The sequence below is a fragment of the Lithobates pipiens genome, unplaced genomic scaffold, assembly GCF_037356315.1.
Source record: "Lithobates pipiens isolate NorthernLeopardFrog02 unplaced genomic scaffold, aLitPip1_a1.2 Scaffold_22, whole genome shotgun sequence".
In the NCBI taxonomy this organism is placed as follows: Eukaryota; Metazoa; Chordata; class Amphibia; order Anura; family Ranidae; genus Lithobates; species Lithobates pipiens.
In genome coordinates, this window is record NW_027507784.1 from 304,890,378 (window position 1) to 305,034,556 (window position 144,179).

The 144,179-nt window shown below is 44.5% G+C and overlaps 2 protein-coding genes across 2 annotated transcripts in view; one reads left to right on the top strand and one right to left on the bottom strand.

The window, feature by feature from the left end:
• Positions 1-9,845: 9,845 nt before the first annotated feature.
• ERN2 (endoplasmic reticulum to nucleus signaling 2) lies at positions 9,846-102,377 on the top strand. Its single transcript, XM_077449315.1, has 22 exons — positions 9,846-10,121; positions 23,560-23,677; positions 47,153-47,186; positions 48,125-48,197; positions 52,777-52,849; positions 65,189-65,311; positions 70,386-70,487; positions 72,884-73,145; positions 74,712-74,790; positions 78,739-78,886; positions 81,399-81,517; positions 82,349-82,534; positions 82,629-82,869; positions 83,721-83,811; positions 83,897-84,086; positions 85,813-85,912; positions 88,204-88,403; positions 88,941-89,088; positions 89,229-89,356; positions 91,603-91,726; positions 94,291-94,358; positions 101,067-102,377. Exons 1-22 carry the CDS (start codon positions 10,065-10,067, stop codon positions 101,247-101,249), a joined length of 2,847 nt encoding a protein of 948 aa, XP_077305441.1. The 5' UTR covers positions 9,846-10,064; the 3' UTR covers positions 101,250-102,377.
• A 30,001-nt stretch (positions 102,378-132,378) lies between these two features.
• Positions 132,379-144,179, bottom strand: part of PLK1 (polo like kinase 1) — a 20,727-nt gene continuing 8,926 nt past the window's right edge. The window contains exons 5-10 of the mRNA XM_077449316.1: positions 138,013-138,232; positions 136,915-137,073; positions 134,863-134,940; positions 134,623-134,777; positions 133,373-133,555; positions 132,379-132,898 (exon numbers count right to left, since the gene is read on the bottom strand). Coding sequence (XP_077305442.1) covers positions 132,692-132,898; positions 133,373-133,555; positions 134,623-134,777; positions 134,863-134,940; positions 136,915-137,073; positions 138,013-138,232 — 1,002 coding nt within the window. The 3' untranslated portion in view covers positions 132,379-132,691. The remainder of the gene's footprint in view (positions 132,899-133,372; positions 133,556-134,622; positions 134,778-134,862; positions 134,941-136,914; positions 137,074-138,012; positions 138,233-144,179) is intronic.

Consider the following 144,179-nt stretch of genomic DNA (forward strand, 5'->3'; position numbering starts at 1 on the left):
AAAAAAAAATATTGAAAAAAAACGTTTTTTTTGTTTCAGTTAGAAAACTTTGTAAATAATTTTTTGCCTTCAGTGATGGGGCTGCACTGACGGGCACTGATAAGGTGGCACTTGATGGGCACCGATGAGGTGGCACCAATGAAGTGGCACTGTAGTGTAAAGTATTTTACTGATGGATGCCAAATGCATGCCAATCAGTGATGCCCATTGTGGGCACTGACTGACATCCCTGGTGGTCTAGGTTGGCATACCTGGTGGTGGGCATCCCTGGTGGTCTGGTGGCATCCCTGCTAGTCCAGTGTGGGCATCCTGCGCTGATAATGGATCAGCATAGACCCCCCCCCCCCCTGTCAGAGGTGCAGCCGATCGGCTCTCCTCTACTCTGTCTGACAGATGCAAGTGAGGAAAAGCTGATCACTGGCTCTTCCTGTTTACACTGTGATCAGCCGTGATTGGACATGGCTGATCACGTAGTGACTGACACACCTCACCACTGATCGCCGCGATGCGTGCCCCCAGGGGCGCACAGCAGCTTAAAATCCTGAGGACGTCCAGTCAGGATGTTGAAACCACTTTGCCGACGTCATTCTGCTATATGGCGGGTGGCAAGTGGTTAAAGTGTGGGAGGAAACTGGATTACCCGGAGGAAACCTACACAGGCAAAGGGAGAACTATTTTAAAAAAGGAAACCCCCATGTTTCATATTATACCCATATTTGGGTCTAACATGAAACTTGGTTGTTTTCCCCAAACTGCTCCCACATTCACCTGAATTGAGGGTTGCATCTACCTGGAGTGCCCTATTGCCAATTTAATTTAGTATGGCTGTGTGTGGCTCCACCTGCACAGCAACCATAGCAGAGGGACTCAGATTGCACTGGCACAAGTGTAGTGCCATCACTGCACTTGTAGTTCACCGTGTACTTCCAGTAGCCCCATAACAGAAGGTCCGTACAGCCTGGAGCTGGTAAACCATGCAGGAGCCTGTGTATTGCACCTGTGACACACTGATAATGGGCGCAATGCAAAAACTTTTTTTTTTTTTTTTTAAGTTTATTAACCTCCCTAGCGGTAATCCCGAGTCTGGCTCGAGTTGGGATTTTAGTTCCACGAGCGGTAACCCCAAGCCAGACTCTGGATCGCATCGCTGGATACAGGGAGAAGTTACTTACCTTGTCCCCTGGATCCAGCGATGTCCTCCGCGCTGTGTGATTGAGCTGTCCTCCGCTCGATTCACACAGTGCCCGAATGTCGCCGATCTCCATTCCCTGCGACGTCACAGGAGCGGAGATCGGCGCCAAATTCAAAAAAAGTTAAAACACACACAGTACTGTATAAAAAAGTTACACACCTCCTTTGTCCCTAGTGGTCTGTGCAGTGCCCTGCATGCACTTTTATATTATAAGTACTGTTTTTTTTCTGCCTGGAATTTGGAGATTGTCCATAGCAACCAAAAACTGTCCCTTTATGTCAAAAGTGATTTTAGACCAACTAGAAAACAGTGATAATAAATTATAATCACTTGCAGAATTGAGCGATATCGATTTGTGGGGAAATTCGTCATCAAAGACTAAATCTAATGACAGCGACAATTCTGCAAATTAGCAAATTTCTGTGTTTTTGGATTGGATTACATTATTGAATCATTTTTATTATTATTATTTGTTATATTATAAACTTTATCATACCCGGGATGTCTGCTAGACTCTGGTTTGAACAGATTTAAGAGAGTTATTCCTAAGAATTACGGGACTACAATATAAAAATGCCAAATTTCCATGCAAAATAATTGTACCGCTTTCAGCACCTAAAACCAGAACTAATCATACTGCCAGGGAGGTTAAGGCATGTGCATTTATTCATTTTTTTTTTTTTTTTTTTTTTTTTTTTTTTTTTGCAAAAGGTGTATTATGCCTTGAATCCATGTTTGTGTTCTGAATAGCAGATCAGATTACAGACTGTTCACAGAAGGAAAATGACATGGCAACCGTGATAGACAACTGACTCGATGGCACAATCTGCTGGCTGTTTTTGATTAATATATATTCATAAGCTTTTTTTTTTTTTTTTTTTATAAGGGCTATAAAGAAAATAAACACATTTTTAGAACTGAACTATATAAAAATATAGGCAACCTTATACATTCCATCCTGAACTGTAAAACGGCAGTTGGAGAATGGAAGTTTGAATGTGATTTGATTCCTGGGACAATACTGACAATTCCATTCTGGCACATTGACAAATAAAAGGTTCTATGATGATAAATAAGGCCCAACATAATTTTATTGTGGATGAGGAAGTTCCATCTTCTATTCTTAGATTAGAAATGTATTAGTCACTTTGCTCAATAAATCTGTTAAATATTTTGCCCAAAACAGTTTTAGTTTTATAGTTTGAGTTCTTGTGTTTAATCGTTGCAGATATTTTGACCAATCCTGTTTTTTAAATATTGTAGATGTCTTAATTATTTAACAAAAATAAATAAATGGCTCTGTTGCTTTTTTTTTTTTATGGGCACCATACACTAGACAAAATTGTACAGTGCAAATATTCGCAAAACAATCACAAGACACTTTCACCCTTTATCGAGAGCAAGTTTTCATATTGTTGGAGCTCTAGAATTTGGTTGTAGAAGTTTCCTCGGTTAGGTGAGATGAAGAGACACGAGTTCCTGTACAGATATTATTATTGCATCCTAATACCCAAGTTACCAAAGAGAGAAGTGGCATGGCACAGAGGAGTGGGTGACCCAACACCTATACAGTGGACCATTGGATTAGGAGCATAATCCGTTCCAGGAGAATGCTTGTAATCCAAAGCACTTGCATATCAAAGCGAGTTTTCCTATAGAAGTCAATGGAAACTAAGATAATCTGTTCCGCATTGACTTCTATTGCATGCAATACCATGTGTGGCCAGAGGTGGGGGGGGGGCTTCGGAGTGTCTCGGAAATACTCTGGGACAGCTCGGCTGAACGCGGAAACTGAGTATTTCTGAACGGCTCCGAACTGTTCCAAATGTCACCGGCACCCCTGCACCTCTTGCCAAATGCACTACTGCACACCACATTAGCTTGAATTCTGCTTGTGTTACAAGACACTCGCAAAGAGTCAGGGTTTACAAAAAAAAAAAAAAATTATAAATTGCTCATCTTTCAAAATGCTCGTTAACCTCGTTAACCAAAATTCCACTGTATGTTGTATTACCAGACTGATGTGCAACGTCACATGCTATTTTGAGCACAACACCCTTCCCTGGTGTGATGTATTGATAGCAGTGTGATATTATTTTACTAGTGTGATATAATGTATTGCTACCAGTGTAAATTCTACATCACGTGATATATTGTTGCCAGTTTTCTTATACGTAGGATAGAGGAGATAAGTAGGATATTTTAACTAGGAGTCAGACATGAAGCTATATGAAGGGTGGAAGAGAGATATAAATCTTTTATATTAAAGTAGTAATAAAGGCTGAGACTTTTTTTTTTCCCCTCATGGATATGATCAATTTAAATATAATGCACACTACTGGTAAACTTACTTTAAATGTAATGCCTTCTATTACCTCCAGTCTATCAGCCTCCACCTTCTCTGGGTTCAGATGCTGATCTTCCCTGCTCACTGTCTTTAAAGTAATTATTTTTTTAAACAACAAACATGTTCTACTTACCTGCTCTGTGTAATGGTTTTGCACAGAGTAGCCCTAATCCTCCTCTTCTGGGGTCCCCCACCAACACTTCTGGCTCCTCCTGCCTTCATAGTGCCCCAATAGCAAACTGCAAAGTATAATATAGAGCGCCCCTATAGCAAGATAAAAAAAACTTCTACCTTTTTAGAACCACTCACTTCCTGCCCAGGACTACATGTCCCATGAGGCATTGATCCTCACACATTCACAAGTTCTCAGGCACTTACTGACATGTATGGACCACCGGTTTACTAAGCTGTAGGTGTGCTGCACTGTATTTTCAGATATAAAACATTATGCAGTCCAACTTATCGGCTGACCGATTATGAAAATATTTGACAACTATTTTCATAATCGATTATTGTTTTTCAGCCCTAGCGTGTGGTGCAGATGTTTAAGAGCAGTTGGGTTTTTTTTTTTTTCAGCTGCCCCTGAACTGTTCTCTATTATCTTATCAGTACATGTACACAGGGTCATTTATAGTCGTTTCTAGGCAGTTGAATTCAGAAGCATTTTTTGGAAAGCAAAAAAAAATAAAAAATTAGTTCAGGACATTCAGAGGCATTTGAAAACGCCAAATGCCTGCAACAGCATGTAAACACGGTAACTCTTGTTTAGCCGCGTTTTGCTTACAAGCTTTTTTTTTAATGGAGATGCATTTTTTTTTCTAAAGTAAAAAATGTTTCTAAATGCAAACGCGGCATGTAAACGCAGCAAAACTGACGTTTTTAAACATCGGTTACCATCTGTCAAGTTAAATAGTTCAGTAGAGGTTTCAAAACGTCTCGTGTACATTAAGGGCCGGTTCACACTGCGGGCGATGCGAGGCGACACGACTTACCTCGCCGCAATCTGACAAGTCGCCCCCGTTCTGTACAATGGAACCGTTCTGAGAGGAGTGACTCGAGTCGCTCCGACTCAGAAAAAAGGTTCCTGTACTACTTCTGGGCGACCTCGGGGCGACTTGCATTGACTTCTATACAGAAGTCATTTGCAAATCGCCGCTGAGGTCACGGCGAGGCAAGTCGGTGTCGCCTCGCATCGCCCGCAGTGTGAACCGGCCCTAAGCCTAATGTGTGCGGTGCCTCCAGTGAGATGTTTTATGCTGCAGTGCAATGGAGCCTTTTCAGTGTGATGCAATGTTTTTCAGTGCAATGAATTGATTTTGATGTGTTTCCCATGCAATGGCATTTTTCCCCCCCAAGTTATAATTTTAGTTTACAGGGTCTTCTAACCATATCGTTCCTATGTTTTATACTAACACTTGTAGTGCACCGAGGACTGAATGACAGGCAGATCAGCCATTAGCTTCAAGTAGTCAGGCGCCTTTGTTGATGTCATGAAATCCACCTGAACAGAAATGCAGATGATTTATGATGTAATCTGTTTAACCACTTAACAACCGCCCATTGCCAATTAACGGCTTCAGGGCGGTTGTTTAACTCTGAGAGGCCGTTAATTAACGGCCTCCCAGAATTCTGCTCTCGCGCGCCCCCTGGGGCGCGCACACGAGATCATCCGTGACCGCCGGGTCCAGTGGACCCGGCGCATCACGGATCACGGTAAACGGCCGCTCGTCGCGGCCGTTTACCACGTGATCGCTCCGTCAAATGACGGAGTGATCACTTGTAAACAAACCGGCGTCATGTTATGACGTCGGTTCCTCCCTCCCCCTCTCTGTACCGATCGGTACAGCGGAGGGGAAAGAGATCGGTGTCAGCAGCGATGTGGGCTGCATCTGCAGTGCCCACATTGCTGCTCACCGAATTTAACCCCTCAATTCCCTGCCATTACTCTGCAGTACCCTGCCATTACTCTGCAGTACCCCCCAATACCCCTGCAATACCCTGCCATAAATTGCCATACCCAGCCATACTCGGTGATACCCTGCAATACCCAGCCATAGACGCCCCCCCACCCCTCACTGCCCTCCGGTGCTTCTACCAACTTGCCAGTACGATCAAAGCCAGAATCTTTTTTTTTTTTTTTTTTTTTATTTCAGGCTTTCCAGCCTAGAGGTGAGATGTGGGGTCATATTGACCCCCAGATTTCACTGTAAAGGAGGACCTGTCACCCCATATTCCTATTACAAGGGATGTTTACATTCCTTGTAATAGGAATAAAAGTGATCAAAAATGTATTTTTGGGGAAAAAAAATGTCAAACTAAAATAAATAAAGTAAAATGAACAATAAAAAAAAAAATAATAATTTAAAGCGCCCCTGTCCCCATGTGCTCGCATGCAGAAGCGAACGCATACGTAAGCCCCGCCCACATATGAAAACGGTGTTCAAACCACACATGTGAGGTATCGCCGCGAACGTTAGAGCGAGAGCAATAATTCTAGTCCTAGACCTCCTCTGCAACTCAAAACATGTAACCAGTAAAAAAAATTTAAAGCGTCGCCTATGGGGATTTTTTAAGTAGCGACGTTTGGCGCCATTCCACGGGCATGTGCAATTTTGAAGAGTGACATGTTCGATATCTATTTACTCAGCATAACTTCATCTTTCACTTTATGCAAAAATTGGGCTAACTTTACTTTTTTTTTTTTAAGCACAAAACTGTTTTTTCCCCCAAAAAAACGCGTTCGAAAAATTGCTGCGCAAATACCGTGTGAGATAAAAATTTGCAACGACCACCATTGTATTCTCCAGGGTCTTTGCTAAAAAAAAAAAAAATATATAATGTTTTGGGGTTCTCTGTAATTTTCTAGCAAATAAATTATGATTTTTACATGTAGGAGAGAAATGTCAGAATTGTCCTGGCTGCTCCAGAACGCCTGATGGCGCTCCCTGCATGTTGGACCTCTGTATGTGGCCACACTGTGTAAAAGTCTCACACATGTGGTATAGCCATACTCGGGAGTAATAGCAGAATGTGTTTTGGGGTGTAATTTGTGGTATGCATATGCTGTGTGTGAGAAATAAACTGATAATATGACAATTTTGTGGAAAAAAAAATAAATAAAAGGAAAAAAAAAAATCTTGATTTTGCAAAGAATTGTGGGAAAAAATGACAACTTCAAAAAACTCATCATGCCTCTTACTAAATACATTGGAATGTCTTCTTTCCAAAAAGGGGTCATTTGGGGGGTATTTGTACTTTTCTGGCATGTTAGGGTCTCAAGAATTGAAATAGGCTGTCAGTCCTTCAGGTGAGATCAATTTTCAGATATTGGCGCCATAGCTTGTGGACTCTATAAGTTTCACAAAGACCAAATAATATCCACCAATTTGTACTTATTTTTACCAAAGATATGTAGTAGTATAAATTTTGGCCAAAATTTATGAAGAAAAAATTACTAATCTGCTAAATTTTATAACAGAAACGAAGAAAAATTCATTTTTTTCACCGAATTTTCGGTCTTTTTTCTTTTATAGCACAAAAAATAAAAAACTGAGAGGTGATTAAATACCACCAAAAGAAAGCTCTATTTGTGTGAAAAAAAGGACAAAAATTTCATATAGGTCCAGTGTTGCATGACTGAGTAATTGTCATTCAAAATGTGAGAGCACCAAAAGCTGAAAATTGGTCTGGTTATTAAGGGTGTTTAAGTGCCCAGTGGTCAAGTGGTTAAATGAAGAACAAAAGCAGTCTTTAAGTCAAAAGATTGTGTTCTACAACCAGGATGTGATTTTCTAAACTGTGGTTATTATTTGACTTGTACAGGGAGCGGCTCTGACAGATCCTGTTACCGCTCACTCACCAAAGATCACACATCGATACTGCGCCTTTAGTGCTGAAATGTTTAGTTACTGGTCAGAGAGATATATATATATATATATATATATATTAGCACATTTTAAACAGAAGACAGTCGTTATATTGTAAAAACACAAAAAAAAAAAAAATTATATTTCAAATACATAAAAAAAAAGAAAAAAAAAAAAAAAAGAAATAAGCACTTATTTGGGGTACATTCCACCCTGTACTGTGGCACAGCACATAAATACACCACATTACAATACAGTTCCCATCACACCATAAATTACATTTCCTCAGCGGCATGATGTCTAATGTGCAGAGCAAAGTTCCCCCCGATCTTTCACCTCATGCGTGATGCCACTTTACCCTATAAGCTGTATGTGGATCCTGAGCAGGTTGCAATGATGCAAGACTATTCCTTCCACTGACACCATTCCCAATGATGGGGCACTAATACCAATGATGGGGCACTATTCCCCCCCACTAATACCAATAATGGGGCACTATTCCTTCCACAATGATACCAATGATGGGGCACTATTCCTTCCACAGATACCAATGATGGGGCACTGTTCCTTCCACAGATACCAATGATGGGGCACTGTTCCTTCCACAGATACCAATGATGGGGCACTGTTCCTTCCACAGATACCAATGATGGGGCACTGTTCCTTCCACAGATACCAATGATGGGGCACTGTTCCTTCCACAGATACCAATGATGGGGCACTGTTCCTTTCACAGATACCAATGATGGGGCACTGTTCCTTCCACAGACACCAATGATGGGGCACTATTCCTTTCCTTCCACAGATACCAATGATGGGGCACTATTCTTCCACTAATACCAATGATGGAGTCCCATTCCTTCCACTGATATCAATGATGGGGCACTGTTCCCCCACTAATACCAATGATGGGATACTATTTCCCCCTTCTGATACCAATGATGGGGCACTATCCCTCCCCCCCTGACACTAATGATGGGGCACTATTCCCCCCCTCTGACACCAATGATGGTGCACTATCCCCCCCCCCCCCCCCGACACCAATGACCATGTGCCGGACTAACAAAAATGTGGGACTGGTGAAGGGAAGGGGAGCCATGATCAGGGGGATTTAAGTTCCTCTTTAATGAGTTAGTTCACCTTTATGTAAAGGTGAACTCCACACACCCTCCCCACCCCTCTGCCCCACTGCTGTATTGCTGAGCTGTCAGTTTTGCTGCAGTCAGTCCAATGGTTCAGGGGTTTGCAATTCTCGCTTCTCTCCATGCAGCATGATTCCTAGAAGCAGTGGCACGATGGGATTTGTAGTTTCACCACAGCTGGAGAGCCGAGGTTGCCTATTCCTGGTGTAGGCCATTCAAAATTGACCTGGTTCATCCCAGAAAAGGGGAGATTTTGTTGAACCGGCTGTGGGGATGCTGATGGCTCTGTAACGACAGAGGTAAGTACAGCAGCACGGGGATGGTGCCCGGCGTTAGTTTACCTTTTTTTCTGTAAAGGTGAACTAACCCTTTAACTGTTTATATCTTGGGGGATGGGTAAAGCACTTTTTCTTACCTAGTCTGCCAGACCGGTCCCTACAGCCTCTTCTCCCCTGCACTCCAGCATCTAAGGTCCTCTACATCAGTGGTCATCAACCCTGTCTTCAGGGCCCACTAACAGGCCAGGTTTTATGTATTACCTTGGGGAGATGCAGACTAGAATACTGCAATCACTGAGCAGCAAATTAAATCACCTGTGATGTATTTCAGTTATCTTGCAAACCTTGTCTGTTAGTGGGCCCTGAGGACAGGGTTAATGACCCCTGCTCTACATCATCAAGACTGATGCAAGGACCATAGCCCTGTAGGGGCACCAAGGGCCAGTCCACTGCTGTAGAATAAGGAGGTACTGTCTGCTGGGGGAGGATCAGGTAAGTAGAAGTGCTCTTATAGTCCCCCCTCCTAGACAGAAACCAGCAGTTAACCCTTGCACCACTGCAAGGAAGAACTTTGGGCTTCTGATTAGTAAACTGGAGTTCAGCGTGTGTTATTGGTATTGGCTCCGGGGCCAAACGCCCCACCGACCCAGTCTTCCCTGTACTACACACATAAATAAACAAACTGATCTTGGGGGGGGTAATAAAGAAATTACTTCCTCTTCCAATCCACCATTGCCCTGCAGTGTAACCACGAGCCCTGATCTGACAGCATAGCCTGAGCTCTGTGCGGATCTGATCACACCGATCATCATCATCACCGATCTGATCACACCGATCATCATCATCACCGATCTGATCACACCGATCATCTCCACTTTTCCCTTCCTGATCCTCCAACTTCCACGTGTCCACCAACAACACACCGCTCGGTTCCGGGTGACAGCCGGACACGCCCCCTCCACCTCCGCATTGGTCGGCCGGAATGACGCGCCGCCGCTGATTGGCCCCTCTCTGGCAATGATGCAATGGGGAACCCTCTGGACACATACAGGTGGATGAATGTTATTGTACAGGAGATCCGCCTGACACCCGGAAACTGGGAGCCCATAGACACAGCACAGGGGGGGCCACAAGAGATGACCGGATCCCCCTTCACGTGGGGCCCACACTGACACCCCACTGAGCCCTCATTACCCAGGATGAGAAGACCCCCTGTGTGCAGCTGACACCCCCAACAACATGACCCCTCCAGCTCTATGGATGACACTTGTCCTGTACATCACACTGGGGCCACAGGTGAGATCTTGTTACATTTATTTCTAGAATTATGTATGAGAATGTCACTGCTAAAGAGGGCCATACACCATACAATCTGATTGTACAATCTCCTTTAGATTGGTCATACATTATACAGTATGATTGTACAGAACCCTGGAGGAAGAAAGGCTGAACTAGATCCCTGGGACCCAACCTGTGGCCCTGGTAATTGCTGTGTGTCCCTTGCAGACCCCAGATGTGGGAGTGAGACAACTGCCTTGCAAAGGGGGCTGTAATGTCATTGATCTCTACTAGTCTTAGGTAATATATCCTTAGTCTCTGACCATCTATTCTAGTATGTCCGCAGTCTCTGATCATCTCCTCTAGTATGTATACAGTCTATGATCATCTCTTCTATTATTTTTGTAATATCTGGCAATCTCTTCTAGTATGTTTGCAGTCTCTGACCATCTCTTCTAGTATGTCCATAGTCTCTGACCTACAGTCTCTGACCATCTCTTTTAGTATATCTGCTGTCTCTGACCATCTCTTCTAGTATTTTTGCAATCTCTGACAATCCCTTCTAGTATGTCCATAGTCTCTGACTGTCTCTTCTAATATATCTGCAATCTCTGACCATCTCTTCTAGTATGTTTGCAGTCTCTGACTATCTCTTCTAGTATCTCTATAGTCTCTGACCGTCTATTCTAGTATGTCTGCAGTCTCTGATCATCTCTTCTAGTATTTTTGCAATCTCTGACAATCTCTTCTAGTATATCTGCAGTCTCTGGCCATCTTTTCTAGTATGTCTGTAGTCTCTGACCATGTCTTGTAGCATGTCTGTAGTTTCTGACCATGTCTTGTAGCATGTCTGTAGTTTCTGACCATGTCTTGTAGCATGTCTGTAGTTTCTGACCATGTCTTGTAGCATGTCTGTAGTTTCTGACCATGTCTTGTAGCATGTCTGTAGTCTCTGATCATCTCTTGTAGTATGTCTGTAGTCTCTGACCATGTCTTGTTGTATGTCTGTAGTCTCTGATCATCTCTTCTAGCATGTCTGTAGTCTCTGACCATGTCTTGTTGTATGTCTGTAGTCTCTGACCATGTCTGAAGTTGCAGACATACTAGAAGAGATGATCATGATAGTTTATGCTCATAATGCATAGTTTTGGTAAAGCTAAAGTTGACTGAACAATCAGATAGTAATATGTATGATGGTGATTCTAAGAAGTGTTGTGATATCACTGCTGCCAACTGTTTCTGATTATAATAGAACTCCTGTTCTCAGTACTGATACTTTCATACATCCGGCTCTGTAGTTTGCAGCTGTCTCTCTGTTTTTAAAGGACAGCCAGGTGTTTGAGGAATTGTCCTTGGAAATATCTGTCCCTGGTACCATCCTTGGTTTTCAGAGCTGGCTGGATGCACCATAAAATGCTTGTTAGATTTTACTTCAAATCTATTTTTGTGCTTTTTTTGACATTTTCATTTTGTGTTTCAGAATTCAAAATGCTAAAATAGTATTCTTTACATTTGAGAATCCAGCATTAGGGCTTTTGCGATAATTTTCAATCATAAATCGTGATTGGTTATTTTTATTCTGTGGTCATGTCGGTATGTTGAGTGCTGATCTCTATATTATCTAGATCAGTAGCCATCAAATATTGGGGTATGGGCGCCTCAACTGTGGTCCCTGAAGGCACTGAGGCTTCATTCACACTAAAGTGTTTTTTTTATTTTTTTTGCATTTTGCAGAAATGTAGGGATTTTTTTTAGCATGGGTTCCTATGGAACACGTTCACATCAATGCATTTTTGTGCCTCTGCGTTTTTGGAAAGGGTTGGGGACTTTTTTAAAGCACGTGCACTTTATTGGCATACCAATCTTAGTCTGTAGGGTTCAATATTGAGTTGGCCCACCCTTTGCAGCTATAACAGCTTCAACTCTTCTGGGAAGGCTGTCCACAAGGTTTAGGAGTGTGTCTATGGGAATGTTTGACCATTCTTCCAGAAGCGCATTTGTGAAGTCAGGCGCTGATGTTGGACAAGAAGGAATGGCTCGCAGTCTCTGCTCTAATTCATCCCAAAGGTGTTCTATTGGGTTGAGGTCAGGACTCTGTGCAAGCCATTCAAGTTCCACCCAAACTTGCTTGCTTAGTGCACTGGTCCAAATCATTTGGTGGAGGGGGGATTATGGTGTGGGGTTGTTTTTCAGGGGTTGGTCTTGGCCCCTTAATGCCAGGTAAGGGAACCCTTAAAGCAGAGTTCCACCCAAAAATTGAACTTCTGCTTTAAGTACTTGTGACCCCCTGACATGCCACATTTGGCATGTTGTTTTTTGGGGGAAGGGAGTGGGTTCCCCAATTTTCACGGGTTACCCAGCTCCCACTTCATCTCCTGGCGCCAAAGCGGAAACTCACTTCTCCCTCCCTGCAGCCTTCTGGGACACATCACAGGTCTCAGAAGATTTGCCAGACCATTCACAACGTGCAGCGTGGCTCGAGCCCGACACTTGCCATGCCGGTGCTGCAGAGAGCAGGGGGAGAGAAGCGAGGCTTTGGGCGGCTGCATCGCTGGACTGTGGGACAGGTGAGTGTCTGTTTATTAAAAGTCAGCAGCTACACTTTTTGTGGCTGTTGATTTTAAAATGGGTGGAACTCTGCTTTAAGGCGTCAGCATGCCAAGACATTTTGGACAATTTGGTAGGGACAGTTTTGGGATAGCCCCTTCCTGTTCCAACATGACTGCACACCAGTGCACAAAGCAAGGACCATAAAGACATGGATGAGCGAGTTTGGGGTGGAGGAACTTGACTTTTCCTGCACAGAGTCCTCACCTCAACCCGATAGAATACCTTGGGGATGAATTAGAGCGGAAACTGAGAGCCAGGCCTTCTCACCCACATCAGTGCCTGACCTCACAAATGCTCTTCTGGAAGAATGGTCAAACATTCCCATAGACACACTCCTAAACCTTGTGGACAGCCTTCCCAGAAGAGTTGAAGCTGTTATAGCTGCAAAGGGTGGGGCAACTCAATATTGATCCCTACGGACTAAGCCCTTGTACACACGGTCGGAGAATCTGTCGGAATGAGTCTTATCAGACCGCGTCGTCAGATAATCCGACTGTGTGTGGTATGCATCAGACTGATTCTGTCCGAATCTCCGTCCGATCCAAATTTCCAACATGTTGGAAATATTTCCCGACCAACTGGGCCGGACGGACCTAATCCGATCATGTGTAGAGCATTATGATCGGACCAAGTGCCACGCATGCTCAGATCAAATTCCTACATCAAAGCTATTGGCTACTAGCCTGAATGTAGTCCCATCGTAACGAAATTACGTCATCACGTTCTGAAAGATCGGATTTTTCGCCAACTTGGCCCGACCGTGTGTATGCAACAGTTTCGGACACAATCCGTCGGACTAAATCCGGCGGGCAAAATCCGACGGATTTGGTTGGCAAAATCTCCGACCGTGTGTACGTGGGCTTAGACTGGGATGCCAATAAATTTCATGTGTGTGTAAAGGCAGGTGTGTAAAGGCAAGTGTCCCAATACTTGTGGTAATATACTGTATGTAATTGAACTGCATTTAGTTGTTTGTCCGGAGTTCAGCTTAAAAGCCGAAGACAAAACTGCTGCTTAGAGAAAATGATTAAATCCTGTAATAGGAGACTGTTAGATTCTAATCTGTGAGGCCCCAGGTTCCGGGACAAAGCCTGTGCTGTGAAAACAGAATTGATCGCACGCTGTGGGGTTCTGCCGAGCCCTCCTGAACCGACATAATCATCATGTCACATTTGGCATAGTGCAAATAATACTCCGCTCCTCCCATGGAAACACTCCTGTGTGAATCAATATTTGCAGTGAACAGGTGGATATCAGACATGGCTTCATCCGTGCACAGGAATCCATAGGTGCTCCGTCTTCACATCCCCCTGGTAAAATGTCAGGTGTCTGTGATGTAAAAAAAAATGAGACAAAGATAAATCATTGCAGAACTCTGTCCACCTTTAATGTGACCTATAAACTGTACAACTTAAAGAGGAAGTAAACCCTGATGAGTTTACTTCTTCTTTCATTCCCTGCAAAGGTAAAGCATAATGGACTACTATGCATCGCATTGTAGTCCATTATGTGTCACTTACCTGACACAGGAGCCAGCGATGTCACCGCTGTCCCCTGTAGTGAGGCACATTCATCTTCTCGGTGGGTCTCGCTGCTCCGCCGCTGTCATTTGGTAAAGCTGTGATGACGTCACTCCCGCGCATGCACATGGGAGCCGCCATGCGCGCCATATTCGCCGTTAACGGTGCCGCGCTCACTGTATGCGCCGTACACAGCGGTGCCTGTCTTTCGGCAAATATCTCCAAAACCGTGTAGATTTAGGAGATATTTCTTGGACCTACAGGTAAGCCTTAATCTAGGTTTACCTGTAGGTCAAAGTGTGTTGTAAGGGTTTACAACCACTTTAATTTAACAACAAACTGAAATCTTTTAGGTGGAGGGAAGTAAAACGAAAATAATATGGTTGCATAAGTGTGCACAACTTGCCTAAGGGGCACTTTCACCCCCTTCCTGCCCAAGCCGTTTTTCAGCTTTCAGCGCTGTCACACTTTGAATGACAATTACGCAGTCATGCTATACTGTACCCAAACACATTTTTCATTGTTTTCTTCACACGAATAGAGCTTTCTTTTTGTGGTATTTAATCACTGCTGAGTTTTTTATTTTTTCCAAAAAAAGACCAAAAATTTTGAAAAAAAAAATGTTTTTTAGTTTTTTTCCTGTCAGTAAACAAAGTAATTTTTCACCTTCATTGATGTGTGCTGATGAGGCGGCATTGATGAGGTGGCACTTATGGGCACTGATTAGGTGGCACTGATGAGGAGGCACTAATATGCCGCACTTATGGGCACTGATAGGTGGCATTGATATGTGGCACTGAAGGGCACTAATAGGTGGCACTGGTGGGCACGGATAGGGGTATTGATGGGCATTGATGGACAGCAGTGATGAGCATTGATGGGCAGCACTGATTGCCAGCACTGACTGGCATCGCCAATGGGCACTGGTGGCACTTGTGGGCAGTGGTGGGCATTGATAGCTGGCATTGGTGGGCAATGGTGGGCACTGATTTGTGACACTATTTTGCAATATTGTAATCAGAGCACTGATGATCAGTGCCCTGATTACATTCCTAGATGTCCCCCTGTGTAGAGATGCCGCTGATCAGCTCTCCTCGCCACACACTCTGTCAGTGTGAAGCTAGGCGCGACGATTACCGGCACTTCCTTATTTACATGTGACTGGCTGTGATTGAACACAGCCGATCACATGGTTAAAGAGGCGTGGACGTTGCTCTTTCCAGAGATCGGGAACATGCCGTGTCCAAGCAACAAGGCACAGCTGCGATCATTGTTCTGGGACACCGTCATATGACGTCTCAGAACAAGAGCCGTACCGCCCCGTCGTAATTTTACAGTGGGCGGGTGGCAAGCAGTTAAACTAATGTTGAAGCAGCTTTTGATTTTATTACAGCACTTGGTCTTTTTGGGCATGAGTCTATCAGCATGGCACATCTTGACTTGGTAATATTTGCCCACTCCTCTTTGCAAAATCACTCCAAATCTGTCAGATTGCAAGGGCATCTCCTGTGCACAGCCCTCTTCAGATCACCCCACAGATTTTCAATTGGATTCAGGTCTGGGCTTTGGCTGGGCCATTCCAAAACTTAAATCTTCTGGTGAAGCCACGCCTTTGTTGATTTGGATTTATGTTTTGGGTCGTTGTCATGCTGAAAGATGACGTTCCTCTTCATATTCAGCTTTCTAGCAGAAACCTGAAGGTTTTGTGCCAATAATGACTGGTATTTGGAACTGTTCATAATTCCCTCTACCTTGACTAAGGGTCCTTTCACACGGGGCGGATCAGTTCTGATCCGCCCCGTGGATGTCCGTTTGCTCAGCGGGGATCACTCCGCCGATCCCCGCTGAGCAGGGAGATGACAGGTCTGTCTCCGCACACTGTGCAGGGACGGACCTGTCACAGCGCCGCTCTCCCCTATGGGAGATCGGATGACGACGGACCGCAGTGCCCGTCGTCATCCGATCCGATCCGCAGACGGATGGAAAAATAGCTTTTTCCTCCGTCACACTTTTTCGGATCGGAGCGGGTCGGATGTCAGCGGACATGTCACCGCTGACATCCGACGCTCCATAGAGCTCTATGGAGCACCCGTTCAGGTCCGCCTGAAAAACTGACAGGCGGGCCTGAACGGGACGTCAGTGTGAAAGGGGCCTAAGGCCCCTGTTCCAGCTGAAGAAAAACAGCCCCAAAGTATGATGCTGCCACCACCATGCTTCACTGTGGGTATGGTGTTCTTTTGGTGATGTGCAGTGTTGTTTTTGTACCAAACATATCTTTTGGAATTATGGCCAAAAAGTTCGACCTTGGTTTCATCAGACATAACACATTTTCCCACATGCTTTTGGGAGACTTCAGATGTGTTTTTGGCAAAATTTATCTGGGCTTGGATGTTTTTCTTCATAAGAAAAGACTTCCATCTTGCCACCCTACCCCATAGCTCAGACATGAAGAATACAGGAGATTGTTGTCACATGTACCACACAGCCAGTATTTGTCAGATATTCCTGCAGTTCCTTTAATGTTGCTGTAGGCCTCTTGGCAGCCTCCCTGACCAGTTCTCTTCTCGTCTTTTCATCAATTTTGGAGGGACCTCCAGTTTTTGGTAATGTCACTGCTGTGCCATATTTTCTCCACTCGATGATGACGGTCTTCACTGTGTTCCATGGTATATCTAATGCCTTGGACATTCTTTTGTACTCTTCTCCTGGCTGATACCTTTTTAAAAACGAGATCCCTCTAATGCTTTGGAAGCTCTCTGCGGACCATGGCTTTTGCTGTAGGATGCGACTAAGAAAATGTCAGGAAAGACCTAATAGAACAGCTGAACTTTATTTGGAGTTAATCAGAGGCACTTTAAATGATGGCAGGTGTGTACTGACTCTTATTTAACATGAGTTTGAATATGATTGCTTAATTCTGAACACAGCTACATCCCCAGTTATTAAAGGGTGTGCACACTTCTGCAACCACATTATTTATAGTTTTTTATTTTTACTCCCCCCCCCCCCCCCAAATGATTTCAGTTTGTTTTTCAATTGAGTTTTACAGTTTATAGGGGTGTGTAGACTTTCTATAGCCACTGTATACTCCGCTCACAGCTTAGGGCCCATTTGTGGAAGGTCTGAAAGAATAAAATGTACCCCATGTCAGCCAGACTTCAACACATCAGAGCGTCCACTTTGTTGTCCATGGTCTCAGTGTTATGTATTGCAGTGTAGTCTGGTTCCAGAAAGCTCTTCACTTTTTTCTGGATGCGTGTCCTCTGGGAAAATATCTCAGCAGCTGGGGTCCCCAGAACACTCGATTACTGACAACAAGCATTGGGGTGATTAGGTGTCAGCTGTGCCTGGGGTAGTATTCAGTGTTCCCTACATGAGGATTAACGTTTCATTTCCCTCCAAGGGAACCTGTAATCTGTGTATATTTCACTGATCTAAAACATTTCAAAGTGTACCTGGAGCCAATTTATTGCAGTTTTGGATATTGTGGAGATTAGGGATTTTGTGCAGGGTGACCAGACCCACTCACTTTCTTTCCTAAGTGACAATGTACTCTCTGTCTTACAGTGACCCTGCTCACTCGCTATCTATCCTAGGAGAACCACACTTGCTTCCCATCCTAGGGTCACGATGCTTGCTCAGTTCCTGTCCTTGCTTGACCCTGCTCACTTGCTTCCTGTTCTAGAGTGACCAACCATACTTCCTTCCTGTACTAGGACCCAGTTCTCTCACTTCCTGTCTTAGGATGATCCTGCTCACTTCCTTTCCTAGGGTGACCATGCTCACCCATTTCCTGTCCTAGCAGCACTCTGCTCAGTCACTTCCTGTCCTAGGGTGACCAAGCATACTCACTTCCTGTCTTAGGGTGACCACAGACCCTCACTTCCTGTCCTAGGGTGACCAGGCTCACTCACTTCCTATCCTAGGGGGAACGTGCTCACTCACTTTCTGTCCTAAGTGACAGTGTACTCTCTGTCTTACGGTGACCCTGCTCACTCGCTGTCTATCCTAGGAGAACCACACTCACTCACTTCCCATCAGTTCCTGTCCTAGGGTGACAAGACTCACTCACTTTCTATCCTAGCGGGACCCTGCTCCCTCAATTTCTGTCCTAGGGTGACCATGCATGCTCACTTCCTATCTGAGCGGGACCATGCATACTCACTTCCTGTCCTAGGGTTAACATGCTCCCCTAGTTTCTGTCTTAGGGTGACCACATTCTATTACTTTCTGTCCTAGGGTGACCATGCTCACTCACTTCCTATCCTAGAGCAGGACCCTGCTCACTCACTTTCTGTCCTAGGGTGAACACATGCTCTTACTTCCTGTCCTACGGTGAACACACGCTCTTACTTCCTGTCCTAGGGTTACCATGCTCACCTAGTTTCTGTCTTAGGGTGACCACACTCACTCAATTTGTGTTCTAGGGTGACAAGGACCATTCAGTTCCTGTCCTAGGATGACTACACTCTCTCACTTCCTGTCCTAGGGCGACCACATTCACTTCCTGGTCTACAGTGACCATGCATACTCACTTCCTGTCTTAGGGTGACCATACTTATTTTCTGTCCTAGGGTGACCACACTCCACCACTTCCTGTCATAGGGTGACCACGCTCACTCACTTCCTGTCTTTGGGTGGCCATACTTACTTCATGAGGAGAACTAGGCAGGATTGATAACATGGTCTGAGATAACATCGCAGAGAGCAGTGAAAGTTAAGAGCTCACTGGGTTTCTGGCAGGATCAATGTGTATTCTTCACACACAAAAGGAACGGAATAAGAGAAGTTCATAGTCAGGTGAACACACTCTGTAAGGCCGCCATTCATGACTGTGTCAGTGTTTTGTGTCCACATTGCTGGAACTGGACAATGGCCAGAAAACCAGTACCTGCACATGATTGCCGTGTCCCTCCTGGTCCTCCTGTGTGTGACTTTGGAATGTTCCGGACACAGCCATTCAATTTTCCTCCTGTGTGGGACAATAGCCGGGTCCCCGATGTCAGCAGCAGGATACCAGGTGGGGTCTTTTCAGGACAGAGACATGGTAACTTCTTGTCATCAAGCTGGGGGGGCCTATCATGTCGTGTGTGTGTGTGTGTGTGTGTGTGTGTGTGTGTGTGGCAGCAGTTCAGTGTGACGTGGTGCTCCGTGTCATGTGACCCCGGCCTGTGCGTACCATTGTTTGAGGTACTGGCAATAATCCACCCACAATGTAAACATAGGAGCAGCCAGGCGTGTGAACCCTCTGCTGTGTACACTCAGAGGACTTCATAAAGATGAGACAATCCTGTACTAGAGTCCATGTTCACATGGGACCTACTACAGTGTACCCCCATGTGAGGGCCATGTTCACCCACTGGGAGATATACAGGTGTTCTGTGCATTCCTGTGCAGGCAGCCATGTATGTCAGTTGGGATGCAGTGGATGCACGGACACAGCCATTGCTCTCAATATGACATTTGTTTTGCGTGCACGGCCCTGAACACAGTCAATTCAGGACATGTGTGTTCTGCTGTGTTCCCCCACCCCCTCCTTTTTTTTTTCTTCATCTGGTGCGTTTTTATGTGATTTCTATTTTTTTTAAGCATTTCAGCGCATTCCAGTGCATTTTTGATGCATTTCAATGCATTTTTTTTACATGTTTTGATGCATTTTGCGGTGTTTCCATACATAAAAAATGCAACATGATCTACTTTTGTTGACTGCACTGGAACTGAGTGCACTGGTGTGAACAACAGCCATTGAAATACATAGAAAACACTGTGCATGTGCTTTTGATGCAGATTAAAAATGCACTGGACTGCATCTGGTGTGAACCAGCCCTTGGAGAATAATTATGGAGGCTGCTATTAATGGCCCCTACTTTTGAAAATTCTAATTACCTGGCTGGCCCCCTGATTTAATGGCTTCGGTACTTTATGAATGATTGACCTGAAACAAGTATGTCGATATACACACACCAGCCACTTTATTAGGTACACCTATTCAATTGCTTGGTAACACAAATTGCTAATCAGCCAATTACATGGTAGCAACTCAATGCATTTAGGCCTCTAGATGCGGTGAAGACAACTTGCTGAAGTTCAAACCGAGCATCAGAATGGGGAACAAAGGGTATTTAAGTGACTTTGAATGTGGCATGGTTGTTAGTGCCAGACGGGCTGGTCTGAGTATTTCTAAAACTGCTGATTTACTGAAATTTTCAAGCACAATCATCTTTAGGGATTACAGAGAATGGTCCAAAAAAGAGAAAATATCCAGTGTGTGGATGTTGTGTGGCGGAAAATGTATTGATGTCAGAGGAGAATGGGCAGACTTGTTTGAGATGATAGAAAGGCAACTAACTCAAATAACCACTCCTTAGAACCAAGGTATGCAGAGCCATCTCTGAATGCACAACTGGAATTGCACAATTAATCGTCAAGAATCATTATCGTGATCTTGACTAAAGTGTTTCGCAATTCTTTCTATGCAAAGAATTCTCTCTGCTCTTCTGAAGCCACAGCCCTCAAAAGAATGGAAGAGAAAAACTGGGCAGTCTGCCAAGAATCAAAACATTCTTTATCAGTTGAACTTAAGTATAAACATTGTAACAATTTGTCAATGGAATAGACTGTGTGTAAGTGATAAAAGTTTAAAGCGGTTCTTCACCCTAAAGGGGAAGTTCCGCTAATCTGATCCCTCCCCCCTCCGGTGCCACAATCGGCACCTTTCAGGGGGGAGGGGGGTGCAGTTACCTGGATAATCCAGGTATCTGCACCCACTTCCGGGCAGACCGCCGCAGACGCTGTTGTGTTCTGGGAAACACACAGTTCTCAGGACACAGCGGGGGACCAGAAGAGACGTGCAGCGCGACTCGCGCATGCGCAGTAGGGAACCGGGCAGTGAAGCTGTGATGCTTCACTTCCCGATTCCCTGACAGAGGATGGCGGCGGGGGCAGCAGCGAGACGAGCGATCGCTCGTCATCTGCCGCCGACATCGCTGGACCCTGGGACAGGTTAGTGTGATTTTATTAAAAGTCAGCAGCTGCAATATTAGTAGCTGCTGGCTTTTAATATTTTTTTTTTTAGGTGCAGAACCGCTTTAAACACTAAACCTTTTTCTGACATTTGTTGGTTTCAAGTTAAAATCATCATCATTTTTTTTTCTTATTTGGTTAGAAAATTAATTAGAACCCCCAAACATTATATATATATATATATATATATATATATATATATTTATTTATTTAGTAGACACCCTAGAGAATAAAATGGTGGTTGTTGCAATATTTTATGTTACACTGTATTTGTGCAGTGGTCTTTCAAATGCAATTTTTTTGAAAAAATTACTTTAATGAATAAAAAAAAAAAAAAAAACTAACCAGTAAAGTTAGCCCATTTTTTTTTTTTTTTTTTTGTATAACATGAAAGATTTTAAGTTGTGAGAATCGTGATCTTTTTATTCCAAGCAAAAAAATCGTGATTCTCATTTTTGCCAGAAATCTGCAGCTCAATACACAACACATCGGACCTTGAAGCAGCACCTACAGCACCAGAAGACCACACCTGGTGCCACTCCTGTCAGCTAAGAACAGGAAACTGGTTACAATTGGCACAGGCTCATCAAAATTGGAAAAAGACAATGAGTCTCCATTTCAGCTGTGACATTCAGATGGTAGGGTCAGAATTTGGTGTAAACAACATGAAAGCATCCTGCTTTGTATCAACGGGTCAGGCTGGGGGTGTAATGGTGTGGGGGTTATTTTCTTGGCACACTTTGGGCCCCTTAGTACCAATTGAGCATCATTTAAACCCCATGGCCTACCTGAGTATTGTTGCTGACCATGTCCATCCCTTTATGACTACAGTGTACCCATCTTCTGATGGCTCCTTCCAGCAGGACAATGCACCATGTCACAAAGATCAAATCTCAAACTAGTTTCTTGAACATGACAATGAGGTCACTGTACTCCAATGGCCTCCACAGTCACCAGATCTCAATCCAGTAGAGCACCTTTGGGATGTGGTGGAACGGGAGATTTTCATAATGGATGTGCAGCCGACAAATCTGCAGCAACTGAGTGACGCTATCATGTCATTATGGACCAAAATCTGTGAGGAATGTTTCCAAGATCCTTGTTGGATCTTTGCCATGAGGAATTAAAGCAGTTCAGAAGGCAAAGCACGGTACTAGCACAATTACATCTAGCTAAAAAACACTTTCTTAAGTAGATGAAAATTTCCAGCATCACAGATTCATTTTTCTTTCCCTACAAAAGATCCTGTGTTCCTAAAACTTTCTACAGCCTGTCTGTACACTATACAATCAGATTGTATAATCTCCTTTTATGCCGCGTACACACGATTGGAATTCCGGCCAGAAAAAGACAGATGAACGCTTTTCATCGGAAAATGCGACCGTGTGTATGCTCCATCGTAATTTAGCTGTCCAAATTTCCGCCAGCCAAAATTTGAGAGCATGTTCTAAATTTTCCCAACAGAAAAACTTTCTATCGGAAATTCCGATCGTGTGTATGCAATTACGACACACCAAAAATCACGCATGCTCAGATTCAACTACGAGACGGAAGCTATTGGCTACTGGTTATTGAACTTCCTTTTTCTAGTCCTGTCATACGTGTTGTACGTCACTGCGTTCTAAACTATCGGAATTTGGTGTGACCGTGTGTAGGCAAGATAGATTGAGCTGAATTCCATCGGGAAAACCATCTGAGCTTTTTCTGACGAGAATTCCGATCGTGTGTACGCGGCATTAGATTGACCAGAATGATGTAACGTGAGTGCACACCTAAACAATCTATTCCATTAGTATCAAATCAGGCAGCCCCTGGCACTACATAGGTAATGGAGATTCTACAATCAGATTGTATAGTGTATGATCAGCTTTAGTCTGATTTAAAAGGGAACCTGATCTGTACCTAATATAGAAGAATTTTTCTGACCTCTCTGTGATAATGCTAAATCCCAGGCTGTCATGTTAATCCACCGTCTTGAGTACTTTCGGAGTCTCTGACTTGGAATACACTTGGCAATTAGGAATTCAGACTTCACGCCGACTTCTCTGATCTTCCTCTTATCCTAGGAGAATAGAAAAGACACTGGCAGCCAGAGAGAGCCAGGCAACCAGCAGCTTCAGTATAAGATCAGCAATAGTGGGATGTTTCTCACAGTGGAGGTCTCCTTTAATGGATCCGTTACCCAGAGTAACCAATCAGTTTTCATCTGTCCAGTTGCAGAAAAACATAAATTTAGTAGCTGGTAAGTGAATGTTGGATGTGTATGGTGTCACTCCTCTTACATGGTGTCTCCTCTCTTGTAGTGTGATGCCGGGGCCTCCGTCTCCCTCCCAGAATCCCTCCTCTTCGTGTCCACGCTGGACGGGAGTTTGCACGCTGTCAGTAAGAAGACTGGAGATGTGATTTGGACTCTGAGAGATGGTGAGTCGTCTGACTGTCCACACTTACTTGTTCCAAGATGAAAGCTCATCACACACCTTACAATCTGATTGTGCACTCTGCTTTAGATCTACCAATATGTAATGCAAGGACCTATCCGACTGGATACAGATTGTTTGGATAGTTTAGTTAGGTTCCCATATTACAGAAAATCTCATGATCAGATTGTAACGTATATGGTTAGCCTAATGCCTTGTACACACGGTCGGAAATTCCAAGGGAAAAGGTCCGATGAGATTATATTGCCGGAAAATCCGATCGTGTGTGGGCTCTATCGGACTTTTTCCGTTGGAAATTCCAATGGAAAAAATTTGAGAGCAGAATTTTCCGACAACAAAATCCGATCTGACTTTTTCCGTTCGTTTTTAAAGAATTCCGATCGGACAAAGTACCACGCATGCTCAGATCAAATTACGAAACCAAAGCTATTGGCTACTAGCCTCAACGTAGTCCCGTCGCAACGAACGAATGTCATCGTGTTCCGAACGATCGGATTTTCCGACAACTTTGTCCGACCGTGTGTATGCAACACCAGTTTAGGACAAAATCCGTCTGAAAAAATCCGACCGTGTGTAAGAGGGCTAAGCCTTTTCAGCCCACATGGGCTGGTAACCTGGCCACTATACAATCAGATTGTACAATCTCTGTACAGAGATTTACAAAGACGATATGCTATAAGGACAAAACTAAGCAATCCATTACGTTTGTATTCTATCAGGGAGGTCATTTTCAGTACATAGTGTTTTTAATCAAATCATTTTTATTTTTTATAGTCATGCAAACAAAAAACTATATCAACTAAATTGCTAAATATCAAAAATGATTTTATATATATATATATATATATATATATATATATATATATATATATATATACGCACAAACCAAGGAAAATAAAAGCATAAATCTAAAGCTCACTACACACATTACAATCTCCTGTAGATCTACCAACTTTGTATGTAGTACAAGGCCTGCCTGATTGGATAGAGATTGATTGAATAGTTCAGGTAGGTCCTCATATTACATAGTTTTGGTAAATCTCTACAGTTGATTGTACAGAGATTGTATGGTCAGTTTGTAACTTGTATGGTGAACCTAAAGGAGATTGCACAATCAGACTGTATTCTCTATGGTCCCCATACACAATACAATCTTTGTACAATCAAATTTAGATTTACCATACAAGTTACAAACTGACCATACAATCTCTGTACAATCAACTGTAGAGATTTACCATAACTATGTAATATGAGTACCTATCCAATCAATCTGTTATCCAGCCCGGCAGTCCCTTGCATTAAATAGTAGTTGGCGATTGGCCCAGGGGTGGAGAAAGCGAGATATTACACACTTAAGGCCCCTTTCACACAGGCAGACTCCGCCAGCAGATTTGCCTGCTTGGCGGGGGATCTGTCCACTAATCCCCACTGAGCAGGCGGATGACAGGTCTGTGTCTGCTCTAGAGCTGCACGATTAATCGTTAAGAATCGTTATCGTGATTTTTTTCCCGTTGCGATCTTGACAAAGTATTTCCCGATTCCTTCTATGCAGAGAATTCTCTCTGCTCTGCTAAAGCGGACAGCCTTCAAAAGAAAGGGGGGAAAAAACGGGCAGTCTGCCAAGAATCACAACATTCTTTAGCAGTGGATCATAAGTATAAACATTGTAACGATTTTTCCTTTAGATCAAAGGGATACACTTTGCTGTGTAAATGAGGGAAGTTCAACCACTCAAACATTAAACCCTTTTCTGACATTTGTTGGTTTCAAGTTAAAATCAATTTTTTTTTTACTAGAAAATAATTTAGATCCCCCAAACATTGTGTGTATGTATGTATATGTGTGTGTGTGTGTGTATGTGTGTGTATGTGTATATATATATGTATGTATGTATGTATGTGTGTGTGTGTGTGTGTGTATGTATGTATGTATGTATGTATGTATGTATATATATATATATATATATATATATATATATATATATATATATATGTATGTGTGTGTATGTAGATCGGAGTACCCAGAGGAAACCCACGCAGGCACAGGGAGAACATGCATCGTGGTTGGGATCCCTTTTTACTGCTAGGCGAGCGTGCTACCCACTACACCACTGTGCCACCTAGTTTTTAATTACATTTTTTTTATTTATTTATTTTTACCAGTAATGTTAGTCTTACTAGTAATCTGTGATTTTTAGTGGGACTGTGACATTGCAGCAAACTGACCTGACACTTTTGACACCATTTTGGGACCATTGACATTTATACAGCGATCAGTGCTATAAAAATGCTCTGATTACTGTGTAAATGTCACTGGCAGGGAAGGGGTTAACACTAGGGGGCGAGCAAGGGGTTAAATGTGTTCTCTGGGAGGTGTTTCTAACTGTGGGGGGATGGGACTGACTGGAGGAGGAGATGGATCACTGTTTCTAATCACTAGGAACAGCAGATCTGTCTCTCCTCCCCTGTCAGAACGGGATCCGTCTGTTTTACATTGTCACTCTGAGACGCCGCATCTCCGATCCTGATAAGAAGCCTCTGATAGAGGCTTCTTACCACGTGATCAGCTGTGACCAATCACAGCTGATCATCACAAGAACCAGGAAGTGCCAGTACATATCAGTGCCTCCTCATCAGTGCCACCTTATCAGTGCCCATCGGTGCCGTCTCATCAGTGCCCACTCATCAATGCCCGTCAGTGAAGGAGAAAAACACATTTTTTAAAAGTAACCAAGAAAAACTTTTTTTTTTTTTAAATGTTGGTATTTTTTAGTTTGTTTAGCAAAAAATAAAAACCGCAGAGGTGATCAAATACCACCAAAAGAAAGCTCTATTTATGGCAAGAAAATGATAAAAATTTAGTTTGGGTACAGTGTTATCATTAGTGATGGACGAACTTCCGGCGGGACGTTTCGCGAACGCGGACCGCAAACGCGACCGATAGTTCGCGAACCGTAACGTTCGCGGCTGGCCCCATTGACTTCAATGGGAGGCGAACTTTGCAAACCTACAGGTCAAATTTGCAGCCATAAAATAATTACTAGCTGTGCAAACATAGTCCCACCACATGGCCAATGACATAACACATGTATGAGGTGAATCTGGGATCGACAACTACAAGCATTCTTTTTTTATATGTGAAATTGTGACAATTCAGGACTGTGGAGCGCATGAAGGCAATGGAGGAGAGGGAAGGTCAGGGTAGGCAAAGAAGAGGGTGCAGGAGATGATCACCAGCAGCGTGACATACAGCAATGACACCTGCACCGTGATAGTGATCTGACACCAGCACCGTGATAGAGAGCACTGACATCAGCAGCGTGACATAAAGCACTGACACCAGCACCGTGATAGAGAGCACTGACATCAGCAGTGTGACATACAGCCATGACACCTGCACCGTGATAGAGTGATCTGACACCAGCACGTGATAGAGAGCACTGACATCAGCAGCGTGACATACAGCAATGACACCTGCACCGTGATAGAGTGATCTGACACCAGCACCGTGATAGAGAGCACTGACATCAGCAGCGTGACATACAGCAATGACACCTGCACAGTGATAGAGTGATCTGACACCAGCACTGTGATGGAGAGCACTGACATCAGCAGCGTGATATACAGCACTGACACCAGCACCGTGATATACAGCACTGACACCAGCACCGTGATATACAGCACTGACACCAGCACGGTGATACACAGCACTGACACCAGCACCGTGATACACAGCACTGACACCAGCACCGTGATACACAGCACTGACACCAGCACCGTGATACACAGCACTGACACCAGCACCGTGATACACAGCACTGACACCAGCACCGTGATACACAGCACTGACACCAGCACCGTGATATACAGCACTGACACCAGCACCGTGATATACAGCACTGACACCAGCACCGTGATATACAGCACTGACACCAGCACCGTGATATACAGCACTGGCATCAGCAGCGTGACATACAGCAATGACACCTGCACCGTGATAGAGTGATCTGACACCAGAACCGTGATAGAGAGCACTAACATCAGCAGCGTGACATAAAGCACTGACACCAGCACCGTGATATACAGCACTGACACCAGCACCGTGATAGAGAGCACTGACATCAGCAGCGTGACATACAGCAATGACACCTGCACCGTGATAGAGTGATCTGACACCAGCCCCATGATAGAGAGCACTGACATCAGCAGCGTGACATACAGCAATGACACCTGCACCGTGATAGAGTGATCTGACACCAGCCCCATGATAGAGAGCACTGACATCAGCAGCGTGACATACAGCAATGACACCTGCACCGTGATAGAGTGATCTGACACCAGCACCGTGATAGAGAGCACTGACATCAGCAGCGTGACATAAAGCACTGACACCAGCACCGTGATATACAGCACTGACACCAGCAATGTGATAGAGAGCACTGACATCAGCAGCGTGACATACAGCAATGACACCTGCACCGTCATAGAGTGATCTGACACCAGCACCGTGATAGAGAGCACTGACATCAGCAGCGTGACATAAAGCACTGACACCATTACCGTGATATACAGCACTGACACCTGCACCGTAAGCAGCCCCAGGAGGAAGTCAGCATAGCACAGGGATGGCGGGAGCCCCTCATAATATGCACAGCAGAGGTACAGCCCCAGGAGGAAGTCAGCACAGCACAGGGATGGTGGGAGCCCCTCATAATAAGCAGCCCCAGGAGGATGTCAGCATAGCACAGGGATGGTGGGAGCCCCTCATAATAAGCAGCCCCAGGAGGAAGTCAGCACAGCACAGGGATGGTGGGAGCCCCTCATAATGAGCATAGCACAGGGATGGTGGGAGCCCCTCATAATGAGCATAGCACAGGGATGGTGGGAGCCCCTCATAATATGCACAGCAGAGGTACAGCCCCAGGAGGAAGTCAGCACAGCACAGGGATGGTGGGAGCCCCTCATAATAAGCAGCCCCAGGAGGATGTCAGCATAGCACAGGGATGGTGGGAGCCCCTCATAATAAGCAGCTCCAGGAGGAAGTCAGCACAGCACAGGGATGGTGGGAGCCCCTCATAATGAGCACAGCACAGGGATGGTGGGATCCCCTCATAATGAGCATAGCACAGGGATGGTGGGAGCCCCTCATAATATGCACAGCAGAGGTACAGCCCCAGGAGGAAGTCAGCACAGCACAGGGATGGTGGGAGCCCCTCATAATATGCACAGCAGAGGTACAGCCCCAGGAGGAAATCAGCACAGCACAGGGATGGTGGGAGCCCCTGATACTAAGCAGCCCCAGTAGAAATATGACACCGCTCAACCTCTTCAAACAGGAGGGTACGGGCATATAGTACGGTGTGCTTTTTTTGGACAAGGAAGTGAGCCAAATGAAGAAAGAAGGTCTGTGTGCTCGATTAAAAAAATCGTTTATAGACATATACATGGTCTACTGGTCACATGTGTTGAATTCCTCCGAGATCCGTGCCTCATTCATTTTTAGAAATGTGAGGTAGTTAACACTGTCGTGAGCTAGGCGAGTACGCTTATCGGTTTACGATCCCCCCTACTGCGCTGAACGTCCTTTTGGACAGGACACTGGATGAGGGGCAAGCCAACAGTTCGATTGCAAATTGGGCAAGCTCTGGCCAGAGGTCAAGCCTGCCCACTCAGTAGTCCAGGGGTTTATCACTCCTCAGAGCGTCCACATCGGCCGTTAACCCGATGTAGTCGGACACCTGACGGTCTAGGCGTTCCCTGATGCTGGATCCGGGTGACACCTGTCGATGGAATGGCTGAAAGAATGACCTCATATCCGAAGTCACCAACACATCTTCAAACTGGCCTCTTCTTGCAGGCGCTGTTGGATTGGTACCCGCAACTCCTTCTCTGGGAGTGGGAATTGCTCCTCTGCCAGCGCACGCAAAAGCAGAATGCAGCATTTCTCGAAGCAAGGCCTGGAAGTGCTCCATTCTGCCAGCCCTCTGTGACGGCGGTAACATTTCCGCCATTTTGTGTTTGTACCGGGGGTCTAAGTACGTTGCCACCCAGTACTGGTCCTTGACCCTTATGCTTTTTATACGGGGGTCCCTATTAAAACACTGGAGCATGAAGGCCCCCATTAGCACTAAACTGGAAGCAGTGTGGTGGCCTGGCTCCTGCTCATCATCCAGGATAATGTCGTCCTCTTCATTCTCCTCTCCCCATCCACGCACAACAACAGGGATCCCAGAAAGGTTTAAAGCATGCTCTTCTTGCTCCTCCTCATCCGCCCCGGCACCATCCTCCTCTGACTCCTCTTCAGACTTCTGTTGTTGACTTGTCTCAGATAGAGTAGCCCCCCCCCCCTGGGAATTCATCCAGCATTGCGACTTCCTCATCTTCCCGCTCCTGCTCCTCCACAGCTTGATCAAAGACACAACGCAATGCACGCTCCATAAAGAAGGCATAAGGTACCATGTCACTGATGGCGCCATGGCTGCCACTGACCAGTTTGGTGATCTCCTCAAATGGCCGCAGAAGTCTTCATGCGTCGCGCATGAGCAGCCACTGGCGCGGTGAAAAAAAACCCAGCTCCCCAGAACCTGTTCTGCCGCAGAGTTCGTACAGGTAGACGTTAACTGCACGTTTCTGCTGGAGCAGCCTATCAAGCATATAGAAGGTTGAGTTCCATCGCGTCGGGCAATCGCAAATAAGACGTCTGACCGGCAGATTGTGTCGCCGCTGAATGTCAGTAAGGCGAGCCATGGCCGTGTAAGATCTTCTGAAATGGGCCGAGATTTTCCTTGCCTGCCGCAAGATGTCCTGGACCCCAGGGTATTTGACAACGAATCACTGCACGACCAAGTTTAAGACGTGTGCCATGCATGGCACGTGTGTAATTTTGCCCTGTTTCAATGCGCTAAGCAGAGGCACCGTTGTCACACACCACTTTACCAACTGTCAAATTGAGTGGTGTTAGCCACTGATCTGCCTGTGAACGCAAAGCTGAAAGGAGTGCCGGGCCAGTGTGGCTCTTGGCTTCCAGGCACAAGAGATGCAGCACGGCATGCCAACGTCTCACCTGGCATGTCGAATAGGTTCTGGGGAGCTTGGGCGGCGCAGCAAAAGAGACGCAAGCAGCGGAAAAGGAGGAGTCAGCCGAGGAGGAGAGGGAGGAGGATGAAGTAGGAGGAGGAGGAGGAGGAGAAGAAGAGCCAGGCCTGCATGCAATCCGTGGCGGTAAAACCAAATCTACACGGGTGCCACGGGTTACATGCTTGACGGCCGTCAGAAGGTTCACCCAGTGGGCAGTAAAAGTGATATACCTTCCCTGCCCGTGTTTGCTAGACCACGTGTCTGTGGTCAGATGTATCTTGGCACCGACACTGTGTGCCAGAGATACATTCACTTGCCGCTGAACGTGGCCATATAGCTCTGGGATGCCCTTCGCTGAGAAATACTTCCTTCCTGGGACCTTCCATTGTGGTGTTCCAATGGCCACAAATTTGCGATAGGCCTCCGAGTCCACCATATATTATATATATTATATGGCAGTAGTTGGCGGGCTATCAGTTCTGACAAGCCAGCTGTCAACCGTTGGGCAAGAGGGTTATCCGGCGTCATCATTTTTTTACGCTCGAACATTAGGCCCACGGAAGCCTGCCTTTTTGCAGAAAAACGTGAGCTTGGCGTGACGGAAGGTGGAGTGGAGGACGATTGTGAGGAGAGAGGAGAAGGAGAAGTAGAAGACGAGGCTGGACGGTGAGAGCCTGGAGTGTGGCTTTGTGTGTTCCGTTGCTCCCACTCGGTTTGGTGATGGCTGCTCATGTACCTTCTTAAAGCGGTCGTCCCTAGGTGAGTGTTGGGCTTACCGCGACTAATGCGTTGACTGCAAAGATTGCAGATGGCAACACTATTGTCAGCAGCGCACACATTAAAAAAAGCCCACACTGCGGACCCATGTGCCGGCGTCCTGGGAGCGCCAGATGTGACCGTACATGGTCGATGCCTCACTCCTGATACATTAGCAGTCTGCTTTGTCCCTCCTGTGCAATGTAAGTTATTCCTGCTTCTCCTCCCTATCTGCTGGTCCATATCTCCCTCTGAACTCCCCTCCTCTTCCTCTCTTGTGGGCACCCACGTGACATCACTAGACACGTCATCATCAACGTCACCTTCCCCACCGCTATAAGTAGAGATCTCGGAGTAGGCAGCAACACCGGGGACCAACCTCCTCCTTGGGCTGATCTGGGTACTGTCGTCAGACTGCTGAGTGGCGGTTCTTGCTACCTCCTCCTCCTGATCCAATGCCAAGAGTAGGGGGGGTTAGATTGCGCTATGGACCACTCAATACAAAAGGTAAAAATATATAAATATGAAAAATTGGGTAAGAGCAGCCTCTATTTATTTCCACCCGAACGGGTGGAAAGATACTGAAAGGGGTGAGAGAGGAAATAGACCTGGCGCTATACCATATACCACTACAAATCTGTACGTGAAAACTCTGTTATATGTAATTTTCAGCGTGCTGGCAATTAAATAAAAATCATAGAATAAAAGTCATAAAATAGGAAATGCTCAACCAAATATTACTATCAATAATACTAAAGTGCAAGTGATAGACCTGTGCATAAAAACTTTGTAATTTTCAGCGTGCTGGCAATTAAATAAAAATGGGCTCCGGATGACGTCTGTATGACGAAACGCGTAGGGCGTGGCCAAGCGACGTACACCTCTAGCATACACCAGGAAGCTGAGCAGGACTTTTAAAATTGTCTTAAAGCTGTAACACAACCACATTTACAAACTCTGCTTTTGTAAGTAGTTTTAATCTTTTTTTAATAAAAATGAGCTTTTAAACGTTATCACACTATGGATATGCCTCTCTTTTAATATACATAACGTGGCACACTATACTCACGGAGAAACGAGGGATCCCCAGCATTGCATCTGAAGCAAGCCAGAGAGCGACACAATAGCTGATATTGTGAAGGCTGATCCACCCCGGATGGGGTCATTTTTCCGGTGAGAGCATAATATAGAAGTGACCACTGAACACGGGAAATAATTTTGGAAATTATCACTTCCCTCTCCTTCACGCACGGAAGATTCTGTCACTCACCAGAGACTTTTATATTTATTTTTATTTTTATATTTTTATATTTGCATATTTTTATATTTTTATTATCTTTTTCATTGTTTATTTTTTCCTGCACTGCACAAATCTTCACTTTTATTTTTTTGCAGTGTGTCAGTCATCACGAAATTATTTCTGATTATACTTTGCATGATATTTTGTGAAAAACACCTTATAAACAAAATACAGTCACCATATTTTTTAGTTTTGAGATTACACATTTTGTTTTACCCTATTTTGGTTTCATATTTTTAATTCACGTATGATAACATATAGCTATTGGCACATGTAAATCCACTGGCACTTGCACTTTAGCAGCATATTGTTTGAGTCACTTTTGGATAAGCAATGCCAAGAGTGGCTGCGCATCAGAAATGTCTTGATATGGATCAGAAAATAATTCCTGTGACTCAAGCGCAAGGTATGTGGTGGTGGTGGTGTTGTTGGTGGTAGTGTCTTTGGGGGTGCACATAGCAGAGAGTGAAGAAGAGATCGAGAGGATGAGGAGGGTGCAGAAGAGTAAGGCTGAGTGAGCCACTCAACCAAGTCTGGTGCGTCCTTTAAGGTAATTGAACGCACCTTCTGCAACTTCCCACTTTGGCTCAAGCCTGTTGCTCCTGCCCTACCCCTACCACCCCTGCGAAAGGGCCTGCCTCTTCCTCTGCCTGTCATTTTTTAAATGACCCTGTGACAAAACTCTCAGTCCCTATACTGATAAAGGACTGCTGCAGTATAGGGCAGCAGTAGTGCACCTCAACCCTATATATTGTGTACCTATACCAGTCCTTAAGGAATAGCAGACTGTACCTCACTCAACCCTATGTACTGTAGTACCCTATACCTTACCAGTCCTTATAAGGACCTTTGTGGAACTAATAGGTTGTGAATGATTAGCAGACTGTACCTCAGTCCCTATACTGATAAAGGACTACTGCAGCAGAAGGGCAGCAGTCAGCAGTAGTGCACCTCAACCATATATATTGTGGACCTATACCAGTCCTTAAGGAATAGCAGACTGTACCTCACTCAACCCTATGTACTGTAGTACCCTATACCTTACCAGTCCTTATAAGGACCTTTGTGGAACTAGTAGGTTGTGAATGATTAGCAGACTGTACCTCAGTCCCTATACTGATAAAGGACTACTGCAGCAGAAGGGCAGCAGTCAAGTATAATATTCTTTCTATATTTGGAAGAAAGAATATTATACGTGTACAAGCCTATTACCATACCAGCCCTGAAAAGAACCTTTGTGGACCTAATAGTAACAGCTACTGATTAACCTGACTGTCCCTCACTGCCACACACAGCTTCCTTCCTGTCCCTATTTAAACTGACAGAACACAGGCTGCTGGAACAATAACTTGAATAGCACTCAAAACTATATCCTGTACTACTTTACCATACCAGTCCTGAAAAGGACTTTTGTGGACCTAATAGTAACAGCTAATGATTAAACTGACTGTCCCTGCTGCACACAGCGTCCTGTCCCTTTCTCTACACTGACAAAAGACAGGCTGCTGCAACAATCACTAGCACAGCAGTGCCTCAAACCTATATCCTGAACTACACCTAACACCTATACCATACCAGTCCTGAAAATAACTTTTGTGGACCTAATAGCTAGCGATTTGGGTCACTGCAGTCTCTCCCTGCTCCACACAGCAACCTCTCCCTATAGTGACATACGAAAGAATGTAAAATGGCCGCCGGATCGGGTCTATTTATAAGTTAGGGGGAATGTCCAAGTGTCCATGTGCTGTAATGTCTCAATTGGCTGTCCTGTACCCCATGATGGATGTGTCATCATAGGTCAAAGTTCTTTTACACAGTAAACACGGAAGTCCGCCGGGCGAACGATAGTCAGCCGATCAGGTGGCCGAGAACAGCCGAAATTCGCCGCGAAACGCCCGCCGGGCGAACCGTTCAGCCATTCCTAGTTATCATTCAAAGTGTGACAGGACTGAAAGCTCAAAATTGTCCTGGGCAGGAAGGGGTGGAAGTGCCTGGTATTGAAGTGGTCAAAAACTGCATGTAGTTTAGGGGGCCGGGTGCATTGATTGGTGGGGAGGGGGGGGGCGAGGTTTTGTTGTAAGGTGCAAATCTGCACAGCATACTCCATCCTCTTTGCAGTTACCTCCTACTGTGGCCTCTTCCAGCTAGGACAGGTGCAGGCACTGCTCCAGCCATCACGGCATCTCCGCTGCCACTTCTTCAACATCCTGCGAGGCTCCTCTATGGCCATTGGATAGCCATTAATGATGTAACTACTGCACATAGGTGAGCCAGAATGTACATTGAACAATGAATGTGCTGTGTACATAGAAAAGAAAAGGCTGCTGGGAGCCAGGGAAAGGTGTTTTGGGAAACAATACACGTTTCTTTAACTCGCAGAGATCTTTTATTGCGGGATTTTAGTTCTGCATTACATTTCTTCACATATCTATAAATTGGGTTTATTGGGTTTTACAATACATCTCATTCGTCTTACAAGGCCAAGTGCAATAAGACTTGAATGCCAAGAGTCAGTGGAGACAATGTGAAGTGTCAAGGTGTATAATGCAGTAAACCATCATTGTACTGCACAGGTGTGAGCATAGAGCAACCGGAAAGGAAGTGATGCCGGGAATCAATGCATATAAAAGGAGCAGAAGACACCAGGAGTGAAGAGATGTGAGGAAAGTAGAGAAGAAGGTAGAAGTAGTTGCAATGGGTCGAGTAAGACCCCTTTTCACACAGCTGTGAACTTTACCGCCCACTTGAAAAGGGATTTGTTGTGGATTGTGTTTCAGAGGCAGCTGAGCAGCAGTTTGCAGACGTTCAGGTGGTGATACTGCCACCTTCCAAATGCCTGTTTTTTATTCCAAGGGAGATTTTACATTGAAATAGTGTGTCACAACCATGCCCATGTGCCTGCCAAACATGACATGCTGAGTTAAATTTACCAAACTGTGAAGCATTAAGGCGGTGCGAGCGGACCTGAGCAGCTGCTGTGTACATTTGTAGGTAGGTGGTTGGGGGTGGTAACGTCACATTTACACCTGAGCATTTTGGAGCTCGAAACTCCAAAATACTCAACATCCAAAATCACATACTTTTCCCATGGCCCAATTCACGCCTGAGCATAGGGATGCTTGAAGCTTGAAAAAGCTCATAAAAAGCTTGTATAAATGATCAAAGACGCTCAGGTCAAGTGTGAATGCAACAAAATTATACAATAAGAGTGTAGGTGCAGTGGGCATAGAAAAGAATCACCCCCCTTTAAAATAATCACATTTTGTTGCTTTGTAGCCTGAAATGAAGACAGTTCTTGTTTTATCCACCAGTATTTACTAGTGCAACTTATAACACCAACATGTCAGAAAAAATAACAAATAAATCAAAAATAGAATCACTGAGTTGGAAAAAGGATCACCCCCCGTCAGTATTTTGTTGAAATACCTTTTTCTGTATTTACAGCCATTAGTCTCAACACCAAACGCTATGTCTGGCAGTAATCCAATACAGCTCACCATCCAGATAACACCATTCCTACAGTAAAGCATGGAGGTGGTAATATCCTTTTATGGGGGTGTTTCTCTGCAGCAGGGACTGGAGCACTTGTCAGGATAGAAGAATAGATGAGGCAAAATACCATCAAATTCTTGAGGAAAATCTGCTACCTTCTGCCGGAAAGTTGTCAATGGGGAAGACGGTTTACCTTCCAACATGACTGACCCAAAGCACACAGCAAAAATGACCACTCAGTGGTTGAAGGAGAAAGGGGGGAATGTCCTTGCATGGCCTAGTCAGAGCCCATTGAAAATCTGTGGAATGACTTGAAGACTGCAGTCCATAAATGGTCACCATCAAATTTAACTGAACTTGAGGAGTTCTGCAAAGAAGAGTGGGCAAATATTGCAAAGTCTAGATGTGCAAAGTTAGTAGAGACATTTCCCAACAGACTAAAGGCTATAATTATAGCAAAATGTGATTCAACTAAATACTGACATAAGGGGGAGTGATCCTTTTTCCAACTCGGTGATTCTGTTTTTTTATTTTTTTCTGACATGTTGGTGTTGTATATTTCACTTGGATGTGATAAGTTGCACTTAGTAAATACAGCTGGATAAAACAAAAATGGTGTGTTTTTATTTCAGGCTACAAAGCAACAACATTTTATTATTTTAAAGGGGGGCTGATTCTTTTCTATACACATTTTACCCATATAGGGGGAACTCAATTAGCAGTCCAAAACAGCTGGTCACTGTCTCATTAAATAGTTTAGTGGGGTTCCTCTTAAGCTAAAACACACGACTATAATTACACCATCACATATAAACACGCTGACACTCATACATTTACCAGCAGTGACCTACCCAACCATAATGTATGCCTAAATGCACATAGCAATTGCAGTCAGCAAAATTCATTGTGGTACTGTGTCGGGCCACCTGGAATTGGGTGCATAGATCATAAGAAAGCAGCATGTAACCAGCAATAGCACCTTGCCTATTGGGAAATGTTCTCAGCAATCATACTGAACAAAATAGATTGAGCCCTCAAAGATAGGCACATATGCAGGTTCATATCATCTCCATATTAAATAATTAACCACGGCTAGGGTCGACCAGTTTGACATAGCTACGTCACGGGGCTGCAATGAAGTTATCATTAGTCAGCCTTGATGTCAGGTGGCTTAGGCTTCCCTGGTGTAATTATATTAGTGTGAATGCAGCCTCAAAAACACAAATCAACTGCTTGTTTTTTTTTTTCCATAAAGGAACGTTTATTGACCATGAGAAAAAATACAGAGGATTGCAGAAACACATGTGGGGTGCAACATGCACCAAAAATACGGATAAAACAGCTGTTAACAATAGCATGAGCTGAGAAAACAGTACGTTGTTTACAAGTTTAATAGTACATTAACAAGAGTAGTGCGATGTGTTCAGGGAGGGGGAGAAGAGAGGACCTCAGAGATTGGGAGTCGCAGGCAAATTCACAGCCCGGGTTGCGTAAGGTTGTTCTGAGGGGGGGGCATGGAACCATCATCTTGGGGCGGGAACCCCTCCTTCAGCTACAGGGGTCAACAGGTCTCATCAGGCCGGTCCTTAGTAGGTTAGGGGGCATAGTAGCTACTGGTTGCACTGGGCCGTACACGTACACGTATCCGGTCAACTGCTTGTTTTTACCAACCCTTGGCCACCTATGTGAGCCTTAGAGAAAGAGAAGAGGTGGTTTTAGTGATAGGTATTTGTAGCCGATGGGAGGCAATCATTGTGTATTTTCCCGTGGTATTAACGAGGGCCATCTTGTGCATTCTCCAGTGGCCCTTTTGAGGGCTACCATTGTGCATTGTCCCCTGGCCTTTTTGAGGCCCACCATTGTGCATTTTCCAGTGGTCTTTTTGAGGGCCACCATGGTGCATTGTCTTCTTGAGGGCCACCATTGTACATCGTCCCGTGGCCTTCTTGAGGGCCACCATTGTGCATTTTCCCAGGTCCTTCTTGAGGGCCACCATTGTGCTTTGTCTTGTGGCCTTCTTGACGGCCACCATTGCCCGTTGTCCTTTGGTCTTCTTAAGGGCTGGCATTGTGCATTGTCCTGTGTCCTTGGGCCACCATTGTGCATTGTCCTGGGGGCCTTCTTGAGGGCCACCATTGTGCAATGTCCTGTGGCCTTCTTGAGGGCCACCATTGTGCAATGTCCTGTGGCCTTCTTGAGGGCCACCATTGTGCAATGTCCTGTGGCCTTCTTGAGGGCCACCATTGTGCATTGTCCTGTGGTCTTCTTGAGGGCCCCCATTACACATTGTCCCATGGCCTGCTTTGAGGTCACCCTTGTTTATTGTCCCTATGTCCCACAATTGTAAGAGTTGTCAATCGAAAGTGGGTGAAAGGAAATGCCTAATCCAAGTGGTTAAGATTATGTCAAAATTGGTAATTGTCTAGCATTTTTGTCGGGTCTCCTTAATCCTGTTCTTTACTTTGTGAGAATTAACAGCATTTAAATTACTTTTATTGCCTTAATCTCAATTGTTTTGAATCAGCTGGGGGCTGGAACAGGTGTATCCACCCCCTTCCCACTCCTGGCAGCATATACCTCCTAAGAAGCGCCCCCCTTTTTTGCCTATAGCAGTGCAAGGCATCTTATTAGAACTGAGACGTTTGGAGATCCACTTCCACTCAGCAAATCCGACAAGCAGCAGGCGTGACTCATAAAGCATCTTATCCGGTTGGCTACCCTTGTCATAAACTCCTTTCATGGAACATATTCTAATTGTTACACACAAATGGAACTTGTTTGACAAGTTTTCAACCCTACGAGCTGTGCCCCTCCCATCATCTGATTTCTTTGTAACACTGGTTCCAGAGATTTATCATTCCTCAGATAAGACAGTAAAAAAAGTGCAGAGAAGCACAAGACCTCATTCATGGAAAGTGTTCTAAGGAAATGCCTCACCATTGTCCACAGCAACTAATCAGCTTAGGGGACATTTAGCGACTACGTTTCTGAAAATTGGATGGTTTTGGTGTGGCAGTATCAGAGCCAGAAATATTGGCACACAGTGTCTCAGCACTGATGCCTTTTACTGAAAGTGCAGAATGGAAGATAAAAAGATTTGGAACAATTTAAAGTTTATCTAAACCTAGAATCAAAAAAAATATTATATTGCAGCTTACTAGTGTAGCAAGGTCCCAGGTCCTTTGTAAGGACCCCAGGACCAAATGTCCTGTGCCTTTGTAGTTCACACATCCCCAAAACATCAGCGATCCACCTCAGTACCTTTCATTATAGGCCTTGTTGACTCGTTTCCAAATGTAGACAGAGAAGGAAAAAGATGGCAAGGTTCAGAAGAGAGAAGAGGAAGGAGTGGACAGGGGGGGATGGGGCTGAGACACGGCGGTGGTAATCGATCACTTAATTGACTGGCAGAGGGCGCATGGGCAAGAAATAATCAATAATGACCATAATAGGAGTGGGTCTCGTTATCGCCCCAGTAGTCGCTGACCCTCTGCTGAGTAGATGAAGGCATTCCAGACGTCCCAAGTCTGTTTGTAGGCCTCCTGTTTATGTTGTGTGGTTAGGACCAAGTCCTCCATTTTCTTTACCTCCTCCACCTTCCGCAGCCAATGTGTCACGGTCGGGGGAGCTCGTTGCTTCCATCGCAAGGGGACGCAGGCTTTTGCTGCGTTAAGCAAATGTCTCAGTAACGACTTTTTTTTGTGGAGATTGTGGAATGGTGCAGGAGGAAGAATGCCGCGTCATCAGGTATAATATATTCCGTGAATTGCTGGGAGATGCGACGTACCTCCCCCCAAAACTCCCTCAGTCTAGGGCAGTACCAGAAAATATGGAGCAGTGTTCCCTCTTCCTCGTCACAGCGCCAGCACCGATTCGAGGTTGAGGGAGAGCACCGCTGCAGCCTGGCGGGTGTTAGATACCAGCGTGTGAGCAGCTTAAAATTTGTTTCCTGCATCTTCGTGCAGCGTGAAGACTTTAGGGCAAATGAGATAATATGCTGTGTCTGTGTTGGTGTGAATTTACACGATAAGTCCTTCTCCCAGTTGGCGAGGCACGGCAAATGTGGCTGTTCTTTCGGTGTATTGAGCATAGAATATGTTTGAGACAGAATGTGGGTCAGAGGGCCCTTGTCCGCGCACATTTCCTCAAACGTCGTTGGCTGTCGGCCAAAGGCCTGGGGGGTGGGAAGTGAGTGTAGGAAATGGTGCAGTTGCAGCACCTTCCAAAAGGGAAGACAGAAGGTCCCCGCGGGGTCGGTCAATCTCGATAGGGATGGCCACCGCCCGTCCTCCACAAACCCGCCCGCATAGTCAAGTCCGCCTTCCCTGAGGGTAGGGTAAGCCGTGGGTTGTAAACCCGGTGTAAATTTCGGATTGCCTAGGATGGGAAACAATGGGGAACACTCCGACGTCAGGGATGTCTGAGTAACAATCTGGTGGCTGTGTCTCAAAGTAACCCCTAGCAATGGGTGCGTTTTCAGGTCAGGAGGAAGGTCGTCATAACACCACAGCGCTCCTTTCAGCGGTATTCGGGATTGGGCTTGCTCAACGTTTGTCCACAGTTTGGTAGACTCATTTCGTCTCCAGTCCAGTATACGTCCCAAATGTGAGGCTAGGTAGTATCGGCGGATGTCGGGCAGTGCCAGACCCCCGCAATGTTTGGGGAGCGTCAGTTGTGATCGTCGTAATCTGGGTTTTTTATGAGCCCACACAAACCTGGTAAAAAGGGCTTGGATTTGCTTAAAGAAGGAGGGCGGTATCTGAATGGGTAGGGCTTGGAAAAGGTAGATGAACTTGGGTAGTATGCTCATTTTGATAAGGTTGCATCTACCAAACCGGTAGTGAAATCCCGAATGCCATTTCTCTAACAGTCCACGGGTCTTGGTCAAAAGGGGTGGGAAATTAAGTTCAAAAGTGCGGTTCAGGTCAGGAGGGAGTCGTGTGCCCAGATATGGTAGAGCTGTGTCAGTCCAATGAAAACTAAAGTTGTTTTGTAAGTCACATTGCGTTTGGGGAGAGGTTGCTACACACATAGCCGTTGACTTCGAGAAGTTTATTTTAAGATGGGATAATGCGCCGTATATCTTAAATTCCCGGAGTAGGTTCGGTAGAGAGATTCTGGGGTTAGTCAAGGAGAAGAGAAGGTCGTCGGCGTACGCCGAGATCTTGTAACCGGCATCACCGACCACAAGGCCCGAGATGTCCGGGTTTAACCTGACAGTGTTTAGGAATGGCTCTAGTGAAATGGCGAAAAGAAGGGGGGACAACGGGCATCCCTGCCTTGTTCCATTCCTGATAGGGAATGCGCTAGAGAGGACCCCATTAGCCTTCACTTGAGCTGAGGGGTTGGAGTACAAGCTGCCTATCCAACGCATCATCCTGTCTCCCAAGCCTAAATGACGGAGGACAGAAAACATATACTCCCAGCTTGCTCTATCAAATGCCTTCTCGGCGTCGGTGCTCACAAAGACACAGGATGTCTTAGTAGTGTGTGCCACCCGAAGCAGATTGAGCACCTTGATGGTATTGTCCCTGGCCTCCCTATAAGGCATGAACCGCACCTGGTCTAGGTGGATTATGTCCTGCATATGCTGTGTCAGTCTCCTGGCTATGATCTTCGAAAAGATCTTCAAATCAGTGTTCAGCAGGGAAATGGGCCTATAACTGCCACATTGGTTCGGGTCCTTCCCTTCCTTCTGGAGTACCGCAGTATGGGCTCTAAGAGTGTCTCTTTGGAAACCAGTCCCCGAACCCAGAGCATTAAAGAGCGTCACCATACGTGGACCTAGAATTGGGAGCAGGGACTTGTAGTACTGAGCGGTGAAGCCGTCCGGTCCTGGGGCTTTGCCAATCTTCAAGGAGTCAACCGCCTCCCGGAGTTCGGTCAAAGTTGTGGGTTCCTCCAAGATGGTGCTCGTCTCTGATGAGAGTGACGGCATTTGCGAGTCATAGACATATTTGTCTATAGCTAGCTGGTTGGAGGAGGGGCTTGGTAGGTTGTACAAGCTAGAGTAGAATTCGCCGAATACGTCCGAAATTTGTGTCAGTGCTGTGGCCATTGTCCCGTCCGGTCGTGTTGTCTGTGGTATGTATGATGCCGCTTTGACCTCTCTAACCGACTGGGCTAACCGCTTCCCACATTTATCCCCTGCTTCGTATGACAGCCTGCGGCAGAACTGCAGGGCTGCCTTCGCCCTGTATTGTAGCAGGTCTGTTATTTGAGACCGGATGGTCTTCAACTCGGACTCTAGGGCCTGCGTGGGGGCATGTTTGTGTTGAGCTTCCACTAAGGACAGTTTGTCGAGTAAAGTGGTCAAAAGTACATTCCGGTCCCTTTTAATCTTTGCCCCGTGCTTTATGAGAACGCCACGTATAACGGGCTTGTGAGCCTCCCATAGCACCCGGGGTCACAGTCCCCGATTTCGTTCTCCCTAAAGTATAGGTCTAGGTGTTTGGACACATCTGTCAACACCTCTGGCATCTGAAGAAGGCTTTCATTCAGACGCCAGAATAAGGGTCTGGGTGAGGGTCGTTCGGTAAGAGCATACGTCAGGGAAATTGGGGCATGGTCCGACCAGGTTATCTGACCTATGGTTGTGGTGTGTACTAGATGTAGTTGGTCATGGGGGATTAGAAAGAGGTTTATCCTTGAGTATAGCTTATGTGGGGCCGAATAGAAGGTGTAATCCCGTTCACCAAAATGCTGTAGACGCCACACGTCGCGCAGTCGAGCTTTGTGGAGCATTTGTGCAACCCGTTTCCCGCAGGCTGGAGGTATGGGTGAGGTGCCCGTCGAAGTGTCTGAGGCAGGTAGTAATGGGACATTAAAATCACCGCCCAACAAAACTTGCCCCTCTCTGAATGCCAACAACTTGTTCAGCGCCTGACTGAGAAATCTATCTTGGTGTTCGTTAGGGGAGTACACCGTAGCCAGTGTAAAGCGCACCCCACATATTTGCCCTTTGAGGAACAGATAGCGCCCCTTGGGGTCAGCCAAACTGTCCGTTAGCTGCCATGACAATCTACACGAGATCAATATTGAGACCCCCTGAGTCTTGGACGCATGGTTAGTGGAGTGGTATGCCCGTGGGAATGTCCTGCTCTGCAAGAGTGGTAATTTGCCATTTTTGAAGTGTGTCTCTTGGATAAAGGCCACATCAGAGTGAGATTTTTTAAGATCGTGGAGTAACATATGCCTCTCGGGCGTGTTGAGGCCTCTAGCATTAAGAGAGGTCACTTTGATGGTATCCACCGCCATGTCTCAGGAAGGAAGTTGAGGGAGAGGAAAAATGTGGTAAGTAGGGGGGAGGAAGATGGGATTCTCGGTTACTGGGAGAGAGGAGCAGGGATAGGAGGGAGAAGGGGCGTTAGGAAAAAGGGGGGCAAGAGGAGGCTCCGACAAGTCAGAGATATCTCCTCACCCCTCAACCCCACGTAGGGGCAACTAATTAATCAAGCTTTTAAAGCTTGAAATGCGCGCGACCTGAACTGGTCGATCACTAGTCTAGGTGGAGAGTGGGTGAACAGAGCCGAGGATCCAAAGCCCCGGCCATTAACCCACACCGGCAACGTCTAAACGTGGGTGGACCTGGGAACAGAATATCAAACGTACCAGTAGTAACATAAACGAGCGAAAACAATCAAATAAACAACAAGGGAAATAAAGGCATGTAAACAGAGAGACATAACAGAACATCTTATAGCATAAGAACTTCCATTGGCTAATAGGGGAACGCAGCAGCGCTCTATCTCCCCAGCATCAACCCCAACTACATTGCCAAGGTGTCTTCCCGTGGCCACCGAACAGTGCTAGAGACCCCCCGTAGGCCCTTGGACTCCACTCCCTCCCCCGGGGACGTCTCCAAGCCTCCCCCCTCCCTCATCATGAGTCCACGGCCACTTGTACGGGCTAACAGGGGCCCGGGCCCAAAGTGCATGGGATCCCTCCAAAAGGAAGGGCAGGGGATCCCCATAGTAGCGTAGTGCGTAGGGACCTAGACAATAAGGGGGTACCCCATCACCCCATAGAGCGAGGGCTGCCCCCCCCCCCCCCGAAATATCCCCCTGTCTCCCCCCTCCAGTTACTGCTATCGGGACGTGCCGGGGTAAAAGATCTCCTCCCTCAGCTGAGCATCCGGACAGCCTCCCACCCGGAGAGTAGGGGGGGTCTTCACATGACTGCCCAGTGATGTCCCCCAGATTGTAGACCTGGTAAGTCTGTCCTCCCCCCAACCCCTCCATGGGCTGGGGGGCATAACAGGCATGTCTCGAGAGGCAGAATACCCTGAAGTACCTGAAGACGGGCGTCCCGAAACATATATCCCTGGACTTGTAAGGTAAAAGGGCCCTGGGGAGGGCAGTCACCATCCATGCAGGAGTCCCAATCAATGTTGGCTCAATAACGGAAGCCCACCCCCGGTGTGTCCCAGGGTGGCTGGCAGTATCTGTATGATAGCCCGATGATCAAGGGACATATGGAACAGGGCTGGCAGCGCCGCCCTACAGTGGGATTCTGACATTTCCCTCAGTTCCCAATATCTTGCGCTGGAAAGGAGAGGGACTGGGCCATGGCCTCACGGTTGCACACAGGAGGGTAGTGAGGGTGGAGGTGCGCCGGTGGTCACATAAACGTTGGGGTCAGGGTGAGCCAGGGAAACGGGCTACTCATGTCTCCCGAGCCGCCTCGTTGGATGGTGTCCGTGAGCGGCGTCTGGAGCGAGGCATTCTCTGTGGCTGCGGGCCGGGAGCTCTTGTTGCATCCGGACGTCCCTGGAATCTCGGCAGGTAGCCAAGCCAGTTGGGAACTGTGATCGGATCTGTGTCAAGGAAGTCGAAGAGGGCCGGTAGCGCCTCCCGGGATCTCAACAGGAACGGTCTCTGGTCCTTGATGAAGGTGACCGACAGGGGGAACCCCCAACGGTAGGTTGCCCCGCGGCGTCTCGCCAACTCCAGAAGGGGTCTCAACAGGGCCCGGCGGTAAAGTGTGGGCCTGGAAATATCTGGCAGTATCTTCACGGGTGCCCCGTCAAAAACGACCTCCCCAACCTCCCAAGCCCTGCGAGTTATGGCCTCCTTATGGGTGTAGTGATGTAGGCGACAGATAACATCTCGCGGTCTGGCAGGGTCCGAGGAGCGTGGACCGAGGGCCCTATGGATCCGGTCAATCTCGAAGCGTTCCGGGAGCTGGGCACCCGCTACTTAAAGATATCGGTAACTGTGGCAAGTAAGTCCGCAGAGCCTGTAGCTTCTGGCAAGCCCCGCAGCCTAAGATTGTTCCGCCTGCTACGGTCCTCAATCTCTTCCATGCGGAGCTGGAGTTCAGTAGCAGATTCTGCCTGGGCTCTATGCTGGGACTCTAGAGCGGTGACCCTCTGTGTCAGTGCTGACAACCTGGTTTCATCAGTAGTAAGCCTGTCATCTAGAGCCCGCACATCCTGCCTCATTGCCTGGATTTCCTTTTTGTGTGCAGCTTCCACTCTCCCCACAAGCCCCTCTATGTCTGCCTTAGTCAGCAGTGATTGCAGGATTGCCTTCAGTTCCGCATCCGCTCTGTAGGTAAGTGGCAGCTGTGAGGGACCTCCTGGCTCTGTGTCTGGAGGTATGGGTGAGCTGGGGAAGATGATCGGGCTTTGGGACCCCTCCGAGGGTGCAGGCATGTCCCCAGAAGCTCTGTGCACTCACCACGCGGCGCCACCATCTTAGATCTCCAGGTGTCCGCGCTAGGTGTCCGGAATAGCCGCTGGATATCACTCCCCGCCGGCGTTTGAACCGCCGGGCTGGTCTGCAGTTTGTTCCGCTTTCCGTTCCTCTTCTTAGAAGCGTGCATTCTGTGGTGTGGTAGTCGCTATTGCCGGTGTAAGCATGGGCTGCCGGGAGCTCCGTGAAGATGCGTCTCTACTCGGCCATGTCCAGACCACGCCCCCGCCACACCATGTTTTCAGAGAGTCCTGTATTTCACCTGAAGTTATTTGTGGATTTTTCTTTGCATCCCAAACAATTTTCCTGGCAGTTGTGGCTGAAATTTTAGTTGGTCTACCTGACCGTGATTTGGTTTCAACAGAACCCCTCATTTTCCACTTCTTGATTAGAGTTTGAACACTGCTGATTGGCATTCTCAATTCCTTGGATATCTTTTTATATTGCTTTCCTGTTTTATACAGTTCAACTACCTTTTCCCGCAGATCCTTTGACAATTCTTTTGCTTACCCCATGACTCAGAATCCAGAAACTTCAGTACAGCACTGGATGAAAGATGCAAGGGTCTGTCAGGAGTCCAGAAACTCATTCACCTTTTATCCACACACACTAATTACAAGCAAACGGATCACTGGTGAGGATGGTTAACTTTGATAGCCATTCAAACCCCTTTGTGTCAACTTGCGTGCTTGTTATCAGGCCAAAATCACCAGGGTATGTAAACTTTTGATCAGGGTCACTTGGGTAGTTTTTGTTGCCATTATGATTTAGAAATTACTTTGTTTTATTCATATTCTCTGAAAAATGGCCAAGAAATCATAAATTATGCCAGGGTATGTAAACTTATGAGCACAACTGTTCTACGTTCTATCTACCGGTAGTTGTTTATTTAAAGTTTGACTTTAAATTTTTCCCTTTGCTTTCAGGGCAAATTTACCTTGTGTTTTTTTCAAAAAAATAAAAAAATATTTATTTTTTATTAGCCTTGAGCACTTATTCATTGAATTATTCATTCAGCTTTTAAAGATTGTTAAACAAAATATGTTTTTTTTTTAAGAAAATACATTTCTGCATAATTCTGCATAATTCTCAACCGGGTTCTGTAAAATGACCCCCATACTATATACTTTCTATTTCAGATCCTGTCATTCAAGTCCCGCTCTATGTCGCTGAGTAAGTATTTTTGCTGATGTATTAACAAGGCCTCAAATGGAAAAACAAGCAACTGTGTTGACCAATCAGATTTTATCATTTCATGAATATAACTGATGGAATCTAGTCACTATTTTTGTTGTTTCAGGTACTTATATAGTGCTGTCAATGTACGCAGCGCTTTACATATATATTGTACATTCACATCAGTCCCTGACCTCAGGGAGCTTACAATCTAAGGCCCCTTTCACACGTGCAGATCCCGGGAGGGTCCGTATACAGCCACCCGCTTGCTCAGCGGGGATCGCTCCGTTGATCCCCATTGAGCTGCCGGAGAGTTTTTCTTATTTCAGACAGAAGATACACCAACGTCTTATGGTTTAATTAGTAAGGTTGTAGACCAGGGGTCTCCAAACTTTCTAAACAAAGGGCCAATTTACTGTCCTTCAGACTTTAGGGCGGCTGGATTGTGGTCATCAGGAGTACAAAATGTCCCTCATCAGCTGGAGTAAACAATGGGAGGAATTTTGCCCTATCGTGTCTTTAGGTGGAATTGTGCCCCGTTGTTGGTGTCTTGGGTAGGAATTGTGCCTCATCATTGGGCCTCAATGTTGGTGTCATTTTATGGATCTGTACTCCATCGTTGATGTCATTTGTAAGAATTGTGCCCCATTGTTTGTGTCCATGGGAGGCATTGTGCCCCATTGTTGATATCATTGGGAGGAACTGTGCCCAATCATTGGTGTCATTGGGAGGAAGTGTTCCCCATCTTTGGTGTCAATGGTAGGAATTGTGCCCCTCTGTTGGTGTCATTGGGAGGAATTGTTCCCCTTAATTGGTGTCAATGAATGAAGTAGTACCCCGAGGGCCAGATAAAAGCAAGGGCTGCAGTTTAGAGACCACTGCTGTAGAGGATGGTCATAGTATATTCTGATAAGTGACTCTTATCTGTGTTACAGACCCGCTTTCCTGCCGGACCCCAGCGATGGAAGCCTGTACATTCTGGGGGGAAGAAACAAGGAGGGACTCATGGTGAGTGCATACAGCTAATAAACCTTTGCTGGCCATAGATGGGGGCAGATCATTCCCTCAATATGACAAGGAGAAATGTGATTATTTCAATCACATTGGAACACACTGCTGTACTTGTATGACTTATCTGACACATTGGTACAGTTTTTGCACAATTTGTTGTGAAGCATAAGGATCCTTACAGGCCACAGTAAGTTATAACGTTATAAGCAATAGTTTTCTCTACCAAGGTATACCCATAAACAGCCTAATTGGTGTCAGATCAGGGGTGGGGTGGGGCAGTTCTGGGCCATACTCCTTAAAGCTTGCCACAGTTATTTGTTTAGTGAGTGGCCCTGGCCCTGTTGGCCCCCTTGCTACTGACATTCTTTGTTTGTTTAATAATTGTTGGAGCCGAGTAAAAAAAATTGTTGGCGGAACAGCAACTGCTTCCAATCAGATGAAGCTGCTGTTTGGGTATTCTGAGAGCCATCAGAGTACAATAGCCCAGCGGGGGGTTTTGTCCATCCATAAAATATAGTGTGGATGGAGGGGAGCAATCTGTTGTATTGCCAGCTTAAGGCTTTGTAAGGATATGAGCAGAGACAGCATCTTTGAAGAAGACCTGAAATAACAAAATAAGCTAGCTAGCTGCTTCAAAGGAGTTTCACCAAAGTTTTTTTATTCTAGCTCCTGTCCCCATGTCCATCTGCCTAGGTAAGCCTGTTCCTGAGATATTTTGGCTGGAAGCGCACGCCCCACCTTCCCTCCTTGCTTTCTGATTATGCATTAACCAAGGAGGCGAATATTAAAATTGGTGTTGATGGACAACAGCACTTGCCTAAAGACCTATCACAGTGCGGGAATTTCCGCCCCATTGCACTTTTAAATGTGGACCTGAAACTTTTTGCTAAGATCCTCTCAAACAGATTAGTGCCGCACATCCCTAGTTTAATACACCTTGATCAAGTGGGGTTTGTCCCCATGCGGGAGGCACGGGATAATACGACCCGAGTTCTTAATCTGATTCATGCTGCCCGTGGAGGGGGGAGGTCCTTCCTCCTTCTCTCCACGGATGCAGAAAAGGCATTTGACAGGGTGGCCTGGCCTTTTTTACAGGCCACCCTGGCACATGTGGGCCTAGGCCCCAACATGCGGAGTTGGATCTCGGCGTTGTATTCTAAGCCTACGGCAGCGGTGCGGGTGAATGACTGGTGCTCTGACTACTTTGCGATCTCTAACGGGACACGGCAGGGGTGCCCCCTGTCCCCTTTAATTTTTATCCTGACACTGGAACCTTTTATGTGTCATGTGCGCAAAGACCTGAACATAACGGGCCTCCAGAAGTCTTCAGCTCACCACAAGCTTGCGGCCTATGCGGACGATCTCATTTTTTTGGTCTCCAATCCCGTCGCCTCCCTCCCAAATATTCTAGAGGCGCTGCGAGTATATGGGACACTCTCCAACTATAAGGTCAATTGCGCCAAGTCCGCGGTTTTGAATGTCTCTGTCTCGGCTTTCGCATTCCGTTGGGCAACCGACTCCATTAGATACCTGGGTGTTAATCTCACCGCGGACGTGGCGCAGTTGTATCTACACAATTATGTCCCTCTGTTGCGGAAACTAAAATCGGATCTAGAGGGGTGGCACTCCCTGTCATTGACCTGGTTCGGGCGCTGCAACGCCTTTAAGATGACAGCACTGCCGAGAATTCTCTATGTCTACCAAGCCTTACCGATCTACGTCCCCCCAAAATTTTTACTACAATTGAAGTCCCTCCTTAGGAAATTCATATGGGCACGGAGACCACCTAGGACGAAGCTTCAGACCCTTACCAAACCCAAGGACCGGGGTGGTGTGGGCCTACCCGATATGCGTAGGTACTATAGGGCGACCCTACTGACCAGAGTCGTGGACTGGCATTGTAATGCATCGCACAAACAGTGGGTGGGGATGGAAATTGAGGACGCATCTCTCCCCTTGTTGACATCCCCATGGCTCCTGACGTCCTTACCGAAAGACATGCAGGATCACCCGCTTATTGGGGCAACATTGTCCTTGACAAGGAGACTATTCCGCACCACCGATCTCTCACCTCTTCCCTCCCCCATGACCCCGATCATCGGGAATCCGGAATTTCCCCCAGGGTTTACCAACGCCAGACTTCGTCGGCTGGTGGGTATTGGCAAGCACAGATTGGGGGAGGTATGGCCTTCGGGGACATTTCCAAGTTTACAGGCGGTGGGGGGGTTGGCGGAACCGCCACTTGATGTTTTCAGTGCTTACCAGCATCGTCATTTCCTGGTGGCGGTTCGGCAAGCCTCCTACACGCCGAGGGCCCTGACCCCATTTGAGACCATTTGCCATAAAACTGAACCTGTGCGCCACACTCTCTCTCTCCTGTATGATCTCTTGTCATCAATGGACATTGGGCCCCCCCCCCCCCAGCATTCGAGTGTTGGCGTTGCCAGTCCACGACGGGATCCATGATCCACATCTTCTGGACGTGTCCTATGCTGGACGCGTTCTGGAGGGATGTGGTGGAGACAATTAGGCAGCTTACCTCGGTGGATCTTCGGGGTAACCCTGCCGCATGCCTTCTTCATTTGACAGACCGGCCCGTCCGGAAGTATAAACGGACTCTGACAATGCAACTACTGAACGCGGCGCGCGTATGTATACCGGCGATGTGGAGGCAACCCCAACCCCCTACGAAGACCTTATGGTATTCTAAAGTTAATTATGTTCTCCGGATGGAGGAACTGACCGCCACCCTTTACAATACTGAGGAAAAGTTCTGTGAGAAGTGGAGACCCTGGAGGTACTTCACTGGCACTCAGACATACCTGCGCGAGGTTGCAACTGCGATTGACCTGGCACCCGCCTGATGCATATGTTGGCGTGTTAATCTGGGAAGCTGGAAGCGGGCCCTTGGCCATCTTCCATGGATGGAACTGGAGTCCCCCTGTGTGGTCCCTTCTGATGCCTACACCTACCTCTCTCCCCCTTTTTTTTTTTTTTCTCTTCTCCTCTCTCTCTTTCCCTTTCCTCCTCTGCTACTCTGTATCTATCTCTTCTTTCTTGGCCCGCCGGGCCACGGCCATGTGGGCCCGCGGTGCTGGTACGGACCTGCATGGACCGACTAGCTATGGAACAGCCGATCTATAATGTTACTCTCTGGGGGGGGCGTCACTAGGATGCTGGAGACCCCCTGGTAGCTAGCTCTTTTGCCACAGATAGCACGGTACGTCCATGCAGATCAGCATATGTGTACATTGTATAGGCGACTAAACATTTTCCACATACGATTTCATATCTTTTACTGCTTGTACGTTGAACTGAAGTGTATGACAGAGCCATATTGTTGTGTTTTTCGGACTGTATTGTTTACTCTGTACAACTTTTTCTAAAACTCAAACGAATTTAAAAAAAAAACAGCACTTGCCTCAGACTCCAGGCCCTTCCCAAGGCAAGCGCTGTCAGTCTATGCAGGTTGAAAGGGGGCATGTATGCCATAAGAACTTATTTTTCTGATGAATTTAAGGCGATGTGTCATGTGCATTACATATGGTTACAGAACAGTTATGGCAAGGCTCAATGCACTTAAATTGGTCGCTTTTGGTAGCGGTACTGCCTTCTAAATGCAACCTGTGGTATAAATTGCAGTGACAGTGTGTACTAGCCTGGCCACTGGCCATGTTAACTAGCAGTTCAGCTCTGCTTGATCTCCCCACACGTTCACCATCAGAACAAGGCTCCAATACTGTGGGTATACCTTTGGAAATGGTCTGATGTCTGCTAATGATGGTCAACACACAAGCAATAGGCATGCCCCACAGAAGCATTCGCTACACAGGGGTAGTGGCAACTGAGTATTGCCACCACTGCACCATTGTCACACCCACAAATTGGGCTCTGATAAGGGAAGCAACCTGGGACCTAGATGATAGTAACTGCAGAAAGGATTTTCTGTGTAATCTAGTAGAGGATTACTGGAGAGGCAAAGAAAAAAAGATAATAGATGAATGTACTGAGATGTATTTGGCTCATTGACCATTATGGGTGTCTTTTTTTTTTTTTCTTGACCAGTACTGAGTAATCTCATTCTCTAAAGCAGGGGTCTCAAACTGGCGGCCCTCCAACTGTTGTGAAAACTACAAGTCCCATGAAGCATTGCAAGGCTGACAGTTACAAGCATGACTCCCACAGGCAGAAGCATGATGGGACTTGTAGTTTTGCAACAGCTGGAGGACCGCCAGTTTGAGACCCCCTGCTCTAAAGCAACAGTGTTGCAGAAATAAAAAATTTATTTAAAAAATGTAATTAAAAATTCCTGCTAAAAAAATAAATAAAACTCTTACATATGTTTCAGGAAAGGGCACAGTATTGAAGGCCAGTGGGTAGAATGACAGCAGGTATCCGATTCAGTCAGGTGAAGATTCTGCCTGTGGTTTTGTTCAACAGAAGCTAATTTTGCAAGGATTTTTTTTTTTTATTCCAAGACAGGGTTGCTTTAATTGATTTGAAAAGTTATTGCAGGTTGTAGTTCGTTTCATTAACATAACATAGCTTTACCTGATCCTTCTTCCTTGTTTTGTAGAAATTACCCTTCACCATCCAGGAATTGGTCCAGTCCTCTCCCTGCCGTAGCTCTGATGGGATCCTATATACAGGTAATACAGAGGATAATGCAGCTACCATGGTTTATAAACATTTTAAAGCAACTCTAGCACTTATTAAAATTTATCTTTTTAAAGTGGTTGCAAAGGCTTTAGATTGTTACCCTAAAGCATTCCCTGGATTAAGCTAAATAATTGCCTGAACGCGATCTCAATCCAGCGATGTGCCCAAAAGCAGCGAAGCTGCTCTCTCTCTCCTGCCTCGTAGGACTCAATGAGAGCAGCAGGAGCCATTGGCTGTCAAGCCAATCCAGTGACAAGGAATCAGGGGCAGGGTCAAGCCCACGCATGTGCCACCATAGGAAGCGGCTTACTATGGTGGCTTATAGAGAAGGGTAGAAGGCAAAAGCATCAGCGGGGGAGCCCAAAAGAGGAGGATCTCTTTGCAAAATCATTGCACTGTAATGTCATAACATATACCTCAAAATATCATATTTTGTTATTTTTGTTTTAGTCTGGTAAAATCTAAATCAGCGATACCAAAGGACCACTTTCCCCTCCCATCAGAATTAGGTGACCAATTTATATGACCTATTGAAAAGCTGGGCTGCGACAAACAAAAGTCTCAAGCTGACTCAGACTGAAGCCACAAAAAATTTTAATTCAAGGAAGGCTTAAATAAATAAACCTATTGTATCAGAGAGTGAACAGATATCCTAAAGTCAACCTCAATATGGACTCAGATGTCAATGAGACAATGACTAAGATACGAAGTGGAGGTCTACCCCAACAGGGCAAATAAGACACCTCTATTAGAAAAGTAAACAATGGGATTGTGTCCTGAATGTTCAAAGTTAATTTGAGATGCTATAAGGAAACATTGAAAATTGTGTATATTTTTACATCATGAATATACGTATATTAGAAGTAGGGATATGATATTCTACTATAGTACAAATTAAAAATTGTGTGTAAGTCACCATCACAAGTATAAAGACAAGCCGTGACCTCATATATACAGAAATCTACATGTTACATGTGTGGTCTCAAGACAATTAGGTTGAAATAGGAAATATGTCATTGTCATGTCGTCACTGTTCATATAAACCTCCATTTTTGTGTGATTCTAATTAATCACATCTATGAATCAAGGATTGTATTATACACCGATTACTAAGAATCCCTGAAAAATATAGACATATATTCACATCCCCAAAATATAGAAAACACTCAGTAAATAAAAAAAAATATATCCCTTCTTTTAACAAAGTAAGTTGAATACACATTTGTTATCATCAGACACCCCCCAGTGGCTGAAGATAATATTACAGTTGGTACCTGGCCGATCATAAAAATTTCCCCAACCAATGGAGAGTAAGCCGAACCTTCTGGGCTAAGCTCATGATAAATTTTATAGGTGTATTGTCCCAAAATGGTATAAAGGTTGGGAAAGCCCTAAAGACAGGAGCACAGACCCCATACCAGACACACCCCCGACATTAAGAAGTCTGCTGATATTTGACCATTCTCCATCTTGTTGGGCTTTATGACTGAAACCATTCGATGTGCATAGATTTTGGCGGACATCTTCCCTTTTAAGCTGATTGGTAAGATCCAGACCACACAAATGCTATTTTTATTTCCGCTCTTGAAATTATAGGAACCATATTTTAGAGGTTATGTATTGATGTTTATTGACTGTCGGGGGGGTGTATTATTATAACCGGGTTTTAGGGAATTCTATCAAATGTTTAAATCAATTTAGATTTCTGTGTCCCCAGGGAAAGTTTTATTGCTCCATGTAATTGGTGTAAATCTGTTGGTTTAATAATTAATTCAAATTGGCAATATCGTTCTGCTGACTCGGGGAGATATACTTTGAATTTCTTCCGGCCGGAGAAGTTTGGAGGGTTACTCCCCTGAGCGACAAGGGATATTGCGTTCTTGAATATAAAGGGTAAATTACCACATATTATTTTCCCACAGACCATCTTGACCCCATGAGTGATTATTTTAGTTTTCCTGGGTAAAAGCAAATAAAATTTTGAAGATGTTTTGATAATGTATGTATGAAATCTCAATCACCAGAAAATTTTGTTCTGTATCAAATTGTATGAATATACTCGCTAATTAATAAAGTCAAACTTACTTTACTTATTAATTTTGTTGGGAGATATTGTATACTTTGGTAGGAAAACCCCATAAATTAACTAACTCAGGAAAGGATTGTGTTATGCACTGACAGTTAGAGAAAAATTTATAAAATTACCGTAAGGTTGGAGGCACTGAAAATAAACGCTGAGATCTTCATTAAGATCCCATACCACAATCACAACAGTAAGTTTACCATGTTTGTTATCTGCAGTGGGTATAGAAAAGAATCCCCCCTCCCCCCGCCTTTTAAAATAATTAAAATGTTATAATAATTTTGTTGCGTTGCAGCCTGAAATGAAGACGGACACAGTTTGTTTTATCCAGCTGTATTTGCTAGTGCAACTTAAGACATCCAAGTGAAAGATAGAACACCAACATGTCAGAAAGAATAAAACACATCAAAAACAGAATTACTGAGTTGGAAAAAGGATCACCCCCTTGTGTCAGTATTTTGTTGAACCACCCTTTACTTTAACCTGCCTGGCGGTATTCCCGAGTCTGGCTCGGGGTGGAATTTCAGTACCATAAGCGGTAACCCCGAGCCAGACTCTGGATCGCATTGCAGGATACAGGGAGACTTACTTACTTTGTCCCCTGGATCCTGCGATGTCCTCCACGCTGTGTGTCCTTCGCTCGATTCACACAGTGCCCAAGTGCCACTGAGCTCCGTTCCCTGCGACGTTAAGATGCACAGGAGCGGAGACCGGCACCAAATTCAAAAAAGTAAAAACACAAAACACATACAGTATACTGTAATCTGTAAGATTACATTACTGTATAAAAAAAAAATACACATCCCCTTTGTCCCTACTGGTCTGTCCAGTGCCCTGCATGCACTTTTATATTATAAATACTCTTTTTTCTGCCTGGAATTTGGAGATTGTCCATAGCAACCAAAAAGTGTCCCTTTATGTCAAAAGGGATTTTAGACCAGCTATAAAACAGCGATAATAAATTAGAATCACTTGCAGAATTGAGCGATAGCGATTTGTGGGGAGATCCGTCATCAAACACTAAATCTAATGACAGCGACAATTCTGCAAATGAGCAAATTTCTGTGTTTTTGGATTTGATTACATTATTGAATCATTTTTATTAGTATTTGTTATAATTATTTATATTTATTTATTATATTATAAACTTTATCATACCCGGGATGTCTACTAGACTGGTTTGAACAGATTTAAGAGAGATATTCCTAAGAATTACAGGCCTACAATATAAAACGCCAAATTTCCATGCAAAATAATTGTACCGCTTTCAGCACCTAAAATCAGAAATAATCATACCGCCAGGGAGGTTAATTACAGCCTTTACTGCACATCTAGATTTTGCAATATTTGCCCACTCTTCTTTGCAGAACTGCTCAAGTCCAGTTAAATTTGATGGTGATCACTTGTGGACTGCAGTCTTCAAGTCTTGTCACAGATTTTCAATGTTGTTTAAGTCTGGGCTCTCACTAGGCCATGCAAGGACATTCACCTTTTTTCCATCAACCATTGTGTGGTAATTTCTGCTGTATGCTTTGGGTCATTGTCATGTTGGTAAACTTTCTTCCTGTTGACAACTTTATGGCAAAGGGCAGCAGATTTTCCTCAAGAATTTGATGGTATTTTGCCCCATCCATTCTTCCTTCTGTCCTGACAAGTGCTCCAGTCCATGCTTTACTGTTGGAATGGTGTTATATGGATGGTAAGATGTATTGGATTTCTGCCAGACAAATCTCTTGATGTTGAGGCCAACTAATTAAATTTAGTCTCATCTGACCACCTTAAATGCACCTTGAAGACTCTGAGGCCACATGGAAAAAGGTGTTATGGTTCAACAAAATACTGACATTTCACTTGGATGTTATAAGTTGCATGGCTGGATAAAAGTGATTTATTTATCTTTATCTTTTCTATACACACTGTGTGTGTATATGTGTGTGTGTGTGTTTGTGTATATGTATATATGTGTATGTGTGTGTGTATATGTATGTATGTATGTGTGTGTATATATATATATATATATATATATATATATATATATTATAAAATGTACCATATTTATAACACGCACTTTTTTTCCCCTTAAAATCAGGGGAAAATCGTGGGTGCTTGTTATACACCGACCCCCCCCACCAATTGTCAGCTTTTCTGCTTTTTCTGCCATTCTCATTGGTTTTTGCCTATTTTCGGCCGTTCTCGGCGGCTTTTGGAAAGCCAAAAGCCGCTGAGAGCTACCAAGCACCGCCGAGATACACAGGACATCTGCTCTGTATCTCAGCGGAGCCATTTTTAAACGGAAAGCCTGCAAAAGAAACTGACAAGGCTGCAAATGACTGACAAGGCTGCAATGCAAGGCTGCAAATGACACTGACAATGCGGCATTGATGGGCATTTAAATGTACGTTTTTTTTTTTCCTCTTAAGCCCCGGACCAATTTGCAGCCAAAGGACCAAGCCCCTTTTTACGATTCAGCACTGCGTCGCTCTAACTGACAATTGCGCGGTCCTGCGACGTGGCTCCCCAACAAAATTGGCGTCCTTTTTTTCCCACAAATAGAGCTTTCTTTTGGTGGTATTTGATCACCTCTGCGGTTTTCAGTTTTGTGCGCTATAAACAAAAATAAAGCGACAATTTTTTAAAAAAATGCAATATTTTATACTTTTTGCTATAATATCCCCAAAAAATATATAAAAAACATTTTTTTTCCTTAGTTTAGGCCGATACGTATTCTTCTACATATTTTTGGTTAAAAAAAATCGCAATTAGCGATTGGTTTGCGCGAAAAGTTATAGCGTTTACAAAATAGGGGTTAGTTTTATAGCATTTTTATTAATATATATTTTTTTTTTACTAGTAATGGTGGCAATCAGCGATTTTTATTGTGACTGCGACACTATGGCGGACACATCGGACATTTTTGACACATTTTTGGGACCATTGTCGTTTATACAGCAATCAGTGCTATTTAAATGCACTGATACCTGTGTAAATGACACTGGCAGTGAAGGAGTTAAGCACTAGGGGGCAGTGTAGGTGTTGTGTTATGACGTTATGTGTTTTTTTTTAATTGTAGGGGGGTAGGGGGGTGTGGCCTGGCATGTGACGTCACTGATCATCTTTCCCTGTAAAAGAGAAGAGGCGATCAGTGACAGGCTCAGTAGGAAGCACGGGGAGAGGTTTGTTTACACAGACCTCTCCTCGTTCTTCAGCTCTGTGACCCGATCAGCGACGATCGGGTCTGCTTGTGCCGCGGCCATGGTCACGGTGCTCAGGACCGGGTCGGGAGCGCGCCGCGGGCGGCGCACTCCCGACCCACGGCTGGGCACTTAAAAAGCAACGTAAGGTACGTGCTTGTGCCCAGCCGTGCCATTCTGCCAACGTATATGTGCAGGAGGCGGTCCTTAATGCCGACGGACTTTCGCCGGAGTTCCGACAGACTTTCCGAATGAACGGACTTGGCCACACACAATCACACCAAAGTCCGAAGGATTCGAACGTGATGATGTACGACTGGACTGGAATAAGGAAGTTCATAGCCAGTAGCCAATAGCTGCCCTAGCGTCGCTTTTTGTCCGTCAGACTAGCATACACACGAACGGATTTCTCGGTAGGAACTGGGTCTGGCGGAGTTCCGGTGGAAAAACTTAAAACATGTTCTATTTCTAAAGTCCGCCGTATTTTTGGCAAGCAAAGGTCCGATGGAGCCCACACACGATCTAATTGCCCGATGGACTCGTTCCGTCGGACCTTTGCTGTCAAAATGTCCGGTCGTGTGTACGTGGCGTAAGTGGTTAAACTTTCCTCCTAAAAGTTTTTTTCTTTAAAATTCCCTCCTAAATTTGGGGTGCGTGTAATACGCTGGTGCGTTTTATACGCCGATAAATGCAATATGTATTTGTGTATGTATGTATGTGTGTATATATATATATATATATATATATATATATATATATATATATATATATATATATATATATATATATATATATATATATATATATATATATATATATATATATATATTAAAGGAACCTTTAAAATCACTTTAAGGCCGCGTACACACGGGCAGACTATCCGTCCAACTAAGTCCGTCAGACAATCCGACAGACAGTCCGTCCTACTTTCGAATGAACGGACTTGACCACACACGATGAACAGACAGTCCGCCGAAAGCTTGCGCGATGACGTGTACAGCACGTACGACGGGACTAGAAATACGACGTCCAATACACTGCAATGCAACCTTTCGCCGTGTGAATCCTTTCTGAGCATGCGCCATACTTAGTCCGTCGAACTAGCCTACTCACGACTGTCCGCTGAAACCAAGTTTGGACGGACAATATTACGGAAATTCCGAAAGACTTAGTCCGCCAGACTGTCCGCCGAAAAAGTCCGCTGAAGCCCACACACGAGCGGATTGTCCGTCAGACAGTCCGCCCGTGTGTACGCGGCCTCAGAATGACAAAACTTCAAGGAAGAAATACTTACCTCTTCTGCTGCCCACACTGCTGAACTCTGCTCCACTGTTGAACCAACCTTCAACCTTCGAACTTCGATCTCCTGGGTCCCCCACAGCACTTACTGTTTTTTTCCTGCTGAACTCAGATCACTATTGCGTCCTGTAATGAGTGAAGGTCAAACAGCTGGAATACATATAAATGTGTTTTTTTTTTTTAAATGTTACATTCAAAAGGATTTGTGAAAATCTGTTTGGCCAGTCTTGTGATTTACACCCCATTGCTATGCCGTGGCACACACATTTCCTATTTCAGCTTTGTAGATTTCTACATTACCACCTGCTAATTGGGTAATAGCCAGGCATCATGCATTGAGCAGGTGAATTAGTGAAGCTAAAACAAAAGGTAGTGGTAAGACCTTCCTGACTGTGAAATGTGTAAATCATAAGAATGACCGCGCAGAGTTAAAAATCATTAAAACTGTAAACATTTTTCTTTTATTTTTCATTTTCATTTTTTTCATTTTTGATTTTGTTTAACTGTTTCCACTTTAAGCAGCAGTGTCTAATACATATTCTTAGACCCGAGCTGTTGCTCATTTATTCTTCTGTGTTGATTCATTAAATAGCTCTGTAATTAGAGATATCTTGGGAACTGAATTGCATGAACGCCGGCTGTTAATTCAGAGGCGGATTAGCAGCTGACTTTCGGGGAACTCTTTCTCAGTTTATTCATTTGTTAAGAGAAGACAGATGAATAAATAGCCCGTAGCTTATTTGTATATAAATATACGTCAGACACTATAGTTTCATTATTACCACTTAGAGTTTGTACAAAGATGGTTTATATAACGCTGCTTCACTACAAGGATTTATTCTGCTGTTTACAATTAGTACGAAAAAGCAGCTTCTCTGGAATTGCTGCTAACTTATTTCCAAATTTCAATGTAAGTCTCAGTTTACATATATGTGAATTGGATGCGTTTTTAATCACATCTCATTCACATAACATGTGAATTGGACTGGCTTTTAATAGGGGTCGGTTCACACATGTGCAGGGCGGTTGCTGTGCAGCTTTTTAAAAAGGGTCCTGTGCATTTTTTTGGGAAAAAATTTGCACCTGAATCGCACCAGAAACGCACTGGACTGCTGCAATTTTAGCGCATATATGTGAGCCCAGCCCGTGAATTCCATTTTATTCTATTTTTCATCAGTCCTTTATTTCCAGGAAAGTGACTGTGCCTAGGCTGAGCGTTGCAGTCAGGGAGAATATGATCCATATCCTGCAGACAGGAAGAAGCATTTCCTTAGCCTTCTCTCTCCGGGTGATCACTCGCTCTGACTGTGCCCTGTAACTTTGTAGAAAGATGGAGGCAGCAGTAAGATACTGATCTGTGTGAGGCAACATTTAGCATTACACCCAAGAATGGGCATCAGGGGTTACATGATTGTGTCATCTTTGCTGATGTTGTGGTCCCAGGATCAGTTGCTGACCCTGATTAATGCTTAAACAAAGATGGTGCCAGCCTTCTAAAAAGAAAAGCAGATGATAGCATCCCTGGCGTGGCAGCTGGTGGGTCCGTTGGTCTTGCCCTTGCTTCTCCCTCCCCCGGCCACTTGTCTCCTCCCTCCTCCTCCTCCTCCTCCTCCTCCCCCTTGGTCAAAAACATTGCTTCTCTTTTCGGCCAATTGGAAAATGGGTCTCATGACCCACTTCCTGATTGGCTGGGAGGAGAATCAGTGTGTGAATAGTGAATATTCATTCGCTATTATCACACAACTGGGTGGGCTCGGAGCGCAGTGTTCTGTGCCCTGAGCCCACCCTTTTTTGAAGCCTATGAGAGCCTCTGGCTCTAATCAGGTTGGAATCCATGGTCCGACGCCCTGTATTAGATCAGGGGGCCGGATGCATGGTTGGGGGGCGGCACCCGTGCGCTCCTAATGTACGGGCCGCCACTGGTTACACTTGGATTTTAGGTAGCATGCATGTGATTCACAGAAAAGATATGACACTAGGTCCCCTTTTTAATTATATTATTGTTTGGGAAATGCAACAGATATGCAAATGGGAAAACACTGATACAAGGAAGTATGGGAATTGACAAGAGTACAGCTATTCACGTGAATGGCAGGCTGTATGCAGCACCTGCAGCTCCCTAGGTGTGGGAAAACACCGGGAGATTTACGCTAGGCATTAAAAATGCCTATAATAGTATATGTGAATGGACCCCTAGGGCGTTATGCACAAAGGAAGAAAAACCTCCACTTTTAAAGCTCATTCAGATATGCGGCAGGCCTTGCCACCCCTCTGAAAAGCATTCTGCAGTGGATCGCTTTTCAGAGGTGTCTGTCAGTCGGTGACTAGGCCATATGTCGTATCCTCATTGCATGATTTAACTTTGTAATTGCCTCACCACCGAGCTGCAATCACGTACATTGCATGCGATTGTGGCGCAATCCCCTAGATTTGCTTGGGTCACATTTGGCGGCAGTAATGTCCACTAAATGTGACATGCTGAATCCTTTTTTACCACAGCTGCAGCATGTGTAAATCCCTGAGCAGCTGCATGTCTGTGTTTTTTAGATGGCTGGTCAGAGGGTGGTAAAATTGTGTCCCAACCACCTGGTTTTACCTCCCCTTGGCCACACATGTGACCAAGCACTTAGAGAAATTTTGATAGCCAACACGTCCACACAGCTTTATTTCAGCCAATGTGTCCATGCACAATGTGGCGTTTAGATTTGTTTAGAGCAACAGTCTCAAACTTGCGCCTATAGAAGAAACCTACTTAACATAATTTATGCACATAAACGCGTGCAAATGTGCAGGCATGAGCATGTGTGGTCTTGCTCTTCTGATTTTTTTCAGACTAATACTGTTGTGACAGACCTAGCCGGGACAGGGGCTTTTGAAGAGGACTGAATGCTAGCCTCTTGCTTTCCGATTATGGGCCATGGATTTTAAGGGAAAAATACTCTTTGCAAGCTGTATGGCTGGGGACCCTTGAGGTGGCGTTACTTTAGATTCAGGTCCATGTCCCTCAAGACACAGACTTTGGGGACCCTGGATATGCCATATTAGAAATAGTGACTGATTCATACTGTTGGGACACATAATGTGAGGAGATGCTGATGTTATCAACTCCAGCCACATGTCTGTTGTCTGCTATAATGTAAATTAGTCTAGTATGACTTGTCACAGCTTCTAAGAGTCTTTTACTCGTTGTGCTAATTAACCCTACAATTGTATGAAGGAGTTCTGTGTTGAGATGTATGATAAGGTGTATTATATAGTTGGTGAACTAGGAGACGTGAAGTCTGTCCTAAAGGTCATGTCTCTGAGTCACCTAGGCTGTCTAAAGGATTAGATAATTAGCTCATGTTAATTAGGTTTCTGGTTACAGGTTGTATTTTCATCCTGCTGTGTGTATATATATATATATATGTGTAAGCTCTCAAAATAAAGAGTGATTCCTGTTTGACCCTCCATACAGAGCCTTGTCTCATACTTGGGGGGAAGAATTATTCGTATGGGTTTCTTGTTCGGCTGATTGGAGTGTTTGGTAGCTGCCTTTGTGTTTGGAAATGGAATATCCTAAACGGCTTTAACCCCTTTCATACTCAGGGTGTTATTACAACTGTACTCATTAAACTAAAATAATTTACTCTGTTATCTTCAGAGAAAAAGTTTCATGCTTGTCCCTTCGGATATTGATGCATGAGCTGTTGTGATTGGCTCTCAAAAGCTGTGTGCTAACGATCAGATCATCATAGATCCCTTCTAAAGCGATTTTTGTCATCCTATTTTCGATCGTGTGTACTAGGCAATATTGTCAAACTTGTCTGAAAGCAAAGTGTCACCGAAACAGATTAGGGTTGATTTACTTAAACTGGAGATCTCAGAATCTGGTGCAGCTCTGCACGGTAGACAATCAGTTTCTACCTTCAGCTTCTTCAATTAACCTCTTCATGACCGCACTATACCCAAATGACGGTAAGGGCGTCATATGACCTCCTCCCGTGATTGTGCTTCTTGTCCTCTGTCCTTGAGACACAGACAATCACAGCAGCATAGCTTCCAACTGTGCCTAATTTCGAGGGACTGTCCCTGATTTGGGGCAGTGTCACGCTGTTCCTCATTCCTCCTCATTTGTCCCTCATTTTGGTTTGATCTATTTAGTTGTTTTTAAAATGCACTTTTTATCTAACAACAAGTGTTTTCCAGCGCTAAACCTTTCATCTTATTTCTAAATTGCTGCATTTGTAAATTCCAAAATCCAATATAAAAGGAATAGTAGTGGTAAAAAAGGGTTTAAATCTTCTTTTTTTTTTTTTTTTTTGTACAATTCTCCTTTTAAGGGACATGGCAGGGGGGGGGGTGTGTCCTATGCCTGCATGCTTTTGCTGATATGTGTCCCTCATTCCCATCTCAAAAAGTTGGGAGGTATGCAGCAGTTTTTTTACCACGTGACCAGCTGTGTCCAATCATAGCAGTTCTTTACTATGTGATCAGCTGTGTCCAATCACAGCAGTTCTTTACCACGCGATCAGCTGTGTCCAATCACAGCAGTTCTTTACCACGTGACCAGCTGTGTCCAATCACAGCTGTTTTTTACCACGTGACCAGCTGTGTCCTATCGCAGCAGCTCTTTTCTATGTGACCAGCTGTGTCCAATCACAGCAGCTCTTTACCACATGACCAGCTGTGTCCAATCACAGTGTAAACAGGATTCAGGATACTGGTTATCACCATTCCTCTCCTCACACTGACAGCGCATGAGGAGAGATGATAATCGGCAAATCCAAACAGGGGACAGCTACACTAATAATCAAAGCACTGATCATCAGTGCCCTATTTATCAGTGCAGCCCCAACAGTGCCCATCAGTCCTGCCTGTCAGTGCCTATCAGTGATGCCTATTATTGCCGCCCATCATTGCCACCTATCAGTGCAGCCTCATCAGCAAAGGAGAAAAAGTACTTATTTACAAAATTTTGTAACAGAAACTAAAGCCGCGTACACACGGGCGGACTGTATGGCCAACTTAGTCCGTCAGACAATCTGACGGACAGTCCGTCCTACTTTCGAATGAATGGACTTGACCACACACGGATGCACAAACAGTCCGTCGAAAGTTTGCGCGATGACGAGTACAGCACGTACGACGGGACTAGAAATAGGAAGTCCAATACACAGCAATGCAACCTTTCGCCGTGTAAATCCTTTCTGAGCATGCGCCATACTTAGTCCGTCGAACTAGCCTACTCACGAGCGGATTGTCCGCTGAAACCAAAGTATGACGGACAATATTACGGAAATTCCGAAAATACTTAGTCCGCCAGACTGCACGCTGAAAAAGTCCGCTGAAGCCCACACACGAGCGGACTGTCCGCTGAAATGTGTTTCGATGGACTAAGTTGGCCAGACAGTCCGCCCGTGTGTACGCGGCTTAAGAAAACCTTAAATTTTTTTTTTTTTTTTTTTTTTCGTTTGTTTAGCACAAAATAAAAAACTCAGTGGTGTTTAAAAACCACCAAAAGAAAGCTCTATCTGTCTCAAAAAAATGATAAAAATGTAGTTTGGTTACAGCATTGTATGACCGCGCAATTGTCATTCAAAGTGTGACAGCCCTGAAAGCTGAATATTGGCCTGGGCAGGAGGGGGGTGTAGAGTTGTACTCTCCTGTTTTAATAAAACATCCCCATGTGTCCCAATTCTGATTACTGTCTATAGGAACAAAGATGCTCCTTACTTTTGAGGCCCTATTGTTGTTCTTTGTCATTCTTGGTGCAGGTAAGAAGCAGGATTCCTGGTTTGTGGTAGATCCGAAATCTGGAGAGAAGCAGACCACTCTGTCCACAGAGTCATCAGACGGATTGTGTCCATCGTCCCCTCTGCTGTATATTGGACGCACACGTAAGTTTACCGTTTGCCTATAGCTGCCTATGGATCCACTTTATCGCAGCCAATTGTAGTGAAAGTCAAATCTTTTATAACTGTTATCAAATGCTCATAACTTGATGAGGACAATATGCTTGAGGAATGCATACACATCTCAGTGTATTCAGCAGTGGAATCATTGTACCTTGTGCCCTGGGCTGTTTTCAGTATATGCACCCCCTGCCAGTTTAATGATACCATGTTTCGTGGTCAGCTCACACAGCCATGTCATTGATTTCAGGTGGAGGGAGTGTGCATACATACACTATATTACCAAAAGCATTGGGACACCTGCATTTACATGAACTTTAATGGCATTCCAGTCTTAGTCTGTAGGGTTTAATATTGAGTTGGCCCACCCTTTGCAGCTATAACAGCTTCAACTCTTCTGGGAAGGCTGGCCATAAGGTATAGGAGTGTGTCTATGGGAACGTTTGACCATTCTTCCAGAAGAGAATTTGTGAGGTCAGGCACTGATGTGGATGAGAAGACCTGGCTCGCAGTCTCCACACTAATTCATCCTAAAGGTGTTCTATCAGGTTGAGGTCAGGACTCTGTGCAGGCCAGTCAATTTCCTCCACCCCAAACTCGCTCATCCATGTCTATTGACCTATAGGTAAGCCTAGATTAAGGCTTACCTGTAGGTCCAAGAAATATCTCCTAAACCTACACGGTTTAGGAGATATTTACTAAAAGACAGTCACAGCGGTGCGCAGGTGCACTATCGCCGTTAGCATTATGCCGCTGCTAACGGTGATATGCCGTTAGTGGCGGCTCCCGTGTGCATGCGCAGGAGTGACGTCATCGCTGCTCCGGCGCTGTGAGTGACCCGGAAGAAGATTGATGCTCCAGACTACAGGGGACAGCGGTGACATTGCTGGCTCCTGTGTTAGGTAAGTGACACATAATGGGCTACTCTGCGATGCATAGTAGTCCATTATGCTTTACTTTTGCAGGGAGACAAAGAGGAAGTAAACCCATCGGGGTTTTTTTCCTCTTTAATAAAGAATGGTGGAGTGCATATTATATGTGCTGGCTGTTTGTTACATTTATCAAGTACCAAAGTAGAGGTGTAGCCAAGCACCAGCACCGTCCAACATGCCCTGTCATTTGTTTCATATTACTGTACTGTGATTGTTTAATTGTCTGAAATCTTTATTAACCTCCCTAGCGGTAATCCCGAGTCTGGCTCGGGCTGGGATTTCAGCACCATAAGCGGTAACCCTGAGCCAGACTCTGGATCGCATCGCTGGATACAGGGAGGACACAGGGAGAAGTTACTTACTTTGTCCTCTGGATCCCGCGATGTCCTCCTCGCTGTGTGATCGAGCCGTCCTCCGCTCGATTCACACAGTGCCCAAATGCCGCCGAGCTCCGTTCCCTGCGACGTTGCGGCGCACGGGAGCGGAGATCGGCGCCAAATTCTAAAAAGTAAAAACACACACAGTACTGTAATCTTACAGATTACAGTACTGTATAAAAAAATTACACACCCCCTTTGTCCCTAGTGGTCTGTTCAGTGCCCTGCATGCACTTTTATATTATAAATACTGTTTTTTCTGCCTGGAATTTGGAGATTGTCCATAGAAACCAAAAAGTGTCCCTTTATGTCAAAAGTGATTTTAGACCAACTAGAAAACAGCGATAATAAATTATAATCACTTGCAGAATTGAGGGATAGCGATTTGTGGGGAAATTCGTCATCAAACACTAAAATGACAGCGACAATTCTGCAAATGAGCAAATTTCAGTGTTTTTGGATTTGATTACATTATTGAATAATTTTTATTATTATTTATTATATTATAAACTTTATCATACCCGGGATGTCTGCTAGACTCTGGTTTGAACAGATTTAAGAGAGTTATTCCTAAAGCCGCGTACACACGTAGCGGTATGTCCGACGTACTTAGTCTGGCGGACTTCCCGCCAGACTGTACGTCGGACTTTCCGAACGGGCTACTTGCCCACACACGGCACTTTTTCAGCGGACTAATACGGCGTACTAAGTCTGCCGTACTATCCGCCCTACTTTTGAAATGAACGGACTCGCCCACACACGCGGAGGAAAGTCCGCTCATTTCGAGCGCGTCTCCAGGTAGGCGGGGCCCGCGAAGGAGACGTCGCTGGCCCCGCCGCCTGGTATGGACTTAAAGGGGAACCCCAATGCCGAAAAAAATCGGCGTGGGGGTCCCCCCCCAAGTCCACAACAGACCCTTGTCCGAGCACGCTACCCGGCCGGCCAGGAAAGGGGGGGCGAGCGAGCGCCCCCCCTCCTGAGCCGTACCAGGCCGCGTGCCCTCAACATGGGGGGTGCCTTGGGGAAGGGGGGGCCGCGCGGCCCCCCCACCCCAAAGCACCTTGTCCCCATGTTGATGAGGACAAGGGCCTCTTCCCGACAACCCTGGCCGTTGGTTGTCGGGGTCTGCGGGCGGGGGGCTTATCGGAATCCGGGAGCCCCCTTTAATAAGGGGGCCCCCGGATACCGCCCCCCCCCCACCCTATGTGAATGAGTATGGGGTACAATGTACCCCTATCCATTCACCTGTAAAATAAAAGTACAAAAAAAACACAACACACGAGATAAAATACTTTATTGCACAGCTCCGGGGGTCTTCCGTCTTCGGGGCTCTTCTCGCCGGACTCCTCCGCTATCTTCTTGTAGCTCTTTTGCTAGCGGAGGAGTCCGGCTTTCTTCCTCGCCGCCGGCCTCTTCTTCTGACTTCGGGGGTCTTGTCCCCCTCTTCGGTTCTTCTGCCGGGCCACCGCGCCTTCTTATAGCTCTTTTACAGGTGGTGGCCCGGACTTCTGTCGCCGCCACCTTCTCTTCTTCTTCTTCTTCTTCTTCTTCTTCTTCTTCTTCTTCTTCTTCCTCTTCTTCCTCTTCTTCCTCTTCTTCCTCTTCTTCCTCTTCTTCCTCTTCTTCCTCTTCTTCCTCTTCTTCCTCTTCTTCTTCTTCTTCTTCCTCTCCGGCCGCAATGCCAGGGACGCGCTGCCACTTATATAGGGACAAGGGGCGGTGTCACATGGGTTGGTGTCACATGGTGACCCCGCCCCCTTACGATGTCACAGTCTCCATGTGACATCAACCCATGTGACATAAAGCCATGTGACACCGCCCCTTGTCACTATATAAGTGGCAGCGCAGCACGTTCCTGGCATTGCGGCCGGAGAGATAGTCGAGTCAACATCTCCTGGAGAAGGAGAAGAAGAAGAACGGAAGGCGGCGGCGACAGAAGACCGGGCCACCCCCTGTAAAAGAGCTATAAGAAGGTGCGGTGGCCCGGCAGAAGAACCGAAGAGGGGGACAAGACCCCCAAAGTCGTAAGAAGAGGCCGGCGGCGAGGAAGAAAGCCGGACTCCTCCGCTAGCAAAAGAGCTACAAGAAGATAGCGGAGGAGTCCGGCGAGAAGACCCCCGAAGACGGAAGACCCCCGGAGCTGTGCAATAAAGTATTTTATCTTGTGTGTTGTGTTTTTTTTGTACTTTTATTTTACAGGTGAATGGGTAGGGGTACATTGTACCCCATACTCATTCACATAGGGTGGGGGGCCGGTATCCGGGGGCCCCCTTATTAAAGGGGGCTCCCGGATTCCGATAAGCCCCCCGCCCGCAGACCCCGACAACCAACGGCCAGGGTTGTCGGGAAGAGGCCCTTGTCCTCATCAACATGGGGACAAGGCACCCCTCATGTTGAGGGCACGCGGCCTGGTACGGCTCAGGAGGGGGGGGGGGCGCTCGCTCGCCCCCCCTTTCCTGGCCGACCGGGTAGTGTGCTCGGACAAGGGTCTGTTGTGGACTTGGGGGGGACCCCCACGCCAATTTTTTTCGGCATTGGGGTTCCCCTTTAAGTCTATACCAGGCGGCGGGGCCAGCGACGTCTCCTTCGCGGGCCCCGCCTACCTGGAGACCCGCTCGAAATGAGCGGACTTTTCTCCGGGCGGGAAAAGTCCGCTCATTTCAAAAGTACGGCGGACTGGCATACACACGGCCGGATTGTCCGCCGAAATGCGAGTCCGGCAGGAAGATTGGTGTGCAACACGGCATTCTAAGTCCGCCGTACTTTCGGGTCAAAAAAGTATGCTGGAGGCTACACACGGGGGGATTGTTTGGCGGACTTGAGTTTGCCGGACTTTTCCACCGGATTGTTTGATCGTGTGTACGCGGCATTAGAATTACAGGACTACAATATAAAACGCCAAATTTCCATGCAAAATAATTGTACCGCTTTCAGCATCTAAAACCAGAACTAATCATACCGCCAGGGAGATTAAAGAACACAGGCTGCCACTGCAGATCACCTTCTCAAAAATGTGTGAGGTTTACAAAGCTGAAATTGACTTATTATAATAGTGAAGGTGTTCATTTATCCAGCTGGTCACATTCAACTGGACTTGTAATGTTCATAACTTCTCCAAAAGCCCTTTCTTCTGTTCTGATGAGTGTCAGGAGCTCACCCAGCACTTCTATCCATACAGGTAGAACAGACCCTTTAATCCAATCACCATGGAATGTATAGATCTTCCTGACACTCACTGGGAATGGCTTGGAGAAGCAATGAAATATCTTCAACATTATAGAACAAGCCCAGTTGAATGTGACTTAGGCCGGGCATACACGGTTCGAATCTCGGCCGGTTCAGCACTAACCGGTCCAAATTCGAACTGTGTATGGGCAGACTGAATATACACAGTTGATCGATCAATCAACTTGGGTACAACCAGCCTGACAGATTCTCTTGCGAGTATCGGTAGCTGCTGCTATAGCGGCTAGCGATAATCACTATCTTCTCCCAGTGGGGACGGCTTCTCCTGCTTGCCGGGAGCACACAATGGCCTGACAGGAGGGATTTCCCTGTCAACACTGTCTGTGTTGATGGGGCAATCAAGGTTGCAGGAAAGAAATTTACCCCGTGGTATGGCAGACCTTACAACTCCTAGCTATACCTGACCAGGATTCATCAATCTCATCTCCCATGAGCAATTCATACATAAGTTCTATATTCTTTTTTTGTGCCAGACCGTCAGTAAATATCTGTTTTCTTATACAGAATACATGATCACCATGTATGACACAAAGTCCCGGGAACTGCGCTGGAACGCCACCTTCCATGACTACTCCGCCCCTCTCTGTGATGAGAGCTATGAATACAGTAAGTCCCGGCCAAAAAGCTGGATGGAGTTCTTATATATTTATTTTTTTATATTATGGTGAAGTGTTGGGGGCATGTAATCAGACAGTTCTGTACATAGTCATTTTAGCTGAAGTTTATATATGGCGATTTTCAACTACACGGTTCCTACTACAGTGATGTCCAGCTTCCATAGGGATCGCACAGGTATAGCACATACATACTGTATTAACATTGTCCCAAGCCAGACCGATGTAACTATGTAAAAATTTCAATACAGTGAAACCTTGGTTTAAGAGTAACGCTTTTTAGGCTAAGAATATTCCCAACCTGTGTAAAAGCTGAACACCAGGCAAACCACTAAATACATAGGTTTACATGTCGAAGAATTCTGTAATACTGTTCAGCCAGTCTGGTAATTTGGGACCTCCTGGAGACTACACTGGCAATACAGTCAAGTTCTGGGCTAGGCTCACCTGTAATTGGACAACAAAGGAGCAGCAGTATAATATAAGCAGGTTCATTGGTCAGACTGACAGCACTGTGGATAGTTATAGACCAGTAATGCCTGCCTCTATGGGGTGATATTTGAAATATTCAGGTCGCTGCTAGTTCTATGATAAAAAAAAGTATTAATAATAATAATAATAATAATAATAATAATGTTTCACAGGTGGAAGGAAAGAAAATTGCTCAATTTCCCCCATCAACACAGTTAGTGTGGATGTAGGAATCCATCCCGCAATGCTATTGTGTTCTGCCAGTGGGGAGCATTCCCTGCCAGTAGAACACAGTGATCACTGTTGGTGGCTATAGCCACTGGCAGTAATTGCATGCAAAAAATTGGACAGCCTGGTTGTACTGAAGTTGATTGATGGATCAACTTTAATACAACTAGCCTGCTCATAGATGGATCGATACTCAGCTGGTCCCTGCTGAACAGGCTGAGATTTGATCCACCTATAGCTGGCTTTAGTTGGGTGTAGAAAAAAATCAGATTTTTCTTTGCTGAGCTACCAAATTCTCTTATATGTGACAACCTTCAGAGTGCAGCTGAGCTGTCACATACAGACATTGTAGCCATTTTTAATAATAAATATATGTTCCTGAGTGATATTGCTGCTTCCTCTGAAGCCTGTCTTCAAAGTGTACTGCATCTGCTGCCTTACCCTGGTGATACCCCCAGATCCTGATACTTGCACAGTCTTTGTACTTAGGCTGGCCATAGACTGTGCAAATTTCTTTCCTGCAACCTGTGGAATTCCCACGATTCCCCTTTCAACACAGACAGCGTTGACAGAGGAATCCCTCCTGCCAAGACATTGTCTTCTCTTCTACAGCAGCCACTAGCGATAATTGCAAGCAACATCTGGCAGGCTGCTTGTGCCCAAGTTGATCAATCAACTTGGTAAATTCAGCCTGCCCATACATGGTTCAAATCTCAGCCGGTTCCTGCTGAACCAGCCGAGATTTGAGCTATCTATGGTTGGCCTTAGTATATACAGTATGTTACCTTAAAGTGGATGTAAACCCTCACATATACCCAGTGAAGTGAACAGCTTCAGATGATACACAGAGATTAAACAAATCTCCCTACATAAGTTTTACATGTATATCTTCTGCCTTCAGCTTTCTCTATTCTTTAGAAAGTGTGCATTGTGTTAAAAATGTTCTCTTCCTGTTCAGCACTGGGAGTGTAGTTTGGGATACACTGTGTGACAGCTGATAGGAGGAAAGGCACACCCTCCTCCACATAGGCAGAGGAAGGAAGGAAGGAATGTGCTGTGAATAGACCAGCTCTCTGCTAATCTATTTATAGCACCCACCCCAACACAAATTTCCAGCTGCTTTTATCTCCTGTGTTGGAGAACTTGTCAGATGTTATCACGCTGATAACAGAACGGAGCAGCAGAGAGACAAGGGACTGCAGCTTGGTTCACATAGGTTCGATGGAAACCCACTGCTGGTTCCCGCATCGCACCTGACTCACAAGGCAGTTCACACTGCCATATGCAAACCGCTGGGAGTGTCAATAGAAAGTTAATGACACCCCCAAATCGGTTTGCATATCGCAGTGCGAACTGTCAATTCGGACATGAATCAGATCGCATGGGTGTGAACACCCATGCGATCCGATTCTGATGCGGACCAAAAAAGGGTCCTGCACGACTTTGGTCCGAATGCGACGCAAATTCAGCCATACAATCTGTATGGCTGAAATCGCACAGACGTCACATGTGATTTGCACTACAGTGCGTATCGAATCACATGCAAGGTCGCACAGTAGTGTGAACCGAGCATTAGGGCTTTGGAGAGAAAGAAGAAAACACTGCAGATATTTGTGCCCAGGTCAGATTTCATGAATCCGGTTTACATCCACTTTCACTGATCTTGATATTTGTCTGTTTCCAATACAGAGATGGCTCACTTCGCCTCCACCGGTGATGGGTTATTGGTCACAGCCGACCGGAGTAGCGGGCAGGTGTTGTGGATGCATAATTATGGCTCGCCTGTGGTTGGGCTCTTTATGTGGCATCAGGACAGTCTGAGACGGATCCCTCATCTCAACGTGGCCACAGAGACCTTACGCTACTTAACGTTCAACTCTCAGGACATCCGACTGATCAAATGGATATACCAGGCTGTGCAGGAGCTGGGCAGCACCAAGACACATCTACTGTGAGTAGACACGTCACCCTGGGGCACAGCTGTTAGTTCAGCAGAGTGACTTTGTGATCATACTCGCTGGCTTTTATCACAATGCTGTTGTAAGAGAGTCTCTTCCGTAGAGTAGCAATGATACTAAATGTTTTTTCTTCTATGGATTGAGGGAAGCCCAAGATTTTTTTAGGTAAAGTTTGTTAACCCCTTCCACACACCTAAATTAGAATTGAAAATTAAAGTGAACCAGTGCATAGCCTTTGTAGGAAAAAGCATAAGGTTCACTTAACTGCCAGCACCCCAACTGTAAATACTAACCTTCCTTTCATTCCCCCGATGCTCCATTCAGAAACAGAGAAAAAAAATAAACCCTGTGTGAGCTCAAAGATTTTACTTGCTACACAGATCTAAGGACTTTTCCTGCACCTATGTTACAGCATTTGGTGCCTGAGTGACTCCTAAACAACACCGCTTCGGCCTCTTTTTTCCTATCTGAATGCCACGGTGCAGGGGAATACGGGCCTGTAAAAAAGAGATTAAAGTAGTATTTGAAATATAAATTTAAAGTGGTGTAAAACCCTTACAAACCACTTTGACCTACAGGTAAGCCTAGATTAAGGCTTACCTGTAGGTCCAAGAAAAATCTCCTAAACCTATACGGTTTAGGAGATATTTACCTGAAGACAACTACCGCTGTCTACGGCGCAGCGCCGTAGACAGCGGGGCGCAGGCGCACCGGGTAAGCCGCAGATCGCGGCGATATGCCGCGAGTGCCGGCTCCCGTGCGCATGTGCGGGAGTGACATCATCGCTGCTCCGGCGAATCACAGCACCGGAGCAGCGAGACCCACGGAAACCCACCAAGAAGATGGACGCTCGGAACTACAGGGGACAGCGGTGACATCGCGGGCTCCTGTGTCAGGTAAGTGACACATAATGGACTACTATGCGATGCAGGGAATCAAAGAGGAAGTAAACCCATCAGGGTTTACTTCCTCTTTAAAGTGTGTCTAAAGCCAAAACTAGAGTAAGGAAGGATTATCAACCCTGTCAAGCTATTTTTTGTACTAGTGATTATTTTTATCTATTGAGTTGTCACTAGAACAGGAAATAGAAGGTAAGTCTCCTAAAGAAATGATTTAGTGGTAACAACTATGTATAGTCAGAGACAGCTAGAAAATTTGTGTGGTTCAGCAGGAACTAACCGAATTTTAATCCATCTATGGGCAGGCTGGTTGTACTGAAGGCGATTGCCCTCAGGTTTATTTTTTAATTCATTCACTGCTGGCAGCTATAGCCATCAGCAGTGATCGTTGTATTCAGATGGCTGGAAAAACTTCAGCTGTCAGAACACAATAGAGTATTGGGAGCAATCTGAGCAATTTCCTTTCCTTCTATTGTGGTTGAAGGAAAGAAAATTGTATAATGTATGGCCAGCCTTAGGGAGGCTTTACCTCGCTTCAGACAGGTTTACTTCCTAGTGTGCCTGTGAGACGGGAAGTAAAGGGAAATCCTTACAACTTATTTTCCTTTTTTTTATGTCCTTAATGAAATGTACTAATCACATGTGTTTCTGTCTATCCAGGCCTTCACTGTATGTTGGGAAGCATGCCAGTGGATTCTATGCCTCCACCTCACTGATCCATGAGGGAGTCTCTATTGTGGTGAGAATATGAGCTAAAAGAACTGACAAACAAGATGGATTCACCCACAGCTGTCAGAATACACTAATCACAGCTGTCAGAACACACTAATCACAGCTGTCAGAACACACTAATCACAGCTGTCAGAACACACTAATCACAGCTGTCAGAATACACTAATCACAGCTCCGTATTGAGAACATTTTTCCAGAATGTTCCTTCAACAGACTTCCGTTTATCGAGGACCACCACACACTGATCAAATTTAGGGCCAGTTCTTGCTGATTGTGCTGAATTTCATTTAGTGTATGACCAGCTTAAGTGACTGACCCAAAACAAGCCTGCCAGCCAGTGGTTTCAGAACTCCTGATCCTAATGCTTGTTCCAAATCAGTGACTCAAAATATTGAAGAGAAGGGAACCCATGGACCAGCTAGACAACTAGTATGTTCAGAAGGCCATAGAGAAGTGAAGGCCTTCCATTGCTAACCTCTGTCTAAGAATGCTAGTTGAGCTGCTTTCTTTGGCTCCGGTATTTTCTCAGTTACTAACCTGCAACAAGCATGCAGATGAGAAAGTTCTTGTCCTGCTTACTTGTTCCAAATAAGTGCCTCAAAAGTGTTGAAACCTTCGGATTGCTATGGCAGCCACACAATTAGCACTTTTAGAAACCAGCAATGGCAGCTCTCTCAAGTAACACATATGATGATGACAATATGGTGTAGCGCTGCTATTAATTAACCAATACATTTAATTGCTTAAACAATAAGAAATAGAATTCCACAGAACCAGTAAAAAATCTATCTGTGACAACTTTCATATAAATCCACATATCATATATAACAGAAATTATATAAAATCTGCGCACAGTCATATACTGCAAAAAAGGAAACAGTTGGCAGCCACTTATTTAACTGTTTTACCAGCTAACATACAATATAAAAAGGTGTATAAGCAGCGCTCAAAGGTAAAGGTAATTGTGCAAAAGAATTCAGTAGAGAACAAATAAATTGCAAAAAATGCCTCCTAAAAGGACATCATAAGGTGCATTGAAAGACAAATAACATCAAAGTATATAATAAAGTGCAAATGTCCATGTGCATATGATTTATATACAGCATAAAGATAACCAAAGATAGTGGAATTCCTGACCCACTGACGGCCGCTCTCTCCCTTGGATGATCAGCTGTTCCTGCCTGCTTGACCATTATTATTTTTTATATTCTTTATTTAAAATTTTTGTTTCCATTATACAATTATATTTCACTTTACCGAACATCTTAAACACTCATGTTTAAAATTGCATTTGGGATACCTTTTCTTACCCCTTCCCCTCCAAAGGAAAAAAAAAAACTTTTATATGGTATGCCCAACAATCCCCTTATCTCTCTTTCTCTCTCCGTCATCTTATTCCTCTAGTATTCGCAGGTATCTCTCCGTTTTCCTAAATAGCAGCCATTTTTGCCATACCCTTTGATGTTTTTCCCCTGTTTCTTCCGTTATATATATGGACTCTTCTATAATTCTTGTCCAATCGACCCTCTCAATCCACTCTTTTATTGTCGGAGCCTGTTGGGATTTCCAGAGGCATGGGATCAAGGCCTTAGCTGCATTTAGTAAATATGGAATTAGCATAAATTTATATTGTGCCTCACCATATTCTCTGAGTCATGGAACAGGCATACCCATGTTTTTTTTTTCAATCCTATCTCCTGCTATAAAGAATATTGTTTCTATTACTTCGACCCAGTAGGATTGTATTTTGGGACACTCTCACCAAAGATGTATAAAAGTCCCCCGTGCAGTGCAACCCCTCCAACAAGTTGATGGGGCGTCTCCACTTATACTATGTATCCTCTGGATTGTCATATACCATCTAGCCAATAACTTATAGGACATTTCAATCGTTTGTGTATCTTTTGCTGTTGAATGAGTCAGCCTGATTATTTTATTCCTCTGTTCATCATTTCTTAAGGGACCCACTTCCTCTTACCATTTTCCCAGATAAGCTGGAATTCCCTGATCCACCTCCCCCCTTAATATTTTATATATTTTAGATATTCTTCTCTCTAAACTTTGTGGGGATTTCAACAATTTTTCTAATGATCTCAACTGCCTCCTGCTTCGTAATGGACGTGCTTGACCATTATGATCTATGGTCCTGCATTTCTGGTAAGAGGTGTGCTTAGGAGGGTGCTGCTGGTGACGGATCCCCTTACCTGTTTAAATTGCACTGAGCACTTTCTGAATGAATTGATATTTTTCCCTTATGGAGTATCCAGCATCGATGGACTGTCTATTGTTTTCTTGCTGAAGACTGGTGGTTATCCTTATGCTGTATATAAATAATATGCACATGGACACATTTGCACTTTATTATATACTTTGATGTTATTTGTCTTTCAATGCACCTTATGATGTCCTTTTAGGAGGCATTTTTTGCACTTTATTTGTTCTCTATTGAGTTCTGTTGCACAATCATCTTTACCGTTTGAGTGCTGCTTACACCTTTTTACACATATTTTATATATATATATATATATATATATATATATATATATATATATATATATATATATATATATATATATATATATATATATATATATATAGTACTTAGTAAATCTGTCCATATAGACAAAATATACATAAATCTTCACTAAGTATCTTCACATAATATAATTAAAATCTTCCGTGATAATGTATCCCACACTGTGTGAATTAAGTGATAAATTATAACACCATGTGCTCCCTCCAAGCTTCCAGAACTCTCACCTCCACTCAGTGTTCATTTTGTCAACTAAAACATTTTAGTCGACTAAATTATTATTATTTTAATCGACTAAAATACGACTAAAACTAAAACAACTGAGATGACTAAAATAAGACTAAAACTAAAATGCCATTTTAGTCAAAAGACTCAAGCCCCATACACGCAATCAGTATTTCTGCTGATTTTTTTTCCTTCGGATTTACCAAAACCATATAATATGAGGTCAAACCTTAGGAGTTTCAATTTGTATACAATCAGGCAGGCCCTTCTACTACATGGTTTTGGTAAATCTGAAGCAAAAAAATCTGCAGAAAATCTGATAGTGTGTATGGGGCTTAAGACTAAATTGAAATTTGACTTCAAAATTAACATTGGTCTGTAGTGCATGCTCATGCTTCAATGCCATAATAAATAACATATTAGATTTTTCACTCCAGCAGTATATAATGAGTTTGGAAATTGTAAAGAAATGCTTACTAATGCATTACAATTAAATTACACCTATTCGATTTTAGACAACTAAAATGAGTTTTAGTTGTCTAAAATGTACTGGAGATTTTAGTTGACTAAAACGTAGGACATTTTAGTCAACTAAAATGCACTGGAGATTTAGTCAACGAAGGCGACTAAAACAATTGCAGAAGACTAAAATGGGACTAAAATGCCATTTTAGTCCTAAGACTAACACTAAAACTAAATCGAAAATCTGCTGCCAAAATGAACACTGCCTCCACTTTGGGGACATACAGCTTGTATTAACAAACTATCCGAGCTCCTAATTCCTACGTCTGGAACCACTTCCACCTCCGTCCACTAGAGTCTCATTTGATACAGAGATAAATGCTTCCATGTATAACAGCTGTGCAGCTCCTTTAAGATTCCTTAGGTTTCCATGCAGTCAAATAGGTGATGCTCGCAATATAACAAGCATAAATTAAGGGCTCTCATTGATGTTTACCTACTAACGGCAAATAGGCTGTGCACTGCAAGTGCACTCACAAATGCACCCTCAGAATATCCACTGTGGTGGTTGGTCACCCTATACTGCCTAATTATTGATTGCAGAGCTCAGAATGGTCACTCATAAAAACCATATGGTCAGACTAAGTTATTGAATGTTCAGAACCTGCCGATAATCAGAAGTCTTGTAATGCAATCTTTTGTAAGTTTGGGCTTCTCTTATGTCACATGATATAGCCTCGTGGAATCACCTTGGCCCGGATAGAGGGTCCCACCACCCAGGATGTCACACTGAAGGAGTCAACTGAATTTGATGTGACACCCAGCACAGATGTCAAATACCCACATGGTGGTGTGGTGTCTGCCAGCCAGTGGCTACTGATAGGTAAGAGGGTGGGACAGTCCAATCAGAAGGAACCGAGCTATCACAACATTGTTCTATGGTTGAAGTTTGGAAATGTTTGTCTGTTCATTAACTTTTGAAAGGTTGTTGCAGATATGTGCAACTCTAGGTTCCTGCACACTATTCTTCACTTTCTCTTAATACCAGACTCTTTATAGGGAATATATTAAAGTTTCCTTTAAACTATGGGCAAAAAAATTCTAATTCCCCGCCCAGTAATGTAAATTATCTGTTGAACCCGTCAGTAGATCAGTTGCATTTCCACCTACTTCAACAGGGTGACAACATAGTTTGTTCTACAGTGAAATTGCTCAGTATCTTTGTCAGTGGAAAAGGTATCCTTAGAAAAACATGAAACAAACTAAAGACCAAGTCCACCTAACACTTTTTAAAGCATAACTGCAATGCATCTGAGTATGACAGACCAAAAACTCCAATTGATTAATTTTTAAGATTCAAAGCAAACTCTCCAAGTCCATGTCACCATGCTTTATTTTGCCGGGAAATCACTTTGAAAACACCCCTTGCATTTCTGGCCTTGGGCATCTTGAGTAAGGGCAGATTATTCGTGTAGCATTTTCTTCCTGGAATCCACCTGCCCTTAGCACAGACATGCTGGCAGGAAGGTGTGCTTAGCTGAGAAACTCCCCCCTCCCTGCCTGAAGACTCCTAGGATGTATGATGCCATTTGCCTAGGCATGGAAACCAGAAAGTAACTGAAGAAATGCAAAAAAAAAAAAAATGTTTTTAAAACAAGTAAATAAGATATTCTTTCCTATCTATTAGCTAATGCTAGCAGCAACAGATTTTTTTTCTTTTGAAAAAGGGTTTAAGACTGGCGGATGTCAGCAGGGATGTGTCCGCTGACACCCGCCTGCCATCAGATCCGCTAAAAACAGACGTATGGAGATACGTTCAGCCATTCGTCTGGTGGATCGGATGAGATCTGATGAAAACTGACATGCTGTGCATTTTCGTCCGATCTCCCCATAGAAATCAGCGGGGCTCTGACAGGTCCCTCCCTGCTTAGTGAGCAGAGACGGACCTGTAATCAGCCAGCTCAGCGGAGATCAACGGACTGACCTCCCGCTGAGCTGGCGAACTGCTGAGCAGATCCGCCTCGTGTGGAAGGGGCCTTTGAGTTGCCAAGGGAAGAAAAGGTGAAGGGGAAACCTTGCTATGGGGCTACTGTTCTCTCACTTCCTGTTGTCTCTCTGGAACAACAAACAAAGGGAAATCTCCACAATAGCAAAAACAAAACAAAAAAAAAACATTTTGCCACTTTAACGTGGTTGTAAAGTAAGTGATGACAATTACTGGCAGCCCCTCTGTTATAACAAGCTATACTACACAGTGTCTGTATTTTAAAAAAATGATGCAGCTAAATATTTTATTTCTCAGTGCCGCTGCCGGGTCACGTAACACTCCGCCTTTTTTCTTCCCTGATCTGTGGACTACAGCGGGAGGGGCTGAATTTCCCCTCTGATGTCAGCTGGGAGGTCATGTGACTGCACATTGGCACAGAGAAATTAGGTATTTAGCTGCAGAATTTAAATAAAACATACAGACACTGCGTAGTATAGCTTATTATAACAGAAGGACTGCCAGCAATTGTCATTACCAACTTTACAGCCACATGGAATATTAGTAGGAGGGGAAGGGCGGGTTTGGATATCGGCTTACAGACTAGGAACTGACAGGTGAAGGGGAAGACTCTGAACACAGCAGGATGACGGAGGCACATAAACTGACTAAGGCCGCGTACACACGGGCGGACTGTCCGCCCAACTAGGTTCGTCAAACAGTTTGACAAACAGTCCGTTCAAAATTAGCATGAACGGACTTGACCACACACGACGAACGAACAGTCCGCTGAAAACTTGCGCGATGACGTGAACGGCACGTACGACGGGACGAGAAATTCGACGTCCAATACACTGCAATGCAACCTTCGCCGTGTAAATTCTTTCTGAGCATGCGCGAGACTTAGTTTGCCGAACAAGCCTACACACGAGCGGACTGTCCGCTCAAACCAAGTTTACGGAAATTCCGAAAAACTTTGTTCGTCAGACTGTCCGTTGAAACTGTCCGCTGAAGCCCACACACAAGCGGACTGTCCGCTGAAACACTGTTCAGCGGACAAAGTTGGGCGAACAGTCCGCCCGTGTGTACGCGGCCTAAGATATCATGGATCAGCAGCTATGATTACCATGGTCAGTTCACCTAGGGGGACACAGGAACAGGCAAGATCAACTAGGTATTTCACAGAATAGAAATGGACAAATGACACAGCACAAGCACTATGCTGTTTAACATGCTTTTAAAGAATAGATTTTTTTGTTTGTTTTGTTTTTTAGGGTTACAACCGCTTTAAGTCATTTTGAATGAGGTTCTTTCACATTTTGTTCTCTAATCACTCTCTCTCTCTCTCTCTCTCTCTCCCAATACCATCATATCCATCTACAGAATAATGTTGACATGTTTTTATTCCCAGGTCACCACGAGGTGCCTCATGTTGTACATACCACAATGCTCCGGGCTTTTCCAGAGACTCTGCAGAGGGACACAGAGTCCATCATCCGAGGACCGGCCCCAAGGACTTTGTTTGATGATGTAAGATTTTTGCTGAAAAACATAATCGTATTAAGTGGCTTACCTGCCAGTATTTCTAAGTGCTAAAATAGGGATTTTACTGTTTGCCAAGAGTCATTCTTGTGTATGTAAAGCCCAAACTATTTTAGGTTTGGAAAGAATGTGTAGGTTTAGAACTTTAACACTCAACCATCTCACATCCTCCTTAGGTTTTAAGAAGAGGCTGAATAGAGAGAACGAATGCACAGCACGTTGGAAGACTAATTTCGTAGAACAATCAGTTGGGCAGAGTGTTTAAGCTTCAAACATATTCTCCTATATCTATAAACTCTAGAGCAGAGTTCTCCAAACTTTGTAAACAAAGGGCCAGTTTACTGTACTTGTGGCCAGTGGGAGTAGAAAATGTTGGTATAAGCGGTGAGAGTAGTACCCTATTGTTGGTATCAGTGGCAGGAATAGTACCCTATTGTTGGTAGCCGTGGGAATAATAGTGCCCCAATGTTGATACTATTGGGAGGATTAGCACCCTATCATTGGTGTCAGTAGGAAGAATTGTATCCCACCACTGGTGTCAGTAGGAGGAATGCTGCCCTGTCATTGGTGACAATTGAGGATGGAATAGTGCCCCAAGGGCCAGATAGAGGCAAGCAAAGGGCCACATTTGGACCTTGGGCTGCAGTTTAGAGACCACTGCTCTAGAGGAAAGAAAAGTGTACTGCCCAAATTCCAGCTCTTACTAGCGTAGGTCAGGTTAGAAAATTAAAATTTTAGTCTTTTGCTACCTTTTCTCGACAGCTGGAATTTCTGTAAATAGACTGTCACATCCCTAATGTCCATGCCTATTCACTGTAGTTTAGGACCCCACAGAATCAAGGTGGAATTCCCCAGGGTGACACCGAAGGGCGGTTGAAGATGGAGAGCAACAAAGAAGAAGGTGGAATTGTGCTACCTGACTCGTCAATCACAAATCTGCTTATCATGGGAATAGTGACACTTCTTCTGGGAGGATGGGTTCTTTTTGGCCTTACGTACCCAAAGGTAGGTGTTGTATAAAGCTTTTTAAAAGTAGAAATTATGCACATTGGTTGGGCCAGCCATTATTATTTATCCTCTCTATTTTTACCTGAATCAGATGCAGGAGCAGCAGCGTCTGCAGCAACAACAATTACAACAGCAACTCGAAGAGAAACTACTGCGTCTCCAACAGCAGCAGAACATGACCACTGAGGCTGGTCAGTCCCTGTCAGCCGAAGACACCACGGTGCTGTCTGGAGAGCAGAAAACCGGCAGCGGTAAAAGACAGAGTGGAGATGTGGAACAGAGCCAAGCCAACGGAGCAAAACGTCTGAGCACAGATAATGGGGAGTTGGAAGGTGAGGAAGGAAGAAGGTCATGGACCAGTTTTTAACCAACTTATTATTTTTCATGTCCATTGAACTGGATAGTTTACTGCATATAGACAGTGTAACTAAGCATAAAATCCATGAGAAGGAGTGGATTGAAACAAACAAATTCATATAATTCTTGGAGAATGCTATGGAGGCATTTTCTGCAATGATTTGTGTCACCACTTCTCCATAAGGAAGGCTGTGCTACCTTGCATCTTGACCCCTAAGTTCTTATATAGACCTATAGTGGGGACAACAGATTGCAGGGAAGGAGAGGTAATTAGGTGGACCTAAAGAAAGAACGAATGGGAGGGAATTATGTGGACATATAGTAGGGTAGCGGACAAATCATCTGTCTTTTGGGTGGAACCTAGGAATAATGGTGGAGAAATATCTCACCACTGGAGACCCAAGAGAGATAGAATTTTAGCACCTGATTCAGCTTGCTGCAGTTTGTGAAATCTGTTGTGTTTAAAGTAGTTTAAAGAGAACCTGTCTCTTTGATCATTCAGGGCAGTTATAGGCCACAACCACAGATGCTTACCTTCCCTACACTATCCCACCAACCTGTTCTCCTACGGGAGGGCTTAGCCTAAGCAACACAATAGTTGGTGTCAGAGCTTACACAGGATTAATGGCCTTCTGCCCTTCCCGAGGTGACCATGTTTTAACCTAGTTCATGCTCTGTATTCCAGGAGGAAGAGGAGAAGGTCAGATTCTCACTCTATAGCAAAAAAGTACTGGATAACTTTTTCATTTGTACAATAATGTCCTTTTCAGTGTTTCATTTAACTTCTACAATTTAAATTCTCTGATGCTGAACTTTTTTCCTGCAGGTCGAGATGAGGAAGACATACAAGTGGGGAAAATCTCCTTTTCTCCCAAGGAAGTTTTGGGTCATGGAGCAGGAGGAACGTTTGTGTTCAGGTAAATGGCCTACAAACCTGAGTTATATAAGTGTATGGTAATATGGTATTCTTTGTGTTGGTAACATGGGTTCCTTGGTGTGCAGGGGCAGATTTGATGACCGCGCTGTAGCTGTGAAGAGAATTCTGCCAGAGAGTTTCATGCTAGCTGATCGAGAGGTTCAACTGTTGCGAGAATCTGATGAACATCCGAACGTCATCCGCTATTACTGCACAGAGAGCGACAAGCTTTTCTATTATATCGCCTTAGAGCTGTGTGCAGCCACTTTGCAAGAGGTGAGAGACCATCTTTATGAATGACGAGACGGAGTACGGTGACACCACTTAGCAGAGGTGATGAGGAAAGACTGGAAAGTGTCTAGCCTCATCTTGATTAATGTTGTTGGATTCAGCCTAATGTCATTATAATCATAGTTTTGGAAATCTGTGTCAGATGGTGACAACAAACACTAAGATCTTTGATTTTTGCAGCATTGTTCAAAAATAAAAGGAGAATGTGTTTGGTTGTAATCCTAACACTAACCCTGTATCCTTAAACCTTCCCTTAACTCTAATGCCGCGTACACACGGTTGGACTTTCTGACGGGAAATGTTGGATGTGAGCTTGTTGGCTGAAAGTCCGACCATGTGTATGCTCCATCGAACATTTGTTGTCTGTCTTTCCACCAACAAATGTTGGCTAACAGGTTCCCAAAATTTTCCGCCAACAAAACTTTGTTGTCGGACTTTACGATTGTGTGTGCACAAGTCCATCGCACATAAGTTCACACATGCTCGGAATCAAGTACGAGACAGAAGCTTGGTCTTGTAAAACTAGCATTCGTAATGGAGATATCACGTACGTCTTGTACATCACTACGTTCGTAATTGTTGGCCAACATTTATGTGACCCCGGGTGTGCAAGACAAGTTGGAGCCAACAACCTTTGAACAAAAATCCATGGTTTTGTTGTCAGAAAGTCCGATCGTGGGTACGGGGGCATTACTCTATAACCCTCCCTGTAATCCTAAACCGAATCTACCCTGTAACCTGAACAGTAACTCTGTATCCCTGACACTAGCCTCCCATGTAACTCTAAATCTAACCCTTTCTGTAATCCTAATCTACACTGAAACCCTAACGCTAATCCTCCTTATAACCCCAAAACCTAACCCTCTTTGTAATCCTCACACTAACCCCCCTGTAGTTCTAATGCTAAACCTCCTTGTAACATTAACTTTAACATTGATCCTCCCTATAATCCTAAAACTAGCCCTCTCTGTAACCCTAATACTAACCTTCCCTGTAAAGCTTGGGGTAACCCTCCCTCAACTCTAACACTTACCCCTCATTGTAACCCTAAACTCTTAAATAAGGCAGGTGATTTTCTTTCCTGCAACCACAGGTTTCAACTGTGTTGATGGGGGAATCCCTCCAGTGGAGCTATTGTGTTATCCTGCCGAGAGGACACAGTGATTTGCATATAAACACCTGAGGGGCTGGTTGTACCCAAGTCGATTGATGGATGGGTACAATCAGCCTGACTATAGATGGTTTGATTATTGAGCAAGGCAAGAAGAGGATCCTGAGAAATTATGATCGAGAAAAGTGTGGAAACAATCTGAAATATTTCAGCCTAGAAGCCACAAGCAACTGGGCAAGACCACAATATTTAATAGGTGTATACCATGAACCTCTGCACTCTAGCACACTAACTCTTCTTGTGTCAATTTAACACTGTTAATTGATCTCTGCCCTAGACTAAAGACTAACTTTTATTTACTGTAGTCCGTATTTAATATGGTGGTGATCAGACTTACAGAATTCACAGGGATCTGATGCTTTTGTGACCAGTGTGTCTGTTCAATTGGAAACCAATGACGTTGTTGCTGTGGTTGCCATAATGAAGGTTGCTATATCCTTTGAAAAAAACTGTTTTTATAGGGTGACAGCACTTGAATGGAACAGTTTATTTTAACCATTAACCATGTCTAATGTTTTTTTTTTTTTTTTTTACCTAAAGTACGTGGAGAACCCCGACTTCCATTGCAGTGGCTTAGATAATGTTACCGTCCTGTTCCAGGCCATGTCAGGACTGGCTCATTTACACTCTCTGAACATTGGTGAGGAATGGGTGATCATCTGTAATTTGTTACAATTTAAATTTATCCACAGCTTTTCATGACAACAGTCCAAAACTGTACAGTTTAGTCACATCACTCCCATGTTCTTGCCTTAAAGTGGAATTCTGGGTTAATACTAAGTTTAAAACTGCTCCCTCCCCCTTCCTAACACCTTTACTAACTACCCTGTAAAAGAAAGATGCATATACTTACCAATTCTCAGGGCACTCTAATCACTTTGATCGATTCTGCTCTCAGCTATTATCAGCTTCAAGTGAGAGGAAGGAGAGCCGACAATGGATGGTCTATATAGTAAGCCAATGGGTGATGTCACTGCTCAGGCATTCCAACCGATATCAGACCTCTCTCTCCTCTGCCCAGTAGCTGGCACTGGGGAGTTCATGTAACCGGACCAGAGCATCTTGAGAACAGGTGCGTATCTACCGCAAGGCAAATAAAGTGTTTGCCTTGGGCTGCAATTTTCAGGGGGTAAAGCACCATCCCTAGGCAGAAGGGACACTACGACTCCGCTCTGGTTGTAGTTAGTGGCAATGATCGGATCAGCACATACTAACACACTGTGTGGGGGAGAGGCGCCGCCGCCCACTGGAGTCACAGCATAGTAGTACATTGTGGCTGAACACTTACTGGCACAGTGCACTGCCTACCTATCCTCTCTGCTCATTTGTGAAAGCAGATGCTATGTTGGGTGGAGGAAACTGGAGATCACCAGTAGAGTGAAGAAGCTCTCCATTTTGTGAGGAGACATGGAGACAGAGACCCCATTTCAGGAGAGGCGTTGCTGGAAGCACGTGAGGCCAGACTGAGAGAACACTGAGCAAGGGGGGGGATTGACTGACACTGAGAGCAAGTGAGTGCCAGTGTCACCATCCCCCCCACCACTATCCCTCTGCCACTGATTCCATTTCCTCACCACCACTGCCACTGATCCCTACCCCCCCCCCCCAATGTACCATCCCTCTAGAGGATGCAATCACTGTAGTAGATGCCACTACTCCAGTGTTCTCCATTAGCTTCTGGGTCCTGTGCCAAGCGTCTGCCCTGCTGCATTCTGAGAACAGGAGACAGGAGGTCAGCCACTCGACATGGGTGCCAGATAGATACCACTTTGCATTTTCTCAGTGAATGCAAAGTGTTCTCTAATTAGACAATATGGAGAGACAGGACAGTGATGTTGGGCTCTCCGCAGCGTCCAATCAGAGAATGCTTTGCATTCATTAGGAATGCAAAGCGATCTATGAATGGGGCCTGTGCCGAGCAACAGACCTCTTTTGTCCAGGATGCTGCAGGGCAGCTGCTCGGAATGGGATAAGAAGATAGTGGAGTCTACTGGTGTAGCGGTGTCTGGTATAGTGATTTCCAGCTACAAGAGGGATCCCACAGGTATGATATACATTCCAATGTAACTATATAAAAATATCCATACCTGGATGTTGCCAATGCCTTAAGTGTCCATTAGATATGTAGGCTCTACTTTCCTGCTTATCTCCTGCACATTGTCAGTGCTTTATCATTCCTTTCAATAAATGTTACAAAATAACGCAATACTGTAATGCAGTTCCTCAGTGACACTCCCAGCCCCCCTTTAGACCCGGTTCACACTGATGCAACATAGGATCCGACTTGTGAGACCTCAAGTCGGATGACATGTGAAATTTAATGTTTCCCTATGAGAGCCGTCTTAAAGTCTGTCTGACTTTAGAAAAGGTTCCTGTACTACTTTGGTCTGGCTTTAATACGACTTGCCACAGAGTGTAAAAAGTCACATCAAAGTCGGACTCCAAAGTTGCACTGAAAGTTGCGCGATTTTGGAGTCTGGCTAATGTGAACCAAGTCTTAATAGAGACCAGGAGCATCACTGAGAAATTCCTTCTAGCTTGAGTTACTTACAGTCCTGAGTGTCTTATAATGTAGTGTAGATGACTATCCTGCAGGAATCAGTGAACAAAAAATACTAATTGCACTAATATATATATATATATATATATATATATATATATATATATATATATATAGTCAAAATGGCCTCATTTACAAATGCAATCCAAAAAAGAAGAAAAAGGGATATTTAGGTGTGCATTTGACTCACATATATATCAAATAGGTTACAAAGAATTCATTTATTGTCATTACTCATAGAAAAATGCAGATTCAGCCACAGTATCCATCAATAAGGTATCCCAAAGGACACAAATGAATGTGCATATATGCTTCCTTTCTAAATCGCATTTATTTCTTGCACATTTTACTAATATTTTTACTTGTTGCAGTGCACAGAGATCTGAAACCGTGCAATATCCTCATCTCCCTGCCCAACGCCCAGGGCAGACAGAGAGCCGTCATCTCGGACTTTGGCCTATGCAAAAAGCTGGGAATTGGGAGAAGTAGTTTTAGCCTGCGCTCTGGTATCCCGGGCACTGAGGGCTGGATCGCACCAGAGGTTCTACGCGATGGGCGAACACAGAACCCGGTAAGTATTTATCTGTAGAGAAAGATGGCTGTTCTGAAAAGAGGCTACATTAGACGTGGTTTGAACTGAAGCTCCAGCGAAAAAATATTTTTTATTGTAAAAATAGAGTAGGGGAAACATGCAAAATGTCAGGTTTTATTGCTGCCTGTGACTGCCTTCACTTCCTGCCCCAAAGAAACAACAGGAAGTGAGGGGAAATCTTACCTAAGGAGAGATCCCACTTCTGACAGATGTCACCAGAACAAGTGTCCCCATGGGGAGATTTTCCACTTCAGATGACAAGTGAAAAAAATTATGTTTTCTTCTCTCTTTCTGTTCACTAGAATATTGTCAGGTGAAAATTATTCTCCCCCTCAAAATAAATAAATACAGAAAGCACTAAAAACATCACAGTGATTCTAATCCTTCCACACACTAAGATAAGTTTTGACTGAGGTTCTACTTTAATAATTGGACACCGTGAGCTAAAGGAAACCATAACCTTCAAGGAAAAAGTGTGTTATCATCACATTCAAGTTTTGTTTTTTTTCTTCCCAGACGTCAGCGGTGGACATATTCTCGGCCGGTTGTGTATTTTATTACGTCCTGGCACATGGAAAGCACCCGTTTGGTGACAGCCTCAGGAGACAAGGAAATATACTTAATGGGTCATACCAACTCCCACATTTGGAGGAGGAGACACATGGTAAGACACATGAAGATATGAGAACAGTAAAAAGAAGACCTGCAATGGGGACAGGTCCCACTGAGGCACTTTTTTAATAAAATGTACAATAAATAGAGGTTACTCTGAGTAATTAGCATGTATTGTATCTTGGATCACAGAAAATGTAGTCGCACGGGATCTCATTGAGAAGATGATCAACAGCGACCCCCAGCTCCGGCCTTCCGCTCCCTGTGTTCTGAGACATCCATTCTTCTGGTCCCGAGAGAAGCAGCTGCAGTTCTTTCAGGTCTGAATAACTGACTTCCCTGTAATTAACCTGTACTCAATTTTAAACTTTTAAATGTAAATGTTCTACCTAAGAGTAAACCGCACAAGATGCCTGCTACTACCATTATTAGCCAGGAAATCTTTTTCCGCTCGCTGATTTAGCTTCACTACTTAGGCCTGAATTTCCATGCTATTCCACCTAAATGAGTTTCAGTGGCCAGTAAGGGAAGTTTGCTTGGACAAGAGGATGACAGAGGGTTAGGTTTAGCCATGATTTTACTGAAACTCATGCCATAGTAATAAAGTGAAACAAAATCAGAGGAGAGCACAGAACAGTGTTCTCAGGTTAATAAATGTAATGGCAGGCATCTTGTTGCATGGCAGTAGTTGCATGTTGTTAAAATGCACTGTATTTGCCTTTTCACCATGTATATGTTGGGTTTTGGATTTTATTTGGAAATGGCAGTTGAATCCAATGATCAATACCAGTGGGGTTGATTTACTAAAGCTGGAGAGTGCAGTTCTGCATAGAAACCAATCGGCTTCCCGTTTTTTTTTTTTTTTTTTTTGTAAAAGCTTAATTAAACAAGCTGAAGTTGCATAGTTGGTAAGGTTGAAAAAAGACACCAGTCCATCCAGTTCAAGCTGTGGTGTGTGCTTGTGTTTATGTCAGCAGTACATTGTATATACCTCTGTGTTGAGATCATTAAGATGCCATCTAATAGCTGTTTTTTTTTTAACTATTGACACTCCCTAGTGATACCACTTCTTGTGGAAGAGAGTTTCACATCCTTACCACTCTTACAGTAAAGAATAGTTTTAGGTTAAGCCACTTCTCTTCCAATTTCAGTGAATGGCCCCGTGTCTTTTTCAACTCCCTTTCACTGAAATTTTTTTTTCCCTACGCTAGGGTCACCAGTACGTTATTTGTACATCGCTATTATATCCCCTCTCAATCATCTCCTCTCCATAGAGAATAAGTTCAATGGTTGTAGTCTTCCCCTATAGCTGAGGTCCTGCGGTGACTTTATTAGATTTGTTGTCCTTCTCTGGACTCTCTCCAGCACATCCTTCCTGAGGACTGGTGCCAAGGACTGGATGGCACACTCAAGATGCAGTCAGACCAGAGTCTTGTAGAGTGGAAGAATTATTGATTTATCTCTGGAGTGAATGCCCTTTTTAATGCATGTCAATATTCTGTTGGCTTTGCTTGCAGCAGCTTGGCATTGCATGCCATTGCTGAGCCTGTCATCTACTAGGACCCCCAGGTCCTTTTCCATCCTAGATTCCCCCAGAGGTTCTCCCCCTAGCGAGTAACTTGCATTCATATTTTTATCACCCAAATGCATACTTTACGTTTTTCAACATTAAACCTCATTTGCCATGTAGTTGCCCAACCCGTTATTTAGTTAAAAGCTGATTGGCTACCATGAAGATCTACAACAGATGTTGTACTCCAGATTAAGGCGATTGACCCCATATTTGTCTAGGAAATTTAGTTTCAAGTGAAGCAAAAGATTGCAATCTAATAAATCCATATAAGTCATAATAGCACTATTACTGGTTAAACACAATATCTACAGAGTAGGCTAAATAAATCCTTTTATTGCCCTTTGTGAACTGAACTGTACAACAGAATTTATGGCCTTCTTCAGTTTACATTTACAAGGTCATAATCTCTGTACCATTCATGGGCAATCTGAAAGGTTTATAATAATGCCCCCTCCCCAGCAGTATATCCTGATGTTTCCTTCACCCGCCTTCCTTCCTATTAGCCACTAGGATTATAGAAATTGTCCAAAGCTTTTCAGTATGGCGGAGCATATGATTTCCTCCATGTAATGGAGCCAGTGCTTTGCCGGAGAGCCTTGTATAAACTCCAACCAGAGCTCTGAGCTTACGTGGGGATGTCTTTCCACCTAGTGGCTGAATAGAGTGGCAGGAGAATGAAGTAAAGGTGTGCGGGTGTTGGGATTAGGGAGGCAATTAAAATGATCCCGTCACTTTGGTTCAAAGCACAGTTTCACTTTAAACTGACCAAGTCTCACAGAGCAGGGATTACTGAGCCACATACAACAGAGATTCCAAGTCTGACCATTTTACCCTACAGGAAGCAGGTGATGAGTGCACTATAAAATGTTTATGATTAGAAATGAATACCAACGTATTATGAGTTGCTCAGAGGCCACACAATGCAGGTATATATGGCTATTCTGTGTAACAAGCAAAAATATAAAACGGTATTTCTGTGATTGTCGCCTTCAGGATGTCAGCGATCGCATTGAGAAGGAACCTCAGGACAGTCCAATAGTTGTTAACCTGGAGACCGAAGCTCGTTCTGTTGTTCGTAGCAACTGGCGGTTATATATTTCAGTTCCTTTACAGACAGGTACATTTTATAGCAAGTAACTGAAGACATTAAAAAGCAATTTGATCCCCTGGGTGACAACAAAAAAGTAGCTGCTGGTAGCCTTGAAGCTGCTTTTTTAAAGGGAAAGAATAGTGTATCTTTTGTAAACACGAGTTTTTACTTATTATTACTTATATATAGAGGGGGAAAAAAAAGCTAAAACAGTGCTACCCTTGTAAAAAACCTTGAGCGTAAAATTGATGTGGTGCAAGGTAAAAACCTGGGCAAATATCCTGGTCGATATAAAATGAAAGAAATTTATATTTTTAGCACAATAAAATATAAAGGTCAAATATACAAAGAAGTTCCCGGAGGTTAGGAACATGGATAGTGCTATGAAATATGTCTCTGGCTGTCACTGGTAATATGTGAGAGGCTGCCTTCTCAATAAGGACTGGGAATCCAGGAACTGAAAAAGAAGGAAAGGACAGAGAGGCGGCAGGCAGGCATAGTGTGACAAAATTGAATTGTTATGAACAACAATAGCACTCACATAGAAGGGGAGGCAGACTGGCTGGAGATGGCTAATCCAGGGCAATCCAAGTGTGCTACAGTAAATGTCCGGAGAAATAGTGTGGTCCGGTGATCCAGAGGAAGCCAGAAAGGCATGGAATCAGTGTCTGTGTGTGTGTAAAGACACAAATTCCCGTTCTGCCAGGGGATTAGAGACAGATCATGTGTTCCCAGTATTTGGGAGCAGCAATCTGTCTCCTCTCCCAGCCAGTCCCATCCCCCCACAGTTAGAACACACACTGAGGGAACACATTTAACCCCTTGATCACCACTAGTGTTAACCCCTTCCCTGCCAGTGACATTTATACAGTAATCAGTGGCTATTTTTAACTCTGATCGCTGTATAAATGTCATTGGTCCCTCAAAAGTGTCCGATCTGTCCTCCACAATGTCGCAGCCCAGCTAAAAATCGCAGATCCCCCACCATTACTAGTAAAAAATAAAATAAAAAATGCCATAAATATAGCCCCTATTTTGTAGACGCTATAACTTTTGCTCAAACCAATCAATCAGTTGCACCGCGCCTCCTCATTGGTGGGGCAATCGTCTGGGACCTGTAACAGGCCCCAGAAGATAGCAGGGAGGGAGGGGGAGAGCAGAACTTCCGCTTGGATCACCTAGGTGGCCCGAGTGGAAATGGGAACGTGTACCTGTCAAAACTAGGTACCCTCCCCCCCCCCCCCAAAAAAAAAGGATGGGGGGAAGAATGCTTAAAGCAGATCTTCCCCTGGGTGGAGCTCCGCTTTAACGTGAGGATCCACCCAGATGCCTGAACCGGCAGCTAGCTCAGCCTCTAAGTGAGCTCAGCCAACCGCTCCTGCCACCTCCTCAGCCCAGCGCTCCAGTTAGCACTGGAGTGACAGAGCAGAGAGCCAGTGATTTTCTGTTCACTGAAGACAGAGACCTGAGCGATCGGACATCTTTGATTGCTCGGTTCTGGGTCACAGAGGCTGCAGGGAACAGATGCAGCATTGGATCGATGTTGCATCTACCTCGGTGAGTATAATTTTGTTTTTTTGTTTTTTGTTTTTGATTATTATACCTGCACTTCTCTTTTTAATATGATTTTGTTTTAGACTTTACAAGGTAACAGGTAATAAAGATGCATCTTTATTGGTTATACACTTTTATGGACTGAATATTTAGTTGTTTTTTTTTTTAGATGCAGCACCTTTTTTTTTATACATGTATTTGACATAATATATATATATATATATATATATATATATATATATATATATATATATACATATGCACTGTTTTGCTTGATTATTGGGTTTAGCGCAGATATCCTGCTATACATAACAGGTAATAAAGAACAAATTGGTTGACAGTAGTCCTTTATATCAGCGTTCTGAGTAGGACACCACCGATTCAGCAGCAGAGTGAAAAATGTAAACAAATTTATTCACAGTTTATTGGTGAATTTTACATTAATGTTTTATTGAAAGTTTAGAAATATATATAATAGTATAATCTGATCTTTTATCTAGTTATTTTGATAAGAGCCTTATTTTAGCAATAAACATTTTACATCGGGAGCTATTTGCTGGTGTATATAGTACAAGGTGGGTGGTCTAATAAGAAAGCCCAGCACCTGCATTTGTGGATCGCTGTGGAAGACTAAAGCTCTAGATGAGTGTCCCTCCTCTGCATCTCTCACATATATACTATGTGTAACCAGAGATCCAGCTATTGGATCTGTATTCACGGCTCAGCAATAAGCCAACAATTTTCAACCTGTGAAGACTTTTCTGCATATCACCTGCTGGGTTCAGACTGGTATACAGTATATAAACTATTCATATACAGTATTTTATATTTACTTCAAGTAAAAGAAATTAAAAAATAGATTTTTCTTTTATTTATGAACTTTATATATTTAAAATGGAACATATACAGAATCTTTTTTAAATGCTATTAGTTACTGCAGCTTGTTCTGTAAAGTGACATAGTTCCTAGAGACAAAAGGCCAAATCTCCCTGTATTTATATTTAATTTTCATCCTCTCTTTGCATCTTTCTACACAGATCTCAGAAAGTTCCGTTCCTACAAAGGGAATTCTGTACGAGATCTGCTAAGAGCTATGAGAAATAAGGTAAGCTATGCTACATGAAGGATTTAAGCTATTTGCTGGTATAATATAGACTGGGGGAATTGGGGTTGATTTACTAAAGGCAAATACACTGTGCATTTCGCAAACTGCAGCTGCTCCAGAGCTTAGTAATTGATTGGAAGCTCTGCTGACGTTTATGGTCCAGTCGAGGCGGTGCGGGCGTCGGCGGTAAAGCGCCGCTATTTTTAGCGGCGCTTTACCGTCGTTTTAGCGGCGGTCTGCGGGCGCTAGCGGGGTGGTTTTAACCCCCGCTAGCGGCCGAAAAAGGGTTAAAACCGCCCGCAAAGCGCCGCTGCAGCGGCGGTATTGCCGCGCTGTCCCATTGATTTCAATGGGTAGGAGCGGTGAATACACCGCTCCTTCACCGCTCCAAAGATGCGGCTAGCAGGACTTTTTTCACTGTCCTGCCAGCGCACCGCTCCAGTGTGAAAGCCCTCCGGCTTTCACACTGGAGTGAAAGGGGCCGGTTTTTTTCAGGCGTTACAGTGCTAAAAATAGCGCCTGAAAAAAACCGGCCCCTTTCACTCCAGTGTGAAAGCCGGAGGGCTTTCACACTGGAGCGGTGCGCTGGCAGGACAGTGAAAAAAGTCCTGCTAGCCGCATCTTTGGAGCGGTGAAGGAGCGGTGTATTTCCCCAGTGTGAAAGGGGCCTTAGTGACAATTGTCCCCAGGACTAATAGGATAAATCTACCCAGCTGGGATTCAACCTGCAATTCAAAATTGGCTTTACATAACCTATTTGGCTTACCGTCTCGGTTTAGCTCAACATGACCGGTAAAGAATTTTGTTTTGTTGCAGCTTGTGTCTCCATAAAGGCATTTTTCACTAACTTCCTGTCCTGGTGACAGGTGTCAGACCAAACAGGAACTTCTGAGAAAGCCCAGCACGGAGAACATTTAAAACCTGACAGTGCCATCCCCTGCCCACTGTAAACTAAACCAGTTTTGTTTCTAATTGGGTTTTGAAAAAGTATAGATTGTGAATGTTTTTTTATGGGAAACTTGTAGATGATCCTTTTTATGTGGCTAGCTGAATATATTTTGAGGTGGGGGCTTTCAAAAACATAGGACATATTCATAAAGCAGTGTTTGGTGAATTTCAGATCCACTTCTTTACAAATATGCCCCTTAATTTCCTTTTTGAAGCATGTGTAGTGGGGGGTAAGGTGGGGGTTGTGATGTGGCACTTTCTGGGACAGCCTGCCTTCCTCAGGTATGCACTATTGGGTAATGCCGTATGCTGTGTGTCGTAACAAAGGATCTGGTAAAGTGTATCTAGGCTAGTGCAGCCAGTATGCACGTGGCTGTGTTTCTCTTGGGGAACAAGCAAATAGACCTCACATCTGAGGACAGTAAAATGTTGTCTGGCAAGAATATGAGAAAGACGGAGAAAAAAGTCATGTGCTTGCTCCCCCCCGGGGATAAGCGCGTAGGCTACAGGCCCACAGAAAATAGATGAAAGAGTGATGGAGCATTCTTTATAAAGTACTCTAAAGGATTATTATTTATTTTTATTGTACCTAAAATGATAAACATTATACTTGCTATGGGGGCACACAGGCTCGCTAGCTCCCAAGCCATGCTCCTGTTCCATTCACACACTCAGGCCACCCCCGTGCTCTCTTCTCAGTGGCTCACTGGCTGTGATTGAGAACAGCCAATGGCTCCCGCTGCTGTGTAAGCCAGTGAGGAGAGTGAGACCCAGGAGAGCCCCTGCTCCCATGCACATCGCTGGATTAGGATGGGGCTCAGGTAAGTATAGGGAGGGGCTGCACCCAAAAGGTTTTTTTACCTTCATGCACGCATGAAGGTAAAAAAAACCTTCTGCCTTTAAAACCACTTTATTTCATTACTGTGAGGACCACAACACCCCTTCCAAAGGCACTTGATCCTGACAAAGTAACGCATAAGATTTAAATATTCACGTTCAAGACTTTATCCCAAGTTGCTGCAACTGTCACACAAAGCAAAGCATTATTTACTTGGTAAACCAATTAATTGTTCAGTAAAATACATAAGGTGAAGAAGGTCTCGATGTGCTCAGGAAGGGTTGTCTGCATCTGTAGAGGGCTTAGTTTGTTGTATGACTGCAGGCAGTTGGGAGCAACAGCAAGGCTATATTTCAATATTCTGGACTAGTCATGTAGTCTTCATGATACAAGAGGGGCACAGCCAATAGAGGGCACTCCAGCAGTCGGTTTGGGCAGAGGTGAGCAGTGGTTTAATGATGGTGGACCAGCCATTGGTGACTGGTAAGGTTCTTCCAGAGCACTGCCCATGCCTACTGGCCACCTCTGGAGCATGTGCCCCAGGTGTGGGACATGACTGTCCTAGCGATTGAACCTGGAACTAATGGATATAATAAAAAAAATCTACACACCCTTGTTAAAATGTCAGGTTTCTGTGATATAAAAAAATGAGACAAAGATAAATAATTCCTGAACTTTTTCCACCTTTAATGTGACCGATAAACTACAACCCAGTTGAACAACAAACTGAAATCTTTTAGGTGGAGGAAAGTTAAAATAAAATAATATGGTTGCATAAGTGGGCACACCCTTACACTAATACTTTGTTTAAGTATCTTTTGATTTTATTATAGCACTCAGTCTTTTTGGATCAGCATGGCACATCTTGACTTGCCAATATTTGCCCACTTTTCTTGCAAAAACACTCCAAATCTGTCGGATTGCGAGGGCATCTCTTGTGCACAGCCCCCTTCAGATCACCCCACAGATTTTCAGTCTGGGCTCTGACTGGGCCATTCCAAAACTTTAATCTTCTTCTGGTGGAGCCATGCCTTTTGTTCATTTGGATGTATATTTTGGGTCGTTCTAATGAAGTTCCCCTTCATGTTCAGCTTTCTAGCAGAAGCCTGAAGGTTTTGTGCCAATACTGACTGGTATTTGGAACTGGTTATAATTTCCTCTATCTTGACTAAGGCCTCTGTTCCAGCTGAAGAAAAACAGCACCCAAAGCATGATGCTGCCACCACCACGCTTCACGGTGGTATGGTGTTCTTTTGGTGATGTGCAGTGTTGTTTTTGTGCCAAACATATCTTTTTTAATTATGGCCAAAATGTTCTATCCTGGTTTCAATCGGACCATAACACATTTTCCCACATGCTTTTGGGAGACTTCAGATGTGTTTTTGCAAAATGTAGCCGGGCTTGGATGTTTTTCTTCATAAGAAAAGGCTTCCGTCTTGCCACCCTACCCCATAGCCCAGATATATGAAGAATACGGGAGATTGTTGTTACATGTACCACACAGCCAGTACTTGTCAGATATTCCTGCAGCTCCTTTAGGCTGCTTTCACACTGGGGCGGTATTCAGGCGTTACAGCGCTAAAAATAGCGCCTGTGTAACACCTGAAAAAAACCGGCCCCTTTAACTCCAGTGTGAAAGCCGGAGGGCTTTCACACTGGAGCGATGCGCTGGCAGGACGGTGAAAAAAGTCCTGCCAGCCGCATCTTTGCAGCGGTGAAGGAGCGGTGTATTCACCGCTCCTAAACCGCTCCTACCCATTGAAATCAATGGGACACCGCGGCAATACCGCCGGCAAAGCGCCGCTGCAGCGGCGCTTTGCGGGCGGGTTTAACCCCTTTTCGGCCGCTAGCGGGGGTTAAAACCACCCCGCTAGCGCCCGCACACCGCCGCTAAAACGACGGTAAAGCGCCGCTAAAAATAGCGGCGCTTTACCGCCGACGCTGCTCCCGCCCCAGTGTGAAAGCAGCCTTAATGTTGCTGTAGGCCTCTTGGCAGCCTCCCTGACCAGTTTTCTTCTCGTCTTTTCATCAATTTTGGAGGGACGTCCAGGTAATGTCATTGTTGTGCCATATTTTCTCCACTTGAGGACTGTGTTATATAGTAGGTGAGGTTGAAAAAAGACACAAGTCCATCAAGTCCAACCTATGTGTGTGCATGTTGTGGTCGTTCAGGTGCTTATCTAAAAGTTTTTTTTTAAAACTATCAATGCTTCCTGCTGAAACCACCACCCGTGGAAAGGAATTCCACATCCTTGCCGCTCTTACAGTAAAGAACCCTCTATGCTGTTTAAGGTTAAACCTCTTTTCTTCTCATTTTAATGAGTGGCCACCTGTCTTATTAAACTCCCTTTCCTGGAAAAGTTTTATCCCTATTGTGGGGTCACCAGTATGGTATTTTTAAATTGAAATCATATCCCCTCTCAAGCGTCTCCTCTTCAGAGAGAATAAGTTCAGTGCTTGTAACCTTTCTTCAGCTAGAATTATTGCTCTCGCTCTACCGATTGCGGTGATACCTCACATGCCTCACATGTGTGCTTTTAACACCGTTTTCATATGCGGGCGCTACTCACGTATGCATTTGGAAGAAGAACTTTTAAAAATGTATTTTTTTTTTTCTTATTTATTTTACCTTTTATTTTACACAGTTTTTTTTGTTTTTTTTTCGTTCCTTTTATTCCTATTACAAGGAATGTAAACATCCCTTGTAATAGAAAAAAAGCATGACAGGACCTCTTAAATATGAGACCTGGGGTCAAAAATACCTCAGATCTCGTATTTACACTAAAATGCAATAAAAAAATTGTCATTTAAAAAAATGGCCATTTAAGAGCTGTGGGCGAAAGTGATGTTTCGCCACTGCTTCCGCCCTGCATTGTCATGGAGACAGGTGGATGCCACCTTCCCCTCACTCGTCTCCATGCACAGCCAGTGAGAGGACTGGATCGCCTCCGCCGTTGCCGACGGCTCCGGAGTACGTCGGGGGGCCCTCTCCTGCCGCCGATAAAAGTCATCTTGCAGTAAATCTGCCGCAGAGATCACTTTTATCTTGTAGCCGTCCGCCCTCCGAATACGAGCATACCGGTGCCATAACAACGTTATCCGTCCTCAAAGTTAGGATGTATATCGGCAAGTGGTTAATGTTACGTTTTTTAAGTCTATTTCTAATTCTTTCCTGTTAGCCACGCTTCCTGTGATGTGTCCTGAGGATAAACACTGCAGTTTTGGTTACTGAACCCCCCCGATTCCCTCTTGAAGACTGAAGAGAAGAATAAATTCAATACCTTCGCCATCTTGCCATCCTTTGTAACCAGATTCCCTTCCTCATTCTTTATGGGGCCAATATGGTCTGTCCTCCCTCTTTTACTGTTTATATACATAAAGGATTTCTTGGGATTTTTTTTCTCTCCTCCATGTGACTTTCGTGTGGCATCTTAGCCGCCCCAATTGCACCCTTACATTTCTTGTTGCATTCTTTGTAAAGTTTGAATGCTGATGATGATCCCTCAGCCTTGTATTTTTTGAAGGCCTTCTCCTTTGCTTTTATATGCATTTTTACATTGGTGTTAAACCACCCAGGACTTTTATCGCTCTTTTAAATTTATTTCCCAATGGGATGCACTGGTTAATACCCTTATTTATTATGCTCTTAAAGCAAACCCATCTGTCCTCCGTGTTCTTTGTTCCCAAGATTTCCATGTGTTCAATGGTATATCTATTGCCTTGGGAATTCTTCTCCTTCTCCTGACTAATACCTTTTAACATTGAGATCCCTCTGATGCTTTGGAAGCTCTCTGCAGACCATGGTTTTTGCTGTAGGATGCGACAAAAGAAAAAATCAGGAAAGACCTACTAGAACAGAAACCTGACATTTTAACATGAGTGTGTAGACTATTTAAATCCACTGTACATGAAGAAGTCATAAGCAAGCAAAGTGTAACCCCTGCCTAGGCATAGGGCCATAGAAATGGAACGTGAATATACATGGAGCATAGTTGGAGGTTTAACTCAAAACCCCTGCAAAGTTGTCTTGGAGTCCCGATGCCAGAAACTGTCTTAACAACCCAGATGCTAGGGGTTACCACACATGGTTTCATCACGAAACCATGTGTCAAGTACATGGTGGGTTAGCCTGATGTGATGAGGAAGGCCTCTAGTACAGCTTCGGCTCAGGGGCCACTGATAGTGGAACAGTAGCCACAAGAGTACGGTGAGGTATGATTGCCTGTGGTCAGTTCGGTAATCTGCACTAGGAGCAACAAATACTTCACTGGGAGAATGTCAGGAAACAGGAACAGCAGCTAGATGGAGCAGGCTGGATGGGTCAGTGGCAGACAGACTGGCATAGAGCTTGGCAGGCACCGACTGGATGAGCGAAATGCAGGGTCAGGTAAGCTGGGTTTGTAACAGACAGGCAGATCAGGCTTAAGAGTAGTCGTTTCACAGGTCAGTGTTGGCAACGCTGAGGCATATCAGGCAGGAACAGGAGACAGAAGCAGAACCCGAAACAAAACCTAGGTCAGGGCAGGTAGCAGGCAAACGTAGTCAGGAGCATGCCAAGTCAAGATCAGAGGTCAGGCACAGAAATTGGGAATAAGCACACAGAATACTGTAGACCAAATCTGACCAATTGGCCAGTGCAGTGGCCCCATTCAAATAGGCTGTTTGGCACTAGTATTGGTGATGGGCGCATGCCTGGGTATGTGCACAGCTGTGCACATCTGCTTGGCCAGGGCATGCGCATACGTATGTGCCTGGAAATTCCATGGTGAAGCCTTCCCTGACACCACATCTGCAAAAGATTGTGCCTAAAAATATATTCTGTTGGCCACATGAAATATATTACCTGTATATTTAGTTTCCACTACTACCCATGGCAAACAGGATACACCATTCTACAACTAATATTTTTTTTCTGTTTGCAGAAACATCATTATCATGAGCTGCCGCCAGAGGTCCAGGAGTCACTGGGCACCATTCCTGACGATTTTGTATATTATTTTACCTCTCGGTTTCCACTTCTACTCCTTCACACACACCAGGCACTGGTACTGTGCGCAGAAGAGAGACCTTTCCAGAACTATTACCACTGTGAAGTGCGGCGCTGAGGAGGCCACAGGAGGTCATGTGACAGGCCTCAGGCTGCCCAGAGAGCACTTGTGTTGGTCAGCTGGACTCTCCTGTTTTTATACAGTGAATTGCACTGCCTCATAGTATTTGCACAGTAGTTTTTATTTTTTCACTGTATTTGCTTTTATTTCAGCGGCCTCCAAACACATTTCTTTTTTTTTTTAATAATTTTACCTTTGTTCATTTACCTTTCAGTCTGTTGATTGGAGGTGATTACTGGAAGCCGGACTTTGCATTAAAGCCTCCAGTCTGCATAGTGATACCATTACCATGGTAGCCTATCTTCTGGTAGGCATCTTACGTTCCATAAAGGTGAAGGTTTTGCATCATGCGCTATTCTGAAGTAAATTCCTGCATCTGCCCTGTGGACTCTATGAAGATATTTTAGTTGTTTTAAATCATTATGGGTTTATTCACATGGGCGCATGGATCCATACACCTGTGCTGAGGGCTATGTTTATCGACCCAGGAGGCACAGGCGGTCCATGTAGCCATCCTGTTAAAATCAAGACCAGGCTGATGGCTTACAAAAAGAGGAGGAGGGCGCACCGACTTTATGCATTACCAAAGATAAAATGTTTATTTGTAAAATATAACAAGAATAATACTGACAAACGAGCTTTAAAACAAGGCTTATCGATACTCCAGCAATTACGAAAAGTATCTCTAGACGCCTGCAACCTGGACCAGATGTTTGGAGGAACCAGATGGCATCACAAACGGCTTAGGCGTTACAAAGGAGAACCCTCTTCTTCAGAGCCACAGCAATGGTACATCCGAGGGGAATTTGACCACAGACAGACCCAGTTCAGAGCCTCAGGCCTGCAAAGATGTACACACAAGGATGTGCATGAAGATCAGAGCAACCGTCAGCCTGTCATTGACTTTAACAGGCTGGCTGCATGGGCTAGCTGTGACTCCCAGGTAGATAAACATGTCCCTCTGCGTGGGTTTATGGATTCATGCATCTATGTGAGTGAGTTTTAAATATCTTGTTTTTTTTTAAAAGAAATATTTATTTTATATCAGATTAGGGGAATTTTTGCTGTACAGTTATTCTTTTAAAAGATGGGAAATGTATTAAATATGTCATTGTAATAAGAAAATTTGGTGTGTCTGTCATTCTTGAGGAACGACACCCGGTCAAAATTCCCCTCCAGCCACTCCTCCTCACCGCCACCATCTCAAAACATCCCGTGGTTGTGCAGATGTGCCGCAGGTCTCTGCCAGGTCGTTTGGACCTAGAAGACATCTACGGCAGTGGTTCTCGATCTCAGTCCTCAAGTACTCCCAACGGGCCATGTTTTGGGAACTTCCCTTAGATAAAATAGCTCTTATCAATACCATGTCATTGAAGCAGCTGTGTAAAGGAAAACCTGAAAACATGGTCCATTGGGGGTACTTGAGGAATGAGGTTGAGAACCACTGATCTACAGCATGTCTGCGCACATGGCGGATTCCTACACATGCACAACATGTCACTGGTTCACCTTGTGAAAACCTGCATAATTTTTTCAGCTGTGTGGGAATTTCCCCTTCCTTTGTGCAAACGTGTGTGGCTGTTTGTCAGTTCCCAAACACCTCCAATGAAAAAAGGGCATCCAAGAGGCGCTGGGACTTTGATATTAATTTTAGACAAGGTACCGAAAGGGCAAAAATGCATTTGAAGAGCCCACTGGCAAAGACCAGGCTGCTCATAACAGGCAAGGTTACTTTACTGTTGGTACTCCAGCAGGTTACCAGGAAAAGACATGCATATATGAAAGACGCGCCAAATTAATTTATTGATGATGTGTTAAAAGACAACCAACATGTTCTTGGGGACAAAGAAACTCCCCCTTCATCAGGGCTTCAGTTAAAAATGAGAACCTTGAGTGGATTCAAAATGCAGCTTTCCTGTTTGATTCTGTGCAGGGAAGCTGATTGCTGGAAATCCGTATTTTGAGTTCACTCAAGGTCCTTATTTTTAACTGAAGCCCTGATGAAGGTGGAGTTTATTTGACTCCTAAAACACGTTGGCTGTCTTTTAACACATCATCAATAAATTTGGAATATTTTTATTTTTTTTGGTCTGGCCCCAGTTCCCAAACACCTGGCAGAGATCAGCACCATGTCACCCTTAGTAAAACTCTGGTTCCTTGGATGTGTGACGTGAACATCCCCGCACATGGAAGGGATCCCAACATCATTCTGAACGGCAGAACAACAAAAAGGTACATAATGTTTCCAAAAAGGATTAAATGTTCTGCTATTGTGTAAGAGGGAGGGTGGAGGAGGAAACAGGAAAAAAAAATGTTATTTACATGGGTGAAGATCTGCTTTAAATTAGAGCTGTAAGCTTGCTATATAGAGGCTTAAATATTTCCATATCCACTTCCGCTCCATAAGATTTTACCTCCTTCATGACCAGGCCATTTTTTTTTATTCAGAATTGTGCTACTTTATTTTTTTCACAATCAAGAATTTATTGGGTTCAAAAGTTGTAAACAATGATATAGTAAATATATAACATGTAAATGAAAAACAGGTTTGGTTTGGTTCATTACAGTATAAGTTGCTGATAAGAAAACATATTGAGCACAATCAGTCAATCAATGAATGGTTAGGGGGAACAGTAGGGAGTTGGAAGTGGGATGGGGGGAAAAAATAAAATTGCTAATAATGATAGTAATAATAGAAATAATAAAAAATAAGGGCAGGGGAACGGAAGGGAAAGGGATTATATTGTTTGGAGACTCAGAATAGGAGCGCTACTTTAACAACTTCAGCCCTGGAAGGATTTACCCACTTCCTGACCAGGGCATTTTTTTTCGAAACGGCACTGCGTTCATTTAACTGACAATTGTGCGGTCGTGCAACTCTGTACCCAAATTTTTTTGCCCAAAAATAGAGCTTTGTTTGGTGGTATGTGATCACCTCTGCGATTTTAATTTTTTGCAAAAAGACAGACAATTTTGAGAAAAAAATAAATACAATTTTTTAATTTCTGCTATAATACATATCAAAAATATATATACAAAAAAACAAATGTATTCATCAGTTTAGGCCAATATGTATTCTGCTACATATGTTTGGTAAAAAAATAAAAAATAAATCGCAATAAGTGTACATTGATTGCTTTGAGCAAAAATTATAGCGTCTACAAAATAAGGGAAAGATTTAAGGACATTATTGTTTTTACAAGTAGTGGCGGCGATCTGCGTTTTTTAGCGGGACTTGCGACAGGACGAATCTGACCCTGACACTTTTTGGTGACCAGTGACACCAACACAGTGATCAGTGCTATAAAATTTACTGATCACTGTATAAATGGCACTAGCAGGGAAGGGGTTAACACTGGTGGTGATCAAGGGGTTAAGTGTTTCCTAGGGAGGTGCTTTCTAACTTTCAGGGGGGTGGGCTCACTGGGAGTATAGAGAGATTGCTGTTCTTGATCACTAGGAACAGCTGATCTCTCTCTTCTCCCCTGTCAGAACGGGGATCTGCCTTGTTTACAAAGGAAGATCCCCGTTCTGCCTCTCTTTCCCGCGATCGTGGATCGCCGGCGGACATTGAGTCTGCCGGGTTTGCGGACGAGCTCCCATGGCTTGTAGCGGGCATGCCCCAGCAAAAGCCGGTGCATGAACCGATGTACCAGTATGGCGATTCACACAGCCAAGCCACCTTTCCGCAGTATAACTGCGCTGGCTGGTGGGCAACTGGCAATTGCGTGTTCATGCAACACTGTACACAAATTACATTTTATATTTTTTCACACAATTAGAGATTTCTTGGTGTTATTTGATCACCACTGGGTTTTTATTTTTTTTATTATATAAATGAAAAGATACAGAGAATTTTGGGGGGGGGGGAAGCAATAACTTTTACCTAAATGATTTTAAAAAAAAATCGAAATTTCTCCCCAAATTTTGGCCAAAATGTATTCTGCTACATGTGTTTGGTAAGAAAAATCCCAATGAGTGTATATTAATTGGTCTGCATGAATGTTATAGCCTCAAACAACAATGGTGTGTGTGTGTGTATATATGTATATATACACACACACTGGGATTTTTATTCATTACATTTTTTTTTAGTAATGGCAGAGATCAGCAACTTATAGTGGGACTGTAAAAGTGCAGTGTGCAATCTGCCTCTAACTGACATTGTAGAAAACTGCTACTGACATCTCCAGTGACACCAATACAGTGATAATAATATAAACTCTCACTGTATTAATTATGCTGGCTGGGAAGGGTTTAACATCTAGGGGCAATCAAGGGGTTAATTGTGTACCTAGCAACATATAATCTGTGCTGTATTTTACTACAGATCGATTTGTTTAATTTCCCTGCTTTGCACTGAACTCATTTTGAGTCCGCTGCTAATGCACCCCAGTATGCATAGCGCACAACCACATGTTACTGCAGACACAGCACTGGCATTTTAAACTTTTTTTTTTCCTTTAACCACTTCAATACCAGGCACTTGGACACCTTCCCATCCAAGCCAATTTTCAGCTTTCAGCACTGTCGCAATTTGAATGACAATTGCGCAGTCATGCTACACTGTACCCAAACAAATTTTTTATAATGTTGTTCCTACAAATAGAGCTTTCTTTTGGTGGTATTTGATCACCTCTGCGATTTTAATTTTTTTGCGCAACAAATAAAAAAGACCGAAAATTCTGGAAAAAACAAGTTTTTCTTTGTTTCTGTTAATTTTATTTGTAAATAAGTACGTTTTCTTCTTCAATGACGGGCACTGATATGGCTGCACTGATGGGCACTGATAAGGCAGCACTGATGGGCACCAATGAGGTGGCACTGATAGGTGGCACCGATGGGCACTGATGGCACTGGTATGTGGCACTGATGGGCATTTGTAGGCAACACTGATGGGTACTTATGGGTGGCACTGGTGGGCACTGATAGGTGGCACTGATGACACTGATGGGTGGCACTGATGACACTGATGGGTGGCATTGCTGGGCATTAGTTAATTTATCAGTTACTTATGTTGCCAGTCAGTGCCCATTTGTGGGCATTGATTGGCACAGATTGGGCACATATGGATGGCTATGGTGGATGTACCTGGCCATCCACATGTTGCCCCTTTCCCTGTTGGTCCTGGCGGCTTCGTTGGTGGTCCAGTGTGGGCATCTGATGGGGGGCTGCGCTGATAAACAATCAGTGCAGACCCCCCATGTCAGGAGAGCCGCCGATCGGCTCTCTTCTACTTGCGTCTGTCACGCGCGAGTGAGGAAAAGCCAATCAACGGCTTTTCCTGTTTACATCGTGATCAGCCATGATTGGTAAGTACACTAGATACCAGAAGCCCATAAAGCTTTTCAATGGAATAAAGATTTGACTCCCCGCTCTCTGGAAGGTTATAAAACCTCTTCTTTTACAGGGTAATCTTGCTTTAGGCTGGGTTCACACCGCTGCGATGCGGGAACGCCGCGAATCCGCGGCGTTTTCCCGCATCGCACGACTCCCGCCGGCAGTTCACACTGCCCTATGCGAACGGCTGGGAGTGTCAATGATATGTTAATGACACCCCCTGATCCGATCGCATATCGCAGTGCGATCTGCCAACTCGCACAAGAATCGGATCGCATGGTGTGAACGCCCATGCGATCCGATTCTGTTGCGGACGAAAAAAAGGGTCCCGTGCGAGTTTGCTGCGGGACCGCTGCGAGTTCAGCCATACTATCTGTATGGCTGAACTCGCAGCGCTACGGAGATCGGATGTGATTTGCGGTGCGAATCACATCCGGATCTCCCCCCGCAGCAGTGTGAACCCAGCCTTATTTTGTTTAGCCACTTATGGACCACCCGCTGTTGTTCTACGTCTGCATTTTGAAGAGGGATGTCATTGTTATAGCAGCAGCTAGCTGCCATAACCCCGGTATCCACTTCTTCAGCGAGCAGTCCGCTTTCAGATAAAAGTGGTCTCTGCAGCGGATTCACAGCAAGATCACGTTTATCGGCGGTGGGAGAGGCCCCTCCCGCCGCTCTCTGGCAGCAGTGGAGGCGATCGCGTCTGCTCTCCTCTGTGGTACGGAACTGAGTGAGGGAAAGATAGTCCCCATTCGACTCCATAACATTGCAGGGCGGAAGTGATGTCATTTCTTTTGAGAGATTTTTTTCAATGACATTTTTATTTTATTTTTTATTGCATTTTAGTGTAAATATGAGATCTGAGGTCTTTTTGACCCCAGATCTCATATTTAAGAGGTCCTGTCATGCTTTTTTGTTTACAATCCTTGTAATAGCAATAAAAGGGACAGAATATTTTTTTATTTTATTTAAAGAACAGTGTAAAAATAAAAAATAAAATAAAAGGTAAAATAAATAAGAATTTATTTTTTTTAAACGCGCCCTGTCCCGCCGAGCTTGCGTACAGAAGCGAACGCATACGTGAGTAGCGGCCACATATGAAAATGGTGTACAAACCACATACGTTGGGTATCATTGCGATTGTTGGAGCGAGAGCAATAATTCTAGCCCTAGACCTCCTCTGTAACTCAAAACACACACGCCCACACACGACCGGACTTGACACCTCGCTAGCCCCTTGACCTGGTATGGATTTAAAGGGGAACCCCTACGCCGAACAAACGACGTGGGGGTCCCCCCAAAGTCCATAGCAGACCCTTACCCGGACAGTCAGGAAAGGGGTGGGGACAAGCGAGCCCCCCCCCCTCCTGAGCCGTACCAGGCCGCGTGCCCTTAACATGAGGGGTGCATACTAGGTGACGGGGCTAGCGAGGTGTCAATCTTGCCGATGGAGGCGGCGACATTGACTTCCTATTGCTAGTTCCGTCTACCTGGAGCCACGTTCAAAATGAACGGACTTTACTCCGTGTGTGGGCAAGTCCATTCATTTCAAAAGTCCGGCGGACTAGCACACAGACGGGTGGATTGAATTTTGAGTCAAGATTTGTTTCTAAGTCCGCTGGTGGACCTCTGGTCCACCAGATAGTCCGATCGTTTGTACACAGCATAAGGATCCCAGCACTGAACCTTGGGGTACACCACTGATAACCTTAGACCATTGAGAGTAAAGGCCCGTACACACGGTCGGACTTTTTGACAACAAACATGCAAATTAGCTGTTTTGGAGCAACATCCGACTGTGTGTACGCTCCATCGGACAAACTTTTTCTGTTTTCATCGGACTTTTGTTGGCTGTGCGAACGGACAAACTTTCTGGCAACAAAAGTCCGATGGAGCAAAGTCCTACCGTGTGTACGCAAAAGCATCGGACTTTTGTACAAGGTACAAACACGCATGCTCAGAACCATTGCAAACGATCAGACTACAATACAGAAGTTGACCAAAGGTGGCGCTGGAGTCATTGAACGTCCTCTTTTGAAGCGGCGTCAGTACGTTGTGACGTCATTACGTTCGTGTTTGTTGTCAAAAAGTCCGACCGTGTGTATGCAATACAAACTTGTGGACAACACACTTTGTACAAAAGTCCACGGAAAAGTTTGTACAAGTCCGACCGTGTGTATGGGGCTTAAGAATCATTAACCACTACTCCTCTGAATTCTGTCTTTTAGCCAGTTTTCTACCCATTTGCAAACTGATATTTCCAAACCTGTAGACTTTACCTTACACATGAGCCGTGTGTGCGGAACTGTATCGAACGCTTTTGCAAAATCCAAGTATACCACGTCCACCACCACCCCTCTGTCCAAGGTTATACTCCTCATAAAAAGAAATCAGGTTTGTCTGAGAAATTCTGTCTTTCATGAATCCATGCTGTCTTTTGCATAAAATATTTTTTCTAACGGGCATTGTTAGCTTGACATATCAGAATTTTTGGTTATTTCTTGTCTGTATATATGTGATAATATTGTGGTTTGTGTTTTTTTGTCTCTTGAAATAAAGGATTTGAAAAAAAAAAAAATTTTCCTACAAGAACTCGTCTGTGGTCTTTTATTAATCTCTCCAGTATCTTCCCAACTATAGAAGTTAAACTAACAGGTCTATAGTTACTTGGTAAAGACTTTGTTCCCTTTTTAAATGTAGGCACCACATTGGACCTGCGCCAATCCAGTGGTACTATTCCTGTCATTAATGAGTCCCTAAAAATTAGATACAATGGCTTTGAAATTACAGAGCTTAATCCTTTTAGGATCCGTGGGTGGATGCCATCAGGTCCAGGTGCTTTATCCATCTTTATTCTGTCCAAATATTTCTGGGCCATATCACTTTTGAGCCATTGTGGATTTGGGGCTGTGTCACTACCACCCCCATTATAGACATGAGCTCCCCCATGCTCCTTTGTATACACAGAGCTGAAGAAAGTATTAAAAAAATTTGCCTTCTCTTTGTCCCCAGTCACCCACTTTATAGATTATTTTGTAAAGGGCCTACATGCTCAGACTTTACATTTTTACTATTAATATATTTGAAGAATTTTTGGGGGTTTGTCCTACTATCTTTTGCAATCTGTCTTTCGTTTTGAATTTTTGCATCCTTGATTTCCCTTTTACATATTCTGTTATATTCTTTATAACATTTAAATTACACTAGTGTTCCTTCATTTTTATATTTTTTAAAAGCTCTTTTCTTATAGTATATAGCTTTTTTAACTTTGGTCGTGAGCCATATAGGTTTTATTTTTAGCCTTTTAACCACTTTCAGACCGGACCAATTTGCTGATCAAAGACCAGACCACTTTTTGCGATTCGGCACTGCGTCGCTTTAATTGACAATTGCGCGGTCGTGCGACGTGGCTCCCAAACAAAATTGACGTCCTTTTTTTCCCACAAATAGAGCTTTCTTTTGGTGGTATTTGATCACCCCTGTGGTTTTTATTTTTTGCGCTATAAACAAAAATAGAGCGACAATTTTGAAAAAAACGCATTATTTTTTACTTTTTGTTATAATAAATATCCCCCAAAAATATATAAAAAAACATTTTTTTCCCTCAGTTTAGGCCGATACGTATTCTTCTACATATTTTTGGTTAAAAAAATCGCAATAAGCGATTATTGATTGGTTTGCGCAAAAGTTATAGCGTTTACAAAATAGGGATAGTTTTATAGCATTTTTATTAATAATTTTTTATTTTTTACTAGTAATGGCGGCGATCTGCGATTTTTATTGTGACTGTGACATTGTCAGGGACCTATCGGACATTTTTGACACATTTTTGGGACCATTGTCATTTATACAGTAATCACTGCTATATAAATGCAGTGATTCCTGTGTAAATGACACTGGCAGTGAAGGGGTTAACCAGTGGGTGGCAGTGTAGGGGTTAAGTGTTCCTAGGGGTGTGTTACTAACTGTGGGGGGGTTGGGCTTTCATTTAGTGTACACTGATCTCTGCTCCAATCACATGGAGCAGAGATCAACGTCACTAGTTGCTAGGCAGAATGGAAAAATGTTGTTTACACAGCATTTCCTCCATTCGGCCGCTCCGTGAGACGATCGCGGGGATGCCCGCGGCGATCAAGTCCGCGGGTCCCGCGACCGGACTCACGGGTGTCCCGACCAGCGCGGGAGCGCGCCGCCGGCGGCGCGTTACCGATGGCAGGGCGGCATCGAATATTGGACGTACCTGTACGCCAATATGCCTGCCCGTGCCATTCTGTCGACGTACATCGTCGTGCGCTGGTCGGGAAGTGGTTAAACATATTGCCCATGAGAATATATTTTGCAATGAGTTCACAAACAGTCTTTTTGAAGTATTCCTATTTCTGTTCTGTGCCCATTGATGCCAATATTCTCTCCAAGTCCTGGAGAGCAGCCCTCATCCTTGGAAAATTTGCTCTCTTGAAATTAAGTGTTTTTATCTTTCTCGTATGTGATTTTTGCTTACAGCTAACATTAAATGAAATCATGTTATGGTCACTGCTACCCAGGTGTTCCTTTAACTGAACATTAGTAATACACTCTGCATGGTTTGAGATTACCAGGTTCAACAGAGCATAATTCCTAGTTGGGGCCTCAATAAACTGGACCATAAAATTGTCCTGCAATAGGTTTAGAAATGTTTGCCCTTTAACTGCTCTTCTTCTCCACGGTCCCCGTCTCCTGAGCTGCCTTCTCACATTGTGGAGATGTTAGCTGGAACCCCTCTCTCTCTGTTACAAACTCTGATGACATCCTGGCTCCAGCTACCATCTCCACAGTGTGAGAGGGCGGCTCAGGAGACAGGGACCATGGAGAAGGAGAGCAGTGAGGGCAAGGCAAGCACCGATAGCCTGGGAGGGAGAAGACTCCTGAAGATGCGGCCACAGCACCCCCAGTGTCTGCCAGAGCTTGGAGCCCCTGGACTCCTTCAACCTCCTCTCTGCTCCCAAACCCGAAGTATAGGCTGATTGGGGGACCAGAGAATAATGGCGGGTGGGAGGCGCAGGCAGCAAGGGACTGCTTCACCTCACATTGACCTGCTGAGACGAGCACCTCCATAACCATGAAAATGAGTCCTGCCTGCTGCTGGTCATCCTGCTGAAGGGTACTGTACTAAGTATCACTCACACCTTCCAGCACACGGGGACTGGTACATGGGGACACAAGAGGAACTGCAGACAGGGCTAGGGATCTCTTTGTCACCCCACCATCACCCTCCTCTCTCTCTCTCTCTGTCACCATCACCCTCTCTCTGCTTCAACCCCCCCGCCCCCCCCTCTCTCTGTCACCCTCTCTCTCCATCTGTCACTCTCTCCGTGACCCCCTCTCTCCGTCACCCCTCTCTCTCTCTGTCACCACCCTCTCCATCACCCTCTCTGTCACCCTCTCTCTCTCACCCTCTCTCTCCCATTCACCCTCTCTCTCTCTGTCACCCCCTCTCTCTGTCACCCTCTCTCTCTGTCACCCTCTCCCTCTCTCTGTTACCCCTCTCTCTGTCACCCCTCTCTCTCTGTCCATCTGTCACCCCTCTCTCACTGTCCATCTGTCACCCCTCTCTCTCTGTCCATCTGTCACCCCTCTCTCTCTGTCCATCTGTCACCCTCTTTCTCCATCTGTCACCCTCTTTCTCCATATGTCATCTAATTTCTCTGTCACCCTCTATCTCTCTCCATCTGTCTCTCTTTCTCTGTCATGCTCTCTCTCTCTCTCTCTCTGTCCCACTCTTCCCTCTCTCTCCATCACCCTCTCTGTCACCCTCTCTCTCCATCTGTCACCCTCTCTCTCTGTCACTCTCTCTCTCCGTCACCCCCCCCTCCATCACCCTCTCTCTCTCTCTCTCTCGCTCTCTCTCTGTCACCCTCTCTGTCACCTTCGCTCTGTCACCCTCTCTCTCCCATTCACCCTCTCTCTGTCACCCTCTCCCTCTCTGTCACCCTCTCCCTCTCTCTGTCACCCTCTCCCTCTCTCTGTCACCCCTCTCTCACTGTCCATCTGTCACCCCTCTCTCTCTGTCCATCTGTCACCCTCTTTCTCCATCTGTCACCCTCTTTCTCCATCTGTCATCTCCTTTCTTTGTCACCCTCTATCTCTCTCCATCTGCCCCTCTCTCTCTGTCATGCTCTCTCTCTCTCTGTCCCACTCTCCCTCTCTCTCTGTCACCCTCTCTTTCTGTCACATTCTCTTTCTCTATCACCTCCTCCTCTCTATCTGCTCCTGATGAGTGGGAGTCCCCATGAAACGCGTAGAGCCTTAGCCTTATGCTACATCTCCAACATCATGTGATCTTGAGACTCTACAATTAGTGATATCAATTTTATTATCTCTTTTATTTTTATTTATTTTTATTATTTTTATTCACTTTATCTATATTTCTTACTGATTACATGATTGTTGTTTATGAATTATAATTACATTACCGTGTACCAATATTTCTATTACTCATAGATTGGTTTTATATTTTACCATTATCAACTTCATCATTTTGTTCATGAATTATTACTACATTATTATTTTTATTAAGACAACTATCATTCTGTATCATTATTTTAATTTTTTTGTTATGAAATATGTTATCATGTATAATAAATTACTCAGATTCTATTGAACCATATTGTCATGTTACATTCTTGACCTAATGTTTATATTTTTGGAGCCCATGATCACGTGATTTTAATATTTATTTTCTTAGCTGTGCTTCATATAAAGTCCCATTATTCTTTTTGCCAATGCTGCAAATTCTTTGCATATAACAGGGATGGAGGCAGATAAGTTTACCCATTCGTTACCTCATATAAAGTCCCACTAACCCCACCCCTTCTTTTCCTCCTCTCTCTCACCCCATCTCTCCCTGATGTTGTTATGTCAATATGTATTTATTATAATGGGACATGCTAAAATACAAAAAGAAGTGCCATTAAAAAAAAAAAAAACACTGTTACAGATCAACAGGTTGCCTGGCCTATTTATGTTATATTATAGTTTTAGTTTTTCTTGAGCTGGTACAAGTAGCTGGTCTTGCCTTGGGCCTGCCTGTACGATAATCCAGCACACTCTGTATACTTGCACACACCTGTAGTGAGTGACAGTCTGATGGTCTTATTTTTCTTCATTTTCTTAACTTATTATACATTTTGAACATAGTGTAGATAAACTCTGACGATCATGTGTAATGTGGACAGTACAATATGTAGGTGGGGCTTTGTGTGGGTGGGACTGGAGTGTGGGTGGGGACACAGGGGGCCCCATGTTCTCCTATTGCCTGGGGGCCCAATGAGTTGTCAGTCCATCCCTGGGTACAAGCGCCTGTCTGAACAAAGCCTTAAAGGGACACTAAAGCTGCAGGTTTTTTTTTTCTTGTAAATAACAAACATGTCATACTTAGCTCCACTGTGCAGGTGGTTTTGCAAAGAGGGGCCCGATCCTCCTCTTCTGGGGTCCCTAAGCAGCGCTCGAGGCTCCTTCTCTTCTCGAGTGCCCCGTTGGAAAATCACTCTCCTTCGGAACACCCATGCGTGTGTGCTCCCATGTCCTACTGCTGCGTCTATTGACACAGACAGCAGGACTCGGCCCGTCCCCCGGCCACATGTTATTGGATTTCATTGACAGCAGTGGGAGCCAATGGCTGCGCTGCTATCAATCTATCCAATCAGGGCCCGAGACAGTGCCTGGACATGGTGTGCGAGTCCATGTCCGAGGAAAGAACGGTTTCAGGTAAGTTAAACGGGAGATCTGGGGGGCTGGTGCACTACAAGAGGTTTTTAATCTTAATGCATAGAATGCATTAAGGTGAAAAACCTCGAGGGTTTACAACCCCTTTAATATTTAGTAGCACATTCCCTTGCAGCTTCCTTTGGTAAGTGTATATTTCAAATGTTTTGTATATATTTAACTGCTTAGTGCTTTCCTTTTTTATTATTTAACAATACATATTCCCACAAAATGATACTTTCATGTTCTTTAGCGAGCTGAGCTAGGAGGTGGGTGTGGCACTAGGAGTTGGGTAGGGGGTTGAGAAAAGTGTGAGCTAGGGTTGGGTTGGGGGTCTTATGCGTATATTAAAAAAAAGTGTACTGTAATAATATATATATATATATATATATATATATATATATATATATATATATATATATATATATATATGTACTGTGCGCACACACACAGTACTGTGCACAATTGTTACAAAGGAGTGAAAGGATGCTGCAAGTTAGAAATGCTTTTAGAAATAGAAGTTTTAATAATTTATTTTTATCAATAAACAAAATGGAAAGTAAATGAACAGGAGAGAAGCTCAAATCAAATCCAATCAATATTTGGTGTGACTAGCCTTAGCCATTAAGCCAGCCTCAATTCTTCTATACTTGCACACAGTTTTAGAAGAAACTTGGCAGGTAAGTTGTTCCAATCATCTTGAAGAACTAACCACAGATCTTCTGTGGATGTAGGCTGCCTCAAAACCTTCTGTCTCTTCATGTAATGCCAGACAAACTCTATGATGTTGAGATCAGGGCTCTGCAGAGGCCAAATCATCAGGACTTTCAGGACTCCTTGTTCTTCTTTATGCTAGCGATTGGTATTAATGACATTTCTAGATGTCTGGGGTCATTTTTCTGCTGCAGAATAAATTTAAGGGCAATCACACACCTCCCTGGTGGTATGGCATGATGGATAAGTATCTGCCTGTATTTCTAAGCATTGAGGACATCATTGATCCTGACCAAATCTCCAACTCCGTTTGCAGAAATGCAGCTCTAAACTTGCAAGAAACGTTCACAATGCTACACTGTTGCCTGCAGACACCCATTATTGTACCGCTCTCCAGACCTTCGTAAAAAAAATTGCCTTCTGCTACAGACAAATATTTCAGATTTTGACTCATCTGTCTAAAGCATCTGCTGCCATTTTTCTGCATCTCACTTCCTAATGCATACCATGGTGAAACAAGGCTAAGCAACTCAACTATGTATGAAAACATAGGAAGTGGGATGCAGAAAAATGGCAGCAGGTGCTCTTGACCAGTGTTTCTCAACTCCAGTCCTCAAGGCGCCCCCAACAGGTCATGTTTTCAGGCTTTCCATTATTTTGCACAGGTGATTTGATCAGTTTCACTGCCTTAGTAATTACCACAGCTGTTTCATCTGAGGGAAATCCTGAAAACAGGACCTGTTGGAGCACCCTGAGGACTGGAGTTGAAAAACACTGCTCTAGACAGATGAGTCAAAATTTGAAATATTTGGATGTAGCGGGGGACGGCTTGTTTGCAATGAGCTGGAGAGCGCGAGTGTCTGCAGGCAACAGTGAAGCATTGTGAAAGTTCCTAGCAAGTTTGCAGCTGCATCTCTGCAAATGGAGTTGGAGATTAGGTCAGGATCAATGATGTCTTCAATGCTGAGAAATGTGATTGGCCCCACATTTATTCTGTAGCAAGACAATAGCCCCAAACATGCAGCTAATGACATTAAAGTGATTGTAATATTTTGTTTTTTCTTATAAAAATAACAAACGTTATACTTGCCTTCGCTGTAGAAGTGGAATTGCACAGAGCAGCCCAGATCCTCCCCTTCTTGGGTCCCTCTTCTGTGATCCTGGCCCCTCCCTCCTGTTCAGTGCCCCCACAGCAAGCAGCTTGCTATGGGGGCACCGGAGCTGACTCACAGCTCCCTGTGTCCATTCAGACATGGACACGACCCGCCCTGCCCCCCACACTCTTCTGATTGGCTAGCTGACTTTGATTGAAAGCAGCAGGAGCCAATGGTGTCTCAGCCAATCAAGAGGAAGAATCTCAGATGGCTGAGACACTCATGGACATCACTGGACATAGAAAGACCTTAGGTAAATGTGGGGCTGGGGGGGCTGCTGCATACAGATGGCTATTTATCTTTAAGATAAAAAAACCTTCTGCCTTTACAACCACTTTAAGAATTATCATCATCGAAAAGAAGAACAAGGAGTCCTGGAGGTGATGGTTTGGCCACCACAGAGCCCTGATATCATCAAGTCTGTCTGGGATTACATGAAGAGACAGAAGGATTTGAGGCAGCCTAAATCCAGATCTGGGGGTTTGTTCTCCAAGATGCTTGAAACAACCGACCTGCCGAGTTCCTTCAAAAACTGTGTGCAAGTATACTCAATATTTGGTGCGACTACCCTTTGCCTTCAAAATGGCACCAATTCCTCTAACACTAATATTTCTGAAAGCACTCTTAATTTATAGCATTTTGTTACACCTGCCTAAAATGTTTCCACAGTACTGTGTGTGTGTGTATCTATCTATTTCGCAGTGCATATAATGCTTTCAAATTTATATAAGGAACACAAATGCTCTAATCTATATCACTGTGGTACTAGTGAATAAACCCAGCAGATGCTTCTAGATTTAATCCCTCTAACAAGACAAAAATATTCTCATAAAAAAATAAAAGCAGCTCTACTGATAAGTGTGTGAATGTGTAAAATATTGCTCATCTTTAGAATGTAGTTTACTAGAATAAAGAGCAAACCACGTATATGAAGTGCAATTAAAGTTATATACACGAGACCTTAAAAATATGCAAACAAAATTATTGAGTACAACTGAGGGATATTTCTCATTTGACTTGTTATATTTTAACATTTGTTCCATAATTAGGTACTAAGATACTTTTATCCCAGTAGGAACAACCTGGGGATATATCATAAATTGCCACTAGATGGCACTAGATTGTATATGCATTTTTGATGATGATGGTTAAATAAAAGTATAAGTGCAACACTAGACTGCAATAGACTGACTAATTTTATTAGATAGCCGGTTAACAACTTCAATACCAGGCACATAGACACCTTCCTGCACAAGCCAATTTTCAGCTTTCAGCGCTGTAGCTCATCTGTCAGATTCAGGCTCAGAATACGAACCTGTAGACAGCAGCCTGACAGCTCTGATGGCAGAGTTGTGTGCCAAGATCAGGCGTACCAGACCCTGTTCTTCTTCTGCTGTCGTTGAGGTGCAAGAACCGCAGGTCCCTCGTATGGAGCAGAGAGCCAGTACTAGCGCCACTCATCCTGGTGAACTGGCAAGCACCAGCGACCTACTACATCCTGGTTGTACATCCAGCACTGCAGTAACACTTGGTGATGTGGCGAGTCCCATAAGTGCAGTTCAAGCTGGTGAGGTGGCAAGCATGAGTAGTATCCCGCTGCCACCAAGAAGACAAACACAGGCCCATTGTGCCCTTCCTGCAGCATTCGCCAATCCTAATTGGGAACCCGCCATTTCTGCAGCACCCGTACTTCTCCCATTCACTGGCCAACCCGGAATTCAGGTTGATTTTACGTAACTTGATTTTTATTCGCTGTTTTTCACCGAAGATCTCTATAGATCTATTGTGGACCAAAGCAAATTGTATGCTGGTCAATTCATCGCCGCTAATCCCCAGCTGACTCTTGCCAGAGATTGGAAACCAAATATGGTCTCTGAATTTAAAGCGGTTGTATAGTCAAATTTTTTACTGTAACTTACAGGTAAGCCTATAATAAGGCTTACCTTTAGGTAAAAAGAATATCTCTTAAACCTGTATGGTTTAGGAGATATTCCCCTCGCAATGTGCCACTGACTTCAGCGGCGCATACGCACAGGGGATTCTCGGCTTAAAACTCCCACGCGCATGCGCGGGAGTGACGACATGGCGGCTCCGGCCACTCACAGCGCTGGAGCCGTAATACCCAGAAGACATGCCGAGGGAACATGTCAGCTCCCTTGGCGTGGCTTCATGGCCTGTTGGCAGTGGCGGCTGGTGCTAAAATATTTGGGGGGGGGGGGGGGCAAACAAACTGAAAAAAATTTGAAGAAAAAAAAACATTATACGCAGCCACTGTGCCAATCAAATGCTGCCAGCGTGCCAAAATCTGCCAGTGTGCCGCCCGCTTGCCTTCTGCCCTGCACTTACCCTGTCTTGTGGGGCAGCAGGTGACAACAACGAGCGGGTCCTTCATGCGTCTCCTGCACTTCTTCTCCCGTCCTCTCCTCCCGTCAGGCGTCCAATAGCGGCGCCTGTTGTTTCAGCCAATCAGGTGACAGGTAACCATGACCTGAGCAACCTGATTGGCTGTGAGGCAGGTCAGTGTTAGGAAAGCGATGTCTTCGGTTCTCTAACACACCAATGAGTAATCGGCGAACGCACAGCAGTTTTCCCTTTTGGAAGCCTATTAGAGCCCATGGCTCTAATCAGGAAGCCTATTTGAGCCTATGGCTCTAATTAGGCATTTCCAAAGAAACTCCGCCGCTGTAATTCATATGCATGGCGCCCAACAAAGGACCAGGCACATGAATAGGGGGCGGCAGCAGCGACCATAGATAGATTCATGCAATGCATGAATCTATCTATGTGAGAGAGCGAGTGACAGGGGAGCGGCGTTCCCGCGCCTTTATGGACGCACCGCCGCTGCCTGTTGGTCCTACTGGAAGCTGGCTATGGCCAGTGCCCAGCAGGACCCAGAGGTGAGCAGGACCCACGGGCTGGGAGCTGGCCATGCACCTGTAGGTCCTGCTAGGAGCTGATCATGGCCTGTAGAGCTCTGCTTGCCACTAGCCATGGGTAACCTTGTAATACGAGGTGGGCATAGATAGTGAACTGATTCGGGGTTAAAGTGGGCCACTTGACTGGACTTGCCCCCCAGGCCTAAGGCTGTCAGCCCTCCCCTGTCTGATGTCATATGTAAACAGCAATTGCACCATGCAAGTGAGGCATCACTGTGAAGGTCAGATCGAGGGCATTCATTTTAGCAGTAGACTTCCTCTGTAAATCTAAAATGGTAACCTGTAAAGGCTTTTAAAAATGTATGTAGTTTGTCGCCGCTGCACGTTTGTGCGCAATTTTAAAGCATGTCGTGTTTGGTATCCATGTATTCGGCATAAGATCATCTTTTTTTAATTCATCAAACATTTGGGCCACATAGTGTGTTTTAGTTCATTAAAATTTAAAAAAATGTGTTTGAAAAATCGTTGCGCAAATACTCTGTGACAAAAAAAATTGCAACACCCACCATTTTAATCTGTAGGTCCTTTGATTTAAAAAATATATAATTTTAGTTTTAGGGGTTCAACGTAATTTTTTTGGCAAAAATTATTATTTTTTTCATGTAAACAAAAAGTGTCAGAAAGGGCTTTGTCTTCAAGTGGTTAGAAGAGTGGGTGATGTGTGACATAAGCTTCTAAATGCCTTCAGGATTTCTAAGGGTGTAAACTTTTGATTTCACTCCTCACTACCTATCACAGTTTCAAAGGCCATAAAATGCCCAGATAGCACAACCCCTCCCCCCCCCCCCCAAATGACCCTATTTTGGAAAGTAGACACCCCAAGCTATTTGAAAGGCATGTTGAGTCCAAGGAATATTTTATATTTTGCCACAAGTTGCGTGGAAAATGAAAAAAAAAAATGTTTGCACAAAGTTGTCACTAAATGATCTGTTGCTCAAACATGCCATGGGCATATGTGAAATTGCACCCCAAAATACATTCTGTTGCTTCTCCTGAGTATAGGAATACCAGATGTGTGAGACTTTTTTTGGAGCCTAGCCATGTACAGGACCTCGAAGACCAATCAACATCTTTTTACTGAGAGACATGTGTCCATGGAATATTTGATATTTTGCCACAAGTTTCGGGAATATTACAACTTTTTTTTTTTTTTTACACAAAGTTTTCATGAAATGCTATATTGTTCAAACATGGCATGGTTATATATGGAATTACACCCCAAAATACATTCTGCTGCTTCTTCTGTGTACAAGGATACCTCATGTGTGAGACTTTTTGGGAGGCTAGCCACATACAGGACCCCAAAAACCAAGCACCATGTATGTGGCTTTCCTAAGGCTTAAAATTGTGATTTTACTCCTCACTACCTGTCACAGTTACGGAGGCCCTGAAATGTCCAGATAGCACAACACACCCGCCCACCCCAAATGACCCAATTTTGGAAATTAGACACCCCAAGGTATTTGCTAAGAGGAATGGTGAGTATTTTTCAGACTTTATTTTTTTTGAAAATGAAGAAAGAAAAGAAAAATGTATTTTGTTTTTTCTTTTTTCAATTTTCAAAACTTTGTGACAAAAAGTGAGATCTGCAAGAAACATGCCTCTCAGCAGATAGCTTAGGAGGTCATTTTTTTTGGGGGGGGGGGGGTTGTGCTGTCTTGTAATTTCATGGACTCCGAAACTGTGCTAGGTAGTGAGGAAGTGAAATCACCATTTTACACCCTTAGAAAGCCTGAAGGCGGTGCTTGGTTTTCGGGGTCCTGTACATAGCTAGGCTCCAAAAAAAAGTCCCACACATGTGGTATCCCCATTCTCAGGAGAAGCAGCAATGTATATTGGGGTGCAATTTCACATATGCCCATGGCATGTTTGAGCAATAGATCATTTAGTGACAACTTTGTGTAAAAACGAAAAAAAAAAGTTGTAATTTTCCCAAAATATCAAATATTCCATGGACACAACATGCCTCTCAGTAAAAAGCTTTAATATTCTCACAACTTGTGGCAAAATATAAAATATTCCATGGACTCAACAAGCTTATCAGCAAATAGCTTGGGGTGTCTACTTTCCAAAATGGGGTCATTTAGGGGGGGGGGGGTTGTGCTATCCTGGCATTTTATGGCTTTTGAAACTGTGGTAGGTAGTGAGGAGTGAAATCAAACATTTACATCCTAAGAAATCCTGAAGGTGGTGATTGGTTTTGGGGGCCTGTACGTGGGTAGGCTCCCAAAAAGTCTCACACAGGAGGTATCTCCATACTCGGGAGAAGCAACAGAATGTATTTTGGGGTGTAATTCCACATATAACCATGCAATGTGTGAGCAATATATAATTTAGTGACAACTTTGTGTAATTTTTTTTTTTTCATTTTTCAATCACTTGTGACAAAAAAAAATATTCAATGGGCTCATGATGCCTCTCAGCAATTTCCTTGGGGTGTCTACTTTAAAAAATTTGGGGGGGGGGGTGAGATTTTGCTCAAACCAATAAATATATGCTTGTTGACATTTTTTTTTATATATCGCAAAAAAAAAAAAATCACAGAGGCAAATACTATCAAAAGAAAGCTCTATTTGTGGGAAAAAAAAAAGGACGCAAATTTTGTTTGGGTACAACATTGCATGACTGCTCAATTACCAGTTAAAGCAGCGCAGTGTGAAAAAGTCCTCCGGTCATTGAGCTGGCAAATCCTCCGGGCCTGAAGTGGTTTAAGATACTGCAGAGTAGAGCAGCATAAATTGGCCAGTCGCAAAACCATTTTATTCAGATAAAAGCTTGGCAAGATATTTTTTTTCTTTGGGGTAAGTAGGTGCAGTGAAAAATACGTGATTTATGGTGTGGTGGTATGAAAAGACAAAAAGAAAACTGGTCAGGGAGGCTACCAAAAGGCCTACAGAAACGTTAAAGGAGGTGCAGGAATATCTGGCAAGTACTGGCTGTGTGGTATATGTAACAACAATCTCCCGTATTCTTGAAATGTCTGGGCTATGAGGGAAAAACACCCAAGCCCTGCTAAATTTTGCAAATGCACATGTAGCACCCTCTAGGTAGGTAGGTGCTAGAGATAGGATTTTGTAGGAAAGTTACATTTAGGTAAGCCTGGCTAGCAGCCAGGCCTGTTTGTTTTGATCTGATCTAGGCTGGGAGTGGCTTAGGGTAGCAGCTGGTGACTCACAGGCAGCATCACTGAGACCTCCCTCTTCTTTCTCGAGTTTGCTGGAAAGTTCTGGAAAGAGAGGAGGAGAGGAGAGGTGGAGCTGCCTGGGGTGTTTTAGGGAGTCCTGACCAATCCCCAACCAGGATTGGCAGGGGGTAGGCCTTCTTAATTACCTTAATGACCCAGGGTCAGCCCAGCTGGGGAGGGTTGTCGGGTGGAAGAGACAGTGAGAGGGTGCAGAGGCTGTTGGGGCCTGTGAGGGAGCTCCTCATTTTGGGGGGGTGACCTCAGGCCTGGGCTCAGGTGCAGTCCGGGCCACTTCAGGAACACATGAAGAGGTCCTGGACTGGAGGCACAAAAAAGAGCAAGGAGAGGACAGCTGGACAAAGCACTATTAAGAGACTTCAGGGAGGACAACTGGTCGCAGCCAGGAGGGCTGGTGAGTGAGACACAGTCAGGAGGACTGGGTAGGCACACCTGAGAGGACTGGAAGCTTGCAGCCTGAGATGGTGCAGAACCAGAAGTGTGGACTGTGGTGGAAGGGGCAGTGGAAAGAGGCAGCTGCAGCCAGGAGGGCTGGCAGGACCTGAAGATTGGTTACTGGGCTCAGTAGCCACATGTAGGACAGCTAGCATCAGAGACTTTTTATTTTTCTACATTATAGCGGCCCATGGTCCCTGCCTGCAAAGGGCAATTGTTAAGCCCTTGCTTAGTCAGTGTCAGGCCTAACCACTTTGTGCTAGCTGTGCCTGAAGATTAGAGAGGAAGTGATGTGCAGGAGGAGAAAGACGTGAAGATTAGAGAGGAAGCGATGTGCAGGAGAACAAATGGCGTGTATATAGTTGTCCCAAGCAAGTTCTACCAATCCTACTGGGCATCCCACTAGGCATTGGGTGGCACAGTGGTGTAATGGTTGGCACTCTCGCCTAAGCAGTAAAAAAGGTCACTGGTTCAAATCCCAACCATGACACTACCTGCCTGGAGTTTGCATGTTCTCCCTGTGCCTGCGTGGGTTTCCTCCGGGTACTCCGGTTTCCTCCCACACTTCAAAGACATGCTGGTAGGTTAATTGGCTTCTGTCCAAAATTGGCCCTAGTATATGAATGTGAGTTAGGGACCTTAGATTGTGGGCTCCTTGAGGGTAGGGACCTATGTGAGTGTGCAATGTATGTGTGGAGTAAATTGACAACGCTATATGGGTACCTTAAATAGGGATAATTGTAGACACGCACCCACACTTACTCAGGTTGAACTGGATGGACTGGTGTCTTTATTCAACCTTACTAACCATGTAACTACAGTGGTGTGAAAAAGTGTTTGCCCCCTTCCTCATTTCCTGTTCCTTTGCATGTTTGTCACACTTAAATGTTTCGGAACATCAAACCAATTTAAACAATAGTCAAGGACAACACAAGTAAACACAAAATGCAATTTGTAAATGAAGGTGTTTATTATTAAAGGTGAAAAAAAATCCAAACCATCATGGCCCTGTGTGAAAAAGTGATTGCCCCCTAAACCTAATAACTGGTTGGGCCACCCTTAGCAGCAACAACTGCAACCAAGCGTTTGCGATAACGTGCAATGAGGCTTTTACAGCGTCCTGGAGGAATTTTGGCCCACTCATCTTTGCAGAATTGTCCTAATTCAGTTACATTAGAGGGTTTTCGAGCATGAACGGCCTTTTTAAGGTCATACCACAACATCTCAATAGGATTCAGGTCAGGACTTTGGCTAGGCCACTCCAAAGTCTTCATTTTGTTTTTCTTCAGCCATTCGGTGGTGGACTTGCTGGTGTGTTTAGGATCATTGTCCTGCTGCAGAACCCAAGTTCGTTTCAGCTTGAGTACACGAACAGATGGTCGGACATTCTCCTTCAGGATCTCTTGGTAGACAGCAGAATTCATAGTTCCTTTTATCACGGCAAGTCTTCCAGGTCCTGAAGCAGCAAAACAGCCCCAGACCATCACACTACCGCCACCATATTTTACTGTTGGTATAATGTTCTTTTATGAAATGCAGTGTTCCTTCTACGCCAGATATACTTGGACACACACCTTCCAAAGAGTTCCACTTTTGTCTCATCGGTCCACAGAATGTTGTCCCAAAAGTCTTGGGGATCATCAAGATGTGTTGTGGAGAAATTGAGACGAGCTTTGATGTTCTTTTTGCTCAGCAGTGGTTTTCTCCTTGGAACTCTGCCATGCAGGCCATTTTTGCCCAGTCTTTTCCTGATGGTGGAGGCATGAACGCTGACCTTAACTGAGGCAAGTGAGGCCTGCAGTTCCTTGGACGTTGTTGTGGGGTCTTTTGTGACCTCTTGGATGAGTCGTCGCTGCGCTCTTGGGGTCATTTTGGGCGGCCGGCCACTCCTGGGAAGGTTCACCACTGTTCCATGTCTTCGCCATTTGTGGATAATGGCTCTCACTGTGGTTCGCTGGATTCCCAAAGCTTTGGAAATGGCTTTATAACCCTTTCCAGACTGATAGATCTCAATTACTTTCTTTCTCAATTGTTCCTGAATTTCTTTGGGTCTCGGCATGATGTGTAGCTTTTAAGGATCTTCTGGTGGACCTTACTGTGTCAAGCAGCTCCTATTTAAGTGATGCCTTGATTGTGAACAGGTGTGGCAATAATCAGGCCTGGGTGTGGCTAGAGAAATTGAACTCAGGTGTGGACAACCACAGTTATAGTATGTTTTAACAAGGGGGGCAATCACTTTTTCACACAGGGCCATGATGGTTTGGATTTTTTTTCACCTTTAATAATAAACACCTTCATTTACAAATTGCATTTTGTGTTTACTTGTGTTGTCCTTGACTATTGTTTAAATTGGTTTGATGTTCCGAAACACTTAAGTGTGACAAACATGCAAAGGAACAGGAAATGAGGAAGGGGGCAAACACTTTTTCACACCACTGTATGTATTAGCAAGTGGGAAAATGTTAGAAAAATGGGGGTGTGGCTGGAAAAACCTCACTATATACGGCACCTCATCCCAATTTATTAATTAATTAATTAAACAAAAATTTGTAACTAGGAATAGAGGGAGGGGATTAGGACGGTGCCAAAAGATACCAAATTACAGATAATGTATAAAAAATATCAATATACTTCATTACATATACAAAAACGAACAAGGGACATCAAGATTTCAACATGCATTAATATAGACAGGTACATTACAAATATATTTTTATCTTTACAGACATAAAAAGAAGGATGGGCCTAGATCATCTAAAGGCCAATGGTACAGGTACTCAGGTCCTACATGTTTCGCCAACACATTGGCTTCCTCAGGGAAATGAATATACCTGTGCCAGAACTGAATATTCTAAAAAAACAACATAAGGTCTAGAGTACAATTACAATTTCCATTACATTTACATTAAATATAAAATCAGAATGCACGACATGGTCAAGGGCCACCCAAGGCCGGTATATACAACAATGTGCCACAAATACATACCCCCAAGCTACCGAGGAGCACCACAGTGGGAAAAGGGGACCCCAAAAGAGTCGCGGCTCTGTACTGCGTCTATGGCTGCAGGGGGCAGACAAAGACCTAGCAATCAAAAGATTAAAATATGTATTTAAACAGATTAAAAATATTGGGATAGATAAAGTCACAAATATATAGGGCTAGCATAGCCTCAATTACTTACAAATGTAAATTAAAATCAGTAATAAGGCAGGGGCGCCGAGATGGAAGGATTGCACAAAAGGTTTGAATAAGGGGATCAATTAACACATATTGTCCCAGATATATGACTAGAAAGGAAAAGAGAACCAATTAATTGCTAGACACCACACTGTGAGTCAGCCCCCAATTGTAAAGATGTTAGTTGCAATGGCAGAGTATATGAGCTAATAGTGTGGGATCTGGAAATAAGGAGAAGCTGTAAGTAGTAAGGAAAGGTAGAGCGTTCCATAGCCGTGGTCCTTGGACTGCGAATCTTCATTCTCCCTTTGATTTGTAGCGGGACTTGGGGATGAGGAGGTGGTTTTGGTTAGTTGATCGGAGGTTGCGATTGGGTGTGCAGTGTTTTATTTTCTCACATAGTTTTTGAGGAGCGTTTCCTTGTGTGCATTTGTGGGTGAAGCAGATTGTCTTGAATGTGATCCTATCCTTTACTGTTAGCCAATGTAGGGTCCTCAGGGAAGGCCTAGTCAGGCTGGGGAGGTAGTACTCACGACTCCTAGGGGCAGAGTTCATCCAGGGTTAGAACGAGGAGATCCAGTGGCAGATGGTGAGCAGGGGAGAAAGCGCCTGTGTCCCTGCACCCTCTCCCAGGAATGGCTTGGCATACGCGCAGGAGACTTTGGTACGTTGTAGCCAGTCAGGCTGCGCCTCTCTGGAAGACAGAAAGTGAAGCATAGACAGGACCGATTAAGCTTCATCTGGGGAGGTCACTACATAGCTGCGGCCTTTGAAGGAGAAAAAGTTTGAAAGGGAAGCACGAGCGATAGCTGATCCAATGACCCATTAGGGCAGAAGTGTAGGGTTTCATTTGTCACCACTTCACAATGGTAGTTTGCGACAGGTTGGCAAAAATCTGACATTGGTGATCCTGGAACTTCAGATCAGTTCTCTCTCTGGCTGCCAGTAGGAGGGTTTCTTTGGTGCTGTAAAAGGTGAACTTGATGGTGATATCCCAGGGTGGGCCCTCAGACTTCTTAGGGCCGAGCGAGCGATGGATCCGATTGAACTCCAGGCGTTCTATGGGTATTGCTGGTACCAACTCCTGGAAAAGAGCGGTGGCTGTGGAGGTGAGGTCAGTGACAGCTTCGGGGATTCCTCCAAAGCAGAGATTTCCCCTGCAAGAGCGATTCTCAATCTTCCAGGCGGAGCAAGGCCAGCTCCAGCTCTTTTTTAATGTCTGTGAGGACCTGTTCATGGTTCTCCAGGACTGTATTGGCTGCCTCCATTTTGTCTTCCAGGTGGTTGGTGCAGTATCCGAGCTCCCGGATCTCTTTAGTGAGATGTGCAGCCAGCCTGCAGCATAGTTTTAAAATAGTCCAGATCAGCATCTCAGAGCGCTAGCTGTGGCTGCATTGGCACGTGTTCCTGGCTGTCACACGTCTGGGGGCTGCATAAAGTCCTCTGATGGACAGAAAGAAGGGATCCGGGCTTGAAGCTGGCACCTCCAAGATTGCTCCGGGCCCCATGCGGATCATGGCCTGCCTACTTGGTGCTGGAAGAACGTGGACATGGAACATTTCTCCATGAGGTACACAGGGGTTGCCAGGTGCTGGAGCGAGATGGCGGGTATGTAAGGACCCTTGGGAAGGAGTGGTGATGGCGGATATGTCCAGGCAGCGAGCAACGGATTCAGCACACTGCTATGTTGATGCATTGCTCAAGAGCACCCCCCAGTATTTATTTTTAATCAGGTTAAAGGAATGTTTGCTGTAAAAATATCATTGTAATTAAGAGTTTTCGTCCATCCATCATACTGATATGTCAGTGCAGAGAGTTAAAGATGAAGACTAAGGCCCCTTTCATACTTGTGGGACTTGGGACTGCAAAATCGCATGACGAGTCATACCCCATGATTTCCAATGATTACCATTCATATCTGTGTGACTTCAAAGTGCACTACTTTGATGCGACTTGAGGTCCATAGACCTCAAGATTACACAGGCATTGCTTCAAGTCACGTGACTTTGGGGTCGCACAAGTATGAAAGGGGCCTTAAATTAGAGCTGTGAGCATGCTATAGGCCAGGGGTCTCCAAACTACAGCCTGCAGGCCACATCCTACCCACTACAAGCTTTTATCCCGATGCACCGATTGAAGATTGGGGTCAGCAGAGGCTGCCTATAGTCTGTCTGCTTCTGATATAAAAGGGTGGGGAAGATTCTGATGGGGACCCTAACCTAAAGGGGGGCGTGTACCGAACTGCAAATGTGATAAGGAGGACCCTGATGTAAAGGTGAGTGAGGAGTCTGTGGGAGACCTTAATGTAAGTAGGGACTGATGGGGATTTTTTGCAGCCTGCAAACATTTGTAAAGTGTAGCGTTCATCACTAAATAACTAAAAAAATTTGGAAACCTCTGCTCTAGCCCTTCAAAGATTTGGATGCGCTTAAAGCGGTGTTCCACCCCAAAAAATATAATTAAAAGCCTGCAGCTGCTGGCTTTTAACAATAGGACATTTACCTGTCCTGGAGTCCAGTGATGTCGACACCGCAGCTAATGTTTCCACCATTGCAGGTAAGGGTACGCGGCAGTGTAGCCTTATGGCTTCACAGCAAGAATCCTACTGCGCATGTGCTCCTACTGGCCCAGTGACAGGAAGAGGAGGAGAGAGCCGCCCGGTGATGTCACAGCCGTGGCCTGGACTCCCAGAAGTGGGAACAGGATACCTGTCAAAGACCTCACATGGATGCACTAAGCAGGCTAGATAAAAAAAAAAAAGACATAAAAAGATATCCAAAGCCTTGAATATGCCAGTCAGTACTGTTAAATCATTTAAGTGGAAAATTTGGGAATCTCTTGATACCAAGCCAAGGTCAGGTAGATCAAGAAAGATTTCAGCCACAACTGCCACAGGAATTGTTCGGCATACAAAGAAAAACCCACAGGTAACCTCAGGAGCACAGGCTGCTCTGGAAAAAGATGGTGTGGTTGTTTTTGGAGGAGCACAATACAATGGTACTTGGGGGGGGGGGGGGGGGGGGCTGCATGGTCAAGTTGCCAGAAAGCAGCCTTTACTGTACAAGTTCCACAAATAAAATCCTGGTTACAATATGCCCAACAATACCTTGAAATGCCTCATTGGGCTTTGGTGCAGTAAAGGCATCCTTCTGGCAGCTTAACCATGCAGGTCTTTTTTGTTCAAGTATTGTTGAATTGTGCTCCTTAAAAACAATCACACTGTCTTTTTGGAGAGCAGCCTGTATTACTCCTGAGGGTATTTCTTTGTAACCTGGGCAATTCCACCAGGTGTGGTGGCAATCTTTCTTGGTCTACCCGATCTTGGCTTGGTATCAAAAAGCCCTAAATTTTCCACTACCTAATAAGGGATTAAACAGTACCGACTGGCATATTCAAGGCTTTGGTTATCTTTTTATATCCGTTTCCATCTTTATAAAGTTCAATTACTTTGTTACAGAGGTCTTTTGACTGTTCTTTTCTACCACCTTAATGGCTCAGTGTCTAGCCTGCTTAGGGAATCCAAGTGAGCGCTAACAAACTCATTGACTATGGTCTTTATACAGACAAAAATGATTTAACCACTTAGACTGCCCGCCACCATTATATAGCAGCTCTTTAAAGTGGAATATCATGACAACAGCTAGCTGCCCAGTATCCACTTCTTCAGTGGTGGTCCACTTTCAGATAAAAGTGGTCTCAGCAGCGGATTTGCCAAAAAGATCACTTTTATTGGTGGCGGGTGATCTGTATACCTTGGTCCCTGAGCTAGTATTGTCAGCAGTGTCACATTGACTAGCTCATTAGTAATGGTATGTCTGTGTGAAGATAGCCATTACAGTACATCCAAGTCCACCATCACTTCTACCAGGGAATCCCAGACCTTTACTAGTACCAAGATGGCATGCAGAATCATTGTCAGTATTTTCCATGCTACTTGTAGAATCCCCTGCAAAAGGAGAATTTCTAGTGTTCCAGTGTCACAGTATCATTGTCAGTATTCCAAATTGCAATGCTAGAATCCTTGCATTTCCAGTGCCCTGAAACAATGCTGGGCTTGTTTGCCAACCCAGACAGGCATTTAAGCACCAGAATTTGCTGATGCTGTCTTGGCAGCAACCTTAATAAAAGCTAATCGCTTGTTTTCTTTGACTTGAATTAACCCAACTGTTGCTTACTCACAACTGTCATTAAATCTGACTACACCTACTTGCCCAAAGCTTTAGACCCTTTCACACTGTGCCACCCATAGCGTCAGCGGTAAAACATCGCTATTTTAAGCAGCAGTTTAGCGGCACATTTTGGTCGCTAGCTGCTGAGAAAGGGTTAAAACCACTTACAATAGTGGCGTTTTGCCAGTTGTTCAGCCGCGCTAGCCCCATCAATTTAAATGGGAGCAGTGGTGGAGGAACAGTAAACACTGCTCCGAAGAAGCTGCTGGCAGGACTTTTCTTGGCGTCCTGCCAGCACACAGCTCCAGTGTGAAAGCCCTCAGGCTTTCACACTGGAGCAGCTGTTTGAGGGTGGATTGCAGGCCCCATTTTTAACGCTATAGTGCCTGCAAAACGCCCTCAGTGTGAAAGGGGTCTTCGTGTACTTTCACACCATAAACTTCCTGCCTTCTGGAACCAGTTACCAGCAAGAACACATGAAAACTGGCTGATATATACACACTGCCTTGGGTAGACTTTCCTGCTGAGGGAAGTGGCGCTATAAGCTTCAGTATAGAAAGATGCCTGATGATAGCAGTGGAGGCAATAACTAAGGGAGGGCTAAAGAATACCCAAACATTGGCCTGGATGTCAGGTCCACCCCAGGTTGAAGGCCAAAACAGAACAAAATGGTACTTTGATGTGTGCTGTGGTTGTACAATAAAACATGCTACATGCACTTTGTCTCCTGAAGAAATTCAGCAGTCAAGTTCTGTTAACACCGCTTTAATGCAAAAGGAATAAAATCCACAAAGTATAACCAGGTACACAAGAAGTCATGTTCAAGTAGAGTCTAGTTAGCTTAGCATTTAAATAACCCCTCCGCATTACTTGCAATCCATATCCACTGGAGATAGTGATACAAAAGTTGAAGCTTAAGGCTGGGTTCACACTACTGCGAATTGGATGCATGTTCATCGCATGTCAAGAGATTCTGACCCACTATGGAGCCAGTTCATATATCTGGAGTGAATTGCACAGTTGCGTTTCATCCATTTCAGGTGTCGATTCAGACAAAAATTTGGCTATCAGACCTGAATGAAGAATGGACACACTGGACCCCTGCTGTGAGCCGCTCCATGCTGTGAACCCAGCCCTACAGTTGTCACCAAGAGTTAAATGGGTTGTAACTTTTTTTACTTTTGCAGAGTGGCCCTGATCCTCTTCTAGGGTCCCCCAGCAGCACTCCTGGCTCCTCCCTGCATCCAGAAATCCCCAACCGCCCCCCCCCCCCCCCACACACACACACACACACACACTTAATGAGACAGCAATGCACTATTTAAAACACAATATTGAATTTGGTGTGGTGCATCACTAAGCATTCAGCAGCTGTGCAGTCACATATTGGCGACTTCACACATTTACCCTGTTATAGGAGGAAGCCATTTTATTCTCATTTGGGTACAACGTTGCATGACTGCACAATTCTCAAAGTGTGACAGCACAGAAAGCTGAAAATTGGCCTGGGCAGGAAGGGTTGTGAAAATGCCCAGTATGGAAGTGGTTAAGAAAATCTCACTGGAGGACAAGCCTTTAGTTGGGTCATTACCTCACTTTGTAGATCCTGCTGAGAAGTTATAGGAGTAAGATGTCCAGCATTCCAACCAGCCTTCCCCTTCGTTCAGTTTCAGTTCTAGTCATGGGGGTGATACCTTAGCAATTGGAATGCAAAGAAAGCTTGGCTAAAAACAGACACTCACTGCAGACTTCTACCATAAAGGCATTTGCACATCTCATGAGCTGCCATCAGTGACAATGCCATCCCAACACACCCCTGATGCAGAGGACTAATGTTTGCAGAAGTCACGCAACTCACCCGCACCAACCATTTGCCTGCACTGCAGCGTTTACAGCACTGGTTCTCATTCACAAGGTCAATAGCATGCTAAAGGGAAAATGGAGGAATCAGGAAAGCAAAGAAAAACCCCAGCAGATCAGACTTCGAGGATTCTACTTGCTACTCAATTTAGAAAAAGTGCTGCCAAGCCCTACATCAGTATGTGCAGAATGGAAGAGGATACCCACATTCTTACAGGAACTGAGGGAATTTTGCAAGCACCCACTTGTAATGGCTGACCAGGTTAATTGCTAAATGGTGGTTGGCATTAAGGTCCCAGTAGCAGGTAGTGGGGGCTTCACGAAAATATAGTTAGCAATATAGATAAGCAGCCTTCCATGAAGTACAGAGATTAAAACAGTAAATGACCAATGTGTCAATTCATATACAAAGAACTTTAATCTGATATTAATATACAAAAGTTATAAAGCTGATATTTTACATTAAAACCTGACAACATTAAGAAGTGACAGACAGAACAGGCTCTTAAGACAAAAAGGCATCAGGATAACACCCAGCTTGCTAGTACAAAGGGGCCCCAACCAGCACTAGTGGCCAGTAGAATCTTGACCCTTACATAACCATAGTCATTGCCACTTCTTGGCTCTGGAATAAAAACCATCTACAGCCAGTGAGGCTGGCACAAAGTTCCTCATTCAGGAGACTGTGTCCTTATTTCTGTAGTCAAGCTACGCTGGGGCCTTAATGTGTATTGCACCAGACTTCGAGCTCTGCAGTTTCTCCACCATGGTACGGGCATAACGCAAGCGGCTTGCTAGTTCTTTTGAGCAGCCAAATTCCTCTAGAAGGCTCAACTTGAAAGTGTGGAACTCCCGCTTCTCATCAATATAGGAGACAGCAGCCATAAGAGGACACAGAATGATCTTTGTGTGATCCTGTAAGGAAAAAAATAAAAAGGTAATTAAAAAAATATAGAATATCTATACATCAGACTTTGTAGATACAACTCTCCCACTATTACAGCAGGTATGCCAAGGATCTCATGACTGCAGCCTTAAAGCTGAATTAGACATTTTTGAATTTTCTTTGCATGCCTAAATCGGGATAACAATGCCACTCACACTTATATTTCATTTTGCCACTAGATTGAAGATTTTATATAAAGAAATCTTATTTTTCTGTCTTGGCTGTTCCCGCCTGTATTGCTTGTGGGCATGTGAAGCCCACAAGCATTTTCCAGGATATGGTGCAGCTGAGCCGACCAGCATGCACCACCCATTCTCACACATGAACAGTATGAAAGGCTCACATTGCCATCACAATGGGACTCATTTATATTAAGATTAAGTAAAAAAAAAAAAAAAAAAAAAACTCCTAGAAATACATTTTCTACAATGCACAGTCCTCACCTGGAAGAAGTTAATCTGAACGGTTCCATTGCTGAGATGTAGGATGATTGCACTTCTTGTCCTGAACCAGGTCCGCAGGAAGGGGAGGCGAGCCAGCTCGTCACCCTCCCGGGGAGTGATGTTGGCGCCGGCCTTCAGAAGGTGCTCACTCATGTAGTTCCTAAAGTATTTCAGTAGTGTGATCTGCAAGGAAAAACAGCCGAATGTTCACTCTTGGGCTAAATAATCAGGTGGGAGGCTATAGTAACAGTCAATTATGAGGGGAGAGGCATGGCTTGCTCACAGCCGAGTGTAGACATGTTTGAAGGAACTCTCACCTTGACAAACCAGCCCTGTCCATGCATCCCACTGCTCCAGGTTATTGGTTGCAGCAACATCAGGAGCACTGGAAGCAGGAACCCAGAAACTGCCAAGCCTTTCCACCTTTTTCAACCACACCGATGTCAGTATGCCCCATGCTGTGCCGCCAACAGCCTGGGGAGACCAATTCTTCCTCTCCCCACTTGGCACTGTAGATAAGTCTCAACATGAGGGCTCCCCAGAATGTAGCAATGTCAAAAGGGACTGCTAAACATGCTACTTGTATAACTGGCTGTTAGATTCAGTAATTTGAGTGCAATAAAAAAAAAAAAAAAAAAAAATAATAATTTAGAAAAATTTTAAAGGTCTACTCCAGATCATTGAAAGGATAACAAAATCACATCAGCACGACAGCTTATATTTTCAAAAGTAAACATTGTGCAGTGGCAGCTTCCCATTTTTTCCAGGACAGGTTTTCTTCAAGTCCAACACCAAGGACTGGACTTCAGGAACTCAGCCACGTTCTAAAAGCACACTGATTTGAACAAGCTGACGTTAGAAGCAGATTAGTGCAGCTCTGCATGCTGGTCAGATTTTTCGCTCCGTTTTAAATCGACCCCACCGAGTTAGGTCCAAGTAGATGCACACCTCCTGGATGTCTTGAACATTTTATTGCACTCTCAGAAGACAGCTATAAACATTTTCAGGAGCCCGACAATGCTTCTAAGCTCAGCATCTTTGCCATTAGCTTTGGGCATAGGCACAGGCACTTTGTGCTTCTCTCATCTCAAAGATGAGTTGTCAGAGCAATAACTGGTCAAATGTTTAAATAAAGTCCATGAGATGTCGAGCACCTTGCTGAACTGAACTCAGTGCGCCTTCACTTTTTACAAAGCAGCTGAGTTCAACTTTAAAGTCTTGTATATTGATTGTTCATCATATGCCCTTACCTTCTTTGTTAGTGCTGATGGGTAAGAGCGCACATTGAGGTAAGACTCCGAATTATTCCTCTCAATGTACTGTAAACTGTCACCATCATTGTACATTATCAGCCGAGTTGAGTCATTAAAGAGAACGCCTACACTGTTATCACAAAGCTGGTATCCTAGGGAGAAAACATTTAAGTTTAGTGATCATACAAGATAAAAAAAAACAAAAAAAAACTGACTGCAGTTTAGGCCAGTACATACCTAGTCCATACTTGTCAGAGTAATCCACCCATTTGCTGACCCAGAAAATTGGATTGCAGGCTGGATCCTCTGCTTCATCTGTAAGAGCAAGAAAAAATATATATTTTTTTGGGGGCTAATGGAAATGCACAGCTGAAGAGTTAGCACTTCTTAAACAGGTTCTACAATTTTAAAGTCCCACCACAAATTTGCAGGGGTTCTGTGTGCTCACAAAGCATCTGCTTGCCCCTTCCCTCTGCTGCCCAGAAACCTTTGCATTTTGTGAACACGTTCACAAAAAACAAAGGCTTCTGCGAATGGGCAGCAGATTAGCTGGGTACAGCAGCTGCATGCGAATCTGTAGACGAAAGAGCCAAGACCCAATGGGTCCATCAGCACTCCATACCCATCTAGTGATAACCATCCCTTCTGGAGTGCCAGAAAATTGTCGGAAGAAAAGTCCAAGAAGGCACATCTTAATATTGTTTAGTATAATAGTGTAACCCAATAGTGTTTCTAGACAAAGTAGCCGAATTCCTGTAATCCAGCTTTAATGACTGACCTTTGCACAGAACAGATACTAAAAACAGCCAGGTTTCAATGCTCTAATCCAGTACCAATCACAAGCAGCTTTGTCCTTAAAGTGATTGTAAAATCCACTTATTTTTGTAGCAATATAAAACACGGGGGAAGTTTAAAATGGAAGTAAACCCTTCCAAACAACTTTGACCTACAGGTAAGCCTAGATTAAGGCTTACCTGTAGGTCCAAGTAATATCTCCTAAACCTATATGGTTTAGGAGATATTTGCCCGAAAATGGGCACCGCTGTCTACGGCGCATGCGCCGTAGACAGCGGCGCGCAGGCGCACTAAATGCGGCAAGTCCAAGAATGGATTTGCCAAATTTGTCTACTCCCGTGCGCATGCGCGGGAGTGACGTCATCGCGGCTCCGGCGAATGGCAGCGTCGGAGCTCCGAGACGCGACTCCCGTGCGCATGCGCGGGAGTGACGTCATCGCGGCTTCTCCGCTGTCATTCGTCGGAGCTGCGAGAGACGCCACAACCAAGATGGATGCGGCGGACTACAGGTGACAGCGGCGACTTCGCTGGCTCCTGTGTCAGGTAAGTGACACATAATGAGCTACTATGCGATGCATAGTAGTCCATTATGCTTTACCTTTGCAGGGAAAAAAAAGAGGAAGTAAACCCATCAGGGTTTACTTCCTCTTTAAGTGATCACATTCCCTCTGTTCTCAGCTGCATAAGCACTTAGGGGAGGGGGGCGGTTGTTGGAAGAGCTGCGGCACACCCAGCTTCCCAGTGAACGGCTGTGCAGCAGGGGCACATCAGGACAAGTCTGATCATTGGAGAACAGGCCGAGTTCCCAACAGCTAGAGAACGGATTAGTGTGGTCAGTTTAATAGGAAAGCAGAGGGACTGGCAGGAACACAAGGGATTTCACATAAAAGCAGTAGGGAAGAGGATACTCTCATACAAGTACATGGTACAGCAGGCACATATCAGGATCAGATGCTGGTAACAAATGCTTCAATCGTGTCATTTCTCCAATTATCCAACCATTTAAGGTCTGACCTCAATTAGCTGTCCAAAAAAAAAAAAAAAAGCCTTAAGACCCCTTTCACACCAGGGCGTTTTGCAGGCGCTATAGCGTTAGAAATAGCACCTGCAATCAACCCTAAAAAAGCTGCACCATTGTCTAGTATGAAAGCCCCGAGGGCTTTCACACTACAGCGGTGCGCTGGCAGGACGTCAGGCAAAAGTCCTGCCAGCAGCTTCTTTGGAGTGGTGGAGGAGAGGTGTGTTTACCGCTCCTCCACCGCTGCTCCCCATTGAAATCAATGGGGCAGCGCTGTAATACCGCCAGCAAAACACTGCTATTGCGGCATATTGGCGGCGGTTTTAACCCTCTCGGGCGCTAGTGGGGGGTAAAAGCAGCCAAAATGCGCCGCAAATCTGGCGGTAAAACGCCGCTAAAAATAATGGTGTTTTACCACCCACACTATGGGCAGTGTGGTGTGAAAGGGGTCCAAGTGTCCCAAAGAACAGACTCACCTTGGTTAACCACAGCCTTCTCAGCAGGCTTAGCAGCATTGATACTGGTCAGTTGTTGCATCATATCGGACAGGTAACAATCCGCAGGCTCTGTGCACTCTGGTGGGGCCAGATCTTCATCCTTCTGGACATTCTTCTCAACCATTGGAGAATCTTGGCCTGTAGCAAACATATCAGAGATACTATAGTGGATATCAATTAAGCGGTCACTTTAAAGAGGATAGTCTTGCTCCCAAGGAGAAGGTCTACTCCAGAAGAATTCCATTTGTGGTTAAGACTATAGCACAGCAAAAAGCCGTTCCCAAACGGTGGCCCAGCTGTAGTTCTTGGCTGGTGGCACCATTTCTCCTACAAAGGACAGTGGGATAGATTGCATTTTAAAATACCCACTGATCATCAAGTCAGGTGATGGCAATCTTCCCATGCCACTGATCCACAGACTAAAAGGCTGGCCGGCTACCAACTCCCTGCTGGGAGGAGCAGTGCTACAGAAAGAAAAAAAAAAAAAAGCCACACTTGGGGGTTTTGTTCTTACTCCACCCTGTGATTAGGCAAAAAAAACAGAACTCCTGATCTCAGCTTACTCTAAAATGGATATCGTCTACTTTAATAGGAACTTGGGGTAAAGGGACCCTTCCCCCAAAAATGTTTAAGAACCAATGGCTTGCCTTTTGAAAAAAAATCTCTATAGATATGGTGTAAAGATAAGTACCCACAGTAACAGCTCCCATGATTAAGTAGCATGTCAACAGCAGTTCTACAATTTACAGATCCAGACCAAAAACCCCAAACCACCTTATAGCAGATTTACTACTACAAGTTGCCCCCCCCGTGTAAGATCATGTATAGACATGATTCTGCACTGTCACCTACTGGGGAAGGCATGAAGGTAAACCTTCAGAACCACTTTAAGGTATAGAATGCCTGTTTTCTAAAGCCTCTTTAGCTGCAGTTTACAGACTAAAACATGCTACTGTACAGCCCCAACAGTTTAGGATGGATGCCCTTCTGGATATACTTTTATGCAGGATAAACTGGAATGTCAAGGCCAGTGTGGCCAAATACAGCTCCCAAACTTCAATGATCAGAAAGACCTACCTTTGTTAATTGCAGTAAGTGGTTTCCTAAAGCTTGGATCAATGGAGCTTGGTGCAATGGAGAATCGGGGAGGCACTGTCAGGCATGTAGTGGGAAGGCGGGAGGGGATGTAGCCGGTGGTGAAAAACTCGTCAGTCAGTAACTCATCTATGGTTGGCCTGGTGGTAGGGTCTGAACGGAGCATCTTCTGTATGAGAGCTGCCGCTACAGGGTTTATGTGCTGAAAAGAGGACGCATCAATTAAATGGCAGAAGTCCAAGAAAATCAAGATGGATCAACTGGTTAAGTATAAACAGCTTTAGAGGTCGACCGATATGGGTTTTTCTCTGGCCGATGCCGATATTTAGAAATCATGGCGGCCGATAGCCGATATATGATGCCGATTTTTTTTGGGCCGATATGTTAGGCCGATTTTATTTTTAACCCCCCTTGATTTAACACACCTTTCCCACTGGGGCGTTTAAGGCGCTTTTGGGCTAAAAATAGCACCTGTAAAGTGCCTGCAAAATGGCTCCCCTGCAGTCTGTGTGAAAGACAGAGTGCTTTCACACCGAGGCGATTCGCTGGCAGGATCTTAAAAAAAAAAGTCCTGCAAGCAGCACGTTTGGAGTGGTGTATACCGCTCCTCCACCACTCCTGCCCATTGATATGAATGGGCACCACTGCCGAAGCGCATGCAATGCGATTTGGCAGCGGTGCTTCATGGGCGCATTTAACCTCTTCCTTGGCCGCTAGCTGGGTTATATGTGCCCCACTAGCAGCCAAATAGCACCGCTAAAATGGTAAAGAGCCGCTAAAACTTGCGTTTTACCATCAACGCCTGCCCGCTCCAGTGTGAAAGCAGCCTTCATAAGTGATACAGAAAATTTCTTACACTTAAAGCGGAGGTCCACCCTAAAATGGACCTTCCGCTCATCGGATTCCTCCCCCCCTCCGGCGCCACAATTGGCACCTTTCAGGGAGGAGGGGGGTGCAGTTACCTGGATAATCCAGGTAACTGCACCCACTTCCGGGCTAGCTCTCTGCGGAAAGGGGTGTACATTACGCCCCTTTCCGTAAGTGCCCCGCTGCCTGCTGGGAAACACACAGATCCCAGAGGCAGCGGGGACCGTCCTCATTGCGCAGCGCGGCTCGCGCATGCGCAGTTGGGAACCGGGAAATGAAGCCGAAAGGCTCCATTTCCTGATTCCCATACCCAAGATGGCGGCGGCAGCACTCGAGTGTCGATCTAGAGATCGGCTTCGGGTGCCGACATCGCGGGCGCGCTGGACAGGTAAGTGTCACTATTTTAAAAGTCAGCAGCTGCAGTATTTGTAGCTGCTGGCTTTTAAAAAAAAAAAAAAAAAAAAAAAAAAAAAAAAAAAACGCGGAGTCCTGGCGGACTCCCGCTTTAAACATTTATTAAACAAAACAAACCTCCAATCAGTTTACTTGTATGTATGATCTAGATTAAAAAAAAAAAAAAAAAAAAAAAAAAAAAACCTATTAAATAAAAACAGGTAGTCAAAACTTGGGGGGGGGGGGAAAAAAAAAAAAAAAAAAAAAAAAAAAAAGGGCTAACTTTACTGTTTATATTTTATTTTTATTTTTTTAAATAGTGTATTTTTTCCCCCAAAAAATGCATTTGAAAGACCTCTGTGCAAATGCCGTGTGACATAAAATATTGCAACAACCGCTATTTTATTCCCTAGGATCTCTGCTAAAAAAAATATATATAATTTTTGGGGGGGGTCTAAGTGATTTTCTGGCAGAAAATACTGGATTTTTACTTGTAAGCAACAAGTGTCAGAAAAGATTTAGTCTTTAAATTGTTAAACTGAGAACTTCTACACACAGATGACTTCATTCAGAAGTGTAAACATTGTATCATTTAGTTCTTTTCTTGGCAGCCTGCCCAGAGAGGAGGAAAGGGTTTCTATGACGACTCAGGCAACTTACACTGACTTCTATACAGAAGTCATTTCAAAGTCCTGCTGTAGAATCGGCTTTTTATCAGCACAATCGGCCGATGCCGATTTAAAAAACAGCAAATATCGGCCGATATATCGGTCGACCTCTAAACAGCTTCATTAAAAATACAAATTTGATGTAATATAAATGCAAGTACATCAACCTGACAAGTTAAAATGACAACATGCTGAACAAAAAGCAGCTGCACACTCATTTGCACATACATCAATGCTGCATCCAATCAAGTATTAGTAGCCAGTGGAACTCAAGTGGGGGAGGGGGGCTGCAAAAAGAAAAATTGATGCAGAGCAGACTGTGGAAGTCCAGTACCATGGTTGGTCAGTTAATGGTCCCTAAATGTTTAACCCAGTAGGGTCTGGGATGGATTGGGTGTCGATAAACCCACTGTGATCAAGTGTCATTATTGCACTTGCATGGTATAAACTATGAATCCAAATATACAGAGTGGGACACACACACGGCAAGCCAACAGCTTGACTGGCTGAGCGAGGCTGGTCTGGGCAGATTAAATCAAGTGAGGTACGAGTATAGTGCTAGGAGGGAAGCTGTGTGGGTGTCATGAAGCATACACAATGGTAATCAATGAAGTCTCACCACTCCCCAGCAGCACTATAGTACTCCCATGTCTTGTAGATGGAATCAGCTTGCATATGAATAATTTTCCATGCACACCTTGTTAGTGCCTCTGCACAGTATCTCCCAGCTGTTAAGTAGCATGGGTGAAGGTGTCAGCAGGGTCCAGTTGGACACCACACCTTTGTGAATGTAGACTCATGCCTCCCCTTTCAATTGGGGCATCAAATTTCCTCTTTGGGGCAATGAGTATTTTGATAGACATTGGAGTATCCATTTACCATTAGTACCTGCATTGGCTCCAGCTGACAGTGACTTTTCTATTTAAAGCGGAGGTCCACCCTAAAGTGGACCTTCTGCTCATCAGAACCCTCCCCCCCTCCAGGGCCACAATTGGCACCTTTCAGGGGGAGGGGGGGGTGCAGATACCTGTACAGTACAGGTATCTGCACCCACTTCCAGGATAGCTCTCTGCGGAAAGGGGCGTAGATTAAGCCCCTTCCCGCAAGTGCCCACCACTTTCAGCAAGTGCCCCGCTGCCTGCTGGGAAACACAGATCCCAGAGGCAGCGGGGACCATCCTTATTGCGCAGCGCGACTCGCACATGCGCAGTAGGGAACCGGGAAATGAAGCCGAAAGGCTCCATTTCCTGATTCCCATACCCAAGATGGCGGCGGCAGCACCCGAGAGACGATCGAGAGATAGGCTTCGGGTGCCGACATTGCGGGCACGCTGGACAGGTAAGTGTCACTATTTTAAAAGTCAGCAGCTGCAGTATTTGTAGCTGCTGGCTTTAAAAAAATAAAAAAATAAAAAAAAGCGGAGTCCCGGCGGACTCCCGCTTTAACTGCACCATACTGCCACCCTGAGTTGGTCGTGCGAGCAACATCCCATACCCACTATTAGATTTTCTACAGAGTGTCTTAGGATTTACCAAGACCATATAATACGAGGTCAAACCTTAAGTTTCAATTTTTATGCAGGCAGGCCCTTGCATTATAGTTTTGGAAATCTGAAGACAAATCTGCAGAAAATCTAATTGTGTATGGGGTCTAAGGGTCCAAGCATTGTCACATAACATCTACTAAAAGCTAAGGTTAGCAAAACCAGTCCTCAAATCAGATCACATGACAAACAGGGCAGCAAGATATCCTGCAGAAGACAGGTAACAGATTCATTTCTGTTCTGCATTAGGCCAGAGGGGATTGGGAGACAGCTTCCTACCATTCTCCCCCCACCCCTTAGTCTGCTTATGGTGGGGGAAGTTTGATCCCCTGCAGATTTTGAAAGTTTGCCCAAGTCTACAATTGTAATCATAGGTGTATTTTAAATTATATTGATATCAACCCAAAGGCCAGAAACCCCACGATACAAATGTTGTAAATTGAGGTTCAGTGAGTCAAGTCATTTAATCCCCTACCAGCCAAAAATTATTCTGGCTCCCAGACTAGCTACAGCATGTGCTCATGTGGTGAGTCCTGTGAATTTAAAGGGGTTGTAAAGCCTCGTGTTTTTTCACCTTAATGCATTAAAGGTGAAAAACCTCTGGTGGTACTGCACCAAGAAGGTCTGTTACAGGCTACCCCATTCCTTGTATATGAACTTATCGAAATAAGTCAAATATGGGAACATCTTAGGTGTACAGGCTGGCTTATGGGACCCAAAAGGGACCACTACCTCAGCAGAGGATCCTGCTGTATCCTGAACTTTCGGGGTATCAAGCACAGCTGTGATAAGTGTTCCAACTAGCGCCATTTTTTTTTTAGCACCTTTGCACCCGCACGTTGCCTCCACCCTGGCAACGAACATTTCAAGGACCGCCGACAAAGCGTCCAAAGGCATTGCACTGTTTGCAGACGAGCTGGTTGCAATTGCAGGGAGTTCTGGGGGAACAAACACCAGTTTGATGCCATGCTGACCCACCCTGTCTGCCAACCTTGAGTACTTAGGACAATGTGCTCAATCCCACCCTTCTAGCTGCTGCAGACTGAGGGGCCCCCCACCACAGGACTCACCACCAACCGAGTGCTGCACCATGCTGTTACAGGTGTCCAGAGGGGGGGGGGGGGGGGGGGGTGAAACGTTCTGAGTTACAGCTGCCTGACGACACTGCAAAACAGAGGCTGTGGGAACAAGAGAAGAGGAGCCAGAGACAGGTTGGCTGAGGAGAGGGAGGAAAGAACCACCTGTGGATCATAATTGGCTTGCCTGATTCCACACCGTTTACATATGGCTGGATAAGCCTAGTGTCTGCTAGAGGCCACATTGAGATGTGAGTGCAATTTTTTTTAAGTTTCATAATTAAAGTTGAAACTGGAATTGCTAACGGGAGAGCGTATTAAGGAGTGGTTATCCATTGAATGAACCGAAGGCGTATTGTGATAAAGTCTGGTGAGTGGCACGAATAGTTTTTGCCGGTGGAAAGTAAGGCACATGGACACAGGATTTGGGCTTTGATTCAGACATTGTATCGCAATTTGGAGATTGGACTGCATCCATATAACAGTGGGGGGAAATCGGACATGAGAAGGAACATTGCATTTGAGGACTATTGTGGTATTTTTTGTTTATAATTTTTATAAAACTTTATTTTGCTTTATTTTTCACTTGGGAGTTTGTTGAGCACCTGGAGTGGTCTCATCACACCTATATTAACATACATTGTAAATCACTGGAATGGATAGAAATTAATTTTTTGGCATAAAATCACATGCACTATACAAAAAAAAAAATAGGGGGCACAATCCCCAAATACAGTTTTATAAGGCTCTATATTATCCAGCCTGTCACCCAGCCAGCTGTTGATTTTAAGATCCTGTGATCTGCCATCTTGTGCAAAAGGCAAAAATCCCAGGACCAATGGTCCCGCAGGGAGCCTAGGTCCTTCACTAGGCAGAAAAATAAAATAGAGCTGCTGGAATCAGGCTGAGGGGTTATTACCAGAGGGACTGCCCCCCTGGGTGGAACTAAAGTTCTGTTTCCCACATACATTACATGTTCTGCCTAGTCCTCTCCTGAAGGTGGCATAACCACCCTACAGTCAAGATTACTGGATCCATGTCAGTCAATGAACAAAAGAGAAAGGAACATTAGGTCTTGCACTTGCAGGATAAGACCAAGTAAATGGCAAGTAAAAGACCAAGCAATGACATACCTCTGGATGGCAAGCCGAATTCTGCATCATGCCACATTGCCAGGCACACGCTGGTAATTTCCAGTGCTCTGGGGCAGTGGGCAGGAGTGAGTGAGCATCACCAGGGAGATGGAGGTGAGCATGGCACATGTTCAGAGCATGCAATCCTTCCTCAGCCGCCCCCCCCCACCCCACGCAAGGTCAATTACGCAAGGGGCAGGGCCTGAGTCCTGCTGGCTGTCAAGACAGCAGCAGGACACGGGAGCGCGCCTGCACGAGTGCCCCAAGGGAGAGCGGCTCTCCTAACAGGGCACTTGCAAAGGAGCACTGCTGAGGGACCCCAGAAGAGGAGAATCGGTGCAAAAGCAACTGCACATGGGAGGAAAGTATGACCTTTTTCAAGAACCTTTACATATCCTTTAAGGTCAGAACATTATCTGTCCAAAATAAGAAAATATGATAAAATTCTAACAATGGATAGGGTTCAAAA

Coding starts and splice junctions, on each gene's coding strand:
- ERN2 (XM_077449315.1), top strand. CDS start 10,065: ATGACCCCTCCAGCTCTATGGATGACACTTGTCCTGTACATCACACTG. Junction 84,087..85,812: donor GTGCAGCCACTTTGCAAGAG/GTGAGAGACCAT, acceptor TTTTACCTAAAG/TACGTGGAGAACCCCGACTT. Junction 85,913..88,203: donor TTTACACTCTCTGAACATTG/GTGAGGAATGGG, acceptor TACTTGTTGCAG/TGCACAGAGATCTGAAACCG.